The sequence below is a fragment of the Cnephaeus nilssonii genome (assembly GCF_951640355.1).
Source record: "Cnephaeus nilssonii genome assembly, chromosome: 4".
NCBI lineage: Eukaryota > Metazoa > Chordata > Mammalia > Chiroptera > Vespertilionidae > Cnephaeus > Cnephaeus nilssonii.
Genome location: NC_137075.1, coordinates 74,790,341 through 74,934,519, shown reverse-complemented (window position 1 = coordinate 74,934,519; position 144,179 = coordinate 74,790,341). Strand labels below are relative to the sequence as shown.

The following is a 144,179-nucleotide window of genomic DNA, read 5'->3' as shown; positions in this document are numbered from 1 at the left end:
CCATCAGCAGACGAGTGGATTAAAAAACTGTGGTACATCTATACCAATGGACACAAGACACTGGGGGAGGTGGGATGAGGGCATGCGAAAGGGGGTAGGGGAGGCTGGGAGAAGGTCAATGGGGAAGAAAAAAAAGGAGATATATGTACTACAATATGTAATACTTTAAACAATAAAAAAAAAAACAAAACAAAACTGTGGTACATCTACACAATGGAATACTATGCTGCTATAACAAGGAAGGAACTCCTACCATTTGCAACAGCATGGATGGACCTGGAGAGCATTATGCTAAGCAAAATAAGTTAGTCAGAGAAAGATAAATATAACATGATCTCACTCATTTGTGGAATATAATGAACAACATAAACTGATGAACAAAAACAAATCAAGAGACATAGAAGCATCGATCAGACCATCAAACCTGAGAGGGTAGGTAGGGGAGGGTGGGGATAAAGGGGAGAAATCAACCAAAGGACTTGTATGCATGCATATAAGCAAAATCAATGGACACAGACACCAGGGGGGTGAGGGCATGAGCGGGGGTGGGGGTGGGGAGGTAATGAGGGGATAAGAACACATATGTAATACCTTAGTCAATAAAGAAAAGAAAAAAAGAAAAGAAAGAAAAAGCAAGTCATTAACTCGGTGGCCACACAGGTAGGTACCCTTTCAGATCTACGTTTTAAGTTTATATGAGTCTATGTATTAGGGGACCTCTTCTGAGTGGACCCTTTCATTACCTTTTTTATTTTTTATTTTTATTGATTTCAGAGAGGAAGGGAGAGGAGATAGAAACATCGATGAGAATCATTGACTGGCTGCTTCCTGCACGCCCCCTACTGGGGATTGAGCTGCAAGTCGGGCATGTGCCCTTGAGCAGAATAGAACCCAGGACCCTTCAGTCCGCAGGCTGATGCTCTATCCATTGAGCCAAACCGGCTAAGGCCCTTTCATTACTCTTTCTTGGGCTGCCTTTATTCTTGGTCCCACCTTAACAACAGCCCCACTGGCTGGCTCAGTTTCATCTGCATTGTCTCAGTATTCACTGACCAACATTTTTTTTTAAAATATATTTTATTGATTTTTTACAGAGAGGAAGGGAGAGGGATAGAGAGTTAGAAACATGGATGAAAGATAAACATCGATCAGCTGCCTCCTGCACACTCCCCACTTGGTATGTGCCCGCAACCATGGTACATGCCCTTGACCGGAATTGAACTTGGGACCCTTGAGTCCGTAGGCCGACGCTCTATCCACTGAGCCAAACTGGTCAGGGCTGACCAACATTTTCAATCCATCATTTCTTTTTATTTTTAATATCCCCAAGACAGCCTCTAGCCACATTCAGTTGCAAGCCCAACTGAGGGATCAATTACTGGTTTTTGCTAGTGTTCTGATTACAGTTACATGAGTTTTATATGGTCTACCCCAACAGTTTTTTCCATAAGCCTGTTTTTGTTTGTGATCAAAGTGAGGTTTTTCAGGAACATAAATATTAAGTTATAGCAGAAATATCTATATTGGATTTTAAAAGGTGAATTTATGGCAAGGAAAATTATTCTTTCTACTGTTCTACAATTCCTAATTTGCTAAATTAGCTTTGGCAAAAAACAACAACTGTCTTTTAAAAAATGTTTTTCACAGTTCTTTGGATCTTGGTATTACAAATACAGAACTGAAGACCCATCTTATATTTTGAACAGAGTAAGAATAAAGGTTCATTATAAAGCGCAGAAAATTATTTTACTAAGGTTAAAAACTTTCTCTTGATATTATATAATTCCATCTATATAAAATGTACAGAAAAGGCAAATCTTTAGAGACAAAAAGACTGAGTGGTTGGCTGTCGGTGTGAATGGGAATAAATTCTAAATAGGCATTAGAAATCTTATTGGGATGACAAAGAAGTTTTAAAACTGGACTGTGGTGATGATTATAGAACTTAATAAAAAAATCACTGAATTGTACACTTAAACAGGTGAACTGTTACGGAATGCATAAACTAAATAAAGATTTTAAAATTTTTTCTTGGAATACAGTAATAAGGTGTGTAGTTAGCACTGTTCTACTCAATCTTATTTGAAGTCACATTTAAAAACATTTTACATTACAGTGTTTATTTCTAATTTGTTTAAGAAAATACCTTAGGCATGCCAGCTTTTTTTATCACACTAGGAATTATGCATCTTGGACTGGTTTCTCCAGCAAATCCACATCTGAAAATAAACAGAATGTTGAAACACTCAACTTATAAGTCTTTCTATAATTTATCACAGAAACAAGTTTTTCTGTATTTATTTAAAAAACATAAACACATCTGGAAACATCACTGATACATTCAAAGGGACAAAAAAACCCAAGAAAAAGTTAATCCCATCTATTTATAATTGCACATTAAAAGTGAAAAATTGTTTCAAATTAGCAACCCTGGATCTGTACTGTATTATGTGATTTCATTCATATGAGTTACTTATTACTGCATCATTCTAATATTACTAGATTCTATACTGACATGTTTTCTTTTGGTCTATTTTTAAAAAACATATATTTTTATTGATTTCAGAGAAGAAGGGAGAGAGAGAGAGAGAGAGAGAGAGAGAGAAAGAAGCACCAATGATGAGAGAGAATCATTGATCGGGTGCCTCCTGCACTCCCCACACTGGAGATGGAGCCACCAACCCAGGCATGTGCCCTGACCAGGAATGGAACCGTGACCTCCTGGTTCATAGGTCAACATTCAACCTCTGAGCCATGTGGCCTCTTTTGGTCTATTTTAAAACTATGAATATTTTACATAGTTAGAATCACACTATTCATACATCATAAACTCTTATAATAAGCTTCTTCCTATATTTAGTCTTAATTGCTATCATTTTAAATAGTGGATAGTACTTCATCCTTTTAAAAAACAATTCTCCTTTCTTGAGTATTTAGGTATTTCCATTTGTTTCATGTTAGTGAAACACATCTTTGCTTAAACTGTTGTTAAAAAATGATCACCATTTAAGTTTAGTCTAAGGATTATCTCTTCTTGTCCTGTCTAGTTTGCAGTACTGCTCTCCTCCTATTTATCTCCAAATAGCTCTTTCCATCTTCTACTAATCACACCTCCATGTTTACTTGCACCAGTGCTCCTCAGATTTCCCAGGATGCAACTCATCAACCAGCTTCAATTTTTCTTTTACTTTATAGATTCATCTTATCACTGTGTCTTTGTCAACAGTCATCTTCCTGTATTGCAGCTTTCTGCTTCTCATTTCCTTAACATATTTATATCTGGGTGTCAGCCTCAAGATATTTATTATGCTAGAAATAAACCGTTAAAAGTAAATTTGAAAATGTAAACTAGGAAAGATATTGCATCAAATAGTAAGAGAATGGACTGTTTAATCCAAGTACTGTTTAATTCAATTCTGGTGCACCTGAGGTTCAGTTCTTACATAGGCTCTTTTGACCATTTATTCCATAAAGTTATTAAGTACCTACTACATGTTAGGCATTAAGATTTTATGTACATGAAGATTTCCAAATGTTCCCATTTAAAATATATACAAGATGCAATTCTGGCTGTCACTCTCCTCGGTCTTGAGCCCAGTACAAGCACTCTCAACCTGGAGTCCAAGGACCACTGTGATATCCATCAATCCCTAAAACTATGTGCAAGTACATTAAGGTTTGTGTATATGTAGCTTTCACTGGGCTGTCAAAGGGATCTATGCCATCCAAAAGGTTGAGAAACATTACTCTAGTGTTTACAAGTTGCCTTTTAAAACCTGTTAATTTTGCTAATCTAAGAGGTGTTTTTTTTTTTTTTTTTTTGGGGGGGGGGCGGGTTTGCAATCTCGAGAGTCTCATCTATAGGGTTTCACCTCTTTGATGTGTTCAGTCTCCCTGATTTGACTTCCTACTCTTGGGGAGCAATGGCCCCGTCGTGGACATACTTGGATCTCAGGCACCCACAGACGCTCCACTCAGTGTTTAAGGACGGAGATGGTCATCAGGCGTGACGATTCGGTGGCTAGCTTCCTGAGCTGGGAAGTCCGGGGGAAGCGGGGTCTAGCTCACCGCTGTCATCCCCTGCAGGGGCAATCCCAAAGGGTCTGCTCGGTTTGGGGTCACCACCCGACTCCCCGGCGCAGCGGCGAAGGCAGTTCTCCCGAAGCCTCCTGGGCCTCCCTGGGCCTCCGAACCCGGCCGCCCACCGGATCCTCGGTATTCGCATCGCCCACGGTGGAATAATAGTGGCCATCATTTGCAGGGGGAGTGGGGCCGTGAGCCCGCAATGAGGACCCGGACCCGGGCCGGGCCTGGGCGTCGGCCCCCCGCCCTTCTCCCCAGACGACCGCAGCCGGCGCCGCGGCCACTCACTTGGTAAAGGCTTCTCCCAGGTCTATCACGACCGCCGTCTTCTCCCCGCCGCTCCCCAGGCCCTCGTACAGCGGCATGGCTGCAGAAAGGACGGCGGGCAGGCAGACGCGGACCCGCGGGCCCAGGCTCCTCAGCTCTGAGGGGGCGGGGCCGGGGCGGCGGCGACGGCGGGGGCCTCGCGTGGCCGCGGCGCGCCGGGCCCGGGCTGTCCCAGGCCGTGCCTCGTCCGCGTCGGACCCACACCTCGCAGGCGGCCCGGTCCGTGGGACTGAGGAGGAAGAAATGCGCCTTCCGCCGCTGGTCTGGGCGCGGGTGGCACGGGGGGCACGGGGACGAGGTGAGCCGAGGCGATCAGGCGCGCCGGCCGCCCCGAGAGGGGCGGGGCCACCGCGGGTCCTTCCCGCCGGACACGCCCTCCAGGGGCGCTGGGGCTGGAGGCTTCCTTTGCAAGTCTATGGAGGGGTGGCTTAGAAGCTGAAAAAAGCGGAAAGAGAAGAAGACAAAAGCTCTAAAACTGATGCGGGCTGTCATGAGCAAATTTTGCTGTGTCCGGTGGTTTGCCTATAACGTATGCTTCTCAAGAAATACGGAGAATAGATGTTTTCTTACCTGTGCAAACCGAAACCCAGAGATTCCGTTACATCCCCGGTGTCCCAACAGCAAAGCCAGAATTGGACCCTAAAACTATATGAGTTCAAAGCCTGTACTACTGATACTTTAGAGAATAATACGTATAGACAACTTTTTAATTGATAGTCATTCCGCTGAAGGTTTTCATGATACTACAAAAGAAATCAGTTTAAAAGAGCATAAACCATTTGAAGCTGTTGGAGAAGCAAGCGTTCCTGAGGAGCTGTGTAACCCGAGAAAAGTTAACTCTTCTATGTAGGTCACTCTGCGCACACCGTGGGTTGTTTACAACTTGATCGTTTGACAGCTTTATTTGTTTCCTGCTGAAATTGCTAGGGAAACGAGTTATTGGGATGGGTTGCTGCCTTGTCTTTAAGTTATCGGGAAGAGGAATGACATGTTTTCACCAAGTATGTCTTATGTGCTGTGGATGCTTGCACCTCCCTACAAGGACAAGGTCTTAACATAGTAAGAGTTAAATTCAGTGCATAGATGTGGACAATATAATGTTAGTAGAATTCACTGATCAGTGACCTTAACTGAAGCAAGTTGCCTGAGGAAAGAGGATGAAAATGGAATTGTGATGGGAAAGGAAACTTCAAAAAGAGTGAGAAAGGATGCAGTAGTTCGCTTAGTAGAGTCAGAGTGTTTGAACAGGACCCTTCACTCAGGTTCAAATTCTGTTTCTGCCACCTATCAAGTCTCTAATATTTACGATCATCCATTTTCATATCTGTAAACCGTCCTGTTACTTCAGGTCTCTGTGAGGATCAATTGACATTATATTTGTGAAACGATTTTGAAACTACAAGGTGTTGTTATTACCCATTCTATCTGCTCACCATCTGTATTTGATTTCTAGGGATGCCACCACAAAATACCCAAAACTGGGTGGATTAAAACAAAGTTATTTTTGTACAGTTCTGGAGGCCCGAAGTCCTAGATTAAGTTGTCGGCAAGGTCATGCTCTCTCTGGAGGCTCTAGGGGAGGATCCTTCCATGCCTCTTTCTAGCTTCTGGTGGTTGGCAACCATCTTTGGTGTTCCTTAGCTTGTAGATGCATTACTCCAGTCTCTGTCATCGTCATCACCTGGACTTCTTTCCTGTATCTCTGTGCCGTCATATGATGTTCTCTCTTACCTGCATTTTCACATTATTTTCCTTCTGTGTATCTTTGTGTCCAAATTTCCTTCTTATAAGAATACCAGTCATTAGATTAGGGCCCTAATCCTAACCCAGTATGTCATCTCAATTTGATTATATCTGCAAAGACCCTAATTCCAAATAATGTCACATTTTAAGGTTCCCAGTGGACAAGTATTTTTGGGGAATACTATTCAAACCAGCACACCAATTAAATGTTAGTCTTCTCCATGGTTCTGCCCTTAGATCTCTTCTTACCCTCTCCTTTAGCAATTTCTTCCACTTCCACACAAACAGCTAGAGCTAATATTTGAGTTCTACTTGTTAGCTCTGTTGCTGTATATAATCTTCTTTTGTTCCTCATCGTAACTTTATGAGTTAAGTATTATCTCTACTTTACAAATGAGGATACTGAGGCCAAGAGAGGTTAAATAATGTGCCCAAGGCCTTCCAGCTGATTAGTGGCATAGCAGGAATTTGAACCCAGACAATTCTTGACTCAAGAGCCAAAACTACACTGCATAATTATAAAGTAGTTATACCTTAATCCAAATAATTACATTTTATAAAATTTTCAATTTTAGTATATGAAATGACAAAAGAGGTTTTCAAGTCTAAAATCCAACCTAATACAAAACTTTCTATCTCTGATGAGAGTTGTCTCTCCAAACATTTCTAGTGATGAGCTCATGACCAGTTGGGATCTACAACATACTGAAAATGCATTTGCTAATACAATTAGGTATTTTTAAAAAACACGCTATAAGGATAAGAATCATTTTAGAAAGCTTAACCTTCTAGCAGAAGGTTAAAGAACCTGAGTTTCTTGACTTCAGGCACTTCATTAAACACTGGGATTCAGTTTCCTCTTGTTAAATGAGGAATAAGTATAAGCATTAATAATCCAAACTAGGTTGAACTGGAATCTGTATACCTTTAGCTAACACCTTATTCTCCCCCACCTTGTCTACTTATTTCCCCAAGCTAGACATTCCTATTTTTTTTTAAAAAATTTTTTTTATATATTGCCCAGCTGGTGTGGCTCAGTTGTTGAGTATCAAACTATGAACCTTAAGGTCACGGTTTGATTCCCGGTCAGGGCACATGCATGGATTATAGACTCGATTTTTATATATATTGATTTTTACGGGGGGGGGGGGGGGAGAGTGAAGCATCAATTTGTTGTTCCATTTATTTATACATTCTTAGTTTGCTTCTTGTATGTGCCCTGACCAAGGATGGAACCAGCAACATTGGCATACATATCAGGACAATGCTCTAACCAACTGAGCTACCCAGCCAGAGTGGCACTTCTATTCTTTTAACTGTTCCTCATTTTCATAGTTTTCAGGCCACTTAGCCTGTTTACCCACTTCTAGAATTTCTCTGTTTTGTTACCAGTAATATGTCCCATCGATTACACAATACCCAAGATATGTCTGAAGAGCTTATAGTATGATGGGGCTCAACTCTCTTGCTTCATACTATGCTTTATTACTATGTAGCAGTGGGTTTCTTTATTTTCAGTCATACACTGTTGGCTCAGTTCTCTCACCTTGCAAATAAATACCTAATGTGTACCTAAATATGGAGCTTTATACCTCTTTCTGTTAAATTTAACCTAGCTAGTTTTGGTCCATCTTTCTAGCCTTTTCATATCACTTTAAAAAATCCAGATCTGCCGAAACCGGTTTGGCTCAGTGGATAGAGTGTCGGCCCGTGGACTCAAGGGTCCCAGGTTCGATTCCGGTCAAGGGCATGTACCTTGGTTGCGGGCACATCCCCAGTAGGGGGTGTGCAAGAGGCAGCTGATCGATGTTTCTAACTCTCTATCCCTCTCTCTTCCTCTCTGTAAAAAAATCAATAAAATATATTTTTTAAAAAAAATCCAGATCTGCCCTGGCTGGGTGGTTCAGTTGATTGGAGCGTTATCCCCATACACCAAAAGGTTGCAGGTTCAATTCCCGGGCAGGGCACGTATCTAGGTTGTGGGTTCAATCCCCGGTCAGGTGGGTACTAGAGGCAACAGATGGAAGTTGCTCTCTCACATTGATGTTTCTCTCTCTCTCTCTCTCCCTTCTTCTCTTTCTAAAATCAATAAACATATCCTCAGGTGAGGAAAAAAGGAAGGAAGGAAGGAAGGAAGGAAGGAAGGAAGGAAGGAAGGAAGGAAGGAAGGAAGGAAGGAATATCTTGGTCTTTTTTAATCAAGTGTCTGGCAGTAAACATATTAAATATAGTGCCACCTACAAGTTTGAGAAGCATGCTTTCAAGATTTTCATTCTTTTAATAAGTGCTTCTTGAGGGCTTGTTATGTGCTAGGTCTAAAAACAAAACAAAAGGAAAGAATGATCTCTTTCACAGACTATATTGGGAAGATTTACATGTAAAGTAATAAGTACCATACTGGGAATATATGAAAAGTATTAAAGGAGGACAGAGGAAGGGACCAATTAACTGCCTAGGTAATGGTCAGGGCAGCTTCAGGGAGGCGTTCATTCATTTGTTCTTGATTCAAGGAGATGCTCTGTGGGCTGGGAGCACAAATATAAAACAAAATTACTAGCCTCAGGAGCTTATAGTCACATTTATAGACAAGTAAACAAACTTTTAAAACTATTGACAAAAGCTAATGCTTAGCCCTGACTGTTTTGGCTCAGTGGATAGAGCGTCGTGTCGTGAACTGAAGGGTCCTGGGTTTGATTCAGGTCAAGGGCATGTACCTTGGTTGCAGGCTCGATCCCCAGTAGGGGGCGGGCAGGAGGCAGCTGATCGATGTTTCTCTCTCATGGATATTTCTAACTCTCTATTCCTCTCCCTTCCTCTCTGTAAAAAATCAATAAAAATGTATATTAAAATAAAAGCTAATGCTTGAATGAACATGGTGCTCTAGAGGCAGAGACAGGGTGCAACTTGAGATTTTTCCAGGGCCGGTGGGAATGGGAATACATAACAGAGGACACAATGCATGGACTCTGTCTAGAAGCTTAGTGCCAGTTTTCCAATGTAGAGCCACAGGAAAGGATTTCCAGGTTGAGACATAAAAAACTTGGTTAGGCTCTAACCGGTTTGGCTCAGTGGATAGAGTGTCGGCCTCCTGACTGAAGGGTCCCAGGTTTGATTCTGGTCAAGGGCATGTACCTTGGTTGCAGGCATATCCCCAGTAAGGGGGTGTGCAGGAGGCAGCTGATGGATATTTCTCTCTCATCGATGTTTCTAACTATCCCTCTCCCTTCCTCTCTGTAAAAAATCAATAAAATATATTTTTTTAAAAAGAAAGAAACTTGGTAAGACTAGAGGGAGTGGTAAGATGCTGTCATGTGTAGGAAGTGATAGGTTCAAATCATTAAGCCCCTACTGGTATGCTGGGGAGTTTGGACTTTATCCTATAGTTACAGTCACCATTCAAAATATGTTAAATAAGGGAAAGACAATGTCATGTTTGTGTTTCGTTTGATCAGTCTGTGTTCACTGCTTTTGAAGAGGAACAGACCAGGGTGAAGTGGAGGGGACTGAGACAGGTAGCAAGAAACCAATCTGCAAGCTATTGCAAGAATCCATAAGAGAAATGATGATCCTTAATTAGGGAATAATTATGTATATGTGAAAAATTATCTTTTAAATATCATTCATGTGGGAGAAGACACAAATTTGTATTTAAAACAATAAAATGCAATAAAGCATTGATCATAGGTTTTTTCCCCCTGCCCTTTTAGTTTTTTTATCACAGTTTAGAGCTGTTTTCTCAAGCACTGTGTTAGAAAAATATTTAATATTCTGATTTAATCAACTGAATTACATGGTCTGAGGGGTTTTATAGTTCCAGTTATATTAGTGCCTCCTAATTAATCCTTTCTAAAGTACAAGATTTAATCAGAATCCCAGCTTTTATAACGTAGTTTTATTTTTCAACTTCTTTTTTAAAAAAACTTATTTTATTTTTTATATAACTTTTATTGATTTCAGAGAGGAAGGGAGAGAGAGAGAGAGAGAGAGAGAGAGAGAAACATCAGTGATGAGAGAGAGTCATTGATTGGCTGCTTCCTGCACACCCCGTACTGGGGATGTGCCCACAACCAAGGTACATGCCCTTGACTGGAATCGAACCCGGGACCCTTCAGCCCGCAGGCTGACACTCTATCCACCGAGCCAAGCCAGTTAGGGCTCACCTTCTTTAACTTGGAGGTCAATGTTGAGTCCAAGTGGCTGGGAAGGTAACCTAATCTTAGATTTCGTGAATGCACTGTAAAAGCTTCCCCGTGTTTGGCTGATGTAGAGTTTTCATCAGCACCAAGGACCCAAGTAGTAGCCTTTCTAGCCAGAAACCTGGAAGTCTTCTAGGTCCCTCTCATCCTAATCAGTTGCAAAGGCCTGTAGTATGTTTTGTATAAACCTTATCTTACCCATTCCTACTCTGCAATCAGGATTATGACAACAGCTACTTAATTGTTCTCTCTGCCTTCTCCACAGCCCATTATCTGTATTGCAGGCAGAGTGAGCACTCGAAAATGCAAATACAATCATGACATTTGTTTAAAGCCTTTCAATGACATGCTGCAGTTTTCAGATAAAGCTTGGGTTATAATAATCTGCCTGTAGTTTCCCAAATGTTAGCTGCAGCTTCACACCTCCCTCACTGTGCCTAGAATGCCTTTTTTAGTATCTTTTGTCTTTGTCTTTCCAAACTTTGTTAAAGTATCACTTCCTCCGAAAAGCTTTCCCTGACCCCTGGTCTATTAGTCTATTTAAATCTTCTTTATCTAGGCTTCCATGGCATCCTGTGCACATTACAAAATATTTTTGTCACCTGGCTGGTGTGGCTCAGTGGTTGAGTGTTGACCTATGAACCAGGAGGTCACGGTTTGATTCCTGGGCGGGGCACATGCCTAGGTCCAGGCTCAATCCCCAGTAGGGGCCATGCAGGAGGCAGCCAATCAATGATTTTCATCATTAATGTTTCTATCTCTTGCTCCCTCTTTCTTCCTCTTTGAAATCAATAAAGATATATTTAAAAATATTTTTGTCTGTTCAACTTACTGTTGTGTCTCTAGAGAGCACCTGGCATAGAGTAGGTTCTGGGTAAGTATTTGATAAGTGACTGACAGGTATTACTGCAAAGTAATGTCTTGTTTACGGTGCCTTCACCCTGAGAGCAGGGACTCTGTAGACCAGCACCTGGTATAGGAGTGAGAAGGGGTAGGCAGAGTCGTTTTTTGAATGGATGGCAGTGGCATGGAAAGGGGGCCAGCTGAACTGCTCCCAGCTCCCCCTGCGGCCAGTTGGTCAGGGACAAGAGAAAACTGCTTTAGACTTAGTGTGTAGCTAAACATCTGCGTGACTGACCACAATAGTGCTTTTCAAGCTGATCTCTCAAAGAATATTTCATGCCACACTTCATGAATGCTCATGTCACATTGTAATGAAACTTTAAATAATGAATCAGAGCTCACAATGTGCTGGAATTATGATGGAGTGTCCCCTTTTGGAAAGTGAAGCAATTCACTAGAGAATTGTACCAGGAACTGTGTTAAGGTCAGGACAGATTTGGGCTGATTTATCACACTCTTCATTTCTGTAGAAATCCATAATGAAAATTTATTGCTAACTATGAGGTATGGCAAGATCCTGAACCATCAATCACAGAATCAGTTACCCACCATATTTAAACTTATAAAGACAGAGAAAATTGGCTAAAATATTTAACAAAGCTTTAATAAACCATACATTGAACATTAAAGTATTTGCTGAACTAGCATCCTATTTCATATATTATACTATAAATGATTTTTATGCTGTGTCTATAAGTGGGTGGAAAAATAAGTTTTCTGATTTCTTCACATTTATACCTCAGGCCAAGGTCAGATTTGGAATAGAACCCAAAGACTTGGATTTTTTTAATTTATTTTTTTGTATTATCACTAAGGAGGAAATGAGGCTTTTTTATTTGTTTGTTTGTTTTTTTTTGCCTTTTCCCATTATTTCCTTCTGTTAATTTTAAACACAATAGTTTGATATTTTTTCTGAGAGCATAGAATCAATAAAAATGGTTGGATTAATCTGATAAAAAACAGATTAGAAATAAAATGGTTTGAGTGTCTATCAGTTACAGTTCGATTACTCTAAGCTCTTGTTTACATCTAAGGCAATGATGGGAGGAACATTATTCCTTAGATATCCCATCCATGTGTAGTAGCATTATGGCTTTGTTTAGGCATCAGTTAGAAATAATAATACTAAAGAAAAAGTCATTCTAGGGGGAATTTTGATAAATTATACATTTTTATTATAGAAAAATTTTCTTGTATTAACAATAGCTATGATTTTTTTTCCAATCCTCACCTGAGGATATGTTTTCCATTGATTTTTTTTTAGATAGAGTGGAAGGGAAGGAGGGAGGGGGGAGAGAGAGAGAGAGAAAGAGAGAGAGAGAGAGAGAGAGAGAAGAGAAAGACACATGGATAGGTTGCCTCCCGTATGCAACTAGACTGGGGCGGGGATCAAACCTGCAACCCAGGTACCGGGAATCAAACCATTGAGCATACCGGTCAGAGCAACAATAACTATGATTTTGTGATTATCTAATACATGCAGACACAGTGCTAAATCCATTATCTCATTTAATCCTCACAAAACCTCATTAGTCAACAAATGAAAAAAATCTTGTCCAGAGAGGTTAAGTCACTTGTGTAAGGTCATACTGTTTGTATATGACAAAGCCTGGAATTGCTTTTGCTATTGCCCCACACTGCCTTTTGAGGAAAATGACAGCTAAATTATAAATGTGGACATCAGGCATGCCTAAAGGGAAAAAAAATTCAGAGCCAAAGCATTTAAATAAATGTGACAAGATATATCTAAAATTAAACAGTGCATTGAAGGGTGTGATTTGTTCATCTACAGAGAAACTATTTCCAGACAGTCTAGATTATGTGTCTAATCAATGTGCTCAGTAAGGGAAAGATATTTCGTTTTCTGAAAAAGATCCCACACATTTTAGCTGCTAGTAGTTAATTCATCATTTCATAACCAAAAGGGGATGCCCATATGGCATACGTTTTTTGAGCTAATTTCTGCATTCTTTTCGGTCCTTTGACTCCCAGCCTGACAACATCACTTGGCAATGTGAAGAAATATTACCACGTGTATTCTTTTTATTTTTTATTTTATTGATTTTTTACAGAGAGGAAGGGAAAGGGATAGAGAGTTAGAAACATCAATGAGAGAGAAACATCGATCAGCTGCCTCCTGCACACTCCCTACTGGGTATGTGCCCGCAACCAAGGTACATGCCCTTGACCGGAATCGAACCTGGGACCCTTGAGTCCACAGGCCGACGCTCTATCCACTGAGCCAAACGAGTTAGGGCCCACGTGTATGTTATCAGGATGAGCATGGAGCCCCTCTTCTCCAAGTCCTTATCTGACAGAGGTTGTTTTGCCACCTGGGCTTATTGCTTTGTTGTAAATTCAAATAACAGAAACAATCACTAGAAATTTTATATTAAGCTATTATCATTGAAATATCTTAGATGTGATTGTGGTATTGTTATTACAAAATCATTATATAGTAGAATTTCATGATGAAATATTTGTGGATAAAATTATGTGATGTCTGAAGTTTGTTCCAAAAATGTGGAGGGACAGATTTAATTTGTGGATGGGGCAGATTGGCCATGCGTTGATGGTTGTTGGGCCTGGGTGATAGCTACTTGGAAGAAGTGGCTAGAGGTTACACTGGCTTGTATACTTTTATGTATTAAAAAGTAAAAGTTATCTCTAGCTGGTTTGGCTCAGTGGATAGAGCGTCAGCCTGCAGATTGAAGGAACCTGGGTTCGATTCTGGACAAGGGTACGTACCTCGGTTGCAGGCTCAATCCTGGCCCTGGTCCGGACATGTGCAGTAGGAACCAATCTGTCTCTCTCACATCCATGTTTCTCTCGCTCTGTCTCTCCCCCTCCCTTCCACTCTCTCTAAAAATCAGTGGAAAAATATCCTCGGGTGAGGGTTAACAACAACAAAAAAGTAAAAGTTAAAAAAATCACTAAGAAATCTAAAATCCAAGGTTGAAGCACTTCTTGGGATATATATACATTTAATGATAATTCTTACCTTCAAGTCCACCATACAGTTCTCAAAGTCTGTTCTGAGAGTGTTGCTTATTATCCATGGGCACCAGTACATCTAGGACAGTGATGGGCAACCTTTTGAGCTTGGTGTGTCAAACTTCGCCAAATAATTGAGCATAACTCGGGTAGTGTGTCACTTTGAGGAAAAAACTAACTCCAAGACGCTAGTCGCAAATGTTCCATCCTCAGGAGCAGCAAATGTTTCATCCTCGGCATGCGGCCGCGTGTCATCAGAAATGGCTACGCGTGTCAGTGCTGACATGCGTGTCATAGGTTCGCCATCACTGATCTAGGACAATATTTCAGGACATTTTTATTTTTTAAATATCTTTTTATTATTTCAGAGAGGAAGGGACAGGGAGAGAGAGACAGAAACATCAATGATGAGAGAGAATCCGCTGCCTCCTGCACGCCCCACACTGGGTATCAAGCCCGCAACCCGACATGTGCGACATGTGCCCTGACCGGAAATTGAACTGTGACCTCCTGGTTCATAGGTCGACGCTTAACTATTGAGCCACACCAGCTGGGCTCAGGGCATTTTTATTACTATTTTGGCATAAGACATTTTTTAAAAATTGATTTTTTAGAGAGAGCAAGAGAGCAAGAAAAACATGAATCGCCTTCCATCCTGCACGCCCCTTACCAGAGACTGAGCTGGAATCCCAGGCATGGGCCCTGATGGGGAATCAAACCAGCAACCTTTCAGGAGGATACACGACCATCTGAGCCACACTGACCATGTGGGAGGCAACCAATTGATGTCTCATCCACGTTTAACAAGACATTTTGATGTTATTTTTCTCATTGGGGGTCACCCAAAATAGCATCGTTCTTCTTATTATTTCCTGGGAGGTTTTATGGTAGTGGTCACCATTGTCATTGTTACTATTATTTTTTGATATTTTGTTTTGCAGAGGTAACAATTTGGGAGTGAGTGAGGTATAATCCCGTGGAGATGGCAAGTATACATTCATTCTGTTGAAGCTGTCTGTAGCTTGGAAATATTTGAGAGGCACTGATATAATGATTGGGTTTAATCATTATGTCTATCCTCATCAATCTATAACAATTCTGGCAAAGCCTCACTTTATGATGTGCCACATTGTTGAAAGTTGTCAATAGACATATTAAAAAGAAACGAGGACTGTCAGTCTGCTCTGTCATTCAGGGGCAAAGGTGGAAGCAAAAACCACATATTGTATGTTTTATTTGATATTAAATATCCAGAAAGAGCAAATCTACAGAGATTAAAAAAAAAGATTAGTAGTTTCCTGGGGCCTGGGATAGCAACAGGGATTAATTGTAAATGGGCATTGGGATTTTATTGGGGTGATAGAAATATTCTGAAACATTTTTTTTTTCACTTGATATATCTTAGAAATCCAATTAAGTCTGTACATATACTCTTACATTATTATCTGGAGCTACAATGAACATCCTTGAAAAAATATAAAATCTTTGTGTAAGTATATTTATAGGATACTTGGGCAAGTATATCTGTCGGATAAATTATTTTGTTTTTTTGTTAGTCTTCACCCGCGGATATTTTTCCATTGATTTTTAGAGAGAGTGGAAGGGAGGAGGAGGAGAGAGAGAGAGAGAAACATGGATGAGACATCAATTGGTTGCCTCCCACACAACCAGGGCTGGGGATTGAGCCTGCAACCCTGCAACCAAGGTATGTGCCCTTGACCGGAATCAAACCCAGGAACCTTCAGTCCACAGGCCGATGCTTTATCCACAGAGCCAAACAGGCTAGGGCTTGGATAAATTCTTAGAAATAGAATTGCTAGGTCAAAGGAGACAAATGTATGTATATATCTTTTATATATCTGTAATGCAGCCCCCAAAGTTACACCTGTTTATACTCCCACCAATCATAAATACAAGTGCCCATTGCTTCATGTTCTTGAGCACAGGGTATCAACAGTCTTTTTAAATTTTTGCTCAGTTTATCTACAAGGTGGGGCAAAAGTAAGTTACAGTTGTTTGTATGGAAAATAATACAATAATCAATCAACAAAAATATGAGAATGAACTCTGTGTTTCACGCGTCCTCACAACTGTAAACCTACTTTTGCTCTACCCTGTATTGAAAATGGTATCGCATTATTATTTTAATGTAACTTCCTATAACTATGGCAGGGGTTGAATACCTTTTCATGTGGGTATTTAAAATTGCTTCTTTATGTTCTTTGCCCATTATTCCATTGAGATAATGTCATCTTATTAGCAGCAACACCAGAATTTCTATGTAGAAAGGGTTTAAGATAAGCAACCTTTGTTAGAAACGTGAAAAATAAGCAGCGTTGTTGGAAAGGTTAAAGACTTTGCCTTGAAGTTGTGATCGCACAGTGCTTTACATCAGACTGAGAAAACGTCCGTTGTCCTTATCAGAGAAGGGCGGGCAGGGGATGGAAGGCGCCTCCCCATCTCCAGTCCCTCCTGATTTTAACACAGCTTTTGTTTTTGTAAGAGCTCTCCCTTTATTAAATCAATCAGTCCTTTTTGTGTCATGTTTGTTGCCAATGTTTTTCCTGGTTCTTTTTTCAACTCGGTTTGAAGTAATTTTTACCCTTTAAAATTTTAATTTTTTTATATGAACTATTTTATCATTGTTATGGCTTCTGGAATAACTGTCATATATAGAAAATACTTCCATAATAAAAGACTATAAAATTTTTGCCCATTTTTTCCCATACATTTATGATGTCATATATTTATTTTTAAATTTCTGATCCACCTGGGATATATTTTCGGCAGCAAAGACAGAAGTCCAGCTTTCTTACTTATTTAATTTTAAAAAAAACTTTAAAAAATATTTGTTTTTACTGATTTCAGAGAAAGGAAGGGAGAGGGAGAGAGAAATAGAATCATCAATGATGAGAGAGAATCAATGATCGGCTGCTTCCCGCACACCCCACACTGGGGAACAAGACTACAACCCGACTTTTGCCCTGACTGGGAATCAAACCTTGACCTCCTGGTTCATGGGTCGAAGCTCGACCACTGAGCCACACCGGCTGGGCAGAAGTCCAGCTTTAAAAAAAATGGTTATCTGGTTGTCCCATATAGTTTACAATTTTAAAAAAAGTTCCTTCTGCCCTAGCTGGTTTGGCTCAGTGGATAGAGCATTGGCCTGTGGACTGAAGGGTCCCGGGTTCGATTCTGGTCAAGGGCATGTACCTTGGTTGCGGGCACATCCCCAGTGGGAGGTATGCAAGAGGCAGCTGATCGATGTTTCTCTCTCATCGATGTTTCTAACTCTCTATCCCTCTCCCTTCCTCTCTGTAAAAAAATCAATAAAATATATTAAAAAAAAAGTTCCTTCTGAAATTCTAACAATCTAATTAGAGAAATAAACACATGAACTTCCTTTCGTTGTAATTACTCAGAACTTGTTTTTGTTGCTTGACAACATGTCAATGAAGACACTCCTTTTCCAATATTTATTCTGGTTTAGAAAACACCTTAACACAAATGCTGCTAAAATAAAGTGATGCCACAGGAGAACAAAATACAAAATGGCCATATACATCCTTATAGTGTAGCTCAACCTGAAGTGGACTTTATTGTCACCAACACAAGACAATTCTTTGAGAACAAGTTTCTGTTATTTTTGCATCACTCAGCAAATTTTCCCAAAGAATCTATCATCTAACTCAGGCGTCCTCAAACTACGGCCCGCAGGCCACATGCAGGTGTTTTTGCCGTTTTGTTTTTTTACTTCAAAATAAGATATGTGCAGTGTGCATAGGAATTTGTTCATAGTTTTTTTTTAAACTATAGTCCGGCCCTCCAACGGTCTGAGGGACAGTGAACTGGCCCCCTGTTTAAAAAGTTTGAGGACCCCTGATCTAACTGGTAGAGTAATATGATTTATTCAGGTCCTTTTATATTGCCCTCTTTTTAAAAATAAAAAAAAAAAAGTTTCCTGGAGTATACCAGTCTTAAAGGCAGGGAGTATACTTTAACATCATAGTGAGACAAAAAATAATTTTTTAATAACTAGATGCATGTCAAACTGGAGAATATATATTTTAACAGGCATATTTGTAATCATTAAAATTTGGGATTTAGAATTTTTAAGAAGTGAAGTAGGTTTCAACCTGTGATTGGGGATATTTTTTGTAGGTTTTTTTTTTTTCTTTTGTTAAGAAAAAGAAACCTAGGTCATATCATGCCCAGAGTTTATACTGAGCATATTTTAGTGCAAAATATATCAGGAGTCAAAAGATAATATTGTACTTGGATACAAAAGAACCCAACCAGAAGAATGTCCTCATTTATTAAAAGGATCCTAAGTAGGATAGATTAGTCAAGCCCGCTGTCCCCTTTGCTAAGTCTTGGGAGTTAACAGATAAGGCTCTGCTCCTGTACCTAGGTCCTTGAGGCAGAGGGACCATGTCAGTAGTGCCCAGAAGTGGGAGGAGTAAGTTGGAAGATAACAGTTTAAAACAGTGTAAAAGGTCTGAGCCCTGATCAGCTGCAGTTTCTGAGGTTGGCATCAGATACTCCTACAGACTCCTTTGGCCCTCTCCGGAACTGGAAAGATGGAGGGGCATCCATGCTGTGGTTCAGATGCTTCCACATCACGTCTGTTCTCAGCCATATCTAACCCTGGAGAGAGGGTGACTCCGTGATCTTCTCTTCTGGGGCCATGGACAGGAAATTGGGCTCTGGTTCATGTCATTTTTATATTTCCCCTTTCATCCACACACACAATAAACGGGACTTCTTTTCTCTCTCTTTTTAAGTACATGATTTTAATGAGTGCTATATTCAGTTTGGTCATGCATGTGGGTGGGCTCGGGAAACTACAACAGGCTGTGATTTTATTTATGTAGCCCACAGAAGTCATTCTGAACAGAAACAGCCTTACCTGCGGCAAAATGTAGGCAGTGATTAAGGTGAAGATGTGGGCTTTTTGCTTAATTATTAAGAGTTTCTTTGATTTTCCTTACCAGTGTAGTACCAGTCTGGGAGAACAATGTGGTAAGATTTTCAGGCTCTCAGTTTCTGAAAAAAAGCTTCTCATGGACATAAAAATATCATTCTCATTAAATGCCAACAGTTGTTTGCATATTGACATACGTATATTTGTTGATCTTTATGTATATATGTAAAGTATGTATTTTTCTTTATCTAAAAAATATCTTTTCTTACCAACTCCTCTCTAATAGAAAGGTGTTCCTCTATTTTTTTAAGTCTATAATGACACAACTTGTAAGATCTTTTTTTTAAAATTTATTTGAGATAGATAGATAGATTGAGAGAGAGACCAATTTTGTTGTCTCACTTATTTATGCTTTCATTGGTTGACACTTGTATGTATCACATTCTTTTCCCCAAATGCCACATTCTCTTCCTATCCTTCTTCTGACTGGCAAAATCCTGCTCTACCTTCAAAGTCTCCTATTTGACACCTTTCCCAACTCAACCCCCTCATGGGCTCTGAGTTTTGCTTTGTTTGTGTTCCCTCAGCTTTCTGCACAAGGCTGTTTTTTTTTTTTTTTTTTACCATCACCATTATACCATCACTGTTTAGAGTTCTATCTGATAGTTATACTATTTTAAGCTTACGTAAATCAGGTGCCCTCTAGCAATTAGTCCAGAACTTAGAACAAAAATCATGGTCAATGAATGCTGGTTTAATGCTGAGGAATCTATAAGTCTTTTATTTTCAAGAGTGGGTACCAAAAAAATGAATAAATACTGATTGTCTTCTTATGAGTTGTATTTCTCTCTTATATGGTCCAAGTGTGTCATATTGAAGGGAAGAAAAATGTTAGCTTAAGAACCTACTTGAACTGAAAACTGAAAAACATTACTGAAATAAATACCAAATAAATGGAAAGACATTTACTATGCATGGATTGGAAGACTTGGCATTGTTAAGATGGCAATACTATCCAAAGCTACCTCTACAGGTTTAAAACAATCCTTATCAAAATATCAATAGTGTTTTTTTAAGAAATGGAAAAGGTGGCCTCACATTCATATGGAGTTTCAAGGGGACATGAATAACAAAAGAATAGAGTTGGAGCATTCATACTTCCTGATTTCAAAACTTATTGCAAAGCTACAGTAATCAAAACAGCATGGTATTGGCATAAAGATAGACATAAAGACCTGTGGGATTTAATTGAGATTTCAGAAATAAACCCATACATATATGGCCAATTGATTTTTGTAGTAAAATACCTATCACATAGACTTTATCATCTTAACCATTTTTAAGTATACAGTTCAGTGACATTACATACATTCACATGTGCAACCATCACCACCATTCACCTTCATAACTCTTTTAATCTTGCAATTTTTATTCTAAAATATGTTTTTATTGACTTTAGAAAGAGAGAGAGGAAGGGGGAGGGAGAGAGAAAAAAAAATCAATGTGAGAGAGAAACATCAATTGTCTGCACCCCAACTGGGGAACAAACCTGCAACCCGGGCATGTGCCCTGACCAAGAATGTGCCCTGACCAAGAATTGAACCAGCAACCTCTCGGTGACTAGGACTGTACTCAACCAACTGAGCCAGACCAGCCAGCGGTCATCTTGCAAATTTGAAACTCTGTACCCATTAAACAGTAGTATGCCAAATGATCTTGACCAAGGTGCCAAGTCTATCCAATGGGGAAAGAATAGTCTCTTCAGCTCTGGCCAGTGTGGCTCAGTTGATTGGGGCGGGGTTTGTCCCCTGCATGGAGAGGTTGCCCATTTGATTTCCAGTTAGGGCACATACTGGGCTTATGGACTCCTTCCCCGGTAAGGGACGTGCGGGAGGCAGCTGATTGTTTCCCTCTCACATCTATGTTTCTCTCTTTCCCTCTACCTTCCTTTCTCTCTAAAAATTAATTTTGAAATCTCTCTTTCTTTTTAAAGAATAGTCTCTTCAACAATTGGTTCTGGGACAATTGGATTTCTACATGGGAAAGACTGGAGTTGGACCTCACAGTATTTAACTCAACATGGATCAACAACCAAATATAAGAGCAAAACTTGTAAAATGATTAGAAGGAAACACAGAAATAAACCTTCATGATTTTGGATTTGGCAATTCTTTTTTTTTTAAAAAATTCTTTATTGTTGAAAGTATTACATATGTCTCCTTTTTAATTCTTACTATGACACTAAAAGCACAAGCAACAATAATTAGGTAAGTTGGACTTAATCAAATAAAAAAAAAACTTTTGTGCATCAAAAGATATCAAGAAATTCAAGACAACTTACAGAATGTGAGAAAATATTTGCAAATCACATATATGGTAAAGGTTTAATATACAGAATATATACAGAACTTCTACAACTGGAAAAAATAACAAACACTCAATTTAAAGTTGGTCAAAGGACTTGAATAGACATTTTTTCAAAGAAGGTATACAAATGGTCAGTAAGCACATGAAAAGATGTCAACAGAATTAGGCATTAGGGAAATGCAAATCAAAATTATAATGAAGTACCCTTTCAAATCTACTGGGATAGCTATTGTAACCATCATGCATTGCTGGTGGGAATGTGAAATGGTGCAGTCCCTGTAGAAAACAGTTTGGCAGTTCCTCAAAAAGTTAAACACAGACTTATCACATGACCCAGCAATTTCATTCCTGGGTATATACTCAAAATAATTAAAAAGAGTGACTCAAACAGATGCTTATATGCCAATGTTTATTGCAGCATTATTCACGATAGCCAAAAGATGGAAACAACCCAAGTGTCTATCAACAGATGGATGATAAATAAAATACATACAGGCACACACACAATATAATATTACTCAGCCATAAAAAGGAATGAAGTTCTGATATATGCTACATATGGATGAACCTTGAAAACATGCTAACTGAAAGAAGTCAGACACAACAGAACAAATACTGCATGATTCTACTTTTATGAAATATGTAGAATAGACAAATTCACAGAGGCAGAAAGTACTTTAGAAATTACGAGGAGCTGGGGTAAGGAGGACTGGGGAGTTACTGCTTAATGATTATAGTTTCTGTTAAGAGGCATGAAAAAACATAGTTGCGTTGGTTGTACAACATAATTAATGCTATTTATTTTTGCACTTAAAAATAGTTAAAATGGCATGTTTTATGTTATATATATTTTACCACAGCACAGAAGAACCCATTCAAACCTATCTCAGAGTCTGAGCCCTATATGGTTATTAGAGGCTAGTTACTTTCTAGAGAAAGTGAGGGGAGAGACATAAATACATAAATTCAGAATCAAGATGAGGAAGAATATCCTTCTGAAATTTAGAATCTAAACCTCTTGGTTTCCAATTTTAGTTTGCATCAGATTCACCAATCCACATGATTTGTCCTTACCCATAAAGATACTAATTCATTGCTCCAGCTGGTTTGGCTCAGTGGATAGAGGGTCGGCCTGCGGACTGAGAGTCCCAGGTTGGGTTCTGGTCAAGGGCATATGCCTGGGTTGTGGGCTTGATCCCCAGTAGGGGGTGTGCAGGAGGCAACCAATCAATGATTCTCTCTTATCATTGATGTTTCTTATTTTTCTTTCCCTATCCCTTCCTCTCTCTGAAATCAATAAAAAAAACCCAAACTAATTCATTAAGTCTGGAGTTGCTGGAACACTGATATTTTTAACAAGCTCCCCCTAGGTGAGTTTGAGGCAAAAACAGTGAAGAGAATTTAGCTTCTCCTATCGCCTGGAGAGCCCCTGACTGCAAGATTCCCTCGAATCTTTGCCCTTTTATGCCAAGGTTAGGTCCCCACTCTCCGTCTCTCTGGCTCACAGAGCAAGCTCTTGACTTCCCTTTGTACCCCAAGCCTGGACACCAATCAGACAGTCAGTTTTCTGCTGACTCAACACCAGGTCACAGTGACTCAGCAGCAGATTGCAGCTGTTCCTCCTGATTTGATCTTGTTTCCCAGCTTCAACCTTGCTCCCATTTTTATCCCAGTTTTGATAATTGGGTCTTTTTTTTTTTTTTTCTTCACCAAACACCTGTCTGTTCTCACCAGTTTTCTCAGGGGAGACTGTTCTTGAATCTTGGTCTCAGGACAAAGGTTTTTCTGTCTTGGCTTAGTTTTGTTTGTTTTTATTGAAAGCACTCATCTTCAGCACTTTGTAAACCCCACTATATTCCCCAATCCCTCCCCACTCCTAATCCTGCTTCCAATACACATACTTCCTGTTTAAATTCTCTTTCTTTTCTTTTTAAAAATATGTTTAATTGATTTTCAAGAGAAAGGAAGGAAGAGAGAGAGAGAGAGAGAGAGAGAGAGAGAGAGAGAGAGAGAGAATCATCAATGTGAGAGAGAAACATCGATTAACTGTCTCCTGCACACATCCCGACCAGGGATGAGCCTGAAACCCGGGCATGTGCCCCCAACCGGGAATCGAACCAGCAACCTTTCTGTGCACAGGACGACACTCAGCCAAGACCAGGGCATTAAATCCCCTTTCTTTCCCACTTGATCTCTAGGTATTTGGTGCCTTCCTTAAGTCACCACTTTGATTCTGTTTACCTTTCCATGAACATTATATCCCAGCAAGAGACAGGCCAGCTGTGGAGGCATCTTCTAACACAGGGGCACCCAGCCCCAGCCTTCATTCTCCAGGACTTGCCTTCTCTTGGATTCCCTGGTCCCAGGTTCCACCCAGACACCGGTTGGAATGCCCCATTAACTCTGCTGCTGCCTGCTGCCCACTGAGGGGAAGGGAAAAGGAAATAACAGGTATTGCCCTCTTCAATGTTTTGGGTGCTGCTGTGCTAGGTACTTTACAGATGGTATTTAATGTAACTTAAAAAAAAATAAGAATATGACAAAGAGTAAGGTAACTTGCCCAAGGTAAATGCAACTGGTAGATGCCAAGACTAAGTGTAATCTGAACTGGCTCTATAACGTTCCTGCTTTTGACTTTATCACCCACGTCTGGACTATCCCCGGCTGCAAGTGGGAGTGACATGACAGGTTTCAGGTGTCCATGCTCCTTCCTCTCTCAGTTCCCTCTCCTGTGCCAAGCAGTGCTGGCGGGCACCAGGCACCTCTCGTGGTTTGGTGAGTGTTTGCAGTGTGTTCCAGAGCTGGCACGAAGTAACTTTTCTCATGCTCTTTACATTCTTTTTTAATGTTAATTTGTTCTGGATGAAAAAGTTAAAAGTACATGTTTAGGTTGCATATTGATAGCAACTATGCTCCTTAAAACACTCAAGTATTTTTTAAAAGCTAGAGAGTGTGTAGTGATGGCCTGTAATCTATAATATCGATCAGCAATATTTTTCTGTGTCTTCAGCAAATTAGACCTGCTTTGATCTCATTGTCAACAGAAACTCACTTCTCACCTGCTCAATATACATATAGAGCAAGAAAGGAACTCCTGTACTTGAATTCCTCACTTGCCCTATTGATGGGAGACTACTGGCTCATTGACAAAATTCCCATAGCACTGCTGAACTGTTTGGATTTTTCTATAGGGCAAGGTGCCTGTATAGGATTCTGATGACCCTCTTCATACTTGTCTGGTCCTGTATGAAATTTTTCCTCAATTGTGTTATGGAGAGAGCAAATGCAGTTTCTATCCCAACAGAATCTAAAGACCTACCCATGTGTGTGATTATTATAGGGAGGTAAATTTCAGTTTCAAATAGAATTTAATAATTTCTATTATTAAAACAAAAATCATTCTGGACACCCAAGCACTAAAACTTGGAATTATTTAAAAATTGTTTTTTATTGATTTCATGGAGGAAGGGAGAGGGAGAGAGAGAGAGAAACATCAATGATCAGAATCATTGATTGGCTGCCTCCTGCACACCCCCCGACTGGGGATCGAGCTCACAACCCTGACCAGGAATTGAACTGTGATTTCCTGGTTTATAGGTCGACATTCAACCACTGAACCACATGATTTTTTAATTTTTTTTTATCTCCCAAGTTCAGTCATGCACCATATTCAGCTGTCCCTCCCTTCTCTCCAACCAGTTGCTTAAAAACCTTCCCAGTTGCCTTGTAATTTAGGCCAAATCCTTTGGCTAGGCATTCAAGGTAGCCACAATCCAGTCTCTACTTATCTCTTCAGCCTTATTTCCCATGACTGCCCTATACAAATTATGGTATCAGAAGATGCATGTTCCCACTCCTAGGCCTAGTTCATTCCATTCCCCCTACCTGAATGCCTCATCCTTATAACCCTGAGTCCTAATTTTCTTGTCATGATAGCTCAAGCCCCACTTTCCCTGTGGAAAACTTCCCAATCACTTCAGCACACAGCTCTCTCTATTTTCTCTCTTTTCTTCTCTGTCACATAAGTCATGCACATCTGCTACTTAGCACAGTGATCCTGACACCTAGGAAGTGTTCAGCAGAGTGGGCAAGAAGATGGGCTCTGGAGCCAGACTGCCTGAGTTGGGAACCCAGCCCTGCTGCTTGCTTGCTGTGTGCTCTTTGACAACATAGTTAACCTCTCTGAGCCTCAATTTCCTCATCTGTCTTTAGAGTAATAATTGTACCTCGCAGGATTGTGGTATGTAAAGTTATTTTATGCAGAGATTCCACCTGCTTCACCTAATGTTCGTTTTTTGAAGGTAGGCTATTGGCTACTTATGCCGCTCATTCGAATCATCAAAAACTGAGCCAAAGGAGCTCTGGTTCTGGTACAAGGATAGATTATGGAGGAATACATGACTGAGAAAAGCACCATCTTGCAAATGTAAGTTGTAGGATAACACACATGGAAAAGTCCAGAAGGAGAACAGACAGTGCTTGGCCCTGGAATTGAGGTGGGAAATGGTGGGGGACAGAGGGATATCAGCAATACCCCCGGAGGAAAGGGATTTTCTGGTCCTTACAGAGAAGAAAGGAAAGGACTTGGGCTGGGGGTTTGAGGCCCAGTTTCTTTCCTTTGGAAAGGGAGTGCCTTGGGCCACCTGCAGGGGCCCTCTGATTCTAGAGCGCCGGAGAAACTAGCTCAGGGCTGAGGAGGTAGGACTGACTGGCTGCTGTGATTGATTGGCTTGAGACTCAAGGGAACAAAGGAGATAAGACTACAGTTTTCCTGGGCTTGGAAAGGAGACAAAATTTCTATCTGGTAATGCAGACTGTGAATTTGACAGGTGAAATCACTTAGGCTGCCGTGCTGTGCAGGGAACCAGTGGTGGTGTGCGTGGTGCCTGTGGTGTGTGTGTGTGTGTGTGTGTGTGTGTGTGTGTGTGTGTATGTATGACTGGATGAGGGAGGGGGGTTGCATATGACAGGTGTGTATGTGGGGGGCATTCAGGCTAGAGAATGGTACAAGCTGGGAGATGGGTGATACAAGCTGCAGAAGTGAGTCAAGCTGGGGAGCTCCATCCTGGGGAGATACAGGCTGGGAGATATCCTGGTAGAAGGAGGGGACACAAACTGGGGAGATACAGGCTGGGTGGGGTTGTGTTTGTTTTCTATTGCTGTAACAAATTACCACAAATTTAGTGGCTTAAACAACACCCAATTATTAGTTCACAGTTCTGTAGGTCAGAGTCCAGGCATGATGTGGCGAAGTTCTTTCTCCATTCGGGGTATCACGAGGCTAAAATCAAGGTGTCAGCTGCTCTGTGTTCCTTTTTGGAGCTCAGGGACCCCCCTTCAAGCTCACATGGTTGTTGGAAGAATTCAGTTCCTTGTGGTAGTAGAACTGAGGCCCTGCTTTCCTGCTGGCTGTTGGCAGAGGCCACTCTCAGCAAATAGAGGTCACCTGCAGTTCCCAGCCATATGGCCCCCGCCATGTGCCCTCTCATGCTTCATATCTCTCTGACTTCTCTATCTGATCTCTAGACCCAGATTTAAAGGGCTCGTGTGATTAGATCAGGTCTACCCAGATAATATCTGTTTTCAACTCACCTAATTTGGGATCTCAATTACATTTGCAAAATCCCTTCACGGCAGCATCTAGATTAGAGTTTGATTGAATAACTGGGAGATGGTGTGCACATATCCATCTATATGGCCAGGAATCTTTGTGACTGTCTTAGAATTCTTCCTTTCACAGGGGTATACAGGCTGGAGGAATCTGGACTGGAAGAAATAGGCTGGTGGGGAAAGATGCAAGCAAGGGTGCATTTAGGCAGAGGGGACACAAATGAGATACAGGCTGGGGTGACTACTGGTTGGGAAGATAGAGGTTGGTGAGGGAATATGTTGAGAGTATGTAGGTTGTGGGAGGATATAGGCTGACAGGATAAAAACTGAGTGGGATACAGGTTGGGGAGTGGGACAAAATGAGGAGGAATACAGGCAGATGCATGATACAAGCTAAGCGGAGAATGCAAGCTAGAAAGTGACAGAAGCTGGAGTGAGATTCAGGAGACTGACTTAGCAAAGGGCCAATGTAGAGACTGGGTGCCTGAGATGTAGCTATTCTGAACTTCAGTGCTTCGACACAGGTATGCCAGGTGGGATGGGGGCCTGAAGAGTGGCACTCAGCCCAGTCTAGGTAATCAGGGAGGTGATGCGCAAGTTGAGTCCTGAAGATGAGTAAGCATCCTTAGCTAGCCAAAAAAGGAAGGTGAAACGAGTGTTCAAGTCAGATGAAGGAACATGGGCCCAGGCACAGAGCTGTTAATGTGAATTATGATGCTTAGCTGTAAAGCTAAGTCTTTGGTTAAGCCAGTGAATCTGTTTCACTCCTGTGAAATAAGGCAATGCCATTGAAGACAGTGTAGGTGAAGAAGTGCTCTGGAGTGCAAATCCAAAGGCGTGGGCTTTGGCCTGGCATTGGGCAATCTTCTGCAGTTGCAGCATCACATCTATATATATGAAAGCCTAAGCGACCGTTATGACCAGAACAACCAGTTGCTATGATGTACACTGACCACCAGGGGACAGACGCTCAATGCAGGAGTTGCCCCCTGGTGGTCAGTGCACTCCTACAGCCAACCTCCTGCAGCTGGTGGACAGCCAACCTCCCGTGGCCTCTCTCCCCGGCAGGCAGGCCCCGATTGCCTGATCGGGGCCTGCTGGCCAACCTCCCCCAGTCCCTCCCCCCAGCCGGCCAACCTCCTGTGTTCCCCCCCCCCCCACGGCCAGCCTGGCCCTGATTGGGAGCAGGCCAACTGGCCAACCTCCCATGGTCCCTCCCCCCAGCCGGCCCCACTGGGCTGGCCAGGCTGAGGGATCCCACCCGTGCATGAATTCGTGCACTGGGCCTCTAGTTTGGTAAATAAGGAAATGGAGCAGAAATACACCTCCATAACTATAGGGTGTTGTGAGATACTTCAATATTGAATGTCTCTAATAGGCTAGACCCTTTTACAGTTTGAACCTATTTTCAGCTACATAAATGATGGAATTGGTCCTATCTTCCCAATAATCCTAAAACATCAGAATTATCACCATCCTATTTTGAAGCTAAATGCACACTCCTGGTTCCTAGGCAGTACTTCTACTTAATTCTAGAATACTTGTTCACTCTCTTATCCTAGAGGGCCAACCTATTCACTAGTTAAGTGGATTTTCATAAAATGCTAAATCATTTAAATAATTGCATAATCTCAGCAAATTTGAAAATGTTTTCTGCCTATTTAAGAATATTTCTGTTTGGGGAAAAATAGTGTTAATGAAGTCTCTGGTGGACATCATTCAAATTACTTAAATTCAAGAGCCTTATTGATTAAAGTTGTTTGGTGAAATTCCAAGAATTTCAGAATTATGTCCAAACTACCACTTTTTTAACCCCCAGATTATTCTTTCCATTATAATTTGAAATTTAAATAGGGGAATATTAATAGGTTCCCTTCTGCTCTCAGAAGTTCCTCAAGGAAAAAACATCCATTAGCTGTCAACTCAGGAAATACCTGCTTTTATACCTGAAAATCAATATCTCATCAATTGGTTCTGCAATCTGTTTCAAATAATAGTATTTACTGAACGTGTAATGGGTATTAAGCACACTGCTAAGTGCTTTCTACATAATCTCATTTAATCCTCTCAACAACCTAGGATATCAGAACTATTGTTATCCTATTTTATTTTATTTTTGGTTAATCCTCACCCAAGGATATTTTTCTATTGATTTTTAGAGAATGGAAAGGAGGGAGGGGGGCTGGAGAGAAAAAGAAATATTGAGGTGAGAGAGACACCTCGATTGGTTACTTCTAGCATGCACCCCTACCGGGGCTGAGCCTGCAACCCAGGTATGTCCTTGACTGAAATCGAACCTGGGACCCTTCAGTGCACAGGTTGATACTCCATCAGGGCTGTCATCCTATTTTGAAGCTAAATGCACACTCTTCGTTCCTAAGCAGTACTTCTCCTTAAATTCTAGAATACTTGTTTGCTCTCTTGTCCTAGAAGGCCACCATATGGTTAGGCATACGGATTGCCTTCCAGGCAACCCACGCAGCAAGTTCTACTTCCTTCTACAAGGCACAGACTCAAAGGCACGACCAGAATCTACCATTATGGGGAGCCACTTTGTAAAAAAGGTCCCACCTATGGACTCAGATCTGAAAATGGGCTTTTTATGGGGAGGGAGGAAGGAAGGGAGGAGGAGAAGAAGGTCTTTTTCACACTCCCTTTCTAAATATGTCACAGTTCTGCTTTAACCAGGGAGGCTATTAAAAATACTTGGAAACTCCAGCACTACACTAACAAATCAGAAGAGATCCCGGTCTGTGGCAGGTACCACCCACCTCCCCTGTACTTGGGGATGGTGGGGAGGTAGTGGAGGAGTAGAGGCTGGGAAGGGGAGGGCATTGGAGGAACAGCTTGGAAACACGACTTTTCCCAACTAATATGGAAGTGATTAATTATACAGTACTAGAGACCTGGTGCACAGGATTCGTGCACTGATAGTGGCGTGGCCTGTGGGGATCAGCTCACTGGTCAGCCGTGTGGCTGTGGACCCGCCCTCTGAGCAGCTGCTCATCTGTGGGAGCGCACTGACCACCAGGGCCCAGCTCCTGCATTGAGTGTCTGCCCCCTGGTGGTCAGTGTCTATCATAGCAACTGGTCGACCGCCATTTGGTCGCTGGGCTTTTATTATATAGGATTAGTAACCAGCGTGAGCGTGCCACTGTGTATAAAGTAAAACTCCATCCTGCCCCAACCCCACTGAGCTTTGCAGGAGGAAGGGCACCTCTCAGGCCTATCCCCTCCAGTCCCAAACTGCACTCCTCAGAGTTCCTACCCGGTGGCTGCTCCTGAAGAAGGCTAGGAATGGAAAGAAGGAATCTAAGTGTCTCCTGTCTCTCTACTCAAGTGCCTTGTCCCTTGCTTTCCCAGTCACCTCCTGGGCCTGGAGGCAGAAATGGAAAAGGAGGAAGTGGTTGAAGGTAACCACCTTTGCCTTCTTGCTCTGTGATGGGGAAAATGTTTATAACTTCTAATATTTTTATTTCTTCCATAACTTCTGCTTTAGATGCCCTTCACATCTGCCACATTTCCTCTGCCTAGGGAGAGGGAGAAAGAGAGGAAACAGAAGAGAAAAAGAGATGAGAAGAGAGGAGGGGAGAGGAGAAGGGAGGAGAGGAGAGGAGAGGAGAGGAGAGGAGAGGAGAGGAGAGGAGAGGAGAGGAGAGGAGAGGAGAGGAGAGGAGAGAGGAAATCAGTTGCTTATATTTAAGCTTTGGGCAAAAGAATGGGCCTGTAAAGTTGTTCATGAATGAATAATGCATTGCACCACATGGGATTTGGTTATAGCCCTCAAGGCTGTCTCAAACACAGCAGCACACTGGAGTTCAAGGCTCTAAAATCAAAAAGGATCAGACCAAAATGCTCATGCTTGCATCTTCGAAACGAGGAGCAGTGTACACACTGGAGAAGGCTTGAGATTTCCAGAGCAGCAGTAGAGAATCTAGGAAGCACGGAGAAGTATAAAAAAAAGAAAACCAGAGAAATATAATTTACAGAAGAAGCGGAGTCTAAGGGGGGCCGAGGGGGGGAATTTTGATTTTTTTGATGAATCAAGCAGAATACGATCTGAGTGACAAGTGCTCATCTATGTAGGCGAACTGCCAAGAACAATGCCATAAAGTGAACATTAGCAGGCAATGGAAAGTGCCTTAAAATGCCTTTTACAAAGAGGAAAATGGAAGGTAAACAAAACCTGTCACTATGCCACTATGTCACTAAAACCACTCATAGAAAGCTCCTAAAAGCAAAAAGAGAAAAGAAAGAACACCACGTGACCGTCCTATTTATCTTTCCTGGGAATCTTTTGGAGACAAATTTATTTTTTCTTTTGTGGTGATGCCTGGTGCTTTAGACCGGTCCAAAAGTAAATAATTTCCTCTGTATGAGAGTCATTCAGATTCTGAAGGAAAAATTTTTTCCCCTCTGGCTATTTTTGTAAACAAGTTATGGAGGAATTGCTTTGAACTGATTCTGCCAAATGCACCTTTTATGTCTACTTTATATTGTAGGTCTTAACAAAAATAAATAAAACAAAACATATTGCTGTGGCTATTTCTAAGGATTTGAACCCGGATGGAATATAGATTTTGGATTCTGCTTGCAACAGCTTTCCCCCCCTTTTTTGAAATCTTACACGCAAGGTATTTCTTGTTTATGTGCAACTCCTCTTTAAATGAATGTGAACTTTACCCTTACAAAGGTTGTAGATTTGTGGTTAGAAGGGGATTTGAAACATGAATATCAACTGGCTCAGTTCTCTGGTTTCAGACAGGCCATATACATGTAAATATTTTTACATCTCTTCTCAGAAGATATACAAATATTTAAATCCTGAGTCTCAGAGCAACTTACATTGGAATATATTTTCTTAATTTGTCTGAGGTTAATATGTCTCATTCTGAAGCTGGTCCAATGTCCTTTCTAAGTTAGTAGCATTCAGTTTGTGCTTCATAGTAAAATAATGAGCATTACAGTGTTTATTTTGGTAATAAGCTTATGGCCATAATTAAATAGTCAACAAATTCCTTCTGAGCAGCTGCTAAGTCAAGGCACTGCCGTAGGTGTAGTGGGAGATGTGAGACTACATAAAACACAGTCTTAATTCAGACAACTTGCAATTTCTGCGGGGAAGGTGGTTACATAACTAACATGTCCTGACTATATTAAGACATGGAGTTTCCACATAGGCTTTAATAAATATTCCCTCTCTGTAGTAGTACTATGAAGAAAGATGATGAAAATCAGTACCACACTTATATCACTGAAGAAGTCTCTGAGGAAATTTTATATTAGGTACTATCGGTAATGTTTATGTGTGTACAACCTTTTCCTCTCCACTATTTTTAAGATCTGTAAGAAAAGTTGTGTTCAATTATGTATCTTCATCTATACCAATACTTTCCACAACACAAAAACACTTGTTGATTGATTAACCATGGAGCTAAACTCAATGCCAAAATAATAGCATTAAATGATGAACTGCTCATTGCTTAATGACTGTGAGTCACAAACTCAATTCTCCTGTCATCTAAGACAGTTTGGCCTGGAGAATTAGTCAAAATGTATAGGGATCAGGAATGTAACGGGAGGTTGAGTGTTACTCTGAAAGCAAAGTCTTTTTTTGGGGGTACTGATTTCCATGCCATATTTAAACCTTGGTAAACCAGTGTTCAAATTGTTGGTATTATTCTGGTTATGAGCCCCAAGTACATGCTCATTACATGCTATTGATACTCTATTGATACCGTATTTTCGGTAATAATCTGTTCTCTGCTTTTGCTGTCAATGTGCTGCAGATTGAATGTACACTATGTATCCTGAATATGATATTAATACCCAATCATATTTTTATTTTAAAAATGTTTTTATTAATTTTAGAGAGAGAGAGGAAGAGAGAGAGAAACATCAATGAAAGAGAGAAACATGGATCGGCTGCCTCCTACATACCCCCTACCCGGAAACCTGGGCATGTGCCCTGACCTGGAATTGAACTAGCGACCTTCTGTGCATAGGACTATGTTCAACCAACTGATCCACACCCATCACAGCCTGAATCATATTTTTAAAAATATTTTTTTATTGATTTTAGAGAGGAAGGGAGAGGGAGAGAGAGATAGAAACATCAATGATGAAAGAGAATCATCGATCAGCCACCTCCAACACTTCCCTTCCTGAGGATAGAGCCTACAACCCCGGGCATGCATCCTGACTAGGAGTCGAACCATGACCTGGTTCGTCAGTCAACGCTAAACCACTGAGCCCTGCCAGCTGGGCTGAATCATATTTTTAAAAAGTAAAATAAACAAAATTTGTTGGAAGGCAGATAATAAACAATAATACAGTTAGCCAGGGTAAATATATTTGGTAGTTTTCCCACATTTGCAACTATCCTCATTATTTCCTTGTTGAGTGAGCTAATGGTGTTTTATCAGAAACCCCAACCCAGCCAGGATGAAATTTATCATTTCTTATTTTATTATTTTTAAAAATATTTATTGTTGAGATTATTGGCAATGGGAGGAAAAAAGATGTCCCTCTTTTTATCCCCCCCATTGCCTCCCTCCACCCAGTTCCCACCCCAACCCAGGCCTTCGCCACCCTATTGTCTGTGTCCATCAGTAAAGCATATGTGCACATAAGATCTTTGTTTAATCTCTTCCTGCTCCCGACCCTCCTTCCCTCTGAGAATCGTCAGTCTGTTCCATTTCCATGCCTCTGATACTATTTTATTCACCAGTTTATTCTGGTCATTAGATTTCTTATTCGTTTATTTTGATTTTTAGATTCAATTGTTGATAGGTATGCATTTGTTGCCATTTTGTTGTTCTTATTTTTAATCTTTTTTTCCTTTTTTCTTCCTGTTCTTAAAGAATACCTTTCAACATTTCATTTAACTTTTTCATGTCTGTGAAGCTCTTTAACTGACCTTCAATTCTAAATGATATCTTTGCTGAGTAGAGTAATCGTGGTTGTAGATCCTTACTATCCATCGCTTTGAATATTTTTTGCCACTCCCTTCTGGCCTGCATGGTTTCTGTTGAGAAGTCAGCTGATAATCGTATGGACATTCCCTTTTAGGTAATTAACTGTTTTTCTCTTGCTGCTTTTAAGATTCTCTCGATGTCTTTAGCCCTTGGCATTTTAATTATGATGTGTCTTGGTGTGGTCCTCTTTGGGTTCCTCTTGTTTGGGACTCTCTATGCTTCCTGGACTTGTAAGTGTATTTCTTTCACCAGGTAAGGAAAGTTTTCTGTCATGATTTCTTCAAACAGGTCCTCAATATCTTGTTCTCTCTCCTCCTCTGGCACCCTGGCAATGCGAATGTTGGTATGCTTAAAGTTGTCCCAGAGGCTCTTTACACTATTCTCACATTTTTGGACTCTTTTTTCTTTTTGCTCTTCTGGTTGGATGTTTTTTGCTTCCTCATATTTCAAATCGTTGATTTGATTCTCAGAATCCTCCACTCCACTGTTGAAACCCTGTATATTATTCTTTATTTCAGTCAGTGTATGCTTAATTTCTAACTAGTCCTTTTCCATTTTTTTTGGAGGTTTCTAGAAGATTCTTGAGTAACCTTATAACCATGGTTTTGAACTCTATATCCAGTAGTCTGCTCTTGTCTATTTCTTTCATTTGCGACATGCCTTCCTGTCTCTGCATTTTGGCTGCTTCCCTGTGTTTGTTTCTATGTATTGGGTAGAGCTGCTATGTCTCCTTGAGCTGATAGAGTGGCCTTGTGTAGTAGGTGTCCTGTAGGGCCCAGTGACTCAGCCTCCCCAGTCACCTGAGTGGGAGCTCTAGGTGCACCCCTTTGTGGGCTGTTTGCACAGTCTTGTTGTAGTTGAGATTTGATTGCTGTTGGTGTCACTGGGAGGAATTGACCTCTAGGCCAATTGGCTGTGAGGACCAGCTGCAACTACAGTGGGAGAGCTGCTGTGCAGGAGACTCCCCTATGGAGCAGGACTTGTTTCAGTGGGGCTTTGGTGCTCACTGAGTCTGCCCCTGAGTGTGTCCCTTATGGATGTGTAGAGTTGTAATCTGGTATGGTCTGACACTGACCACTGGGTACACTGGCTCTTGGGTCTCCAGGGAAGTGCAAAGTCAGCCACTGCCTGTGGCCACTCAGCAGGAGCTACAGAGAGATCTGCAGATTCTTCCTCTTTGTATTGGGTTTAGAAGTGCCCAGATGAGGCCCAGCTATAAAGCAAGGCAGGCTGATGCTGGTGCCAGGTTTTGGGCCTTTTATTGATAGGTTTGGGGCTCTCTCACCCAGCTGCAGCTTGTTTGAGAGATTTTACCCCAAGCAAGGAAAGGCCATTCATACGCAAAAGCCACTGCACACAGCTTGGGTGGGCTTGTCAATTGGATATGGCAGGGTCTTAGGGAATCACCAGGGTGGAGCTACAGAAATGGCTACCAGTCAGCCCTGTGACTGGGAAGTCCCAGCTTAGGAACAATGATCTCTGCAAAGACCTCCGTCTGGGAGAAAGCTGCCCCCGAGTTCCTGCCCCGATGCCAGACAATCCAGTTCCTCATATGTGTCTGTGTCCCCCCGAGTCTCACCCTTGCACTGGAGCTCAGAGGAAGCAGGACCTTGTAAGTTCAGTTCATGGTGCTAGCCTTTTAAGAGGAACAGCTGTGTCTCCAGCAGCCTCTGTGTCACTGAGTCCAAATCCATACTGGTTTTTACAGCCCATAGTTCTTACTGCCTGTGGGGACTTCTTTTCCCAGCTCTGGGACCCTGGGCTAGTCTTCTGGTGTGGGGCTGGGACCCCTTGCTCCTCAGGGTGGCCTCTGCAGAGACGATCTCCCTCCTGGTTAAAAAAGTGGCACACGTGGGTGCTGGACCAGCCGGTTTAGTGCCTCTGCACCTCTTACCAGTCTCAATGTGCTTTCTTCTTTTGCTTTTTTTTATTTTTAAAAAAATATTTTTATTGATTTCAGAGAGGAAGGGAGGGAGAAAGAGATAGAATCAACAATGATGAGAATCATTGATTGGCTGACTCCTGCACGCCCCACACTGGGGACTGAATCTGCAACCTGGGCATGTGCCCTGACCAGGAATCGAACAGTGACCTCCCAGTTCACAAGTCGACGCTCTACCACTGAGCCACACTGGCCGGGTGGTGTGCTTTCTTCTTTACTTCTCTAGTTGTAGGACTTCCATTCAGCCAGCTTTCCAGTAATTCTGGATGATGGTTGTTCTGTATTTTAGTTGTAATACTGATGTGGCTGTGGGAGGCAGGGAGTACAGGCATTTACTTACGCCGCCATCTTCTGAAATTTATCCTTTTTTAGAAACTTAGGACAAAAGAGAATATATAATGTCTTTCACTAATCTATTCCAGACTTCAAGAACTCTCTCTTACAAGACTGATTCCTTGAGCTCTGTTATTCCTTAGTAAAGTAATTTTCTTTAATTCTATCCTTGGTAAAGGCAGAGAAGAGTAAATATTTCTTTGCAACATACGCAGAAAATATGCATACCATTATGTTAATAATAAATACCTCATGCCCATTATTTAAGATAAGAAATCTATTAAAGTCATCAATTTATTTACCATTAGAAAAAGAGACATGGATGGAGATAAGACTCTTGTCTGACATAGGAAAGAGCAATTCATATTTTTTCTATAGCTATAGACACCATTTTGAATATAGTTACTCATGATGACCAACTCATTTAGGATTAAAGAGTCTATTTCATAGGAGACATTACACCTTTAATGTTCAAATCTCTTTAAAAGAATTTTTACAAACAGTTTCACAAGGACATTATTCATGGCTGCCAAAAAAAGAAAAAGACAAGATTTCTTTTTTGTGAATGTTTTCACCCTTGGCTTTATCTAAAAAGTATCTTTTTAAATAGATGTACTATTCAGAAATTTCGTTTGTGTACCTGCATTAGTAACTCCTTCCTCTCTTATCTTGCTTTGTTCAAGGCAACAGCATAAAAACTTTTGTTAGAACCGAATAAGAACATTTGGGGCTTAAAGAAATTTAACACTTAATAAGGGAATATAGAAAATAGCAAATTTTTTAAAAATAAGGAAATATAAAGCATGTAATATTCTGCTTCTACAATAATAATAGATTTCTTGGGGGAGAGCAGAGAAGTAAGAGAATTCTTCTGGGTATTTACATAATAAGAGTTGAATATTATAGGTAAATATAATGAACTCATGTTGAGAGTTAAAAACAACTACAGTGTATGAAAACTTGCTGTTCTAAGGCTTTGTTTAAGGAAAATCATTTGTTATTGAATTCCTCTTACCTACTTATCTTCCCAATAAACTGCATACTTAAGACAATTTAGTAGGAGGTACAAATCTAAGCTCATTATCACTGAAATAGTCACATCAAATGTTCTGAGGGTTTCGGATGCAATGAAAACATCTATCAAAATTAATGAAATGGATTCTAACCATATTACCATTATTTACATCATCATCACCATCACCATTACCATTCAAATATTTATTGAATGTCCAGAGTGAGTAGAGTATACTTAGCAATACTATTTTACACTAGACTTGGCTCCTGGGAATTTCAACTTAAAAAATTAAAAGCAACCAGGAAGTCTCCAAACAAGAATGAGAGTCAGGAAGCGGTTGGGCAGAGAACATTGGGAGATGCTGAAAAGCTCATGTTCATAAAAGTGTTCGGAAGGCCAGAAAGGAAAGACAATCTTTTGTGGTGAAGAATATCCAATTTGTAGAAGAGCCCCACTCTACCTAGAAGCTCCTGTCCTCTCCACCCATGCCTGGACCTCCTGGTTGGGTGCCTTGGGAGCCTATAAGAACAACAGAAGCCAAGGAAGGAGTTTTAGAGGCTCAAAACTAAAGGGAGGGGGAAACCACGGGATGACAGGAAAGGTTTTGAGGAGATTCTAGGTAAACTCAGCCTTCCAGGAAGGTTTTTCCTCATGGGTCTCTTTCATTTCATTTTGTTCTGTTGCCTCATGTACTTGTCACTCATGTAATTTCAAATGAAAACAAAACTGAACAAACTAAAACAAAATACATGCCCAGGAAACAGCGGTGCAGAGTCTGGGGAGGTCCTGCTGGCTGCTTGTCAAGAGCTCTTGTGTGAGCCGTTAAGTGGCCCTTACCTTGGAAACGTCAGCTCCACTCACGGTCTTGTTCTCACTTTTGCGAGACCAGAAACCCATTCTTTTGTGGGCATCAGAAGTAGGTCTATTACAAACAGACACACACAATCCAGCTCACATATCTCATTTCAGCAGTGCCTTATGGGCATGCTACGTGGGAAATCAAGGTGTCAGTTACTTGGTATCTGTGAAGCAGAATAAAGAGAATTAGCTGATATACTGTGAAGGACTTCTACCCAATTTAGTGATAGGACACCCTAATGCTCAAGCCTGCATCGCCAATACTCTCCCCTCTGGGTGGCATTTGAATGGACATTGTCCACTTCTGGCTCTTGGGACTGATTGTCCTGTCCTTTGCTATATGTGACCAATTCCTTTCTGATATAAAGTGAACCACGTCCAGCATGGCCGGGTTGAACCTGAGGAGGGGCGGTGAAGGATTAAAGAAGACAGACAAGAGAATACAGCTGGGACCAGGTGGATCACCGCCTGGATGAGGAAACAGTGACACAGCCTGTAAGCTGAGTCTTTATTTTATAGTCAGAGCACACAAAGCAAAACAAGGGGAGTGGTCAACATGTTTACAATGTTCTTGCCAGGTTCAAATCTATTTCGTTACTCAAGCCTTGTTTTGGCAGCACTTGCTGTACCTCCCACAGCCCTCTAGCTACCTAGGAACAAGGGAGGACTTGCTAGGAGGGCTCTGCCCTCTAAGCAGGGACTTGTATGTGGCTCTGCCACAGGTCAATCCGAGGCTTGACCCTATAGCTGCTCCCTACAATAAAGGTTTTTACCAACCAGGACAAAGCAATCACCTAATACTGCAAAGTTAACCAGATAAAATACAGAATGCCCCGTTAAGTTTGAATTTCAGATACACAATAAATAATTTTTAGCATAAGTATGTCCCAAATACTGAATCAAAATTCTCTATTTTTACTTACTAACTATGGCAACCCCAAAACTGCCTTCCTTGCTTACTTACCCTGATGGTAGTTTTGAGTGTTCCCAAACTCTTTGATGCACACATACAATTTCTTGCTTCACCTATAAAAGGTTAATAACATCCATTACCTGTGGATTTACTGATTTGACTTTTAGAGGACACTTTTCCTGATTTACAATTTGTGTGATGCTGTGCAGAAGAGTGGATCTTATTATCACTGCCATGTACCAGTGTTGTAGGGGGTGGGGAAGGGGATAGGGAAAGGCAGGGGCATGCTCCCTGGAGGGAGAGTGCCCTGGGAACTCTGTCCAAAGGGTTTTAAGCGCAGAGATTTTAGGGGAGGTCCCAGGGAAAGATCTTAATGGAGTATTCAGTAGCTTTCCAGGTGTGTCCTTTCAGGGTTGTGGTCTCCACTGATTGATTGGCCGGCACCAGGGCAGGGGGTTCTAATGTCAGCCCTGGCTGGTTTTGTTGCTTACCTGGGCCTGGAGCTAAACTACAACTGAGGCCTAGATATTATCTCTAGGGAGGAAAAGTCAGGGCATCCAAACTGCATGACAAACGATATGCTAGGGGAGGAAAAATAATCCTGGGGGCAAGGAGTCCATTGCTAGGGACCCGGGGCTCTCCACCCTGATGACCTCCTGTACATGGCCCATCGTCCTTGTTCTGCTCATTAACTGCCTACAACACCGGCATTAGCTGTTGAGATGAACTGCATTAATCAGATTGCTTAAAGCAACATAAACTATTTTGGGAAGGATAAAAGACTAGTATAGAGGAGTTCCAATAAGATCACTTTACTTTTTGTGCATAGCTGAAATAATGTGCAATCGAGGAAAAGGTTACTAGGAATTCTATTATGGGAGAAGGGTAATTTTGGAGAACGAAACTTAGCGTGTAAAGCAGGTGTGGGTAGTGGAGTTCTGTAGTGAGGATTTACAGTATCATGGATTTCTAAAAAAGAGAACACAAGAATGTTAGAGGGGTTCATAATGAGCGGGACAAAGATGTCATAGAAACTGAACATTTCGTTTGTGTGTAGGGTTGGCCCTAGATGTGCGGGGAGCTGGGAGTCCTTCCTTCTTCTGTCTTCTATTGTATTTGGCCCTCTGGTCCAACCTCATTGATTAGGTTGTTTTAATTAGTACTATTATTTGCTGCATCTGGGTCAAGTAGACCCAATTTTGTGGTCTAGCTGGGAATCTCGCCATATACTACATGACTTACAAATAAAATGTTGAAACACAACTTGGGCAGGCTGGGTGTGACTTATTCACCTGGTGGGTATTGAATCCAGGTAGAAGGCCTGGTCACAGTACAATGTGTGGCATTGTATTGCATTGAATACACATAAAAAACATTATCTTATAGAGTCAATTCAACTCAATCACATTCCATTTAGCAACTTCGTTGACTATCTTTTTTAGAAATACAAAGATAATATCTTCTAAAGAGGGGTGGAATAGGTAAGATAACTGCACACAATTGTGCATTGTGTTAGGTGTGTGTGTGTGGGGGGGGGGTCAAAGGTGAAGGAGCTCTTAACTCTGACTTCAAGGAGTTTACAAATAACTGAATCAGAACTAAGACAGCTATTTAAAAGAAGGTAGTTACTAAATACAAGAGATAAGGCATGTGGCAAGTGCTTTGCAAATAGAAAGTGTTGTGAGGATTGTTCTAGAATGGGCCCCTCGTTCCTGACATCTCTTTTTACCTACAGTTAGGAGTAATAGAAAAAGAAAACAGTCCCCGAGATACTAAGAAAGGAGGTAATGAATAACCCGCCATTAGCCATAAGACCTTGGGCAAGTTATATAGCTTTCAGCCTCAACCTGCTCCCCTAATAAATGGGGATTACCCAAATCGACCTTTCAGGGTTATTGGGTAGATCAAGCTGGTGATGAGGGAAGGAAACATACAGCCTTGTGCCTGACAGGAGCAAAGGGCTCAATAAACCGACTCCTTATTAGCACTTATTTTCAACTTCTCTGAGTGATTGTGAAAGGAACACTTTGTGTAGGGCTATTTTACAGGGTCCTATTTAGGGGCACGGCTACGCGGTACAATTTCCATAAGGAACGCCCTACAGTCCCCTACTCGCGCCCTTTGCCCTAACCAAGGACCAGAGAAATTCGAGCTCTTAGAGCGAAAACGGAGCCTGGTTTCCTCTCCGTAGACACAGAGGGAAAGCGGTCGCAGAAGCCCAGGCTTCAAAGAAGGGCTGCCCGGTGGGGGGTCGCGGGTAGGGGGACTCAGGCGCCCCGCCCCGAGCAGGACTCGCCCCCGCCGCTCCGTCCCCAGCGCAACAGCAGAGGCGGGTAAGTGGGCTCCGAGGGGCGTGGGACGACCGCATCGGGTGTCAGGGGCAGGGAAGCCGGGGCGGGCACAGCGTCCGTCCAATCCCTAGCCGTAAGGGCGGCCTCATGAATAAGCAACAAAGCGAAGCGCCCTCCCCCTTGGCATCGCAGACCGAGGAGCGGGCCGCCACCGCTGCAGGGGCCGCCGCGGGGATGCCGAGCGCGGGCGCCGCCGCTCTCTGCGCGCTGCTCGGCTGAAGGCGCACAGGTGAGGACGGCCCGGCTCCTGCCACCGGGGCGGCCGTGGCTGCAGACCCAGGGCCGGGCAGAGACGGAGCCCCAGCCCTGGGCAGCGGGGGGTCGCCCGGGAGCTGTGCTGTCCGGGGAGCGCGGCAGTCAGGGGCGCGCCAGGCGTGCGCCCTGCGCCCCACAGTCGGAACGCGGTGCGTGGCGCGGGGTGCACAGGGGCCGCTCCGCGAGCGCTGGGCGCGGCGCAGGCCTCGGAGCACTCGCCGCACTCTTCGCTCCAGCCCAGCCCAGCCCAGCCTCCCCGCTCCGCACCGGCAAGCGGGCCTTTGTGCTGGCGGAGCTTGCAGGACTAGCTGCTTTTGTGTGGGCTTCTCTTTCTTCTCTTCCTCCCCTCCCAGTCTCACAGCGGTGATAGAGAAGTTCCCGAAGGCTGCGATTTGCTCTTTTCAAAGCATCGATCGCAGTGTCCCCGCTGCCACACAGTGCCCAGCAGCTGAGGAGCCAATGAGGGCTGGCTGCGGTGGCCACCGAAATGTGTTGTTTGTTACTTTGCAGAAAACAAACAGTTGAGTGCTTAGCGCAGAGATGTCCCTGAACCTCCTTACTCAGACCCTGGCCGGGCCCCCAGCAGGAGGATGCTCCTTAGAAAGGGCCTGCGGATTAGACGCGGAGGTCAGGCTCTGCCCGAGATTCCAGGACGGTTGTTGGGAGGTGCTGCCTGGAGGTGCCCAGATGGCTCGCGTACGGTCCTGGGCACCGGCAGAACCTGACCTGTGTAGATTCTGAACATGTAGAGCCCTGGCTGGTGAGGAAGCAGCCAAGGACTTTTAAAGAGTTGGAGTTCTTAAAGAGGAGAAACCTGCCTTCCCAAGCTGATCCCAAGGGTCTGCCAGGATCTTGGCACCTCATTTCAGGGCAGAGCTGCTGTGGAGGAGAGGAGAGAGGCTGCTTTAAAGTGTCTGCCTTCATCGTTTGGAAGTTTTAGTTTGAAACTTAAAGGGGAGAGGGAGTGGTTCACAATTCCACCCATAGACCCCTGAAGGATTTCTTCTATAGGGAGCAAAATGTGTGGCCAGAATTTGCATGCCTCCCCCTCCTTTTTGTGTATTTCCCTGGTCACAAGGGATGCTGTTGTGCTCCAAGGAGTCTCATGTAAGCCAAGAGCCTACAGAGTCACACATCGACTTCCTCACTCGCCCGCAAAACCTCACCAGCATCTATTGAAAGAAACTCAAAACCGGGGTAAGGTGCCACAGCATCAGAACGTTGGTACTTATTTTTTTACACACAGTAGAGATTTAAGGTAGACTTACTTTTATGAATAAGGCAGGGTTGTCACATTTGTCCTAAGAATGAGCCAAACACTTATGCGGCAGACTTGATACGGATTGTGTTTATTCACAAAACTCCCCAGGCTGAGGGAGTCTAATGTAGCTACAGCAACAGCTAACTAGGGAGATGCGGACTTGTCTTTGTTTTCATAGGAAGTTTCTCACCATTTTGTTCTGGCATTTCGTGCTAAATTTTTCAAGGTCATAATTTGGTTCTACAGATACGGTTTGGTGCTAAATATAAGGATAGCATCAATAGGAGGAAGCTGGGCTTACCTATTTCCACTCTTCTACTAAAGGTGTACTGCACTGTTTATTCAGCAGTTTGCCTGAAAAATTTGTGTGTGGAATTGTATTTTTGTTCACTGAATTTTGTTTATTCTCACAATAGGGAAGCTGGTGTTCCAAGGGAACCTGGGTTTAATCTCTGTAAAATGAAACTCATTTCCTACTAAGATGCGTGGTCAATCCTGGTTTTTTTGTTTTTTTTTTTTCCTCTTGTGTCTACTTGGTGATTATAAGAAGAGTGTCTGAATCAAATTTCTGCTTGAAATGTTACATATTATGTTTATTCCTTGACATGTCTACCTGGGGATTGGATTACCTTCTCCTTAAATGCAGCTACTACTTAGAGACCTTGTATAGCAAACGAGGTTTGTGAAGCACAAAGAGCAGAAATGAAGTGTCAGATTGGGTCATTGAAAATAACTGTATGATGGATGGACAGGAGCTTGCTGATCAAGATTGATTAGGGCAGGATTCTGCAAACATCAGATAATTCCCTGGCCACTTTGTCTGTATGAGAAGCTGAAAGGCGAGGCTCAGGGACATAGCTAGGAGGAAAAAGGATGTTATGGATGCTTCAAATTGCTCACATTTCTGTAGTTTGAGGGCAATGCATGTCAGAACCACGCTAATATGACTTAAATTCCTCAAACCATTTTCATGTCTATTATCACTTGCTTGGTTTTTCTTCCACCTTTCGAAGAAAACAGAATAAACATTCTTGTCACCATTTTGCAACGAGGAAACCACGTTTCAGTGGTTTTGCCTAAGGTAGAGCTGGCACTTCAAGCCAGTGTTTAAATCTTCAAATCTTGCTTCTTTTACTAGGAATAAGATGATGTGGGCGGGGTGATAAGCACAGACATCTTCACTTGTCTCCAGTGCTACATTGCAGAGAATGGAGCTGTGGGCTCAATGTGTAGAACTTAGTTGTGACCTGCAGGAACGGGAAGCCCTGCGCAGGGAGTTGCCAGAGTAACCATCTGAACCAGCCCACTTACCCTCTTCCTGGGGGACCATGCTTTTCCTTGTGGTTACTCTATTCTCCCTCCTTCCTCTGTGGTCAGACATGCTGCTGAAAGGATCATCAGTCATTCCAGCTACTTAATTTATAGGGAAACATGACGGGTCAGATGATCTTAAAGCCACTGTATCAGGCCAAAACACAGTGAATCGGAAGGGTACCTTAATGCTGTGTGCCACCGTTGGGCTAATAGGGTCAGAGTCTTGATAAGCCTTGCTCTAGACCCGTGGTCAGCAAACTGCGGCTCGCGAGCCACATGCGGCTCTTTGGCCCCTTGAGTGTGGCTCTTCCACAAAATACCACGGCCTGGGCGAGTCTATTTTGAAGAAGTGGCGTTAGAAGAAGTTTAAGTTTAAAAAATTTGGCTCTCAAAAGAAATTTCAATCGTTGCACTGTTGATATTTGGCTCTTGTTGACTAATGAGTTTGCCGGCCACTGGACTAGACAAATGAAAAAGCTTTGGCAGTGAGGGCCTTCAGGATTACAAGAAAAGGTAAGGCAATGACAAATTCATCTTTGAGGGTCAGGAAAAACACAAAAAGGAAAGATGATCAAGACACAGACAAGGAAGGGAAAGAGTTTCCTGTTCCCTCATTAGTCATAGAATCACTGATTGGGTTTTTAAAGGTGAGATAGTCACTGGGAAGCAAGTCGACCCGAAGCTCTGAAACTTGTCACTTGTTACTGTTGATCTAGTTTTTAAAATGAAATAAACACTGAAAACCTAAAATATAGCAGAGATAAGAACACTGAAATTATTACTATTATTAAAATAACACATTGACAACGTAGCCAAAATGGACTACATGAAGAACATGACATACAATTATATATGGACTAGAGGCCCGGTGCACAAAATTTGTGCACTCAGGGGTTGGGGTTCCTCAGCCTGGATTGCAAGAGGGCGCAGGCCAGGCTGAGGGACCCCACCAGTGCATGATCGGGGCAGGAAGGGACCCGGAAGGTTGGCCAGCCGGAGAGAGACCGAGGGAGGGCTCCAGGGCGTGTTCGGCCTGTCTCGCTCAGTCCTGATCAGCCGGAACCCAGCAGCAAGCTAACCTACCGGTTGGAGTGTCTGCCCCCTGGTGGTCAGTGCACATCATAGCGACTGGTTGATTGGTCAACTGTCTGCCCCCTGGTGGTCAGTGCACATCATAGCAACTGGTTGACCAGTCAACTGTATGCCCCCTGGTGTTCAGTACATGTCATAGCGAGTGGTTGAGTAGCCTTAGCATATCATTAGCATATTATGCTTTGATTGGTTGAACGGCTGTACTACTGGACACATAACATATTAGGCTTTTATTACATAGGATAGACCATGAAATGTCATTGAAAATCTTACAATATAACATGGAGACTCTGCTCACATTCTTTTTCACATTCTTAAGTGGTTATTTATATTCACTTCACGCCAGCAAATATTTATTGAACACCTCCTCTATGTGCCTAGCAATTATATGGCAAGCAGAGGAAGCTAAAAGATCAGTGTTTGTATGGAAGGAACATAACCTTATTTAAGGCGACCAGATTTACAGACATAATTATTTGTGCTAGAGAACGTGGGAGAAGGGTGGGAAGAGAATGGGTGAGGCAATTTTGTGACAAGAGTTAGTACATAGGATGTGACCTGGGGGAGGCCAGGGTGTGGTTACCTAGGGTAGGGGAGAAGGAAGGAACTCTGACTAGTGTGGTGCCATTAACAAAACTTCTGAAATGAGCCGAAACCGGTTTGGCTCAGTGGATAGAGCGTCGGCCTGTGGACTCAAGGGTCCCAGGTTCGATTCCGGTCAGGGGCATGTACCTTGGTTGCGGGCACATCCCCAGTAGGGGGTGTGCAAGAGGCAGCTGATCGATGTTTCTCTCTCATCGATGTTTCTAACTCTCTATCCCTCTTCCTCTCTGTAAAAAATCAATAAAATATATTAAAAAAAAAAACTTCTGAAATGAGTATGGCACAGAAGAGGGCAATATACCCACTTGGCGATGGTGTCTGTACTGGGCACTAGTGCTGTGGGGTTGCATTACAGATATGGAGCTTGGCAGTTGTATGTTTGGGGACCGTATGTATTTTCGGAAGGCAGAGAGTTGTAGTGGCAAAGGCAGGGAACTGGAAGTCTGATAGAATTCACAAGTTTAGAAACAGACATGATCACATAGGCAAGTTAATTCTCCTCGACCAGCCTGCAGTTTTCTCATCTAACAAAGAATGGGATGATGGTAGTACCTATCTCATTAGGTTATTGTTAGGATTAAATAAGATAATTTATACAAGGCACTTACAACACTTGACTTATAGCATCGCCAAATGGTAGTCATTTTTAATTCATTATTGTCATTTTTATTCTTAAGAATAAACCACTGGATTGTATGAAATGGATTGGAGAGGAGAGAGTCTGAAAACGATAATTAAGAGGCAATTAAAATAATAACACTTCAGTGATGTGTCAGAAGGGACAATTCCAAGATATATTGTGAGGAAGGATCCACAGGAGTTGTGAATCTAAAATATAAAGGAGAGAAGAGTTCAAGATGACACCGAAGATTTTTGATTGAGTTTATTTTAAGATAATTGAGACACACAATTCTAATAAGCAATGAAATCTCTCCCCCTCTTCTCCCCCAGCAAAGCATAGTGTAGGTGAAGTGTAGATGAAGAAGATGGCATGTTTTAGGTGGCATCCAAGTAACTTCCAGTAGACGAGGAGAATCTGAGGTTAGGCAGCTTTCTTCCTGAAACCCCAACCAGCTATTTATGGTATTTGTGTTTATCCCAAGAAAATAAAAATATCAAGCAAATTGTCACCAGTTTTTTTTTTTTTGGCAAACTCCGCAGCCCTCCTATGTCTTGAGTACTCTTAGGGTAACACTCATGTTCCTTATGAATTACACCTGCAATCCACTTTACTTTGAAAAAAGTAGCATTGTCACTGCTGTGGATGTTTTTCATGCTGGTCCCCTTTTGTGTGTGTTTGGGTAATACACCGAACAACGCAAGTATAAATTCTAATTGGAAAAATAGTGACGGAGTGTTTTAAAAAACTGGTGATTAAGTCTAACAAGATGGCTAAGGCTTTATTTATTTTTATGTTGTCTTTCATGTGTCTTTGAAACTCGAGTATGCCTAGACTTGACACAGAACCAGAGTCTGGACTGTATCTATTTAAGATCGTCAGAGATAACGCTTGACAGGACAGCTTATCTGCCCACTGGTGGCAGAAATGCAGTCAGGACTGCTGAGCCATTAGCATACCTTGATAGCGAGTGATGGACAAGGTGCTCCTGACTTGCTCTGGCAGGCATGCTTTTTAAGCTGTTAGAAGCTAATATCCACGATCAGTTAGCAGTTGGGTTAGAGTTTCTTTATCTGAATTAATTTGCCCTGATGGATATAATAAAGGGAAAGCAGCATCCAAAGTTACAGTGTGAAGGAAACGTTAGAGAAATCTTCTTTTGTTTGTTTACTAAATATTCGTATCATTGAGACAAATGATTTTAATAGGCAATGAAGTCCCACCTCTCTCCCCCAGCACAGCGAGCCATAGACATTCATCTGTTTGTTCAGCCAATATTTACTGAGCATTTCCTCTGTGCCAGGGAGAGGATACCATGCCGAGGACAAAAGAAAAGGCCTTCAAAATATGGTTGCAGGTGGTTATATAGGTTTAGAAATACTGTCATTGAATTGACAATGGTCAGTCTTTTTTTATTTATTCTGTAATGTCCTGCAACTCCCAGTGGGGGACACCAAGCTCATGGGAGTGACTACGTGAAGCTGTTCTGTGCTTTGAAAGATGGAGGAAGACCTGGAACTTGAAGGTCATCTACCAATTTATCTGAGTTGCAGCATGTCCCCTGCTGCCATTTCTACAGGCTGTCTTTCCTGCTTCTTTTAGAGTTCAGGCGTCCTTTTGAATAGTGGAGAGAAGGAGCATATGGCCACAATACACAGACATAGAATAGACTATCAGTTCACCCCACTTTCCTGCTGTAATTGGATTTAGAAAGCAGGTGGCCAACACTTAATTACAGAAGGAAAGTCTTTTAGAGCAATGGCAGAATTCCTTCCACACAAATACTCTAAAGCTCAAGAGCTAGGTGAACATAAAACCTTGAAGGAAAACTTGGTTTTGGGAAGGCAGTTGAGATTATACTAAATCTTAATTCTTTGCCTCTCCCCTGCCCAGTCTGATTTGATCACAAAATTCTCCTCTGGGTCCACATAACTCTAGAACATATTAAATAAAATGCAAAGCATTCGTTCAATCATTTGGGTGCCTTGCCTACTCAATGGCAAAATTGTGGGAATATAAAGATACTGTGTTTTTATTTTATGTCATATAGATAAAATGTGAAAATGGAATCATGGAGGTAGAAGGAATTTCAAAGATTATTTTAACTCCTCATTTCGTCAAAGGAGAAACTGAAGCCATTTGGCCAATATCACATAGCAAGTTTTTTAAAATTTATTTTTATTGATTTCAGAGAGGAAGGGAGAGAGGGAGAAGGAGAGGGGGAGAGAGAGAGAGAGAGAGAGAGAGAGAGAGAGATAAACATCAATGATGAGAGAGAATAATTGATCCACTGCCTCCTGCAAGCCCCCTTCTGGGGATTGAGTCCGAAACCCAAGAATGTGCCCTTGACTGGAATCAAACCCAGGACCTTTCAGTCCGCAGGCCAACACTCTATCCACTGAGCCAAACCAGCAAGGGCTCACATAGCAAGTTTTAACAACAGTGAAGCTAGGAGTCAGGAATCATTTTTCTGATGCTAGTCCACGACCCTCTAAACTTTACTGCCACCATTATGGGCCTCCCCCCGCCCCCCCAGGTGTTTTTTTTAAATTTCCGATTTATTTATTTGTTTATTGTTTTTTAAATCCTCACCAGAGGATATTTTCCCATTTGTTTTTAGAGTGAGGGAAAGACAGAGAGAAATATCGATGTGAGAGAAACACATAGATTGACTGTGCCCAGAGCAGGGCCTGGCCTGGGGAGGAGTCTGCAACCAAGGTATACGCCCTGGATCAGAATCCAACCCGGGCCCTTTGGTCCACAGTCCCACGCTCTATCCACTGAGCCAAACGGACCAGGGCTCCTCCCCCACCCCCACTCCCAGGTTTTTATCCACAAGCATGGGAGCTTGTAGGCTAAGCTTTTAGGCCACACCCTCCTTTTTCTGGGATGTTTAGTAAGATTTCATGGAATGGGAAAAATATTTGTTTAGGAAAGGGCAGCTCTCTGAACAGATCAGAAATGAACCAGAGTCCTGCAGTTTTTTCATATCTTCCACTATATAGGGTTTCATAGTTCAACTTGTCTGCACAGAAATATGAAGGTGGAATGTCATCAACTATGAGCACTCATGCTTTACAGCTCTCATGTATTTTTGTTTTAAGGAAGGAAAATAGAGGCGGCAGGCCAACTACTGTTACCAAATCTGTTACCTGGGTACGAACCGGGATGCTTTGTGGCTCATCTAAAGTGATAACTAATAGCCCATGCCATTCCCTCTTTGTCAAATATCTTTTCCATATTCTCTCCTTTTAAAACAATGCTAGCTACACGACTGTATGTAATTTAATATTTAAATAAAATTGGTTCAAACCTTCATCCTACCTATGGGGAAATTTAACATCTCACTATCTCTGAGGATTCTTGGCAGGGGCTGGGCAGTGGCTTATATTTCTCCTAGTCACCTCTGGCTTTGATGTTCTTCTGCTGCTAAATTTATGTTCCCTGACATGCTGTTGCTTTTCTTTACTTGGCACTAGGGCGCCTCATGACATCAGCCCATTCCTATATTCTCCCAAAGTACTGTGGATTCAAGCTTTTTGTGTAACAGATTACCTCCAAACTTGATGGCGATAAATGTTTATTATCTCATCCCATTTCTGTGCAGTAGGAATTTGGGAATAGCTTAACTGAGTGGTCTGGCTCAAGGTCTCTTAAGAGGTTGTAGTTGAGATGTCAGCTGGGGCTGTAGTCATCTGAAGGCTTGACTGGGGCCAGAGGATCCGCTTCCAAGATGACTCATTGATGTGGTGCTGGGAGTTCGGCAAGATGCCTCAGCTCTGCATCCAGGGGTTCCTCTTTCCTCATCTAGAAAAGTTCAGCCTTCTTTTTTTCAGCAGCCATCGAGGACTAGGGACTTGACCTTTTCTCTGCTTCAGAAGGATCTATAAGACTAGATGGGATAACACTGTGAAAGCTTTGAACGCCTTCAGGGGAAAGGGCCTTATGAAAATGTGAAATTTTATATTTTATGTGTGCACACCACATGCTTAAACCAGATAGTTTAATGATTAGCCATGAAAGAAAGAAAAGGTTTAACTTTTATAAAGTTTCTTATTTTAGAATTTTCATTCGTAGGTTTAATTTTCTAGCATACCTGCAGCATCTGAGAAATTTCTGATGATGGGAAAAGAAAGGGCTCTACTCAGCCAAATAGATGAAAAAGAACTAAAACCTTTAAGTTTTTGGGAAAATGATCAGTTTTGATATAGTTTTAGTTGTGATGAGAGTGAGTAGTGTTTTTTTTTTTTTAATACAGTGAATCTTAATATTACAAGAATGTGTTTTCAGTAAAGATTGTTAATTAAATATGTGTATTGGTTCTCTTAAAATATTTATTTCTTTTAATAAATACACTTACATTAATGCTGACCTTTTCTCCCTACATTTTAAACATGAAGGTTTTGCTTATAATTTTTATAGTTGTTGTAGAGAAAAGAAATAATTTTTTAAATTTAAAGACAATTTACTTGAAAACATTTACATATTTTTATTTTATTATTATTATTTTTAAAAACATGGAACGCTTCATGAATTTGTGTGTCATTCTTGCGCAGGGGCCATGCTAATCTTTGTATCATTCCAATTTTAGTATATGTGCTGCCAAAGCGAGCACTCGTTTGTATTTTTTTAAAAACTCATGAATGTAACTGGTATTCAGCATTTTGTGATGACATCTACACTAATAAAAGAGAAAGATGCAAATTGACCATACCTTCGTGACGCCCACCAGACAATCAGGAGTGAGTATGCAAATTAACCCAACAAAGATGGCAGGTTAATTTGCATACACAGGTGTGGAGCAGCCGGAGGCAGGATGCTTGCGTCATCGCCATGGCGATGACGCAGGTGTTCTGCACCGTCCCAGCCACTCCGAGCCTCTGGGCAGCGTGGGAAGGCAGAAAGGTGGCTCCGGGCGGAGTGAAGGCAGAAAGGCGGTTCCGGGCCAGAGCAAAGGTGGTGCCGGCAGCCAGGGCAAGGAAGGCCCATTCTTGCACGAATCTTCGTGCATTGGGTCTCTAGTATATATAACAGCCTAAGCGACTGGTTGTTTGGTCAACCGGTCAGTATGATGCGCACTGACCACCAGGGGGCAGACACTCAATGCAGGAGCTGCTCCCTGGTGGTCAGTGCGCTCCCACAGCCAACCTCCCGCAGCCAGCCAACCTCCGGCTGTCCCTCCCCTAGGCCAGCTGGCCAACCTCCCACAGTCCCTCTGGCCCCAATCGGCCCTGATCACCAGCCAGGCCTAGTGACCCCCACCTGTGTGCTAATTCGTGCACCAGGCCTCTAGTTTTAAAATATACTTAAAACGTTCTTTGAATGTAATGTAAGTAAATGTAAGATTTACTTTTTATATCCTGGACATTTCTGCAGTCACTTGACTACATGATGAATAGAGGAATTTGGGGAGAATAATGCGACTCCAAAGGTAGTTTATTTCAAGTAGGTATTTAGGAAACAATGAACTGAGTACTTGAACTATGTGTACCTTTTTCCAGAGAGCATCACATTAAATCAGCTGCAGAATTCAGAAGGGAAAAATGAACTGGGTTATCCATGTCTCAAAGGTACAAAGAAATAGAACAGTCCTCTCTTACACGCCATCTCTGAGCATAAAGTCAAGGAGATGATTTAACTCATGGTTTCAAAGGGGCTTATTTACAAAATATATTTATATGACAGTTTGATGCGCTTTGTTTTTCTGCAGGACTCAATCACTGCAGTTGTCAACTCTGCCATTTTATGTGCACATTTCTCTTCCACTATGAGAAGTCCAATAGTATTGTACATCTGCCTGGCTTTCTGTAGCCATCTGCTTCTCAACGGTGCCACACAATGTTTGGCCTTCCCCAAAGTGGAAAGACGGGAGATAGCACATGCTCATGAAAGAAGAGGGCAGCCTGAGAGGATAAACACGGATGACCTAGAAAATAGCTCCCTTGCTTCAAAGGGCACTCCCCAACCCGTGGTCTCTGAAGATCCAATGATAGTGTTGGCGGGACCATCAGCAATGCCGTTAAATAAAGTGTCCCCTCTTAACAAAGAAGCCCATTCTACAGGAGCTGGGCTCATGCAGCCCAATAGCCCTGGTGTCGACACTGCTACTGAGCCAGTGGTCCCAGCGCGGGAAGAAGTGGTTGGTTCCAGCCAGCCAGAGAGAACGTCTCCCGAAAGCCTGCTTCCCAAGGCCGTGGTGAGCAACCCTGTCATGGCAACTGGTTCTTGGAATGTGGACGAGAAGGAGGAGCTGTTTAGCAGTACCAACACTGAGCCCACTGGAGAAGGGACTGCCGAAGCAACACAAGGTTTTCTGAAGTCTGTGGACAATCAATCGTTTACAGCTGAAAGTCAGGGAGGCGTTAGTCTGGGGCATCCACCTTCATCCTATGTGAACGCGAGCAAAATACCAACCACCGATCCAAGGACTGAGAAATTTGAAGCAGACACAGATCAGAGGGTAACTCCTTTTCCTGGTGCAGAGCCCATAGCGGGCACTGAGCCCGGAAGCCTCAAGTCTGATAGGGAGAAGCCTTCACAGATGACAGCTGGTAATACCCAGGCTACTGCCACCACGCACTGGCTTGCAACCTCCGAGGACAGCCTGAGTGTTGAGGCAGAAACTGACAGCCTGCTGGGAGCCCCAGAAGTCACAGTGAGTGTCAGCACAGCTGTTCCAGCGACCTCTGTCGCAGGCGATGAGTGGGATGACACCAAATTAGAGAGCGTAAGCCAGATAAAGACCCCAAGGCTTGGAGACAATACAGAGATTCCGATGAGAATGGAACCGTCTCCGACAGCCCAAGTAAGCCCTCATGGTGTGGAAGGCGTGGAAGGGGACGAAGCTTTGACAGAGGCTGCACAGATGGGTCTGGGGCTGCCTGAAGGGGAGACCCACTCGGAGACGGCCCTGCTAATAGCACATGGGGAGGGGAGATCATCTGCCCTCCCGGATCAGATTGCCTTGACTCCCACCAGTCCGATGGAAGACACAAAAGTCTCTGTTGCGAACCCGTTTCAAAACACTGCCGACTCCCTGGAACCCACCACGGAAGACGATGCCATGTTTTTCTCAGAGACCACTGTTCCCATCTCAGACTATGAGTCTGAGGCTTATCAACCACTGAGAAATGCATTTGAAGGTAAAAGAAACAAAAAACAAGCTTTGTTTAATTTGGCGTGCTTCAATTTGGTTTCCTTATTTTTTTAAAATGGAAATATAATTGTCATTTAACATTGTACGAGTTTTAGGTGTTTTATTTTTTAAAAGTGACGATTTAAAAATAACTTCTCTATGCCACCTCCTGCCTCCATGGGAAACTGTCATCAGGCATGTGGTGGGCGGGAGTGAGGGTCACACCCTAGGTGTGCAGGATGCCCTATGAGCCTCTGGAGTGCCCCGAGCTTTCTACCCGGGTGGATTGCCTATAGCTTCCTGGTGGCCACAGTGCAAACAAACCACCCTCAGAACCAGAAATCTGGGAAGCCTAATTCCCAAGCAGTGCGTGAATTTTCTTTCCTAAAACTTCAGGGATTCGTGAGAATCTGAAATGACCCCATGGATTTTCCTGGCTGGCTGCTACAGCTGTGTAGCATTCAGTGCCCACATCCATCTGTGATGCCAAGGTTTTGTGCAACATGAGAGCAGTCCCCGCCTCCTGCCTTCCCCCAACCTCCCCGAGGTGTAACATTCACTGGGGAAGTGAGGAAGAGGTGATGGCGTGAGAGATAAAATATCTAATCTTTTTACCTGTAGGCAGAATCAGCCCTCACTTGGTGCTTATTATCAGTTATCCAAGGACAGAAACAACAAAGAAAATTAGCAGAGACATCCATGAAGCAAATATTAGAACCAAATATATTACTGGTAGCAACTGAATTTAAAGGAACTGTATTTTGTGCATTTTAGGATATTTAAGTACTGTAATTCTTTCACTGAGGGGTTATAGATGGAGATAGACGAACTCATTTTGTTATTTGCCTTAAAATGACTTCGGGTCTCTGTTAAAAAAAATAAGTTGTTGCCCTAATCGGTTTGGCTCAGTGGATAGAGCGTTGGCCTGCGGACTGAAGGGTCCCAGGTTCGATTCCAGTCAAGGGCATGTACCCTTCATTTGTTCAATATTGGTTTAACAAATATTTATTGAGTGTCCACTATGGGCCGCACTCTGACACCCTAGATATATATTAATAAAAAACCAAAACAAGAAAAAAAAAAAGGGCATGTACCTTGGTTGTGGGCACATCCCCAGTAGAGGGTGTACAGGAGGCAGCTGATCGATGTTTCTAACTCTCTATCCCTCTCTCTTCCTCTCTGTAAAAAATCAATAAAATATTCATTAAAAAAAGAAGTTATCTAAGTTTTAATGAAAAGCAAAAGTACACAAATAAAAATACATAAAAATTATACCCAAATAGGTATATATAGACCAGTGGTATTTAAATGGGGACAGTTTGTCTCTCCCCACCCCATAATTTGGCAATGTTTGGAGCCATTTTTGGTTGTCCCAGCAGAGCGGTGCTGCTGACTACTGGCACTAGTGGGTAGAGGCCACGGATGTTGCTACATACCCTACAGAGCACAGGACAGCTCCCCAACAACAAAGATTTAACTGAGCCAAAATGTCAACAGTGCTGGGAAGCCCTGATATAGACTTAATATTCTTCCAACACTTCATTATGAAAATGTATAAATATATAGGAAAATGTGAAGAAATTAGGTATATGTTTAAGTGGTATAATAAACAATGTAGGATACTAATTTACAGATGGATGTAAAAATACTCCTATCCTTGGTATTTTTTTTTTGCCAAAAAGCTTTAGGTAAATATTTATCTCATAGTATTAACTATATAGGCTTTTTTGACTTTGTTTTCCCCAAAAGAAGTTCATCTAGAAATAAGGGGGAGAAAAAACCAATACAGATAAGTCTTCTCCGCTGCCTCGGTTCTGCACTGCGTATGGCTCTTGGCCTTTACATGCGTGAGTGCTACCAACTGACAAGCCTTACATTTGTTGCTGATGGATAATATTTTTCTTTCATTATGTGTGGTTGGTTAGATAACAGCATGGACAAGGAAAGACAGTGTAACTTGCATATGCTCATTCCGATTTGTTTTGGAATATGTACAGCTTGTTACTTCTGCTAAGTAGACTAATTAATGGAAACTATCAAATTAGTAATATGTTTTATAAAATGTTATTGGGATTGAATTAAAATGATAAAAGATTGAATTTTACATGTCAAATTCATTTTTTTAAAAGACTGAAAAACCGCCCTAGCCAGTTTGGCTCAGTGGATAGAGCGTTGGACTGCGACTGGAAGGTCCCAGGTTTGAGTCCGGCCAAAGGCACATGCTCAGGTTGCAGGCTCAATCCCCAGTAGGGGGTGTGCAGGAGGCAACCGATCAATGATACTCTATTATCATGGATGTTTCTATTTCTCTCTCCCTCTCCCTTCCTCTCTGAAATCAATAAAAACATATTAAAAAAATAAAGTATATAAAAAACTGAAAGACCCACTATAATGTAAGTTTTCATAGAAGCTTCCAGAAAATGTTTTGTAAGTTGGTTTTTAAGTTCATGAAGAGAGTTGAGTTCACATGACCAGGAAGATAATTAGATATGACAGAACAAGAAGTTTACTTAAATTCTCTGTAACACTTTAAGGTATTCCTGGAGCATTAAATCATATAGTTCCAGATTATTCATTGCACAATTTAATCCATGATTCTTATGTATTAGACTTGCATTAGCTTCTATTAATGCAGCCTAAAAAGTAAAATGAGTTTGGTAATTGTCTGATTATTATTTTGAGTATTGAGTGTAGTCCTTACTTAGTTGTGACTGCCTCACTTTTAATGGTCAACTTCTTTTTATTTCTAAAACAAGCACAATGTCTGGTGCCTAGTAGGTGCTCAATAAATACTGGGTCAGTGAATGAGTAAATGAGGAATGAGAACTTTTCAGACTGAAATTATCCAATTTGTCTGCATTGTCCAAATTAATCAAACAGCTTCTAAATGTTCTTCATAGAGAAGCAATCAAATAATTCCTTTAGCTTAATTTTTTTTTTGTACCATAGAGTTAAAAAGAATGTGTGAAAAATTGAGATTGTTGGCGACAGTAGTTGAGGAATAGCCAAAAAACTTTCTACCCATTTTCTGGTGATTATAAGTATTTTTCAAAATTAAGTAATTCAAATGCCAATCATTTTAGTTCTCGGGACTCCTTAGGACATTATCTTTTTCAGGATATGCAATGATTTCTTGGTGTTTGGGGCGTTATGAACGGATGAGTACCCTGAGATTATCAGTCTTCGGATTCAGCCTGTTCTTCAGCTGGTTCAGTTGAAGATCAGGTTTTAAAAGTAATTATGATAATTAGTGTATTTTATTTCTACAGGAAGTAGAATGAGAAATGTGGAGAATTTTTCCCCAATTTTCATTTAGAAAATTTTATATTTTTTCATCACCATTTATCCCCCCTATACTCTCTTCCACCTCCACCTCTCCCCCTCCCACATCCCCACAATGTTGTCCATGTCCATGCCTTTTTTTTCTTTTTTAATTTTTTTGCTCAATCCCTCCCCCTCTACCTAGCCCCTCCCCCCTTCCAGCTGTCAGCCTGCTCTCTATCTATGAGTTTGTCTCTATTTTGCTTGGTAGAAAAATTTTGGATGTTATTTTAAAATTTAATTTAATTTTAAAAAATATATTTCTATTTTTATTGATTTCAGAGAGGAAGGGAGAGGGAAAGAGAGATAAAAAAATCAATGATGAAAGAGAATCATTGATGGGCTGCCTCCTGCAAGCCCCCCACTGGGGATCGAACCTGTAACTGGGGTATGTGCCCTGACTGGGAATCGAACCGTGATCTCTTGGTTCACAGGTCGATGCGCAACCACTGAGCCACGTCAGCCTGGCTGGATGTTATTTTTTAAATTCTCATTACTATTTATAGTTCTTACTCTCTTTTCTCTAACAGTAGTCACTTATTCCAAAGTACTATGTCATTTTGATTTCTTGCTATTTCATGAAACTATGACAATAGACTGTAAATTTATTTTTACATATTTGTTCTCAAAAGTGTTCATTATGCTTTCAAAAATGAGGGCAACATAAAGAATGCTTACTGCTTAAAATGATAAAACTATACATTATTATCCTTTTATGGTGGAGCATTGTCTTAGGTGCTAGAGGTACAAAAAGGGCAATGAATCCTGGCTCTCAAGAGATTTACAGTCTCATTGGAGAAAGGAAGAAGGAAGCAAAACTTAAACAATGGTACCAAGTGCAAATATGAAGTCTGTGTAAGAACCTTACTGTAACTCACATTGCCCTTTAACAGGTATGTCAGTACATCAAATATAAACATCTCTTCACTTCAAAGGAAAAAATAGTCTAAACTGGATGGGGACCAGGAAAAAGAACTGTTTGTATTGAAAAACCTACAAACCCTATTTTAAAACACATAAATTGTTTCCAAAGAAAAGTATTTTAAGTAATAGGAAGTACCATGATGTCATTAATAAATATTAGAGGAAACCTTTTCAGCTATCCCTAGAATGCTATATATTTTTTAATTTATCACTTACTGGACTTGCTAATAAGCTATGAATCTAGAATTAGTATTTAAAAAAGAGAGATAATAGGGTCTTCTAGAAATTAAATCTTAATAGTGGCTCAGTATTTGAAATTTGCAGCACAATTCCTCTCTAAGAAGGGGGCAAATATTGACCCTTATAAATAATCTGTAATAATTTATTTTAGGGGATTAGAACATAAAGAAAGGGACCTTGGACAGATACATATATCCCACAGGTCTGTTTCATTCTCTTTTATGATCTAAAAGCAAACGCAGACCTACAGATTGTTCCTCGGACTGCGGCAGGATGTCCATGCCCATGGCTGAAGAATGTCCCATTGTGTATATACACTGAGTGGCCAGGTTATTATGATCTCTGAACGCATAATAATCTGGCCACTCAGTGTATATCCTCTATAATAAAAGGCTAATATGCAAATTGTCCCCTCGACCAGGAGTTCGACCAGCAGGCAGGCCGGCCAACCGCCCATGTCCCCTCCCCCTGGCCAGGCTGGCCAGACCCCACCCATGCATGAATTCATGCACCGGGCCTCTAATACACACACACACACACACACACACACACACACACACACACTCACTCTGAATGGCCAGATTATTATGCGTTCAGAGATCATAATAATCTGGCACTCAGTGTATGTACTACAACTTCTTTATTCATTCATCCATTGACAGGCATAGTTAGCACAGTGGTTAAGAGCACTGCCTATGTAATCTTAGGCAAGTTCCTTAGCTTCTTTAAACCTAAGTTGTTTATAAAACAAGTAATAATAGCTGATATTTATTAAATACTTATCAAGTACTGGGCATGTTCCAAAGGTTTTACATGTGTCACGTAATTAATCTTTGTAACAATTCTGTGAGATAGATACTATTCTTTCCATTTTCTAGCTAAGGAAACTCAAGTCCCAGAAATGTTAAGTAATTTGTTCTAGGTCACACAGCTGGTAGGTGGCTGAGTCAGAATTCAGACCCAGGCAAATTGACTCTTGAACCTGCATTCTTGACCACTATGATAGATGGCTTCCATGGAATGATATTACTACTTACCTCCCCTTATTACATGTGGGAAGATAAAATAACATAATGTCCACCATGCACTTAGCTTTTTGTGTGCTTGGCCTTAATAGAAAGTCAGGAAACATTAATTATTGGAATTATTATCCCTTTAATTCAAAATGCTAACTTTCAAAATTGCCAGTGTGAAAATTAATTTAAACAAATGCTTCTGAGAATTTTTGCGACTTAGTTCTTAACAAACTGATTATGCTGAAAATCATAAAAGGGAGCTCAGTTGATCTTCCTATTTTGTTTTAGATTTTTATGTCTTTTTAAATTTTTTTCTGTGACCTTCTCTATCTCTGTCTGAGATTGACTCACTACTCCTGAGAGCAGCAGCACCGAGAGCATGTATTTACTGGCATTTTATTCCTGAGCGATCCCTTTGCCTTCCCATCCCCTGAAATAGCTATCTGATGGTTTTTTCAATGTATCAATTATATAGTGACTTTTTGAGGTACAGGAACTTGATCTATTTTAAAACGTCGTTTCCCCTCTTTTCAGACGCCCTCGGTCCAGAGCTGCCGACGGCCGTTGCAGAGGCAGCAGCCGCTTTCTCCTGGGTGACACGGGAGCCACAGGTGTCTCCCCTCCAAGTGAGCAGAGGAGGTGGTGAGACCGAGGAGGGAAAAGAGGCCCCCTCTGCCGCGTCTGATGTCCCCGGTGTTACTCAGCTGTCGAGAAGATGGGAGCCTCTGGCCACTGCAGTTTCAACCACAGCTGCGCCTCTGTCTTTCGAAGTTACTCCCGCGGTGGAAGGTCGGTAAGGGAGGGAGTGGGACTCAGTGTCACGGGGGTGGATCTTCCCTGTGGGTCAATGAGCAATAGAATGAGAGAGGCAGATGGTGGCCCTGTCACCAGGGTATGCGCACACACCTGGAGAGTGAATAGGAAGGTGGGCGAACTCTTATTTGGAGAGATGTCACACAGCCTCAAAGAATGAGGTGTTAGTTCCCAAGAAAAATCTCCTGGTGGCTTATCTTAGGGGCTGGAGGAAGGCCTCACTTCCCGAGACCTCTCTCCGAGTTGGACAGCTCCGGCTGCTCGGAGTTGTTAAAGGGGGAGAGACGAAGAGAGCAAGCACGCGGGTTTGAATCCCAGCTGTGGCCCTCATTAGTATTGTGGCCTCAAGTAAGTTTCTTAATGTCTTCAAGCCTTGGTTTGTTCATCTTTAAATAATGCCTATCTATCTTAAATGTTATTGTAAGGGTTTGAAATAATGTATACACACTGCTTTCTACATAGGAGGGCCTCAAATGCTCTGATATCTTAAAGACAGTGAAGTTTTCAAATTTGGGTGATTATCAGGATGACAAAAATTATTGTCAATAATTTTAAATTTGTAATTTTTAATAATTACAAAATTATTATTTAATTATTTTTGGGGGCCTCATATGTTTGTCTCATCATTGGTTCAAGTAAAGCCCTCTTTTATCTATTAACTGAGTTATTTTTAACAATGTAATAAATGCCTTCTAATCCTATTATTCTCCTCCCCCTCCCCCCCCTCCCCAGAAATCCCCCAGGGCCTTGTCAGTGATCTACATGTAACCCCATGACCCTTCCCATCTCAACCCCTTCCTCCTCTGACGGTTACTGTCATCCTGAATCTGGTGTTCATCATTTCCTTGACTTCCTCTTTTTTCTTTTTTAAATATGTTTTTATTGACTTCAGAGAGGAAGGGAGAAGGAGAAAGAGATAGAAACATCAATGATGAGAATCATTGATGGGCTGACTCCTGCACAACCCTCACAGGGGATCGAGCCCGCAACCCGGGCATGTGCCCTGACCAGGAATCGAACCGTGACCTCTCCTGGTTCATAGGTCGACACTCAACCACTGAGTCATGCTGGCTGGGCTTGACTTCCTTTCCTTTTAGTTTTATTGCATCTATATTTATTCCTAAAATTATACATTTAAAAATTTTAGTTTTTTTTTTAACTTTATAAAATCAGTATTATCCTGTAGGTAGTCTTTTTGGGACTTACTTTTTTTTTTTCCTTAATGTTCTATGGCCAAGATTTACTTACTCTAGCTCTTTTGTTTTGACTGCTTTTAATACTCCATTATGAAAATATATCACAGTTTATTCATTCAGTCTTCCTCCAGGCTCTCCTAGTGATTTGCATTTGGGTCATTTCCAGGTTTAGCTATTGCGAGCCTTGCTGCCATGAGTATTCTTTTTCATATTCTCCATTGTGCATGTGGAGGAGTTTCTCTTGGGTATATACTTAGGAACTGAATTGCTGGGCCATAAGGTATATGACTGTCTGACTTTTGGAGGAATGGCTCACTGTTTTCCAAAGTGACTGCACCAATTTATACTCCCAACAACAATATATGTGAGACTATCTTGGGAGCTTTTAAGAATATTTTCTCAGGCTTTACCACTAAGGAGATTCTGATTCAGTAAGTTGGGATATGTGGAAAGCATGAAATTGACATTAAAAAAATTATCTCAATAGATTCTGATGACCAATCCAGGCTTGCAAAATGCTACTTTCATAGAATTTTTAGATTTGGGAAGATCTGGCGCTAAATTTGGCTGCTTTGAACTTGAGCAGATTCCAGACACAGATCTAGGCGCTTACTCTTTGACTTGATTTTTAAAATAGTCTTTGGGGTGGGGGGGGGGCAATGGTAAGATATGTACACATATAATATCTTAATAAAAAATAAAATAAAATAGTCTTTGGTATACCATTTAATAAATTTTTCTATTTTTGGTAATACATTAAATCCATAATATTGTCAATAGAATAAATGGGAGACTGAAATTTAAAAACAAAGTTCTGGTTTGAGACAGTATATTTTCCTGCAAGATGAAGTGTTTGTCTTGGAAAGGGGGAGCTGGTTTAAGTGTCATTAATCACGGGTTGCGTATAAAGTAAAAACACATGTGTACATTTCCCAACATGATCATCTTTGGGTCAAGTGCTATCTCTTGTGTTTGGCAGACCTAATGGACACAGTCACAGGGCCAAAAGAGGAGTTGTTCACACCAGTTTTGGGCTCTCCCGTGACACCCCCTGGAATAATGGAGGAGGCACCCAGCATCTCCCCAGCACTTTCTGATTCTGAGGCATCCTCTGAGAGAAGAACCGTTGTTCCATCCGTTAGCGATATTAATACAGCTGCCCCATATGGCCTGGACCAACTTGAATCTGAAGGTACCCATGCTTTGAAGGGAATCTTTCCTAGGACGGATTGAATGAGTCACTGAGCAATGATGTATTGAGAAAAGAGTAAGACGTGGATTCAACCTGCAGTGTAGATCAGGGGTCAGTAAACTATGGCCCAGCCAAATGTGGCCTGCCATCTGTTTTTTTGTTTTGTTTTGTTTTGTTTTTTTGTGGCCTGTAAGCTGAGAATGGTCTTTGCATTTTAATTTTTATTTATTTATTTAAAAATTTATCTTTATTGTTGAATTTATTACAGATGTCCCCTATTGTCCCCCATTAACCCCCTCCTTCCCATCACCCTCTCCTCAGGCCTTCGCTGCACTATTGTCAGTGTCCAGGGGCTATGCATATATGCATGTAAGTTCTTTGGTTAATCTCTTCCCCACCCGCCTTCCCTCTGAGAATCATCTGTCTGTTGCATGCTTCCATGTCTCTGGAGCTATTTCGTTTGCCAGTTTATTTTGTTCAATAGATTCCACATATGAACCAGATCATGTGATACTTGTCTTTCACTTACTGGCTCGTTTGGCTTAGCATAATACTCTTCAGGTCCCTTCATGTTATCTCAAAGGGTAAGAGATTCTTCTTTTTTTTTACTGTTGCATAGTATTCCATTGTGTATATCAACTCATCTACTGATAGGAACTTAGACTCTTTCCAGATCTTTGCTATTGTAAATACAAACAAAAGAAGAATAGTATTCTGTGACATGGAAAAGTTATATGAAATTCACATTTCAGTGTTCCTAAAGAAAGTTGCATTGGAACACAGCCACACGTGTTCATTTATGTAGTGTCTGTGGCTACTTTGGTGCCAGAGCAGCAGTGAGTAGTTGGGACAGACTGAATGCCCACATAGCCTAAGATATTTACAATAGGGCCCTTTACTGAAAAAGCTTGCTGACCCCTGGTCTAGATCAGTAGTTCTCTACTCCATTTGAACATTAGCATCACCTTGGGGAACTTTTAAAAAAACCCAATGATCTTTTGGTTCATAGGTTGACACTCAACCACTGAGCTATGCCAGCCGGGCATTCACATTTTAAAAGAGTGTTTGAGGTGCGTTAAATATGCAGTTGTATCGAGAATACTGGTTTACATGGAAAACTTGAGTTTCCCCATCTGATTTTCTTGGATGGAAGTTTTAATGTGGATTGTATTTTCATAACACTGCTCTGGTTGTTCATGTCGGGCTATTCTGTTTTATTCATAACATCTCCTGGTTAGGATGTCTCACTGTTTGGAAAGAGACAGTCTTCTCCCCTGTTAAGATTGAGAAATTCATGCCAGATTATTCTTTCCAAGACACTGGCGTTGAGCATGAAACAGATGCTTGGAGCACAGCTGCCAAACAGGAAGCCTGGGAATATGATGAAAGGCTGTTTCATTCATCAGCATTTTGGCAGGTGAATAGCTCCTGGCTGGAGGTGCAGAATATCCAGAGATTTGTAGTGCTGAGCTTCTTTCTTTCTTTTTTAAAAAAATACATTTTTTATTGATTTTAGAGAAGAAGGGAGAGGGAGAGAAAGATAGAAACATCAATGATGAGAGAGAATCATTGATTGGCTGCCTCCTGCACACCCCTCACTGGGGATCGAGTCTACAACCTGGGCATGTGCCCTGACAAGGAATCGAACCATGACCTTCTGGTTCCACACTGGCTGGACCCGAGTTTCTTTTTTTAAAATTTATTTATATGTTTTTATTGATTTTTTACAGAGAGGAAGGGAGAGGGATAGAGAGTTAGAAACACCGATTGGAGAGAAACATCAATCAGCTGCCTCCTGCACACCCCCTACTGGGAATGTGTCCACAACCAAGGTACATGCCCTTGACCAGAATCGAACCTGGGACCTTTCAGTCCACAGGCCGACCCTCTGTCCACTGCGCCAAACCGGTTAGGGCTGGACCCAAGTTTCTTAAACTAATCTGGAAGGCACGTAACCTTTAGGCACTGAATTAGCCATGTGGTTGATGCGGTGAAGACAGGCTCTGCTGTTATCTTGTACTTCGTCTGCTCTACAGCAGGGAAGGTGGTTCAGCCAGGTTGCAGCAGACTCTGTTGCAGACGTTCAGGGTTACACTGTAGTTTTCTGACAGCGAAACATGACATTTTAGGAGTGATGTGGAGAATTCCATAGTAGAATGCTGCTTTAAGAAATGGATCAAAGCGAGCTCAGAGGCTAGCAGCTCTTGCACTTCCCATTAAGATAAAAATCGTATGACTTTGAGCTCAGTCTCCTATTAGCTCTCTGCTCACAATGCCATCTGGAAACAGCCATTTTCCCCAAATTAACCTGAATTAGAGATGACAGCTTTACCCAGCAGGGCTTATTAAATCAGAGAAGAAATAATTATATTTGTGAATAATCTATACTTGCGAAACTGCAATAATTTTCTAAATTTAGTAGATGATGGCAGTTGTATTGAACTGTGTGAGAATTTTCTTAACTTGTTGAAGGTATCCTGGAGTTTTAGGTTTTCTACACAACTCAATTCCAACTTCTTTTTGAGAATATATTTTGTCAGCTTTTTTATCTAAATTATGATCCTTGTCAAGGCTTAAAAATGATGTTTTTGGTTTGAAATTTCAGGAGAAATTCTTGTTTGAAAAACATACTTTCATTCAAGTGACTGTATAGTATCTTTGTCTGTGTGGTGCCTCATAGTTGGTATTGAAGTCAAGGTGTTTTGTCTCTTTCTCTTATTGGTCAACTAGAAATGAATTGGGAAACGCATTTTTTTAAATGGAATTATGAAGAAGTCTCAGAGATGTTTTTCTTTAATAGCTCCACTGAGGATACTTAACTCATGTAATTTTTATGAGAGAAATGTTTGCTTTTCACCTGCACTTTAATTCAAAACATCAATTTTTGGGATCTTCCCAGTACTCATTTTCAGAGAGCAGTTATAAAAGTATTTTCTCAGTTCTCATGTAACTTCTCAATTCAGAAGGCAGCTGGAATGAATGAATGAAAAGGAGCATTCAAAATCTCATCCCGAGGCCAAGTTTATGTGATTTACCTCTGGGTGCTGCTATATAGATTGTGATATTAAAGATCAAGCAGAGTGTGGTGAATTTGAACTATCACTCCTACTAATATGAAATTAAGGATGTTCACTCTAATTTTGTTAAGAATGGGCTCAAGTTTGGCCTTTGCTCTTGGAAATGCTTTGGATTAAATTTTGTCTCAGAAGCAGAGCCACTAAAATGATATACAAGTGGGGAAGATGTGGAGTAGAGTACTCAATTTAATCTTTGCCTTATTTTCGAGTGTATTATGTGACACTGTGAAACCCAGAATTGCTGGTGATTTCAGTTATTGATTGCCTTCATTGTCTTGTTCTGAAATCATCATACTTTCTCTGGCATTTATGATAGATCTGTTCTTAACTACCCGCGTGCTCTGTAAGGATGTACAGTAAATTTCGTAGCGCTCAGCATGGTCATCACATGTTTGCTAATATAGCCAGTGGTATTGTAAAAGTATTTAAAATCCATACTGTGATATACTACCCTAAAGCTTTGCTTACAAAATATTCTGTTGAAGAAAGATACCAGAAATCATTCTCAGTTTTCTAGTATGCTTCTTTAATATAAGGAATTAATTTATTGGTATAATCACCTCAAGTAAACATTGTTCTAGAGTTGATTCTTCCCATCATTTCTTTTGCACCTTCGTTGCCCAAAACCAAAAAGTTAGCACTGCTTAGTAAACTCGCCCATAGACACTCATGAAATTTTACATAATGATGACAAAAGAATTTAACTTTGTATATATTCAGTAGTTTTATATATTCATTTATTTATGTGTGCATTTTATAATTATTTGGTGATTTAGATAATACAAAGAAGAAATGGGGGTAGATCTTGCTTTTTAGGGAGCATAAATTTTAGTAGAAGTAAGACAGGTACATAAATAACAGAAATGCAAGATAGAAAGTAGAAAAATATCTCGCTTACAGAAATAAGGAATTGATATTTATGCTTGTGAGTCTTTTGTGTTGTGTTTAGGTGTATAGACTTGTGTATATGTATGTATATAGGTAATTCTATTGATAATAAAAAGAAAATAAATGGTGATGAATCCAAAACTATGGAAAGCATTCTAAACACTAGCAATCAATTGCTTTACACATGTAATCGAGTAGGTTTTTCTGATTTAGCTTATTGGGTAGAGAAGTTACTTCTTAAGAATAGTTTTTAGTAACAGAAGTGGCTGTTTTTCAATGTAGCAGAGTCAACCAGGTACCTAGCCTTGGATTCACAAATACTTCATTTATAGGAAACGGCCATGTCTGTCTTGAGGGAAATGTTCAGAATCCCAGGCCAAAGGATTGGTTCTGAGTGGTCCAGCTGGCTCACACCCAGGGTTGAGAATCCCTGTGAGCACTGGTCCAAGCAGGGCTTCCCCTTGTGGGGGCTTTTATGCAGCTGTTGAAGCAAACATGTAGCTTGCAACTGCATCCTGGGCTGTGGAGATTTCAAAGACATTTTAGATGTTTGCAGAAAATTAAGGCTTTTTTTAAAAGACATGATTTGTTTCAATATAGTGATAGATATAACTCTCCTTTTACTAGTGTAAACATGAGAATTGTATTGCCTTGGAGTATAAACAATTAGAAATCTTAACCATGTATGAAGTAATGTGGGAATCATCAACTGCACTTTCCCAGACTGTATTCATAACATGAGGTTGTTTTGGCATGAGAAGACGCCTTACCATGGAAATGCATACATATCCCCAAAGGAAAAAATTGGAAGAAAAATATAATGCATTAATGTGAATGGCCTTAGGAGATTTTCACATGTTCACACGTGGAGACATTCAATTTGTCCTGAAAGATTTACATTGATTCTGACTGCATTTATCTTCAGTGCCATTTCTTCTTCAGCCATTCTACCTCCATTCTACATGGTTCGATGCCTGCAAACAAAATATTCTACGTAAATTTCTTTTATAAAAACACTATAAAGGACTTCCACGGTTTTAGCGTGAGAAGGAGGTTGTCCAGGTACACAGAGGGCCTGACCCTGCTCCCTCTGGATTTTCTCAAGGTATCTGCTGCTCACGCCCTCTGAGCCCCCTTTCCTATTAAAACTCTAACGCAGATGAAAACTCTCATTTTTTTTTTTCAACTGAAATTTGTAGGAAATTTAAAACTATTTGGCTCCAACCTAAGGGAACACAAAGCAATAAAATCAGAAAAAAGAAAAGAAACATAAAATGAATTAGGCTCAAAAGGCACACAGCCCCCTCTGATCTTACCTTAGTTAACAGGCTCCCAGGACTCATTCCATGCTCCCATTCCATGCTCTGCCTGAGGAAGTTTTGTATGTTCTATACCCAAAGCACTGCAACAACTTTGTCAGGCACTTTGTCGGGCTTTCTGGCTTCTCGGTGCCTCGTTGTTTCCTCCTCCCCATCCCTGCCTCCACATAGAAGAGCCGAGATCAAGATGTAAATTTCATCCAGGGCCCATCACTGAGTAGGGACCCTCCGACCCCATATACGTATATTTGGAAAATATATGGAAAATGGTGGAAAGCACTCTAAACACTAGCAATCAATTATTACGCATATTGTCTGTCCCGACTTCCCTGCTTGAAGGACGCACCTTCAGTCCCTGGGCAGTTGACAGCCAGACCGCTTCATGATTGACACCATGTCCATCCCACCTTTCAGAGGAAATCCCATTCCTGTTAAAAGCGGGGCATGATTCACGTCTAGGCAATATCGCAGTGTTCCCACCACACAATACGCCTTTATGCTAATAGGGTCCTCTGGTTACACTCTATGGCAAATAATACTTACAGCTATATTGGTAAACAGAGGGCTGTGAAGTTCAAGTTAAAAAGATGGGAAGCGGAAATGGAAACAGTTCAGCTCAAACTCCTCCTCCGTTACGAAGCCTCTGAGACCGCCCGCCGCGATGAGCAGTGTGGTGGCACTAGCTCTGGTGCTGGTCTCAAATGGGCATAAGCGGGGTTGTCCCGGCATCATCGTGCATAAGCACTGAGGTCTCGATCCCATTATGTGCTTTCCTTAGACTTCAGTTTTTCCTTGTGAGTAAAGCAGGGATATTGGTGTGAGAATAAGGTGAAATCTTGCATATGTAGTAAGTACATGCATGACCTGGGCAAATACATACTAAGTACTAAATACGTAATAAATATTGCATCATTTACCAATTATAACTATATATATATGTGTATATATATATATATATATATATATATATATATATATATATCACTTATCGTGTACTACTGTGTATTAAATTTTTTTGAAAAAATTACCACTTACCAACCTTTCCTTTCTGGGCAAAAGCAAAAGGGAAAGAAACGGTTGGATTTTTCATTTTCCAGAGAGAAAGGAATAAAATAATAGTTGTCTGCTGAGGGCTTGCCCTTTTCCAAACAGTGATAGAGTTTAATTCTCACTTTCCACGCCCCCAGCCTCTGCTGGCTCCACTGGAGTTTTTCATCCTCTAACTTCTTTTTCTTCTCTGCTTTTTGTTCTACATTAAACTGAGCGATCTCTTCATTTTTCTCCGTGATGTATTTAAGCAGCGAATTATTCCTCCTGGCTAAGAGCTTCCCATCTTCCGTGTTCAATGTGTTCATAAGAGAATCGCTGCTGCTCCTCGCCCCCCTCCTCCTTCCCCCCTCCCCTTCCTTATCCTCTTCCTCTCCTCCTTCACAGCGGATCCAGGCAGGGGTGCAGCGCCTAAAGAGGGCCACCAGGGTTAATTGTTATAATGAAATAGTCACATCCTCTCCTTGCAACCCTGGGTCCGGGGCCAGGTAGGTAATGTAAGTGAGAAAAAAGGAAGGTGCCTAAGACAGCAGGGAGTGGTGCAGTAGGGAGCACACACTCCCTCCTATTCAGGCAGCTGCTCCCGAATGGTTACCAGGAGGAGAATGTGAGCTCAGTGATGCCAGATCTCAGAATTTTTTCCAAGATAAGCTGAGACTTCTGACTTTTATGTGAAATATTCTGATTTTTTAAAAAAAGTGTTGGAGATGAATTCAAGCGTCTGCCTATCATTTCTTTTTATGAACGCACACACCCAAAGTGGATGTCTTCAGCCATTGACCCTCAGTTTGTGCTCTCAGCTGGATTTTCCAAAACCTCCTCAAGGGCAGAGTCAGATCTTTCTGCCTTGTGTCCACAGTGGCCTGTAGGCACCTGATAAGTAAATGGTGATCAGTGATGGAGTGGGTGGTTTTAGGAGCATTACTTTGTTTACTTGATGTGCTTCCTATTTGACTTGCCCTATTTGTTGTTGCTACTATGTTAAATCCACTGCTTTCTTAGGGCCTGAACTTGAGCCCTTTTAATGTGAATGAAGCAGCGGTTCCCAGTCACGTTTTGCTAGAAAGTCAATAGGAATTGGCTTAGATTGCTTGCATCCCGTGGTGGGGTTGAACATTATTTTATTTCTTTCTTGTTGGAATCCATACCAACCTCTGCACTCAGGCAGGTAAGGGTAAGTCAATAAACTTAAGTGATTCTTTCAACCCACTTTGGGAAGCCAGAGTGGAAGGGAGGGAAAGAAAGGAAAGGTGAGAAGAGGGAGACCCTTTTCTGGGAACATTATTGGAGCTAGTCTGTACAAAGGTCATTTTTCCCTGTGGGGCCAGCCCCCCACCCTAGTGTGACTAAAACATGTAGTTGGATTTTCCTTAGGAAGTTGATATCTACTCATTGGAAGCATATACAGAATATATATTCAAAAATTATATCAGAGCCCTTAAAGGAATTATTATCTATTTTGAAGATGAAGATAATTAAAGTGCTGTTCATTTTATTTCTGTTCAATCAACTTATATTGAGGACTTGGTTTGTGCAAGGCACAGTGCTTGATCCTGGGAGGTGGGGCACAAAAAGAGAAGACATGATCTCTGGTTTCCAGGAGCTAAATGCACAGAGGTATGATAAAACATACATGTTCACACAAATTAATATGTAAATCTCATTTTGGATTAGTTGAGTCATGTTTTGAAGTTTGAAGGGGAAATCTACTTTCAGATATAGTTTTGAAAAATTGACATTCAACCTAACTAACCTATAATTTATCTTTTGAGTATATGTGGATTTTTATGTACAAGTTCTGTATATGTTTGCTTTAAGCAAACATTCCTTTAAGACTACTAAATTATTGAAGAGAAAGGTTTATTCTGTATGGTTCAGAATTTATAGGTACAATATTAGTATAGCTTTTATGTTTCTCTCTATAGCTCTCTTGAGAAATAGAGTAGTATTGCTGTAGTCTTACTTTCCGAAGGGGAAAACATGAAAGGCTGTCATCTGAATCCAAAGTGAGTTGTTTAATGAACAGGAGTTAGACCCTAAAACTTACAATTATTGCTCTTGGGCTGAATCCATTAAGAACTGAATTTGATTTGGGGTAGGATTTATAAAAGATATTGGAGAACACCAATTATATGGCATTAAGGCTGAAAAGGGATTTTGTCATGACCAGTAAATGTGAGGGTCGTTATGCACTTGCTAACCAGATATAGGAGATGATGTTATCAAGAGCAGACTCCTCTAATTTAAAGGAAGTAATATTAAACAAAATAAGGAAAGATTTAAACATCTACCTGAAATGTGGGTTGAATCTAAAACATTTTGCAACTGTATGAGCCTAACCAGTGATCACGGACAACGGGGGGGGGGGGGGGGGGGCATGCGTGGGGAGGGGTTTGGGATGGGAATGGGGGGGGATGAGGACAAATATGTGATACCTTAATCAATAAAGTAATTAAAAAAATAGATTTATCACCAAAACTTATGAAGAAAAGATAAGAAGAGGATATATATGAACCAAACCTTCAAGAAATATAACAAAAGTTTAGTAGTAAATGTGAAAAGATTTTTAAAAATCAAGAACTAGTGAGAGGCCACGTTAATTGAGTTTTGGAAGCAATGGCTGGAAGATAAGACTTTTAAAAATATCTTTGACCCATTGGTTGTTCAGGAGTGAGTTGTTTAATATCCATATATTTGTGAATTTTCCAGTTTTCCTTCTATTATTGGTTTCTAGTTTTAAAGCATTTAGTTAGAAAAGATAGTTGGTATAATTTCAATGTTTAAAAAATTTGCTGAGACTTGTTTTGTGACCTAACATATGATCTATCCTCAAGAATATGTACCCTTGAAAAAAATATGTATTCTGCTGCTAGTAGATGGAATATTATGCATATGTCTGTTAGGACTATTTGGGTAAAATATAGGTTAAGTCCAAAAAAAAAAAAAAGTCATTAGATGATTATAGGAAAGATGGCTTAAGAATACTCAAGGGAAATATTTGGGGGGGAAAATAAGCTTTGGATATTTCCTAAGCTCTATTTCAAAAGTACTTTGTACTATGCTCTGTTTAAAAAACATACTGAATTTTAAATAAAAGTAAAATTTTTATATAAAAGTAAAAACAAACCCAAGAAAACCATTTTGCAACTGGTGTTTGAAGTGAACAGATTATCTTGTCTCAAGCTTTTCTATTTTCTCATGCATGTACCTTTTAAATATTGTGAAGGTTAGAATGGAGGAAGTTTCTAGTTATTATATGTAGTATGATAGAGCTCATGGGAAGTTTAAACTTTAGTAAGAAGTTTTCACGAAATTTGTATATATTAATATAGGAGGTTTTTAAAAATCACTGTGAGGAGGCATTTAAAACAGAGAGAACTGAATAAATTAACAGAAATGTCTAAAGCAGAATGTGTAATGAACAGTAACACTTGAGATGCTATCTAATTTTAAAATGCACCCCAGATTACAGATGCTCTTCTGAGTGTTTGAAATTGGAGAATTTGAAAGTGGAGTTTGAAAAGCCAATAAGGGCTCTTACTCAACTTGTTGGCTGCACTTCAAATGCAGAAGACATGGGTGCTTTTGAAAGCACATTGTTTGGCCCAGTGAGTATAGCTCCGTGGTTGAAACCAGGAGGTCACTGTTCGATTCTGTAGTTCGGGCACATGACGGAACCTACCATAGCAAAATGAATAGATCTTGGGTAAAACGTATGCTTTAATGAATTGCACTTTTCAGCTCGACCCATCTCACATGTGAGCTGAAACCCAAGAAATGAACTATAAGGAGTAAGCAAACTGGAAATGTAAAGGGGCTCGAGGAGAAAGGGAAATATCAGGAGTCTACTCTTGGGCGAGTAGCAAAAAGAGGGACCTGGATTCAAATTCCCACATTAAGCCTGTGTCTTTAAAAGGGGAATAAAGTAGTTCCTAGTTTGTATCACAACTTGACTTCCTACAGAAGTAAATTAAATCCTCTTTGGAAAAAAATCATTCCCAATTGAGATCCATCGGTTTTCCACAGATAAAAACCAAGTAAATATAAGCTTGTAATAAAATATCAGCAAACAAGGAAACAGACAGCCACGAATGAGAGTCAGCAGAAAAGGCAAACAATTGATTGGCCTACTCCCTACCTAAGACCTTAGATACTAATGCTATCAGAATAGAATATAAAATATTCATGTGTAAAAGGTTTAAAGAAATACAAGATGAAATCATAAAAATTAGCAAGTCCTAAGAGTCTAATAGAAATGATCCAGTAGATTTTTAAAAAGAACCAAACAAAACATAAAAATATATAATCGTTGGGGGGAAAACTCTCAGTGATTAAATGGTTAAGTATGCAATAAGAGAGTTGGTGACCTGGAAGATAAATTTGAAGACATCATAGAGAGTGCAGCACAAAGAAACAAGTGGGATGACATGAAAGAAAAGCACAGAAAAGGCAGGACAAATAAAAGAACAAATTCATATATCAATAGTGACAGTAAATGCAAGGGGACTAAGTCTGATGCTGGCTGTGGGTTTTTTTGTAGATGTCTTTGTCCACTTGAGGGAGTTTTCTCTTTTTTCCTAGTTTGCTAGAACTTTTTTTAAAAATTGCTTTTTGGTCCTAAGTTGATATTGGATTTTTTCAAATGCTTTTATTGCATCTCCTTTTCCGCACCTATTGAGATGATGATAAGGTTTTTCTGTGAACATGGTGAATTTCACTGTTTGATTTTCAAATGCTAAAGCAGCTTTGTGTTTCTGGGGTAAACCCAATTGGTCATGATGCATAGTTCTTTTTATGTATTGAATTTGATTTGCTAAAATATTTTCCAACAAAATAAAATTTAACACAAAATGCATTAATGGACATATATAAAATACTGTATCCAACCATTGCAGAACACACATTATCTTCAAGCACACATTAAATACTTACAAAAACTATGTACTTGTCCATAAAGCAATAAATTTCAAAGAATTGATACATGCAGGCCACATTCCCTGATGGCTGTTCAATTCAGTTAGAAAAAGAAAAGAAGATAAATTGTCCCAAACCTTTTTAAAAAAGTTATGGATCAAAGCAAAAATCATAGTAGAAAATAAAAATAATTAGAACTGAATCATAGTGAACTATTATATCAAAAGTTATAAGATGAAGGTAAAGGGATGTCTAAAGGGAGATCTTTAGCCTTCAAAGTTTTTATTAGAAAAGAATAAAGCCTGGAAATTAATGAGCTAAACAGCCTCTACCTTAAGCTGTAAAAGCAAAAAAGCCCCAAAGAAAATAGAAGGACGGACAAAATAAAAATAAGATTTTATTTTTCTATTTCATTATTTCATAACAGGTTGACTAACTTTTTGCAAAATGTGTACGGAAGAGCAAAAGCCCCACAAATAGCCAGTGCACTGCTAACGAAGAATAAATTGGAGGAGTGGGGCGCTTGCCCTACCAGATAGTAAGACGTAGAAAACTCTCATTATTTCTGTGTATATTCAGATAATGTGGTGATGGACAGGGGTAATTAAAATGATTAGTGGAACAGAATAGAAAGCATTGAAACAGACACTCCTGTAGGTGTCCTTGACATATGATAGGGATGGCACTGCAGAGCTGCGGGGAAAGCATTTTTTTTTTCATAAAAGTCTGGGACAATTGGTTGTCCATATGGGGGAAAAAATCAGATTGAATGTAACATGATACACGAAAATCATTTCCATATGGTTTAAAAACAGATGTGAAAGACAAAACTTAGAAATCGGAGAAAATTATAACATACATTTCTGAACTAATAATACAGAAGAATTTTTAAAATGTCTGACACAAAAATTGCTAACCATAAAAGGAAATATTGGCAAATTCAGCTCTGTTAGACACTTCTAAAACTAGAGAAGATACTTGTATTACATTTAACTAATAAAGGATCTGTGTCTAGAATAGAAAGAACTAAAAAAACAACAACAAATCAGCCAGGTCGGTATGGCTCAGTGGTTGAGCATCGATCTATCAACCAGGAGGTCACGGTTAGATTCCCGGTCATGCCTGGGTTGCGGGCTGGATCCCCAGTAGGGGGTGTGCAGGAGGCAGGTGATCAATGATTCTCTCATCATTGATGTTTCTATCCCTCTCTCCCTCTCCCTTCCTCTTTAAAGCTATCTATCTATATATTTAAAATATATTTTATTGTTTTTTTACAGAAAGGAAGGGAGAGGGATAGAGAGTTAGAAACACTGATGAGGGAGAAACATCAATCAACTGCCTCCTGCACACCTCCTACTTGGGATGTGCCTGCGACTAAGGTACATGCCCTTGACCAGAATCGAACCTGGGACCCTTGAGTCCACAGGCCGACGCTCTATCCACTGAGCCAAACCAGTTAGGGCTAAAAATATATTTAAAAAATCAAAACTAAAATCAATAGGAGATGATAGACAACCCAAAAGAAAAAGGAGCAAAAAAAAAAAATATATATAACTGAGTGACACAAACATATGATTAAGATACATGACTTCAAAGTATTAGAGAAATGCAAATTACATCTACAGCGACATATTTTATACACACTGTATTAACAAATTAATGTTTGACCAGACCAAAGGTTGGTGAGGATGTGGAGATATGGAAATTTATCTAGACATTATTTAGAGCATTGAACACTTGCCCCAGCAGTTACACTTTTAGGAATACACTCTGGAGAAGCCCTTGAATAGATACACTAGAGATCATCTGTAAGAGTTCAGAGCAGCACTATACATAACACGAAAAGATTGGCAACAACTAAATAGCCCAAATGTTTATTGACCTGAGGATAAAGAAATAAATAGTGACAAATGTGCATAATGGAATACCATAAATTAGTGTGCAATAAACAAGCCAGTGTTTTGTACAAGATGTGTGAAACTTAAAACCACAAATCCAAGTGGGAAAAAAAGTCCCAGGAAAGAACATCCAGTAATATTTTTATGGCATGAAGGGGAAGAAGTTGGTTAAGATGATGGGAGAATAGGCAAAGACAGGCAACAGCATTAGTAATATTCCAATTCTGAAGTTAAATGGTGACTTCTCTGGGGTTTATTTCAGTCTTAAGTTTAATAACATAAATGTTGTATATCTTTCCTTTTGTATATATTTAATATTACATGGTAAAAATGGAAAAACACTTAGCTGGCAGGAATATTTAAGATGTTGGAAACATAATAAAAGCCTATAAATTCTAAGTCAGCTTAACTCTGTGGGCTGAACTTTGTCATTATTCAGCAGCTTCCCGGGTTCCTCAACCCCTTGTGATCCCAGACCGCCATCTGCTGGAGAGTCACTTTATGTCCTCAAAACAGGTTTAATTTTTTTCTTTTCTGGCTTTTAAGCTTTGTGCCCAATTTGATGCCCAAGTTAAAAAAAAATCTGGAGAATAAAAGCAGTGCTATTTCTAGTGCTTTAGTCGCTATTTATGTGTGGAAACCTTGCTACAGTGGCTTTTGGTTATATGGGTATAAGGGTTCCCAGGAAAACACATTGCAGCTTCTTCTTTTAGACATGTCACAGCCATTCCCTTTCGAGGGATAGTGGGAGAGAGGCTAATGCATGCTCAGCCTCTGCCCAGTGAAGCCACCCCATCTCTTTTCTCTTCTTTTCCTTTCTTCCTTTCTTTCTTCTTTCTTTCCTTACTTATTTATTTATTTTTAAAATATATTTTATTGATTTTTTACAGAGAGGAAGGGAGAGGGATAGAGAGTTAGAAACATCGATGAGAGAGAAACATCGATCAGCTGCCTCCTGCACACCTCCTACTGGGGATGTGCCCGCAACCAAGGTACATGCCCTTAACCAGAATCGAACCTGGGACTCTTCAGTCTGCAGGCTGACACTCTATCCACTGAGCCAAACCGGTTAGGGCCACCCCATCTCTTTTCATGCCATCCTTCCTCTTCTTCCTATGCTCTGATTTATTTTCTCTAATTTATTTTCCTTAGAACGAGTTTGAGATTTTGTCAAGGAAAGAAAAGTGCCGCTCAAAGGAGAGGTTTGGCGCTTAAAACTAGTGAATGAGTAGGTTCAGATGAGTCTTTGCAGTTCCAAAGCGGCAGAAAGTACAGGAGAGATCCTATTCTTCTTGTCAGTCCAGTTATGTTGGGGAGCAAGTATTGCTCCTGGGGTTCCTCCAGCTCCCATTGTTGAGATGACATGGTCTCAACCAAGGGTTCCCCTTTGACCCTTTAGTAATATGGTGGGAATGCTAGCTAGCTATTTCTGTCTCTTCTGGAAATCTAAAAATATCGAAATCATATTTAGAAAGTGGAATGAGAAAACCGAACACCTTCGGTGGGAACTGCCTTTTAAATGGCAACTAGACAGGCTGGGACCATAGGGCAAATTCCCTCCCATATCTTCTACTGATTTTGTTGGGAGTTCACCGATGGCCCTGGTCCTGAACAAAATTAAAATTCTGGGTTTTGGTACCTCAGGCAGAAATGTTTGCAATAAATAAAGAAAAAAGGCCTGACCTAGAGTCAAAAATTCCAGCAGGTTTAACAAACCTGTTGGAGGCTCCGCTGTGATGCTTGAGCACCCACGGCAGTTATATCAGCAGCAAAGTAGGCTGTAAGGAAAACAGAGCTCAGTTGAGCCAACAATGCAAGTTTGGCAGATGATGCCTACAATTTATCTGAGTTCCTTCGAAGAACAGGCCCGTGGAAGTACGAAGTATTGTTATGGGTTAGGAAACAGCTATCAGTCAGGGGCTTTCTGATAGGGTGTTTCTGCAGGGAGTCCTCCCCGGGTTTATTGTCTGACTTGGAGGTAGAGTGTCATGTCAGGCCTTTCAGGGCAGGGAGGAAGAGAAGGAAGGCGCTACCATAGAGGGTGAGTGTAGGGGAGATTACGACACATGACACAGGTTGACTTAAGCAGTGTCTTCCAAACCACATCATGAACGTAAGCAACCTTTTGTTGGCCTAGACTTGCTCAGATGCTGCCCTCTCTTCAGATGCAAAAGGATGGAGTGAGATGACTTTTGAGGTCCCTTGCATTGTTTTTATTAGCTCTGAACTTGATATGTTCCCATCTTTATTGAGCTGTGATTGACAAAGTGTAAGGTATTTAACGTGTACATTGTGGTGGTTTGATATATGCATACATTGTGAAAGGATTTCTACCATTGCATTAACACATTCATTGCCTCACCTATTTACCTTTTATTTTGTGAGAACGTTGAAGTTCTGCTTTCAGCACATTTTAATTATACAATACAGTGTTATCAACTGTAGTCACTACGTTTTACATTAGACCCTCAGACCTTATTCATCTTATAGTTGAAAGTTTGTATTCTTTTACCAACCTCTCCCTATTTCCCCACCTCCCAGTTCCTGGCAATCACTTTTATACTCTGTTTCTATGAGTTAGACTTTTTTTGTTCCATATATAAGTGACAGCATGCAGTATTTTTCTTTCTCTGTCTGACTTACTTCACTTAGCATAATGCCATTCATGTTGCAAATTTCAAGATTTTCTTCTTTTTAACGAGTGAATAATATTTTAAAGAGTGAATAATATTCCATTATATACATTAATGTACATATAGGTGCATTATATATACATGTGTGGTATATAGATATGAATAGATAAAGATGTGATACATACATAAATATCACACACACACACATATTGATGGACACTTGGATTGTGAATAGTGCTGCTATGAACATGGGAGTTCATTTTATCTCTTTGGAATAATGATTTCATTTCCTTTGGATATACACCCAGAAGTGAGTTAACCTAACACACTGAGGATGAAGTGGAAGTTGTCCGTGGGGGTGGTAGTGCTCAGAAGACAGTGGTTCAGTGAGGAGAGCTGAAACTCAGGGCTCCGAGCTCTGGCTTTGCCTTTGCGTTCCGGTATCATACTGTCACAAGTGCTCGGTCAGGTACAACCCTCTTCCGATTGTGGAGAGGAAAGGTAACTAAAAATGATTTTACGATGCTTTACAAATAAATATTTTTTAGCCTATGACCAATTTCTGTCTGCAGGGGTCAGTAAAGCTGTCAAATGGTCTTGTTAGTGGTTGGCAAACTCATTAGTCAACAGAGCCAAATATCAACAGTACAGCGATTGAAATTTCTTTTGAGAGCCAAATTTTTTAAACTTAAACTTCTTCTAACGCCACTTCTTCAAAATAGACTCGCCCAGGCTGTGGTATTTTGTGGAAGAGCCACACTCAAGGGGCCAAAGAGCCGCATGTGGCTCGCGAGCCGCAGTTTGCCGACCACGGGTCTTGGTGGTAGTTTTCTCCACAATCCATTGACCCCATTGCTTTTTCTCTATCAAACCTCCTCCTCAGCTTCTCTTTAATAAGAGTCCCTGGCTTGTCAGTTTTCCCCTCCAGCTCTATTGAGATATTTACGTGTAACATAGGTAAGTTTATGGTGTACAATGTACAGCGTGTTTCGATACATGTATGTACTGCACAATGATTACCACAGTAAGGTTAGTTAACGTCCATCCTTCCCTATAATTACCTTTATTTTGGTGCTGATAACATTTAAGATCCACTCTCTTAATACCTTTCAAGTATATAATACAGTATTGATAACTGCAGTCACCATGTTGTACATTAGACCCCGGTTCTTATTCATCTTATTGCTGAGAGTTTGTACCTTTGCCTGGTCCGTCTTTACAATCACTCGCCTCATACTCAACCAGCTGCTTCTGTCTCTAACCCCTCCCCAGCTGAGCTCTTTTAGCAAAATGTGCCACTGGTTAAATCTGTCTGCCGACTCCACCCCTCCACCCGTGCCTGCACCCAAGCAGCTGAATGAGGCTGCAGAAACCACACAACCATCTTCGCTGCCTCACTTTACATTTCTGCTGTCACATCTTAGGGCTGCCTGGTAGTCCGACCACATATTCCCGGAGAATCTACTCACGCGTTTTTCAAGATGACTATTTCACACTTTTCTCCTCTCCCTTCAGATCACCAACATTTCTCTTTCCCCTTCTAGCTGTTTTATTTGACAGAAAATAAAGCAACAGGAAGATCACGTTCACACACTCCCCTCACCAGATCTGCCCGCTGCCGCTGTGCCGCTGCCGTGGAGGAGGCACGTGGAGCAGCACTTGGATTGTGAATAGTGCTGCTATGAACATGGGAGTTCATTTTATGAACACTGGCCCCCATCCCCTCGCAGTAATGGCAGAGCGGCGTCAGCCTTACAGGCTGGCCGCTGTGTGCCAGGCTTAGTGTTAAATACCTTGTGTACCCACTAATGCCATCCTTACAACAGCCCCGTGAGGTCGGAACCGTTTTACAGACGAGGCAGCTGAGGCACACCAACATTCAGTAACCTTTCAACATGACACAGTAAGTGTGCGTGGCTCCGAGGTCACGTGTGTAACCGCCCTCTCCCTGATGCCTCACCCCTCGGGACATTCCTCCAGCGGCTGTCTCCTCTGTCTCCTGCCCCATCAGCCCCTCTCTACCAGATCTTCCCCATCAATTTACATTCAGATTCTAAGAGCTCTTATCTTTAGCACCTACCCTTGACCTCATATCTCCCTTCAGCGGCCCCTTACTATCCCTCTCCTTTTCAAATTTCTTATAAGAGTTGTATTTATTGCACTAACTTTTTCTAATATCCTTTTCAAATCCAGTCCTTTTGTCCCTACGATTGCACAGAAACAACTTTTGTCAAGGTCACGAATGAGCTCCAAAATGTCAAAGGCAGAGGTAATGTCAAAGGCAGATGGACGTTCTCAGTGTCTTACTCCGCCTCTCAGAGGTGTTTTATTCCTTTGGCTTCCCTGACACCACTCTCTTGGTTTTCCTCCCACACAGCCGTCACTTCCCTGTCTCCTTTGCTGGATCGCCCTCTGCTGGCCAACTTCTAAATGTTTGCTAATCCAATGACCCCATTTTTCTCTATCAACTTCCCTGTCTCCCAACACTCATTCTCTTGGTGACCTCATCCAGTCTTAAGGCTTTAAATAGTATTTATTAATTGATGACTCCTAGATTTTTATCTCTAGCTTTGATCTTTCCTGGGCTTCCAATACTTCCACTTGGAGGTCGTAGGCATAGCCATCACACAGTTATTGTCTCAACTAGAATTCTTAAAAAAAAAATTATGTTTTTATTCATTTCAGAGAGGAAGGAAGAGGGAGAGATAGAAACATCAATGATGAGAGCGAATCAGCTGACTCTTGCACATCCCATACCCATGCCAAGCCCACAACTGATGCCCTGACTGGGAATCCAACTGGGAATGGAACCGTGATCTCCTGGTACATTGGTCAATGCTCAACCACTGAGCCACGCTGGCTAGGCTCAAATAAAATTCTTGATTTTGCTCTTTATCCTTTAGTCCCTACTTTTGGAAAAGTGGGATCTTCCTCCCACATTCCACATTGTCATTATCAGCAGGGCTCTACCTTCAAATTGCATCCCAGATCAGACCACCTCTCCCCACATCCAGGACTACACCCTTGTCCAGAACACCATCCCCTACCCTTGGGGTTTTGGGGTTTTGGAATAGCCTCCTAATGGGTCTCCTGCTTTGTCTCTTGCTCTGACATAGCCTGTTCTCTACCCTGAAGCCAGAGACATTCATTATAAACACATGTCAGACCTGGCCCCTGCCTTCCCCTTTCCCCTCATTCCCTAGATTCTCTCTGGCCCTCCCTGCCCCTCACCCCAGCCCAGTATTGGCCATTCTCTGAATACAAGCACACATCTGCCTCAAGGCTTTTGCCCTTGCTGTTCCCTCTGCTTCCTGTGCCTGGGGATGTGCTTCCTAAATGAACCTAAATTAAACAAGAGAACTCATTATTTTGGTGTGATTTCTGTTTAGACTTCCCCTTGTCAGAAAAGCTTTCCTTGATCTCCCATCAAAAATAGAGCACCTGTTTTTTTCTGTCTTTTTGCCAGTTTTAATGGGGGTGTAATTTATGTCATACATCTGTCTGTTTGCTGTATGTCCCCTCTGGGTGTCAGATCGGCTCCACGAAGGCAGAGACATTCTTGCTCTATTCCTAGTGCCTGGAACCAGGTGCTTGACAAATATGTGTTAAATTTTGAAACAGTGGCAGGCCTGTTTTCTTTATAACTGTTACAAGAAATTTGAAAAGGAGGGGGACACTAGGGGGCCCTGGAAGGGAGATATGAAGTCAAGGGTAGGTGCTTAGGATAGGAACTGTTAGAATTTGCTTGTAGGTTGATGGGGAAGATCTGGTGGAAGTGGGGGAGGGAGACTGATGGTGCAGGAGAGAGAGGAGATAGCTGCTGGAGGAATGTCCTGAGGGGTAAGGCATCAGAGAGAGAGCGCGTTATAGGATAGGAGTGAAAAATATTAGATGCAAAGTTTTTTAAAAGTAAAACAACAACAACAGAAACCCAAACCCTGTAAATGATGGATGAGAAGGGATATGTGTGGGGAAAGTTGCCTGGAAGCAGCAAAGGAGAGTGTCGGCATTCCTTGGTGGCTCCAGGGGTGCATCCATGGTGAGCGTGCAGCCCACAGTATTCCTAGATCATTAAAATTAGTGAAACACAATGAAATGGAGATCATATGTCCCCTAAACCTACCCCATTTGAAGCACTGAAAATGACAAATCGTGAATGTAACTTATGATGATAGTAACGAAAATGCTTTTTTAACCATGTTGCTTTTCTGAGTGTCTTTAATCAATATTCCCTCTCCCAGTTCCTTCTGGGTTGGACTGGAGCATTGAGGTAATTGTTTCCACTTCGTGGGTCACTCCTCTGTAAAGAGAGTAGTTTCAGGATTGGATCTAGGTACCTCTCCCTTAACATGATTGTGCGTTCTGCTCACTGATGCCGAAGAAGAATGAAAAGACAATTGTGCCAAAATAATGAATTCTCTTATTTAGCATCTATAATAATAAAAGTGTAACATGCTAATTAGACCGGACAGCTTGAACGACCTTCTGGATGTCCTTCCGGACGACCTTCTGGACAAAGCTGGGACTGTGAGGGCCAAGGCAGCCACTGCGGCTGCAAGGGCCGAGCCCCTTGCAGGAATTTCGTGCATCAGGCCTCTAGTTGTAAGATATAAAGGGATTGGGACGCTTCCTTTAAATTCTGTTAGCATCTTAGTGTGCTTTCCGATGGAAAAATCTTTAATAATCTCCAGAAAACAGGAAGAGGTTGTTTCCTACCATAGTAAATATAAATACAATGAATAAAAATTCATGTTACCTGAACTTTGACTACAAATAACCATGATGCATAATAATTATCTGACAAAACTGTGATTTAAAAAGTTTAAAATGTAGGTGAATGATGGGCACACATCAGTAGATGAGTGGACAGAAAAGCTGTGGTACATTTATACAATGGAATACCACTCAGTTGTAAAAAAGAGGGAAATCTTACCGTTTGTAACAGCATGGATGGATCTGGAGACCATTATGCTAAGTGAAATAAGCCAGTCAGAGAAAGACAAATACCATATGATTTCACTTATATGTGGAATCTAGTGAACGAAATATACTAATGAACAAAATAGAAAGAGACTCATAGATACAGACAACAGATTGACAGTTGTCAGAGAGGAGGTGAGTTGGGGGGCTGAGTGAAAAAAGTGAAGAGATTAAGCCAAAAACACACAAAAGCATCGTAAACACAGACAACAGTATGGTGATTACCAGAGGGAAAGAGGGGTAGGGTTTGTAAAGGAGGGTAAAGGGGGATAAATGGTGATGGAAGGAGACTTGACTTTGGGTGGTGAACAAACAATGCAGTATACAGATGATGCATTATAGAATTATATGCTTGAAACCTATATAATGTTAGTAAAAATGTTACACCAATGAATTCAATATAAAAAATTTAAAAAAATGATGGGCACAAAATTCCACAAAACTCACATTGCTCCATTTGGCTATAAAATTTGTTTTAAAAGGCCAAGCAGGCTTATTTTGTAGTGTTTGGGTCATTTAAGAGATTCATTTGCAGTCCCTTGATCATTAATTTCTTTTTGTCCAGAGGGAGAAGAAGACGAGGATGAAGAGGATGAGGAGGAGGAAGATGAAGAAGATGAAGATGATGAGGAAGATGAAGAAGAGAAAGATGCAGACTCCCTGGATGAAAGCTTGGGTGGTGACACTGAGCTGCGTGGGTTCACTCTCCCTGGCGTCACATCCCAGGACCCTGACTTAGAGCAGGAAAGCAGGGACCTTCTGGAGGGAGTCACCTACCAGGTGCCAGATGCCCTGGAGTGGGAGCAGCAGAACCAGGGCCTGGGTAAGAGTCCTGAGTGTTTCCCTTTCCCTGCTCCCTCCCCTCCTTTTACTTTTCCAAGGTGACATTGATTATGGGGCAAAGGGAACTCTCTGTTTACGTTGATGGGTGGTTCATTTGGGGAAAAGTGGTCCGTTTTTTTTTTTCTTCAACATGTTTCTGTTTAATGCTCTTAAATAACCAGGCCCCACACAGTCTCCACCTGCTCTCTGAGAGCATGGTTCCCTAATCTTTGGAAGGAATTCCATCTTTCCTTCCCAGCGGGGGGACATCTCCCGGCTTTGGTAGGCCTTCCAAATGGGGAGGAAAGTGTGTGTAACCCGTACACTTAACAAGCAGTGTGAATGGCCTGGAGTCAGAGAACATGTACTTAGTCACCCTGTGTCCTTGTAGAATATACTCCCCAGGCGATTCGAGTCCAGTGACTTCTGTTCACTCTTGTGGTGGCGTTCCCTTGTCAGACAGTCTCATTTTAGCAGTCAGTGTCTGAACAAACAACCCCTTGCTTACTCTCTCTTGTATGTGGCTGTGGCCACAATTTATGTGAGAGACTCCTGCATTTTATGTGAGAGACTGGATGCAGGCTGACCCCCACTTGACACTCTCTTCCCTGTCAGCAGGGAAACTCTTCTCTTTTTTTTTTTTTGAAGCGACACTATTAAGGTTTGGGTGACTCCTTGAGGCCTCACTCTCTTGACCTGAGGCAAAGAGACTTCTCCAAAGAAATTCCCTTTGTCCTAACAGCCAGTTCCATTGACCGTCTTCAGTGTAGCAGGAGTTAGGTTTGAAGAGTCATATAACTACTTTTGGGGAATTTCATTGAAAAATTGGATGTTGGTCAGGATGTTACTCTGAATATCATACTAGTGTGTTTGGTGCCTGGTTGAAACTTCTAATTTAGAATCCTATTACATCTTATTTCATAAAGATTGTTTTTCTCACCTCCCATGAAAACTCTCTGTTAGATCAGTGGTGAGAAAGGGTGAGTGCATTCAAATGAGTATGGAATGGGAAAGTCCCAGCGTCTGTTTATTGCAGGATTGGGTAGCTTAAAATAAGCTCTTTTTTTTTTTTTAAAAAAAAGCTCAAACTGGAATTGGTAAAAACTTTAAAGGTTTGCAATCTCAGAAGCAATCCTTTTCATAATCGCTAGAACTAAAGAAACATGCATGCGGATGTTTAAAGTCATCTTTTCTCCTTTTAGAAGTCTTTGACGAGCCGTCTTTTAGATTTGGTTGATTACTTTTTCTAACAAACCTAATTGAGCACCTACTATGTTCCTGGAACTTTCCATGGCATTTGGAACACAGAGAAAAAACAAGGCAGTGCCTTTTCTTGACTAGAGCAGAGCCCATTTCATAAAGGTTTCAATGCAGGGAGGGTTTCTGTAGGAAAAGTGGGTTGTAAGAGGGCAGAGCAGAAATGTAGAAGGGGGTTATTTATATGAGCTTGGAGTGAGCAGAGCTGTTACTTGTAGGATGGGTAGATAAGAGATAGCGTGCAGGGGAAGGAGGCCAAAGAAGGAATATGCACCATTGGAGGGTTGAAAGAGCATGGTGCATACACACGGGTTGACAAAGACTTTTGTTTTATATCAGACTTTTTCATATTGTAATAAGTTACCATTTTCCTAAATGTCTCTTACCTTTTGCTGTCACTTCTTTTCCTGAAAAATTCATTTTGTCCACATGTTTTTAGTATTGTTTCTAGGAACCAAAACAAGGAACAAATCTTTCAAGCTGTTTCCCTCCCGCCCCCCCCCCCCACTCCCCCCATTGTGGGAAGACTGTTTGAGTAGTGTCTGGGACTGAAATTTTACTAGCTCATTAACTTTTCTTTGGAGTGTCAGGAGTATCTCTTCATAACTCAAAACCAGTAAAAACTTCTGGATCAATATTAATTGATACAGTATCCTAAATACTCTCAGGTTAGATGAGATAAAGAAAAACCTCCCCTACTTGTGATGAATTTTGTGGTAGACTCCCCAAAGATGTCTGTGTCTTAGTCCTTGGACTCTGTGACTATGTTACCTTACCTGGCAAAAAGAACTATTCTGATGTGATTAAATTAAGGGCCTTGTGATGGAGATGTTATCCTGGATGATCTGGGTGGGCCCAGTATATCATAAGTGTCCTTATAAGGGGGAGGTAGGAGGGCCAGAGTCAGAGAAGGAGATGTGATGACAGAAAGAAGTCAGAGTGATGTATGTGGCCAGGAGCCAAGGAATGCTGGCTGCCTCCAGAAGCTGGAAAAGGCAAGGGATGGATTCTCCCCTTGAGCCTCCAGCAGGAACACAACCCTGCTGACACCTTGATTTCAGCCCCTCAAGACCTATTTCAGGTTTTGACCTGCAGAACTCTAAGGTAATGAATTTGTTGTCTTGAGCCACTAAGTTTGTGGTAATTTGTTTCAGTAGAAATTAGAAACTGTTAGATTCAATGAGTATTTCATAAGCAGCATCATTTTAGAAAGTAGAGTTGCATGACAGCTGTAGTCAGAGTGTGGACATAGTAAAATTCAATAGTTTTTCCTTAATGAATCATTAAAAATGCAAGCATCGAGACCCTTTAGAAAGTAAACCTATTTAGTATAATAACACTTTAATTGGCCATCGTCTTCATTCCTATTTTTAAGTGTTTTTAAATAGATTTTCACACTTTATTTTACAATATGAATGGTATTCTAAAGCAAGTGCTAAAATCCACATAAACACTGAAAAATGAACAGATTGAAGTGGGTAGCTGGGATTGGCTAAAAATAATGCAAAGTCTTTGAGTAGATTATAGTCTCATTTCCTGAGAAAAGTAGAAAACTTGGATGACCTTCTAAGGTGATGCAGTAGATTCATGGCTTCAAATACTCACTGTCGCAGACATATTGCCTCTAAAGCTTTGGAAAGAGAGAGCTCAGTTTTTGATTGTGGAATGAACTGTCTTGTCAAGATAGAGAGAATGAGGAGAGAAAGTTCCATGTTATAGGTGAGGTGAATGGATTGATTGGTAAAATGCTAGTACCTTACAGGAAGCTCTTTATTCACATGTACAGAATCAATTTCTTTTCTGATCTAATAAGTTCATTTTCAAATGTATTGATAAGAGCCTATACAAAGAGCAGATGCTTGACTGACACCACTTCTTATCCTGTTACTATGATAAATCACACATTATCCTTTCTTTTTAGAGAGAGAGAGAAGAAAGGAGAGAGAGAGAGAGAGAGAGAGAGAGAGAGAGAGAGAGAGAGAGAGAGAGAGAGAGAGAAAGAGAAAGAGAAAGAGAAAGAGAAAGAGAAAGAGAAAGAGAAAGAGAAAGAGAAAGAGAAAGAGAAAGAGAAAGAGAAAGAGAAAGAGAAAGAGAAAGAGAAAGAGAAAGAGAAAGAAACATGGATCAGTTGCCTTCAGTATGCACCCTGACCAGGGATTGAACCTGCACCTGGACATGTGCCCGGACCAGGAATCGAACCTGAGACATTTCGGTGCATGGGACAATGCTCTAACCAACTGAGCCACACCATCCAGGGCATATATTTTTGGGGGTATAAAATCAGCAGGACCAGAGTTGATTCAACATAGCCATTTTAATGTTGAAACATTTCCAATGTAATTAATACCTGGAGATTCTTTACTTGTTGTATTCTGTCTCCTAACAGATTCCTTGAGCTACAGGTAGCAGAATACTTAAAATCAATTGGTTTAAAGAGTAAGGAAATATATTTTCTCTCAAAACAGGAAGTCCAGAGATAGAGCTCTTGAGTCAGTTGAGTCAGTAGCTAAATGGTCATCAACTGATCCAAGTTTTCTCCATCTTGCTGCACTGTCTCCCCTGGTGTGTTGACTTTGCCCCCAGGCTGACCACTTTATACAGGATTGAACAAAAGTAGGTTTACAGTTGATCGTATGAAAAACAATACAAAAATGAATAATAATAATACAAGAATAAACTTTTGAGTAGTCACAACTGTAAACCTACTTTTGCCCACCCCATGGTTGCAATGGCTAGAGTAGTTTCAGGTGTCACACCCAGACAAGACATTGTCCAGGGAAAGAAGATTGACATTGTCTTTTCACTGTCTTTCTTTCTTTCTTTTTTTTAAAAAAAATTTTTTATTGATTTTTAGAGAGAGAGGGATAGAGATATAGAAACATCAATGAGGGTGAAACATTGATCAGCTGCCTCCTGCATGCCCCTACTGGTGATTGAGCCCACAACACAGGCATGTGTTTTGACCAGGAATTGAACCAGTGACCTCTTGGTTTATGGGTCGACACTCAACCCTGAGCCACACTTTCTTAAGAGAGAGGAAGCCTTTCTAATAATCCTTTAGTAGAATTCTTCTTGCTTCTAATTGCCTAGGTCACATTGAAATTACATTAGGTCATTTCTAAACAATCATTGGCAAAAGGAATTTGATCATGTGAATGGATGGGGGTGGGTTTCACTCATCATCCCTGTCACCCATGATTTCTGGTTGTTGTTTTTTTTTACCTCTTGTAGCTAATACTTATCCATGCTCTCCTATCCTCCAGGAATCCTATGAACAATCTTATAAAATTAATGTCCCTTTTTAAGTATGTTTGAGTTAACGAGTTCTGGATGAGGGTCTGATGGTGGCATTGCTACATTTTCTTCCTCAGGAAGAGATCACATTGGGACACTTTACAGCTTGGTTGATGTTATGGATAGATAAGTCTTGCAAAAGCCATCAATTAGTTAGGTACAGAATTATTATAGCTGTCTTCATTTTTTTCAAATATAGAAATCTACCATAGGAATGGGCTCTTGATTTATGGGTCGACATGGAAAATGGAATATTTTTCTCTGGAGGTCTTTAAAAAAACCTGATATTCTATTAACAGTCCAAGGATGTTCGTGAAAAGCAAAAAGAACGAAGAGCACTCATGTAGTTATTTATTTATTTTACCATTCATTCATTGAGTACCTGCCAAGTGTGTGTTGTATGTTGTAGAAACACCGTAAGGCTGACTTATAAAGAGGTAAATTACCATGGGACAGACAGTGGTCTCATAGATGTGAGGTCAGGGGCTGAGCAATTCCACAGCAGGGAACTGAGTCATCACTTATCACCAGGGATTGCCGAGTGGGCAGCCATCTGTGAGGTACAACTTTAGGAGTGCTTTGCCCAATCCCCTAACTTATATCACTCTTTCTGCCTTAACTTGGTGCTAAGTTTCAGTGGTAGAGCCTTCCTTTGCATTGAGATAAAGTATCTTGAGAAGGCTTTAGAAAATGCAGATCTGCTATTTGGGTAGATAATCCATTAAGATAGTGTCATATATTTATCATTATTTATTATTATTATTAATTTATCAAGCTCATTAGCTGGTGATTGAGCATGATTTTAAGATTAAAGAGAGAGGAACACAAGACAAACGTGTTTTTTTGTTTTTTTTTGAATTGGTAGGAAGGTAGGATGAGCTGCAGGCAAAGGGTGTGGTATTTAGACCTTATAGAAACCGAGCTCTTGATTGTGAGAAAGTCAGACTCTTGCCTCTAAAATGTGTCAGCTCTTTTCTTTCTTCTCCTTGACCTTCTCCTTCTTATTCTTTTAAAACACTATGCAGCTAAGACTGAACACTTAAATATAGTGCAACATGGGCTGTGGCAGGGAAAAAAAAAAAGACAAAAAAGATGCTCAGCAAAAAGATAGTGGGAAGTGTGAGATTTCAAAGAACTCTTCATTGCAACAAATGTCAGTGTATTTTGATGTATAGCATATTAAGCTATGGATTAAAAGGTTGCTGGGGAAGCTGCCGGGCTAACGTAATTGAATATGAGTATAGAGGAGAGTGGGGAATGAAACCTTAATCCAGTGTAACCAGCACAAAGTGAGTGGTTGATTGGCCAAAGCCTCCAGACCAGTGGTTCTCAGTCTTGGTGGCACGTCGGAGAGCTATAAAATTGCTGATGCCTGGGTTCTACCTAGAGGACAGCTGTCCTGGACCGAATCCACTGGCTGTTCCCTTGGGGTGAGGCTGCTTCTGCTAATGCAGAGGGGATGGAGAAAGAGAATTTTAAGAAGTGATTATATCTTCTATGAATGGAATCCCTATTAGCAAAGATTTACATTGCTTTTCATGATCTATTGTGTATTGGACAAGTGTGTCTTAGTTTTTTTTTTTAATATATTTTATTGATTTTTTACAGAGAGGAAGGGAGAGGGATAGAGAGTTAGAAACATCGATGAGAGAGAAACATCTATCAGCTGCCTCCTGCACACTCCCCACTGGGGATGTGCCCGCAACCAAGGTACATGCCCTTGACCGGAATCGAACCTGGGACCCTTCAGTCCGCAGGCCGACGCTCTATCCACTGAGTCAAACCGGTCAGGGCCTTAGTTTTTTTCTTAGCTTTTTTTTTTTTTACAGTCACACAGAGATAAAATTTAAATTCAGTATTCGTGCTTTAGTTTTCCCAGAAAGCCCACAGTCACATTACACACTCCTAAATCTGGCTATGGAGGTTGGTGCCAAGACTCCTGCATCGGATGACTGAGCATCTCCCGGGATGAGTGGGCATCTTGCTAATCACTTGGGTGGGTTCCTTCCCTTCCTGGGGTGGTCCCCAGGGTTTCTGGATTTGAGAGTGATACCATGCACTCTTTCTTTGGAAAGAACTGAATTATTTTTTCCTAGATGGGGAGAACAGAAGACTTGGGTGCAGACTTTTTCATATAGGCAAGACCCTCTGGTACCAGAGTTTAAGTAGAGGTTGTGGTTTCTGCCTCTCCCTGCCTCATGAGGATGAGGGCATAAGGGAAATTAGGTCTGCAGAGGAGGATGCATTCCAAGTCCAGGATATTATCTCCTCAGAGATCTTTCCATTTGAGCTGTTGCTGGCTTGCAGATTAGTAGTAGTTGGGGACTTCTAGAGGAGAAAAACCTGTCCATATGCTTGTAGTGAAATACTTTTATCCTGTTATTTTGTTGTTATTTCTGTCAGAAGCCTTAAATCCTCTTTACAGCATGAGGTAGGCTATAAATAGGTTACATACATAAAAATGAATAGACTTCCTTCCTGCTGCCCATTTCCAACTGTGCTCGCAGGTGTGTCCTGAGGACCACAAATACAGAAATTTATATGGACCAAAAATCAAAATGAGAGCTGGCCATGCCTAAAGCAATGCAGGTGCTGGACTAAAAACACTTTAGTGTACTCTTTTTTTTTCCCTTTCTTTTTTTTTGCTCAATCCCTTCACCTTTTTCACCAAGACCTCCCAATCCCCCTCCCCTCTGACAGCTGTCAGCCCACTCTCTATCCATGAATCTATCCTTATTTTGCTAGTTAGTTCATTTTGTTCATTAGATTCCATATATAAGTCAGATCATATGATACTTGTCTTTCTCTGACTTGACTTATTTCACTTAGCATAGTATTCTCCAAGCCCATCCAATCCATGCTGTCACAAAAGGTAAGATTTCCCTCTTTTTTTTTTTATGGCCTTGTAAATTACAGCTTTTTTACCCACTCATCTACTGACTGGCACTTGGGCTATTTCCAGATCTTGTCTGTCTATATAATAAAAGCCTAAGCGACAGTTATGGCAGAATGATCAGAACGACCAGTCACTATGATGTGCACTGACCACCAGGGGGCAGACGCTCAACACAGGAGCTGCCCCCTGGTAGTCAGTCCACTCCCATAGGGGGAGCACTGCTCAGCCAGAAGCCGGGCTTACAGCTGGCGAGCACAGCGGCGGTGGTGGGAGCCACAGTGCTAAGGATCAGCGAGCCAAGTGGTAAGGAGCAGGGAGCAAGTGGGAGGTAAGGAGCGAGGAGTCCCGGACTGTGAGAGGGCACAGGCTGGGCTTAGAGCCCCCCCACACCCCAGTGCACGAATTTTGTGCACCGGGCCTCTAGTTATAAATAATGCTGCAGTGAACATAGGGGTGCATATATTCTTTTGAATTAGTCTTTCAGGTTTCTTCTGTTTTTGCCTTTCATTTTGATGTTTATGACACCGCTGATGAATAGTTCTGTATATTGGCTACAGTCACACTTTTGTGTTCCTTTAACATAGGAAATGTTAGCTGTTTGGAAAGAGGAAAGGATTGATGGCATGGAGAATTTTGTGGGTTGTGCTAAATTGTATTAAAGACTGATATGTACTTATTTTCCACAGCTTTTTTGGGATTTTTGTACCAAAATTCTCAGGCAGACAGAACTGAAGCTTCAGAAGTTCATTAATTTCAAGAGTCATAGGCAGAATTTAAGTCATATTCTCTCTCTCTCTCTTTCTCCCTCCCTCCCTCCCTCCCTCCCCCCCTCCCTTCCTCCTTCTCTCTCTCCCTTCCTCCCCCGCTCTCCCCTACTTCCATACATACACACAGACACACCATTTACTTTTGCCCAAGTCAGCTCTAGAACACTGCAAATTTCCTTTTTCTTTTTGTCAGTTTTCTCTTGAGAAAAATGAGAGAGAAGTCAACTTTAAGTCTTAAATGCTAATGAGGGAAATCCAAAAAATAGTACAGAGTGTGTCTACAGCATAGTGGCAGCCACACTTTTGTATGATTTTGTATGTCCAGAGCATTCAACCAACGCCCTTCTGCACAAAGCCTCCTTGGGCAGTTCCTGTGTTGAGGGAGGGAAATCAGCCTTGGGTGTTAAAATAAAGCTCTGTACCAGCTGGGTTCCCCCTGTACTGAAGCAGTGGATTCTGTGTGATTGAAAAGAACTGCCAACCTCTCAAGCTGGCCCCAGGAAGCCAAAGGATTTGAAATTCTAAGGACGGGTAGTGAAAAGCAAAAATACAATGCAGCAAAAGTGAAGGAGGGGTTAAATGTTAAAACAAGGAATCAGAGATTTAGATCAGGTAACTCCTGGATTTGACAATTCTTGGATAGGAAGCATTTCTTAAAATGTATTTGTCTCTTTTATACACATACCCCTGATTAATTAGGTGGCTTAATAGAGACGAGGACTTTGGTAGCTTTTATTAAAGAATAAAACAGCCACAGCATCACTTAGAGGCAAGTGAGAAGTTTATTCATCCTGATTCTCTCTGCCACTGGTTCATTGCTTCCCCCAATCAGAGAATTGTATCTCACTTTTGGTTGAAGCAAAATTATAACTATAATATAGCATTTTAAATGCTTTAGAGTCTTGGTTTGAAAAATAATTTCTCTTTTCATGTCTTTAATGCCATGTAGCAGATCCTAGATATTGGGTTCTTGTATTAAAGATTCCTTAAAAATAAACTTGGACTTGTTGATCAGGAATATCCTTATCGAAACCTAAACCCAAATATCTCAGCTCCAAGTGATTCATTTTTATTTCTTTTAATGATCTGTATGAGATAATGGACCTAATGCATTTCAGAAGCTGGTGCCCTTATCTGTATTTTCATAATTAGATTATGTTGAATTAGGGAACTGGAAAAAAAAATCTCACTTCTTTCACTAGGAATGAATTTCTTATGTGAAAATTCAGCAGTCACTTTTCCTTTGGAGAGCTAGAAAAGGAGTCTTGGAACTAAGCCAGGAAATAATCTCTTTGTCAGCTACAGTTAATAAAAACATTAATAAGGCACATTACATCTGAGGAGAGTGCTGTGAACCAATTTCTTTGTAATCAGAATGCACTCGTAAGGCTCAATTTGGGGGATTATTATCATGTGAAAACATCTAGCAGGCTCTCTGAGAATTAAACCAGAAGAAATACTGTGAAAACTGGAAAGTTTTTCATAAAGGAAGAAACTAAAATTGTCCTCTTTGAAAAATACAGGGGAAAGTAAGCAAAGATGATGTTAAAAAGCTTCTAATTATGTTAAAACAAAATTGAGAAAGTAGTGTCCTTACCTTGTGATTTGAAAGTAGATGATGCTAAATTCAGGTTACTTAATTTGATTACTTAATGAAGTGTCTGAAACTGTTAAGAATCTGGAACATTTGGAGTGTCCCAAATTTTATTTGTCTTTCTTAATCTGGATCAAAGAAAGAATGCAGTAAACTTTTGCATTTCAGAAACGGGAGTAATTAAGTGATTGTTCCCTTTCTCCAACTGAGACTATAGAAGGATGCTAAAGCCTCAATGCTAAGCTGAGTGAGCAGGTGAAGTTGAAGTCAGTCAGTGAACTTGATCATTTCATTTCAGCATTTGAGAATTAATAACCACAGGGTTCTGCTTTTTAAAAAAATATATTTTTATTGATTTTTGAGAGGAAGGGAGAGGGATAGAGAGATAGAAACATCAATGATGAGAGAGAATCATTGATTGGCTGCCTCCTGCACACCCCCTACTGGGGATCGAGCCCGCAACCCGATCCCCAGTAGGGGGTGTGCAGGAGGGCATGTGCCCTTGGCCAGAACTGAACCTGGGACCCTTCAGTCCGCAGGCCAACACTCTATCCACTTAGCAAACCAGCCAGGGCTGGGTTCTGCTTTTCTAACTTGGAACTTCCCGCTTTTCTGTTGGACAGAAAGATTCTTTGATAGAACCTGGCACCAAATAATAGATACATGGTCAACAAGGGGTCCTAGTTTCAATTCATGTGAGGAATCTTCAAAATAAACTTGACAAACATACCCATCCTCAAGACCCAGGGAAGGAACTTAAAATGGAGGAGTGCTCACAGCTCAGGGAATTTTCATTTACACCTTCCTTCTCTAAGTTTTCCTGCAGGGTCGAAATCTTTCTGAAAAAAATGGGATTTGAATTTCAAGCTGCTTCTCTTGAAAGGAGACAGCAACTGTTTGGAACAGGATGGGTTGGATGGCTCCTTGGGGATAAATACCCCAAGTAATGTTGGTGACTTCCAGCTGCCTCAAGTGTGATGTGAAATCAGCCGCAGGCACTGTGTGAGCTCCCACCTGCTTTGTTTATCACGGGCCTGATAAGCTATTGCACATCCTGCAGGACCAAGGCCCTACTTCCGAGCCTGCTGTGTGGCAGCAGATGGGTAATGGAGGTCGAGCTCTCAGAGTTAAGTGGAGGTTGTTGCCAGGTAGGCCTTGCTATTTAAGGCTGAGCCCTAGGAACCACAGAGAGATAGAAAGACAACTCATGTACTTAACCCATTGATCAGAAGGAGGTGGGGGCACACCCTGGGAAAATCATGATGCAGGGAGGTTTGTCTTCAGTGGAATCTTTCCTTCTGCCTTCTCCCTGGTCACCATCCTCATCATCCTCGCTTTGCCCTCTTCCTTGGAGCATGAGTGGCACCCACCCTGGTTTCCAAGTAGGCTTTATTCTTCTCTTAATCCCTCTTCCTATATCAGTACCCTCTTTCTTTAAGACCTTGGTTTAAAGATTTCTTGAGGGACCATAAATAACTCATAGTTGCTAAAAGATAAATCTTCAAAGAAGATAGCGTCATGATTCTCAGATACAAAATGAATGTGTGTCAGAGATGTTTAAACACTCACTAATTAATAAAGGAACCAGGCAGACGCCACCACTAGTTCAAAAGAGAGATCAGAGGATCACACATTTCCCTGGAGTCAAGGCCTGTTCAAGTGAATCTACAAATGGATGCAGGACTCACTTTTTTTCAAGAGTGAAGGCTCTCCTTCCACTGGGCAGTCAGTTTGCTTGTCTAGAGAAGAATCAGTTATCTACAATGTAAAGGGTTGTAAAATAGTCTAAAGGTGGTACAGAGCTCTGATAGAAACAGATAATTATAGCACACCATTAAAAGGATATCCAATCATCTTATCCCAAAGTTTAAATGTTTTCTTATATATTAACTAGAGGCTTCGTGCATGAAAATTCATGCACTTGGGGGGGGGGTGGTTTCTCAGCCCGACCTGTGCCCTCTCGCAGTCCGCGGACCCCTCAGGGGATGTCCACCTGCCAGCTTAGTCCCACTCCATGGGGGGATTGGGCCTAAGCTGGCAGTCAGACATCCCTCTGGCAGCCTGGGAGTCCTTGAGGGATGTCCACCTGCCGGCTTCGGCCCGCTCCCCAGGGGATCAGGCCTAAGCTGACAGTCAGACATCCCTCTGGGAGCCCTCAGGGTATGCCCAACTGACCACTTAGGCCTGCTCCCCATGGGGAGTAGTCGGACATCCTTAGCACTGCTGAGGAGTCGGGAGAGGCTCCTGCCACTGCCACTGTGCTCACAGCTGTCAGCCTGGCTTGTGGCTGAGCTGAGCTGAGCTCCCCCTGTGGGAGCGCACTGACCACCAGGGGGCAGCTCCTGTGTTGAGCGTCTTCCCCCTGGTGGTCAGTGTGTGTCATAGCAGCTGGTCATTCCCGGTCATGCCGCTGTTAGGGTCATTTTGCATATTACCCTTTTATTATGTAGGATGTAAGAATACCTAGGAACCCTAATTTGTTTGAAAGCATTTATATTGTGAAAGAATACTTGTTTACTAAAAGAACCAAGTGGGTAAGTGGACTATATCTGTCAGGGAAGGTCAGTTGCTGTAACAAACAGCTCCAGTGTCAGAGGCTTAGCACAGTCGACTTATACTTGCCCTCCTCATAGTTCCCACTGTCACTCAGTTACACTTCCTCCAAGTGTCTCTACCACCTTCGTGGGCCGAAGCAACTTCACCAGATCTTCTGCATCCAGCCAGAAGGCAGGGAAAACAGAGAACTTAGGGAAGGCTGTTAGGAACTCCTCAGCCCGGAATGGACTCATCTTCCTTGCACTCACATTCCATTGGTGAGAACTAGTCACAAGATCCCACCTGGGTGGAGGTGGGACAGGGGGTGGTAAATTCAGCTTAGCTGAAGCAAACCCAGCTCGGAGAGCACTTTGCGTTTTCAGGGGTCTGCTTCCAGGGGTGCACTTACCTTAAGAAGGCAAGCCCCAGGACATGGTTTGCTGCTTATAAATCACTGCCAGGTCATTAGTGAGGAGCAGAACACAGTGTCTGCTCTCCGGGAGCATGAGTCATGGGAAGAAAAAGATCTACAATGTGAGGCAGGATGTGTCAGATGCTGTTGGGAAAAAAACCCAAAAAAACTCTGAAGGTACCAAAGGTGAAATAATAATTTCAACCAAGGGGAACTATGGAAAGCATTGGAGACAACACGCAGGATGGCAGTGGAGAGCCTAGAATTTGGAGTCAGGAAATCCAAGCCTTCGCTTTACCACCGTTGGCCCTGGGTGAACTTTCACCCTCTCTGAGCTTCAGTTTTCCTAACTCTAAACAGGGCGTAATAACTCTTAGCTCACAGGGTTGTTGTAACATTGCATGAGCAGATATATATGTACAAAGTGAAGCAGAAGCTCATTTCTATGAGACCTTAAAGGTTAGGTTGATTTCACCAGGCCGAGAAGGGCGAGGGGCCTGCTACAAAAGGCCCCTAGATTCTGTTCCTTTCCTCAGGACTTCCCCAGGGAGCTTTGTTCACACATTGGGAGTTCCCTGCAAGACTGTATTTGAGAAAAGGGAATCCACTTCCACAAATCAGTTTGAAAATTTAGATGTTCTTGAGAGCATAATAGGTGAACTATTTAAAAATCGGACAAGGATTTCTAGCAGCCTTTGCTGATTCATTCTTTTCAACAGGACCCAGCAATGGTCTGCACAACACACAGTTAGCTGTTAGGTTTACCAGTATAGTGGGAGATTTAAAGTGATTGCCTTAGAAACAGCAGAAATAATCGATTAGAGTTTTTTACTTTTCAGAAATTATTTCTTCAAGCTATCGATGAGGTTTCTTTGTCTTTTCTACATTTTTGCCTTTAAGGTTTCTCCTCCTCCCACATTAATTATTTATTTTAATGTTCAGAACATGTAGGATGATTATAGGATTCTGTTAAGAAAGAAAAAATTGATAATGTGGATACCTTCAGGATATTTAGTATAAAGGCAGGAGCCTTAAGCTATGAACTTGAATGTTGAATGTTTTGTTCTACTTGGTAGCCTTGTAGCAAGTTTATATTCAACTTCTTTGCATGAATGTCTTAATAATTTTATACAGATGAACACAATCCTTAGGAAAAAGCAAGTGAGGTGCTTCTTGAAGATTAACATGCATAGGAATCCTCTGGAAAGTCTGATAAAATGTGGGTTCTGACTCAATAGGTCTGAGGTGAGGCATTTGCTGCAATTGGACAAAGTTTGCAGAAGGTGCCGATGCTACCAGTCTGTGGACCACACTGTTGAGGGCAAGGGGCCAATGGACACACTTTTCATCTGGGAAATCGAGGAAGCCTCACTTGGGAGATTAAGGAGTCCAAAAGGTGTTTTTAAAAAGGAAATTTTATAGTGTCTGCCTTTATTAAAGCTGTGGTTGGTTGGCCCTCCCAATCTTCCATTAAAGACAGAATTCGTTAGACCCTAGACTGGCTAGTTTTGGCCCTGTTAACAATTTTTATTTATGTTATTAGAGGCCCGGTGCATGACATTCGTGCACTTGGGGGGGGGTGTCCTCTCAGTCTGGCCTGCACCCCCTTGCAGTCCGGGAGCCCTCGGGGAATATCCGTTTGCTGGGTTAGGCCCGCAGTCAGACATCCTTAGCGCTGCTGTGGAGGTGGGAGAGCTCCCGCCACCGCTGCTGCACTCACCAGCCATGAGCCTGGCTTCTGGCTGAGCGGAGCTCCCCCTGTGGGAGCGCACTGACCACGAGGGCGTAGCTTCTGCCTTGAGCGTCTGCCCCCTGGTGGTCAGTGCACATCATAGTGACCTGCCGTTCCGCTGTTCAGTCGTTTTGCATATTAGCCTTTTTTGTATAGGATATATATATTCTTATATCTATTATCTTATATATATTTTGTATATCTTATATCTATTATCTTATATCTATTTTGTAATATATATGTATATATATATATTCTTAATGATAGTGACAAGGGCATTTCATCCGTCTCTGCCTTCATGTCTGCAAAAGTAAAACTGGCCGTCTGTTCCCTACTGCAGAGAAGCAATGGGGATGAACTACGCCCCTCTCGACTACTGTGTAATCTTACTGCTAAATCTTCTTACCATGAACTCAGCTTCTCAGACTGATCATTCCCATGATTATTACTTTTGCTTATAAGAATAAATTGAAAATCAAGTTCATATATCCGTCCAGTAAGTGACAGAGCCAAGAATTAAATCCACGTCTATTTGGTTGTAAAGATGCCCCTCTTAACATGTACATGAACCCAAGTTTCTCTCTCAGTCTTGTGAGCTTTTCCAGTGCCATGCTGGATGGAGCCAGCTGGTACTGAATTGCAAGAGCCGATTGTTAAAGTTCCAGGAATTTTTATAAGCCAATTGTTAGACATAGCCATTAAAAAATCAAATTATATAAACTTAAAATTAAATGAATTATTTGAAAAAATGCAGGTAAGCATGCTGAAAACTTTTCACTTCCCAATGATTTTACTGTATTTTACTTGTCTGTGCTCTTGAGTTTGTTTGCATTGACTGTATCTGTATGGGGGAAATAACACCATATAATGGGTGCTTCTGGGCATCTTTCCCATCTGCATTCAGTGATGGCATGTTGGTAGCTTGAAATTGGCTGTGGTGGGACTATTTATACCATAGGAATGGGTGAACGCTGCAAATCAGGGCTCAGTTTATTGTTTCGTTGGTTGTCTAGACTTACAGTGATGGAGAAAATGTTAATAATGCAGGTTAAACTTTTAAAAAAGTCTGTTGTGTCTAGTGCCAAAGTCAAGAGCCGCTTCAGTTTAATAAATATAATTCATATAGGAATGAGTAGAGCTGGTTGTTAAGCATTTACAGGTATATCACCACCATCCGTACTGGTTAGGGCCTCTGTAGAACTGAAGAACATTTGCAACTATGCTACTATGGAGTTCTTCCAAGGCATATGTCTTCTAAGCCCAAGTTGAAAAGTAAGTCTGTCTTACTTAACACAGTTGAAGCTTTGGAAAGATTGAAGCTTTGGAAAGATGATTGTTTTTCCTGATGAAATCAAAAAATCTATTCTCTCTCAGATCACGCAAGGAAGGGAAGAGAAGTGACAGTACTTGCTTTAAAACTCAAGGCAGTGAGCATGAATGTGCACACACCACAGTGGGCTTCTGTCAACAGAGCAGCCTGCTGAGGAGACAGCAGCACGCGGTGGGTGGTGTTCGACTTTTCACTTTATTTCAGGCAGTAATCGTAGTCCTGTGTAAAATTTGAAATTTTGTAGGCATTTGGGTGTACAGCCTGGGATATGTTCATCTGTGATCACAAGCAACGCTGCCTCTCGTATTGTTTAGCTTCTTACAGCCTGACCAGCAGATTGGCTTCAGTGATGAGCTAACACAGAGTGACTTCTTACATGAACGAGGGGCACTAGGAAAATAAGAGTAGATTATTTTTGCAAAATGGCATAAGGATGCTTCGTTATGTATACTCTTCTAAGTCTCCTGATTGTCCCCCTCTCCCCCCATTCGTTTAGTTTGGAGCTGCCACATTTTATGGGGCAAATTCCTAAAGCGGTGAGAATTTCTCAAAGCCAAATATAGACCTCGAGGTGGCATTCAGATGAAGAGGAGCTGGGCTAGCGATGCATTTCCTCTAGCGAGGCATTGACTGTGCCACAGCCATTCCTTCTCACTCGGCAGGGCTCCCACGAGGAGCATTGTAGCCAGGAGTTGCCAGTGAGGGCCCTGTCCCTAATTTGCTGTGGGACATAGTAATGAAACATGCAGTCAAGTTTTCTCTGTGAAATGGAGAATGATGGTCTCAGAGACTTATTATACAGGTTGACAGGGTGACTCCTGAGTGCCCTGGAGTCTAGTCTCTAGCGCCACCTGCAATCAGCCAGTGGAAAGATGGGTCTTCCTCCAACTCAGCAGTAGATGTCGCTGCAGTCAACTAAAACCCAGGAAAGCTCTGGCCAAACATTCCATTAGAGGAAAAAGAAACATAGTAGCTATTAAACTTAACTGAGCACCTAGCTTTCTTCCCCACCCCAAACTCAAATCCTTTACATTATGCTACTATTTATTATTTTCAGTAACCTATATTATTATATGGACAAGTCTCTTTCTGAAAAAAAAAAAAAAAAGGTTGATTCAACAAATCATTCCATTTCACCTTCCATTCATTTAGCCATTTGTTCATTTAAGAAATACTTATTGGGCACCTACTAAGTGTGAGGCACTTGCCAGGCTCTGGGCTTACAATGATGAACAGTATAGATAGTCTGGCTTTATGGAGCTTCCTGTCTGGTCAGAAAGACAGGTTATTAAAGATATAATAGCAAAAATGAAGTAATTACAGTACAGAGAGGTTAGTGTAATTGTAGGGCATGTGCTAGATGAAATAGAAGCAGATGATCAGGGGACCTGGTTGAGTGGAAGGGTCAGGGATGAGATAAATGGTGCTTCAGCCCAGCTGGCATGGCTCAGCGGTTGAGTGTCGACCTATTAACCAGGAGGTCATGGTTTGATTCCCTGTCAGGGCATATCCCCAGGTTGCCGGCCCCATCCCCAGCGGGGGGGGCGGAGGGGGGTGCATGCAGGAGGCAGCTGATCAATGGTTCTCTCTCATCATTGATGTTTCTCTTTCTCCTTCTCCCTTCCTCTCTAAACTAAAAAAATATTAAAAAAATATATTTTTTAAACTATTTCAGAAGGTGTCCATATCATGTGCCAAGTCATAAATGAGGAAGCCAGCGTCCAGATTCCTTCACTCTATTTAAGATTCTCACAGGTTCCTGCTGGGGTTCAATTTACCTTCTTTGTCATTAGCACCATTTAAAAGAATACTTCCCTTCCTAATTTTACTTAGACAATTTGAAAGATCTAAGAAATTAACCATAATTGATATTGCCATCATTACTTTTCACTTGAGCTATTGAAAACTGCTTAAGTGTCTTTTATATGTCAGGTACTTTGACAAATACTCTGGAATAGTTTATTAGTGGATACTGTATGGAAGATAAAACTGAATGGTGAAGCAATCTGTCTTTTCTTACTTCTACTTTCACTCCTCACTGGGGTTTTGGATTAAACGAGAAGCTTCATATTCCCTCAGGATGTTGAAGTCAGCCTAAAACACAAGAGGGACCCACTTTGGCGACAGGTACGTGACCTGGCTGGAGGGAAGGACTGGCTATGCATTAGATCACAGACATTATAAGCAGATAATAAGGAATGAAATATTGATAAGGAACACGGAGTTATTTTGTTCAATATTTGCTGAATCTCCTGCGACCCATGAATTGCATTTGGAAACCCTAAATTCAATTTATTAAGAGTCCCAAATATTGATTTTTGGATGAGTAAAAACAAGTTAGTAAATCTGAATGCCTCCTTTTAAGAGACTTAAAATTGTATTGCAGAGACAGCAGAAATGTCTTCTGATGAATCAGTAGCAACTTTTTTTTTTTTTTGCGTCCTTTTCAGTTAAGAAATTACAAAACTAAGTTGTTGGTTTTTTTTTAAACTTAACTCTGGGATCTGTACTCATCTTTATTTAATTCATTCAAAAACACTTATTTGTCACATTACAAAAATCATGGCTCCAAGTCTAGTATGACCGTCTATTGATCTTTCCAAATATTTCCCTTAGAATAAAGAAACTAAGTGTTCCAATATACCAGGTTATGAAACAAATTGCCAGGAGCTGGACATTCAGAATAATGAAGGGGATAGTTGTATACAATTTCTTTTAATTTGCATACATGTCCCCTCTTCCATTTCCACGCCAGGAAGTGGAAGTGTTTGATATTGTCTTATGTCTTAAATTGTGAAAGGAAACATTGTAATATCATGGGAGGAGCCCTGGGGAAACTTTTAATTCTGCTCTGGCTTTGCTTCTAATGTATGGTGTGGTCTTGGGTAACTCTCTTAATTGCTCTGAGCCTTAGTTTTTTCATATATGTGAAGAGGCCTTACAGGGATCTGAGGTCACTATGTATTTTCCCCTGTGCTCACTTCCAGCCTATTTTCTTTTTCACACTCAAAAGAAGAGAGGACCCAGCCCCTGTCCAAGTCTCAACCTTCCACAGGTGACCTGGAGCCTATCAACCTCTTCTTCTTCGAGCAAGTAGGGTCACCGAGCCAGTTGGGAATATTCACTTGTCTAAGTTAAAATCTGGCTGTGATCTCTAATTCTTCTCTGTTTCACTCAGTTCCCACATCCAGGCAGAGCAAAGTCCCATTCATTCTCTCTCCTAAGTGACTGTTGAGTTCATCCTTCCTTGCCATCCCATCTTCCTTAGGCCAGAGTATTGTAGGAGCCTCTGTACCGATTTCCTTTCTTGCAGTCTCTTCCCCTTTCAGTCCATTCCCTACAGTGTTTTCAGTGATACCTTTCTAAAGCACAACTCTGATGATGTCTGTTGAGCAGCAGCAACCCCACTGAACAAATGTAGGGTGCCTCCAAAAATGTATACACTTTGAATAATTATATATTTCAATGGGTTAAATCTGAAAAGGAAGAAACATCAATTGAGCTCTCAGCTGTTAAGTGTGTATACATATTTTTGGGACACCCTGCATTGATATTGTGAGAGGGTGTTATGCCAGGTTCTGAGAGAGAGTCAATTTGTATAAGGCAGCACGGTGCCATTTAAGTCCAAACCTTGTTGTGTTGGCTACCTCATTTACCCATGGGATAAAATGAGTCTCCTCTGCATGGCATTTGAGTCTGTGCACATTTGGGCCTCAACTCTGCCTTCCTAAGACATCTTCTACCTCTTCTCTTGCTGTGTGTGTACTTCACATCCCTGCACACCGAACTCGTCTCAAACTGAGCATGCAATGTCCTTTAGTGTTTATGAGATTTTGCATGTCCAGGTTTTTCTGTCTGGATTTTCCTTTCCCCTGTCTCCCCGGTCTGTCTTTAGAATGCCTATTCATTCTGCAATACCGGATGCAAACGTCATCTTGCTTGGGAGAATTCTCCTGGTTGATTGCTTCCTTGTCTATACTTCTATAGCCCTTTGTGCCTTTGTTACATTGTGTTTAATGTCTGTCTTCCTTATAAGATTGTGAGCTACTTGAAGGCAGGGAGTCATGCCTTATTAATCTTTGTATTCCCTGTAACCTATCCTAGTTATAGCACCTTTTAGCTGCTCAGTAAGTGGTTGTTGATGGACTAAATGAGTGAATTGTGTATGTATACATGAATGGATGGAAGTGGTTACTGCAGTATTTCTCAATGAAAATGTCAGTAACTGTGGAAAGAAGGAACTTGGAAGATATAACTGGCTTGCTGATCTTCCAGGCAAGGCTTTGGCCTCTTTAAGCTGCAGGTACATTCTGAGCTGATGGCCAGAGAATCTTTGGACTTGATCTTTAGAGTCCTCTTTAAGCTGTAAGAGTTGATAACTTTATTTTGGCTATTCTACTTCAAATCCAAGAATTGGAACACTTTTGCCTGCTGGATGAGTTGACAAGGGTGCTTTTGTTCAACTTGTCAACGGGCTCTTAGTTCCCTGAAATTGACTTCTGTGTCCCTCTATGACAAATCATTAGGCTCATTCCCAAATGAATTGGTTGTCAGGTAGGCATCATTAAGGCTAGTGAAAGATCTCAGTTTCAGCTGAGCAGGGCAAAGATGATGCTATCTCCTCATGACAGGCATGGTGATGTGGTGTGTGGAGGAGCAAAGAACATCTTTCAAAACTATAACATACCTCAAGTGTAGGCAATTACGCTAGTCAGTGAGTGGTAATCAATATGTAAAGCTTAAGGTGGGAACATTAATGCTTCATTTAATGTAAAAGCATCAACAACTAAAAGGTTTGTTTTTTTTTTGAGCAGGGAGGAGAATGAACTAATAATCTACCACTTCACTTCCAAAGGTGATTTTTATAATCAATTTGCAGATATATCCATTTTCAGGATGTGAAACATAAAAAGAACTGAAAGCTTCTACAAGATCTTTTTTCGGTATCTGCCTGCCTTATATTCTTACTTCCTTTTAGTCCTCCAGCATGTCACATCCGTTATTATCCTGACAAGAAAAATCATTCAGGCCACTTAAATGATATTTCAGTGACATACAGTCTGTTAGAATTCAGAAAAAGCCAGCACTTTTCAAAAGGAAGTGTGATACTCTTTTAGTTATTATTTCTCTCTTTTTCAAAATTTATTTTATTTTTTCCATCCCCATTTATCCCCTCTATGCCCTTTTCTACCTCCACCCCGACCCCCGACCCCCACCCCCACAATCACCACACTGTGACCATGTCCATGAGTTCTCTCTTTTTTCTTTTTGGCTCAATGCCTCCACAAACCCCTTCGCCCATTATTCCTGTCTCTCCCCCCGCGTCCCCCCCCCCCCAGCTGTCTGCCTGTTCTCTATCTATGAGTCTGTCTCTATTTTACTTGGTAGTTTAGTTTGTTCATTAAATTCCACATCTGAGTGAAATCATGTGGTACTTGTCTTTCTCTGACTGGCTTATTTCACTTATCATAATGTTCTCCAGGTCCATCCATGCTATCAGCTAAGGGTAAACTTTTTTCCCTTTTTATGGCAGAGTAGTATTCCACTGTGTAAATGTACCACATCTCTCTTTTTTCTTGACCTGAAGAGAAATTGCAGCTTCTCTTGGGAATTCTTATTTCATACATTTCCATAAGGTTATTTTTGCATGTAATGGCCCCTCACTTCCTAAAGCCATCTGCTTGGTTGGCTAAAAGGAGTAAGGCAAGGGTTAATATTAGTTCACTTCCCCTGTTTTTGTTTGTTTATTGTGACTGTGAAGCAATAGATGGCTCAAAGCAAAAATTTTGGATAAAGTATATAAGCCTGGCACTATGCCCAGGAACAGCTGGGTAGACGCTGGCTCTGCCCACCACCAGGAATGACTGGGAGGCCAGGGAATGGTGGGAACGTTGTGCAACCACTATTCAGGGTTGCTTTTCAGGCTGTGCTGACTCCCCCTCCATGAGTGGTCCGGAGTCCCTCTGGCTTGGTCTCCTCCAACTTCCTCCTCCTCATTCTCCCACTGAGACTCCAGCTTCACCCTATGTCTTGATTGTCACAATCGGAGACTTTGCATAATCATAGTTATCCGTGGCCTACCTCATAATAGACCCTCAATAAGTTTTTTTTTTATAATTCTTTATTGTTTAAAGTATTACATATAGTATTACATATGTCTCCTTTCCCTCCCATTGACCTCTCCCTGGCCACCCCCACCCCCCAGCACATGCCCTCACCCCTCTAGTGTTTGTGTCCATTGGTTATGCTTCTATGCACGCATACGAGTCCTTTGGTTGATCCTCAGTAAGTTTTTATTGATTAAATGAAGTTGTCAGTGGGAAGTATCAATGAAGACAAACAAACCTCTCTATTGCCATTGTGTTCCCTTCTTATTGCATAATGTTGGCGCCTAAGGCCAGAGGCCCTCTTACTAGGAGGAGAAGATGGGAAGGCAGAAAGGAGGTGAAAGGAAAGGAACCCCTGACTGATCTTTATCATAGTGTTCTGGTAATCCACCTTTATTACATATATTTGCATTATAAACACTGAACGTGTTCATTATAGAAACTTGGAAGTTGCAGAAATGTAGAAGAGAGACTCACTCTTGCTTCCACCCTCCAAAGACTGAGATTAACTCCTTCACATATTTTTTCATCTTGTTTCTTGTTTGGTGTGTTAATGTGGTTTTGGTCGTTCTATCTGTAATAGTGTCAATAATAAAAATAAAGTAAAAGAAAGAAAGAAAGAAAGAGAGAAAGAGAAAGAAAGAAAAGGATACCCTGTCCTGCCATATTGCAAAAGTTTGAAGGAGATGGGAAAATTCACCCACAATCCCTCTACTCAGAGGAAACGAATGACCTATTTATTACCTTCCAGACTTTTTTCTATGCGTTTTTTCCATAGTCGACATTATGGTTTTTTCATTTTATATCACTGCATTCTAAGTTACATTGTGGATTAGTCAAGTAAACTGTATCCACTTAAACTAGTAGTAACTGTGTTTATTTGTGATAGTATCTTCCTTTGATTCTGATAGCAGTGATTTTTGCATTTTAATGCTTCTATAATCATGCATGACTATTACAATCAATGTGTATTTTTAATGGCAGTGGTAAATTTTATAATCAGTGCCCTCTTAGCGTCCATGAATCTACTACGTATATGGAAACAGTATGTAGTACACTTACTTTTGATTTTTCCTCATAGGAAAGTGACCAGATTGAATTTCCTTTATGGTTCAAAAGATATTTCTCTGAACCCTTTAAAGCAGCAGTTGCCAGCCTTTCGGACCTCACGGACCACCAGTAGTCCACGGACCACCGGTTGGCGACCGCTGCTTTAAAGCTTCCTGGATCTCCACACTCTCTGTTTACTCTTAAAAAAATTTTTTTTACATTAATTTTTTTTATTGTGGTAAAATTCACATAACATACAACTCAATAGCATTTGCTATAGTCACAGTGTTGTACCAGCATCACCTCTACTTAGTTCTAAGACATCCTCATCACTCTGTCGGGAAACCCTGAACCCAGTAAGCTGTCATTCCTCATTCCTCTCTTCCTCTAGCCCTGTGAGCCAGTAGGTTGCTTTCTGTCTCTGGATTTACCTATTTTTGATTTCTGGTTTACTCTTTTTTTTTTTTTTATAACGTATTTTTATTGATTTCAGAGAGGGAGAGGGAGAGAAAGATAGAAACATCAATGGTGAGATAGAATCATTGATTGGCTGCCTCCTGCATGCCCCACACTGGGAATCAAGCCCGCAACCCAGGCATGTGCCCTGACCGGGAATTGAACCCTAATCTCCATGTTCTTAGGTCAATGCTCAACCACTGAGCCACGCTGGCCGGGCCCGGTTTACTCTTGAAGGTAACTGTGAAGAAAATGTTTAGCTTTCTCAGGTGGAGGCAGAGAATGCACAGACATGACTGTGACATGTATAACACGTTTATTATACATGCTGAGATACTAGTAACAGAGTTGGCCACTAAAAATATATAACTGCTGTTGGCAGTTGTAGAATTGTCCTGGGAATTTCTAAAAACTAGGAGTCATTTTATGTGAGGTAAATAAACAAGCAAGACTACCACCGTGGTAAGAAAAGCTTATGGCGATGAAGTAGTGTTAAGGCGCAGCTTGGCTATGTCTTCTGCCTCAGGATCTGCGCTTTCAGGTCTCAGCGGAGGCTGTGGTCTCATCTCAAGGCTGCACTGGAGGAGCATCTGCCTCCAGGCTCAGCTGGTTGATGACACAGTTCAGTTTCTTGCTGGTGGTAGGACTGAGGGCTTCGGGACTTGTTGGCTGGTGGCTTAAGGCTGTCCTCAGTTCTTTCCCACATGGGCCTCACCATGGGCAGCTCATAACATAACAGCGTGCTTCTTCAAATCCAACAAGAAAGTCTGTGGGCAAGAAAGACATTGCAGTCTTATGTACTGTGGACATTTATTTCATCAGCTTTGCTATATTCGATTGATTAGAAGCAATCCACAGGTTCTCAAGATGAGTATCAGGACACTCAAGGACGTGGTCTTAGGTGGTGGGGACGACACGGAGCCATATTGCTGTATAAATGGGTCATCCAGTCACTCACATCTGCCTGTGGAGCTGGCCCATTTCCATCCCCTGTTGAAGAGTCAATTAGGGAAGGAAACAGGCTCATTCTAAAGGACACGTGGGCATGAGGAGAAGCTCTGTGGAGAGATGCACAGAAACCACGACTCACCATTAGTTTTGATCTCTCAAGGGAAACTAAAAAAAATTGGACCGTCTCTGAGGAAGATGATAAATAGTGATGATGGCTGGCGGGCTCAGCCTAAGTGTCTGATTTGGGGTGTTTCCTGGAGCCTTGAGGCTTAAGGGAACAGAATGGCTGCAACCACACAATAAGACAAAGCAAGTAGATTCTCTTAAATCAATGCCATTTTTTTTTTTTTTACCAAGAATTTATCCTCCAAGGTCCCCTGTCAGCTAGACTTATTCTGAAGAGATTCTGAAACCACTAAAGGGCTGTATTTGATACATATAGAGTGAACTATACTTTGACTGGCAGCATTATTTTTTGTGTGAAATGTTTTTTTGATCCCAAACAGCATTACCTTGCTTAATTAACAATGTCACTCATCTGATTTTGCTCTGAACTATTCTTGAATCTTTCAAAAATCAGTGACACCCAGCACAACATCATGTTCATGGCTGGCACTAAATAATCATTTGCTAAATCAATGAATGCAAAATATTTTACACAATCTGGTGGTAATCATAGGAAAGGGGTCTTTTAAAAGTTTTGAGTAATAATAGATATTATTGGAATAAATGGTAGCTTCTGAGTTGGTTGAATAGAACAGCATCCCTTTGTCTAAGTAGTTGAATGTTTGTTTTAAGAGCGTTCTTGTGTGTTGATAATATTGCTGTCTTCTGCCTCAGCTGGGAGTTGTCATTCTTGGCTTTCCAATACTGTAGCGACTACAGTGGCTGTGAATTTAAAGATCAAAGATGGTGAGAATCAGAGGTATCTTAAGGCATCAGGAACTGTTTGACAGCTACTACCTGCTCATTCTTTATAGGCGTTTTTAATTAGAGTTTTGCTAAATTTCCATGCTTAGTGTACTATTCTAAACTAGTCAGGGAGGAGTGGATAATAAACAAGCATTTTTGGGGAAAGTTAATGAATGCACAAATATTATGAGTGACAATTTATGTAATAACTAATTCTGTGCTGGAATTAAGGCAAAAATTTTAATGCTAATATTTTGGGAGTTGGATCAGCCTATTATTGATGTTGTAAGTATAGCTAATTCTTGGTTAGTCACATGTGGATTATCTGCATTGACTGTCTACTCTCAAGTAGGCTTCCTTTTGCCAATCTAGGTATTCCTAGGCTACTTCTTGGACTCCTACTTGCATTTGATATACACGGAGGGATTTCAAACTGTTTTTATTTTTATTTATTTATTTAAAACATTTTTATTGCTTTCAGAGTACAAGAGAGAGAGGGAGAGAGAGAGAGAGAGAGAGAGAGAGAGAGAGAGAGAGAGAGAAAGACATCAATGATGAGAGAGAATCACTGATTGGCTGCCTCCTGCATGCCTCCTGCTGGAGATCGAGCCCTCAACCTGGGCATGTGCTCTGACTGGGAATCGAACCGTGACCTCCTGGTTCATAGGTCGATGCTCAACCACTGAGCCATGCCGGCAGGGCTCAAACTATGTTTTTAAATCACCTAAGAAAAATACCAATAAAAACACCAACCAAATTCCAGCCAGGTGGCAAGTCTCTGTTTGTTAGTTTTAGTGTTTGCACAACGGCTGCCTTTTTTGGGCCCTTTGATTGAGAGTTAACTGGGCAGCTTGACATGAGCATTGATTCCACTTCCTTATTGATCAGGGGAGATGTGAGCTGGGGAGGATGTGATGGATGGATAGTATCAGAATGTTCTTGGCAAATGCTGTGAGGCTGTGTACCTCTTCAACTCATCCAATCAAAGCAGAATATTAAAAATGATATGCCAGGCATGGCAAGCCTTTCTTGGGATGCAGATAATCAGATTTTTTGCTCATTTATAAAGAACCAGGACCTGCCTACCATTGTTAATAAAATGTTATTTTAAAAGAACAAGTAGATCATCTTTCTCTTTGAAAACTCTTTTTTTTTGAACCCATAGTTCCTTTTTATGGGTTGAATTGTATCCTCCTCATCCCCAAACATGTTAAAGTCCTAACCACCAGGACCTGTGAATCTGACCTTTTTGAAAATACAATCTGTTTATTTAATCAGATTAAGATGAGCTCATTAGGATGAGCCATAATCCAATCATGATGTCCCTTTAAGAAGAGGGACAATTTGGACTCAGACACAGACACACAAGGAGAATGCCATATGGAGGCACAGAGACACACAGACACGGAGATAGGGAGTCCTTTGAAGACTGAGACAGAGGTTGGAGTGATGCTACCACAAGCCAGGGAATATCTGGGGTTACCAGAAACTGGAAGAGGCAAGGAAGGAGTCTCTGGAGAGAGCACAGCTCTGTCAACACCTTGATTTTGGACATGTAGCCTCCAGAACTGAGAGAATACATTCCTGTTGGTTAAGCCACCCAGTTTGTGGTCCTCTCTTTGGCAGCCCCAGGAAACCAACACATCCCCCTTTGGGTTCCTGCTTTCTTTTTCCTCTTCCCTTCACAGCCCACCTGCAAGTTGGCTGGATCACACCACCCCACTGAAACTATTCTTGCTGAGGCCTTCAGGGGCCTCCCAGAGGCTAAGCCTGCAGACCTTGGGGCCCGCTTGCTTGGGTTTAAGTCCAGACTCCACTCCCTGCTAGCTGTATAAATGTAGGCAAATTATTTAACCTTTTTGTGTCTTAGTTTGTGTTTATTAATTAAACGAGCCTACCCTTGAGGACTGTTGTAAGGCTTAAAAGAATTGATACAGCTAAGCATTTAGCATAGTTCTTGGCACAGAGCTAATACTTAATGTCCACTTATTCCCATTAATATCATATATGTCATCCCTTTTCTGTTCCTATGTGGCCTTTCTATAGTATCGGGCTCTGCTGGTCACTTCCTCCTCCAGCATTCCTGGCCTCCCTTCCCTTCTGGTTATCCTCCCTGCCTCTGGCTGCTCTGTGAGGAAGCCTCTCCTAGGAAAACATTGTAGCTGGTGGACAGAGCTCAGGTGGTGGAATCTAACAGATCTGGGCTCAATTCTCAGTTGGTACTTAAATGAGTGACTTTGGACGAGGTCAGGGTTTTTTTTGGATAAAATGGGGGATAATTTGACCTCACTGGGCTTGCGTAATGAGTAAATGAGATGATACAAACATAGGGTTCAATATAAGCTGATGCTGACTTTTGATGCCACCTCTGACCTCCTAGTCGAAAGCTTCCATGTAGGGTTAGGGTTAGCTCTCAGGGAAGTCATGTACTTGAAGTAACACACGATGCAGTCGCCCTGGATCTTTTGGTGTGGAGAGAGATCTGTGGAATAGGCTTACGGAGCTGGGAAAAGTCCTACCAGATGGACACTTCAGTTGTATTTGATATTTGACCTTACTAGTCTCTATGTTCAAGGTTGCCAGGTCTCATGACGGTGATTCCTCCTATTGTTTTTAGAAACATCCTCTCTTTGAAGAAAACAGACTGGCTTTGGAGGGGACAGTAGGGGGACCAGGCATGATGCCTAATAGAAATCAAGTTTCAGTCCTGATTTTAGAAATAATTGATTCTAACTCACGGGAGGGCGGGGTGGTGGTGGTGGTGGTGGTGGTGGCTGGGGCCTGGGAGGGAAGCGATGAGGCGGCTGAGCAAGGCAGAGGAAAATCCAGGGGTGGTTCAGGTGAGATGTTCTGCAGAGATGGTTGTCACCAGTAGGAAGTGGATTAGAGGTATGAGAATTGGATTTGGTTGGGTGGGGTGCCAGGATTAAGCCTTGGAGGAGGGACTGGCACAAACCAGGCAGGATTTCAGTGAGCTGGGGCTTAGGGAAGGTCTCTGGTCCTTGATGGTGCAGTTGGTTGAATTGAGGATCTGGATGCTTTGGACTGAGCCTGCACAGGGCTAGGGAGTAAGGGCTGTAGGGACGGCCACACTCTTCTCAAGTCCATCGTAGGCCAGGCTAGACATTCCGGAACCTTATGGGGTGGAGCACAACGTGGCATCTGGAATGTGAATTAACTGTAAGCCTCACCATGTGGGAGTAAAGGGCTGAAGTAGGGGCTATTGGTGCAGGCTAACTCTGTCGCCATTCCCTTGGGAACCAGGGTAGCCCAGGATGCTTCAGTGGTCCCAGCAGGGAAGACCGGGAGAGGGAGAGACATGGGAAATAAATCTGACAGATGCTCACCGAGGAAGTTTGGGAATCTGGACACTCAGAAAACATCTTCCTTTTGTGCATTTACTATCCATATTCTGTGAAAAGCTTCATGCCAGCCCAAACACCCTGGAGATACCTTTCCCCCTGGTCTTGGTTGCTGCGAACAGCAGTGGCCTCTTGCAGCCAGAGAAGTATTTTGTAAGCGATATTCTGACTCAGTAATGCTCTTTGTGGTTGTTTTATTTTTACAGCTCTTGCTACAGATTCACTGCGCAGTTCTATTGGGATAATCTACAAAATCAGTGTCAGAGTTTCCAGTTATTCCTTGTTTGCAATATCTGGATCTAAGGCTCCCAAATGCTGCAGTTCCTAGGGATCACACCATGGGTTTGGCGGGCCATCGGTTATTAAGGGGTAAAGATATTTTCAAAATCTTTATATCCCTACCAGGCCATCACCAGTCTTTGCTGATGGTAGTCATTTTATCTATTAGAATTAGGGCCAGATTGCCTACCACAAGTTCATGGGGTTAGAATAACGAGGCAAATGAGTGCAGTGGGAGTACAAAGCCAAGAACAAGCTATTCCCTATTAGTAACAAGGAGTTATGAGAAACAGCAGCAAAGCTGACCCATTAATGCTGCTTTTACTCCCCTGTTTAGAAGACCCTGGAGATGAATGACCCAGGTTTTTCCATGTAGGCAGACAGGTGGAAGAGTGAATAAAATACAGCTCAGGAAATGTTGCAGATGCAATTGTGATTGTATAAAATAAGATTTAAAAATGAATCCAATATGGATTCACAGGGACTATACTATGAAGACATTGAAAACATTTTTCCTTTTTGCAGATTCTAGGACACTTTTATGCTTTAGTTTGTCTGAATTCTCACTTTGTTTTCTGTGTGTTGACAACATGGCTTAAAACGGTAGACATCCTCCTGACACATCTCGTTACTTAGCTTTCCAATTGTTTGAAATCTGGAGCTGCGGTCACAAGGGAGCCCACCAGTCTGTATAAAAATACCAGGGAACTCACCTGTTATGCAGGATCCAGGGTTTTATATTCTGCACGCACCAAAGGATGCTACCTTTGGAAAAATGAAACAATATGAATTTTCCCCTACGCATTAATAACTGCTGGCTGTCATCGTAGTGCATAGACTCCAGATGGTCATTAATTCCCCATAAATGCCATACGTGGAGAGAGTTATTGCTTCAGAGGGTTTTCAGTGGTATATTTTTGGTGAGTGATGTGGTGTGAATGGGGGTTTGCAGGGTACTTTTGAGATGATTAGTGTTCTAGACATGAATTGAGTTGTTTCCAAGAGTCCATTTGGAACCTTATCCGTAAGCAGCAGCTAAAGAGATGTTTTGATCTACATTCCCTAGATCTTGGGTATGCAGACGTCATGTAAAAGGCTGGTAATAAATATTGACCTTAAAATTATTGCTGACTCTGTGATGAGCTTTAGCATCCTTGCCAGGAATCTCCCGAAATCTTGCTCCTCTTTCTACAGATTTGGATAAAGTGTTTGGCAAAGTGACTTAGCATCTGATATTCAGCAGGTTCATCGAGAATATGACCTTCTGGATTACATGTACCATGGGAAACAGGAAATACCAGAAAGGCTATTTAAATATTTTATGCAGCCTCTCTGTTCATGAAGAATCTTGTCCTTAATCTGTGCGAATGCAGCTCTTTTCTGATGCCCATTTATGCCCCACAGACCTTTCTCTTTGTGTCTCTAGGATGGGTCATGTGCCTCACTTTAAACTGTCCGCTCTTTCTACCTCTCTCCACCACATTACACAGCATTTACAGATTCCTGCTATGGGAATCAGTCACCTCTTTCATAAGCCCTTAGGGCTTATTTCTAACACTCTTCATAATTCTTCTCTATGGGCCCTTCTATACAATGTTCCTATGCTTACTTCTTTAATTTTATTGCTCTATAAGCAAGCCTGCAATGAAAAACAGTGATGGAAAAGAACCAACTTTTCTATCTTTTCATTCTGGGACAGTTATTAGTACTGTCTTCCTTTGTTAAAGAAAAGTAAAGAACCAGATTTGAACAGAAAGAAGGGTCATAATCTATGACACTCTAAAACTCCATGCACTTGAGTTTGTGGGTGTATTGTGGTTGTTTTATACAGTTTGTTCAAATGTTCTTACTAGGCTGTTCCTTCAGAGCAACACAACCCTTATTTCTCTTGCAAGGTCTTCTGCTTGGCTTGGATTTGAGAGTAAAAGTGGTTGCATCGATGGGAGTGTGTGAGTGACAACTGGGCCTTTGCATGTTTGCTGAAGACTGTTAGAGCTGTTTCTTCTTTTTAAAAAATCTTTATTGTTGAAAGTATTACATACATATGTCCCCTTTTTCCCCATTGAGCTCTCCCTCAGCCTGCTCCCCCATCACCTTGTGCCCCAGGCCTTCACCACCCTATTGTCTGTGTCTGTGGGTTATGCATATACGTATATGAGTTTATTGATTGATATCTCATCCCAGTCCCTCCCCACTCATCTGCTGATGGGCACTTAGGCTGTTACCAAATCTTAGCTATTGTAAATTGCGCTGCTGTGAACATAGGGTGCATATATTCTTTCTGATGAGTGTTTAGAGCTGTTTCTTCAAAGATCATCTGGTTCGGGTAACTTTTTACTGCAGAGGACACTTAGGCCCTGAGAAGGTAAATAGCTTGGACAGAGGTATAATGTGCAAAAATCCCAGGTCTCTCAGTTCAATGTTTTTGGTCACCACGTTTAGCCACAACACTGATTTCATTCACTTGATCCCTGTCTATCAACACACACACACACACACACACACACACACACACACACACACACACTATAGATTTCAGAAAAGTGCACTGGCTTTACAGTTAGTCATACTTAGGTTTGAATTCCACTCAACACTAGTTATAGACTTAATTAGCTCATAGCTCTAAGCCTCTTGTTTTTCTTCTCATGTGTAAATAAGAGTACCAAGCTCATGGGATTGTTGTAAGGATTAATTAATCTAATGTGTATGTAAGTTGTTTAACAAATCATCTGGCACCTGATCAGTGCCGAATAACGTGTCTGTCTGTCTGTCCATTAAAATGTCTACTTTTATCTCCATCCATGTATACAAGCACTGAGCTGGAACAAGGAGTTAATGCAAATTGCTACTTCTCATTAAAGTAGGAAAGCACAAGACTTCTTAACAACAGCTCTTATACAATTTCATTTAACCTCACTTTGGTTATATGATATTGGTTATAAGCTCTATTGGTTAGGGTAAGGCTGGGCTGTTATAACAAAGGGACTCCAAAATAAATTCAGTGGCTTAATGAAGAGGGAAGTTTATTTCTTTCTCACATAAAAGCCCGAGGTAAGCAGTCCAGGTTGGTAGGTGGCTCTGCTCCACGGATGGTTCAGGGATGAGGGTTCCTTCTAAAGTTGCTGCTCTGACATCCACTAGGGCAGTGGTTGGCAAACTCATTAGTCAACAGAGCCAAATATCAACAGTACAACGATTGAAATTTCTTTTGAGAGCCAAATTTTTTAAACTTAAACTTCTTCTAATGCCACTTCTTCAAAATAGACTCGCCCAGGCCGTGGTATTTTGTGGAAGAGCCACACTCAAGGGGCCAAAGAGCCACATGTGGCTCGCGAGCCGCAGTTTGCCGACCACGGCACTAGGGTATTGTTGATGTTGGGGTTGCTGTTGGTGGGAAAGGGACCGAAAGGGTGAAGGAAGCACATCTGGGCCTCAAAGTCATATATGTCACTTCCTCTACTTTTCATTGGCAACAACTTAGTCGCAGGGTCACCCCTTTAATTGCAAAAAAATGAAAAACTAGGGCAGCTGGGCAACATGTGCCCAGAAATGGTTTTGTTACTGTGGACTGGAGAGTGGATGTTGGTGGACAACTAGCAGACATTGTCTTAGAGCCCAATTTCAGGAAGCCAACACTGAGGAGGGGCTGTGTGGCATGGTAGGAGTTAGTCAGGAGCCTGGTTTCTCACTCTAGTTCATCAAGAGACTTGCAGTATGACCTTGGCCAAAGCACCTGACACCTCGCTCCTCAGTGTCCTTAGTATGATGAGCTCCAGGAGTCCTTTTAGCTATGGGAATCCCCCCTGACCACCTTATCTCAAGGGTTCTCTTTCTTCTCCTAAAGCAGCTTCTGTGCATCTCACGGCACACAGCTTTGTTACGCACTTTTATTCCATTTCAAGAAACTATGAGCTTTCTTAAGGAGCAAGTATACCTTTCTGCCCCCCGACAGCACTCTGCAGTTGTCAGAAGAGAAAAAAATGTTTACGGGTAGCTGATTGGTTCGTTGATAAATGGGAATCATTTGGAGCTCATTGGAAAAAGAAACTATAGAACCGAAACGCTGTAGAAGGGTGTTCTTGGGAGTGAAGCAGAGCTGAGAGCAGCCTCTAAGGTCTTTTCTGTGTTCACATTTTGTGATGCTGTGACTCAGCAGCTCCAGTTGGGAGGAATTCCATTTTTGTTTCCTTTGGTGCCATTCCCTCTAAAAGTTTTTCATCATCAAGTTGAACTTCTGGATAAAAGTTTTCATATCCTCTAATGGCTTTTGCGAGGTCAACTTAATACATATAAAGCTTTAAAAGAAATTATTCTCACTTCTATGACTAGAGCTATATTTTTAAATCCCTTAGCGTTTCAGGCAAGGGTCTGAGTCTCACAGATCATTAAAATGCAGGGCCATGTCGTTTGCTGAGCTTTTGAATCACATTTTGTACACTTAAATTCTAAAACAAATTTCTCAGAAATTCACCTTAAAACAGTGTATTAAGCGTTTGTTCTATAAAAATCGAGTCCTGTTTCGAAGTAGGCTTCCATCAGATCTGTTACTGGTGGGCAGTGACTGGGGCCCAGAAATGTAAAGCAGTGCTTCTCTAAACTTCACTGAGCGTTTGACTCATCCTCCTGACACATCTCGTTACTAGGAATTATATCCAGATAAGGTTTTCAAAAAGCAGACTATTCATTGGAGCAGCACAGCCATTTAATCTTCATGCTTCATCTTTGATTGAGCCCATGACAATGATGTAGCTTGCTGTCTTTATATCTTTAGAATGTGAGAAGTATTAGTTAGCAAGGTTCAGATGACAAGACAAAAGATACAATTGTCTCTGAGGATGGATCTGATTAAAGTGCAGATTCTGATTCAGTAGGTGTGGGAGTGCCTGAGATTGTCTATTTTTTACATACTCCCAGGTGATGCCCTGATGCTGCTGATTCAGGGACCAAGCTTTGTTTTTCTAACAGTGTGTTCATTTTTTAAAAAAATTTTTACTGAATTTATTGGAGTGACGTTGACTAATAAAATTATATAGGTTTCCATTGTACAATTCTATAATATATCACCGTATATTGTATTGTGTGTTCACCATCCAAAGTCAAGTCTCCTTTCATCACCCTCTCCTACCTCTGCCACCCCCTTTCCCTCTGATAATCACCATACTGTTGTCTTTATCTATGAGTTTTTTTCTTAATCCCTTCACCTTTTTCACACAGCTCCACAAAACCCCTGCTATCAGTCTGTTCTCTATCCAAGTCTGTTTCTATTTTGTTTGTTGTTTTGTTTTGTTTATTAGATTCTACATATAAATGAAATCATGTGGTATTTATCTTTCTCTGACTGGCTTATTTCACTTAGCATACTGCTATCCAGGTCCATTCATGCTGTTGTAAAGGATAAGATTTCCTTCTTTTTTATGGCTAAGTAGTATTCCACTGTGTAAATGTACCACAGCTTGTTTATGCACTCATCTACTGATGGACATTTGGGTTACTTCCAAACCTTGGCTATTATAAATAACACTGCAATGAACATAGGGGTGCATATATTCTTCTGAATTGTTGTTCTGTGTTTCTTTGGGTATGTTATCAGAAGTGGAATCATTGGGTTATAAAGCAATCCATTTTTAATCTTTTGAGGACCCTTCATACTGTTTTTCACAGTGGCTGCACCAGTCTGCATTCCCTGCAACAGTGCATGAATGTTCCCTTTTCTCCACAGCCTTGCCAACACTTGTTTGTTGATTTGTTGATGATGGCCATTCTGACAGCTGTGAGTTGATATGTCATCATGGTTTTAGTTTGCATTTCTCTGATGAATAGTGACATTGAGCACTTTTTCATATGTCTATTGACCATCTGCATGTCCTCTTTGCAGAAATCTCTATTCAGGTCCTTTGCCCTGAGATACGAATATTTTTATTGAATTCAAAGAGGAAGGGAGAGGGAGAGAGAGAGATAGATAGAAACATGAATGATGAGAGAGAATAATTGATCAGTTGCCTCCTGCACATGCCATACTGGGCATGGAGCCTGCAACCCCAGGCATATGCCCTGACCGGGAATCGAACCATGACCTCCTCCTTTGCCCATTTTTAAATTGGATTGTGTGTTTTTTTTTGGTGTTGAGTTGTATACATCCTTTATAAATTTTGGATATTAACCCCTTATACATCTCATTGGCAAATATATTCTCCCACTCAGTGGGTTGTCTTTTCATTTTTTTGATGGTTTCCTTTGCTGTGCAAAACTTTTTAGCATGATATAGTCCCATTTGTATATTTTTCTTTTGTTTTCTTTTCCCAAGGAGATATATCAGAAAAAAGATTGCTATGAGAAATGTCAGAGATGTTACTGCCTATGTTTTCTTCTAGGATTTTTATGGTTTCACGTCTTACATTTCAGTTTTTAATCCATTTTGAGTTTATTCTTACGTATGGTGTAAGAAGGTGGTCTAGTTTCATTTTTTGTATGTACCTGTTCAGTTTTCCCAATACCATTTATTGAATAGACTATCATTACCCCATTGTATGTTTTTACCTCCTTTTTCAAATATTAATTGACCATAAAGGCATTTATTTCTGGCCTCTCTATTCTGTTCAAATGATCTGTATGTTTGTTTTTTGCCAGTACCATGCTGTTTTTATTACTATGGCCTTGTAATATAGTCTGATATCAGGTAGCATGATTCCTCCAAATTTGTTCTTCTTTCTTAAGACTTCTGTGTCTCTTTGGGGTCTTTTGTGTTTCCATATAAATTTTTGGAATAATTGTTCTATTTCTGTGAAATACACTATTGATATCTTGATAGAAATTATGTTGACTCTATAGATGGCTTTGGGTAATATGGACCTTTTAATGATGTTAATTCTTCCTATCAATGAATACAGAATATGCTTCCACTTATTTGTATCTTCTTCAATTTCTTTCTTTAGTGTCTTATAGTTTTCTGAGTACAGCTCTTTTCAAACCTTGGTTAAATTTATTCTTAGGTATTTTTTTTATGCAATTGTAAATGGGATTGTTTCCTTAGTTTCCCTTTCTTATAGTTCATTATTGATTTATAAAAATGCAACTTATTTCTGAATGTTTATTTTGTATTCTGCTACTTTACTGGGTTCTTTTATCAGTTCTAGTAGTTATTTGATGGGATTTTTAAGGTTCTCTATATATAGTATTATGTCATCTGCAAATAATGACAGTTTTACTTCTTCCTTTCCAATTTGGATATCTTTTATTTCTTCTTCTTGTCTGAATGCTGTGGCCAGGACTTCTTGTTCTATGTTGAATAAGAGTGGTAAAAGTGGATATCCCTGTCTTGTTCCTGATCTTAAGGAAAGTGCTTTTAATTTTTGCATATTGAGTATGATGTTGGCTGTGGGTTTGTCATATATGGCCTCTATTATGATCTTGGGAGGAAGGGAAAGTAAGAGTTAAAGGTGACTCATAGGGTTCTGGCTGGTGCAGTTGAGTGGGTAGTGGTGTCATTACTGAGATGGGTAAGACCAGGGTAGGATGTGAGTTAGGGGAAGGTTCAGATGACAAGACAAAAGAGGAGAAGAAGTCTTAGAGAAGAGGCTGAGTTGGAGCTATACATTTTGCAGTCATCAGCATTGAATGGTACTGATGCCATGGGAGTAGATGATAATGCCTACAGAGTGAGTTTAGAGGGAGAAGGCTTGGAAGAGGACTCTGGGAGACTTTAATAACTCCAAGGGGAGATACAGTAGTAGGTAAGACCTCCCAAAGATGCCTGAGGAGGGGAGATGAGAAGCATGATGTCACAGAACATAAAGGAAAGGACTGTTTCAAAATAGAGAGAGTGGTTGACTGAGGGAATGCAGCAGAGAGGCAAACAAACAACAGTTCTGAATATGCTTTGACAAAAAGCTCTGAAGGCAAGAGACAGTTTCAGTCAAGCCTTTGTAGAATGGCCCCATGAGGCCTGCACCTCCCCAGCTTCCTCCTTTGTAAAATGGGACGGCGGTAGAGTTGTTTTGAGAACTTGCTGAGATGTTTGCCAAATGCTCAGCACAGCACTGGTGCCCAGTAAGCGTACAGTAAACGTTAGCTGGTATAATAATGAGCAAAGCAGTATGGCCCCCATTGGACTTGCTTGGACTGAACTGGATGCGAGTAAAGCAGCCAAGAGCTTTACTCCAGCCTCTGCAGACTTGGAGTAGGGTCTGTTCATCCGCTCCCCTCTCCACATCACTGCATCTGCAGGGTGAGGCAGTGTTGTACTAAAGGCGTTTGCCTCGCCATTGGAAAACCAAGCACAGAGGTGAAGGCATCTGAAAAGTGCTCCACTGGAAGGCTGCCGTTAGAAGGTGAACGTCATGCGGTGGGAGCTGAGCGGGCACTGCAGACTGACGAGTGTGAAATCAGGTTTGAGACTCTACGTGAGAACCTAGGTGGACACAAATCCTTTACCAGAGATGATTCTGGGTAGAATCATTCACTCTTTAAGCCATAGGAACAGGAATTCAATGGTTGAGACTTAAAGAAAACAAGGGTTGCTGTTTTTTCTGAGCCGCAGTGGAAGTGCCTGTGTTGGTGGAAAGGATGAGCTTAGTGTATGGCACCCTCTTGTCACCATCATTAACTTGGAAAATCCTCAGAGGGAAGCGAGTTTCTCCCTGAGTTCCCATAGAAGTAAAAACACTCCTTAATTAGTGTCTTTATTCATTATTTGTGACAGACATCTTTGCCATCATGGGGACTTAACTTGATATTAATTCTTGCAGGGTCTTTCCTGTGAGACATAAGCTCATTGAAGGCAGGGACTGCGTCTTGATCATCTCTGTACCGAACCTCCAGCAAGTGCCACGTCCTAGAAGAAGCTTAATAAGTCGTCAAATTGAGCTAGCACGGAGAACCTATGTAGGCTCATCAGGTTCAAAACATTCGGCTCTTTGGAATCTACATCTTTGCTTTTACTTTGTAATCTAAAATAGATGCTACCTTTGGTGCCAAACCATCATACCTAAAATTTAGTGCTGACATAGACTGGGAAAGACACCCTCTAGGAAAAATAAAAAGAAATGTGAGTATCTGCGTTAATGACAATTTTTTATAGTTCAGAAACAAGTGTATCTTGCAGCAGTGAAAGATCATCTATTCTCTATGGCACAGTTTTCCTTTGATTTTGCTTACGTTTTTTCTTCTTCTCTCATCAGTGAGGCTTAGTGCTATAGTGATCAAAAGTCCGGTGGGTTGATTTTCTTATCTCTGAAGTAAAAGGTTTAACTATGGGCACAAAGCCCAATTACTTTCTCTCCTCTTCCTTAATGCCAGTCATTTAAAATATTCTTTTCCTCTTCCCCACCCACCCCTTTTCTAGCTTTCCTACATCATAAGTCTCATGTTACTCCTCTTGCTTTTACTCTCACATTTTTTTCAGTCTTTCTTATTTCCCATATTTTTCTTGTGATTTTGTTGTTGCTGTTCCCTTAAAAAAATTGCCCTTCTATTAGAAAAAGTGGCATTATTTCTCCAGAAGCAGACAGGCATAAAGTGCTGACTGCCAAGGTGAATGTCAGCTAATTTGAAGGGGAGAGGAAAGCCATGTTGGTCAGTATTGCAGGTATATTTTATCCTCACCACACAAACCCAGTTTTTCTTTTAGGTAGCTTCCTATGAATTATATCCAGATAAGGTTTTAAAAAAGCAGGCTATTCATTGGAGTAGCACAGCCATTTAATCTCCATGCTTCATCTTTGATTGAGCCCATGACAATGATGTAGCTTGCTGTCTTTATATCTTTAGAATATGAGAAGTAAGTATTAGTTAGCAAGGTTCAGGTGATAAGACAAAAGATACAATTGTCTCTGAGGATGGAGCCTTGGGTTTTTCCTGTTATGAGCTTTTATAATTAAAAAAAGTCCTCACCCTAGGATATATTTTTATTGATTTTAGAGAGAGAGGGAGGGAGAAAGAAACATCAATTGGTTGCCTCCAGTAAGTGCCTGACAAAGAATCAAACACATAACCTAGGTATGTGCCCTGACCAGGAACCGAATCTGCAACCTTTTGGTGTACAGGACGATGCTCCAACCAACTGAGCCACCCAGCCAGCACAGCTTTTATGATTTTCACTCTCCAGAGAGTCTAGTGTCACCTTTATCTATCTTGTGAGGACTGGGGTTCCTTTTTGCAGAATTCTATTGGAGCTAAGTTGGCAACTTTAACAGCTTCCTCCCTGTCACTCTCAAGGCTGCAGGCATTTTTCTTTTCTGCTTAGAGAATATTTCTAAGCTCTGTTTCACTGGCTTCAGACCTGCTCACTCATCTGGTTTCCTTGGTTTCTGTCCTATTGATATTTACCTGAATTTTTCCACTTTACCTAGCTTTTCTGGTTGGGTGCCTATTTGGGTGGTTTGCTTGGCTTTTTGACTTGGTGAGTCCCTAAGGCCCCTTTTTTCCTAGCTCTATGCAGCACAACTTCCCACCCCTCACCCAAGCTTCTAATTACTGCAACTCATGCTGGCCTGGATCCATTGCCTCACAGTCCCACTTGTTGGGAGCAGAGAGAAGCCAGATTCTACCATTAATCTTGGGATGTGAATCCATCACTTGAAGAGTGTTTGTACTTAGTGGTAAAGAGCACTGGCTCTGCAGCTAGACTTCCTGGGCTCAATTCCCAGGTCTGCCACTTCAGAGCTGTGTGATCTTGGGCAAATTACTTACCCTCTCTTGCTCAGTTCTCTCATCTGCACTATGGAGCTAATGGTTGAACCTGCCTTTCATGGTTGCTCTGAGGAATAAACATCATCTTGTACACCATATAATGGGCTTAGAACAGCTTATTTGCTATACAGTAAGCACAGTATAGGGTTAACTCTACTAAGAAGTTGAAACCCACATTTACTAAATTCTGACACTACCCAAAAGAAGTCAGATGGATTAGATCAAGGTTTATCAAAGGGAGTTCCACAAATTTACTCTGAGAAGCTTTAAATCTTGTGCACACATTTGGATGAAAATGTGAACACATTAGGATAAGCATGTTTTAGATTATTGGGATGACTCCCCAGAGCTGAGCACGCCATGTGACTGGAAAGCCTGTGTTTGTGTTGTGTTGATGATCACGTTCTCCTGCACCAAAGGCCATGACATTGAGACGGGCTGTGGGAAGGCAGTCCTGGCTGTGGTTGTTGGAGGGAAGAGCTGTGGGAATGGAGTTTCTGGAAGCACAGGTGGCCTGAGCCTGCCACTGGTCTTGCAGCCGTGAAAGATCATCTAGAGTTCCGTAGCAGCCACATAGAACCTGGTGGTGTCAATTTAGATTTTATTGAGATTCTATTTAATTTTTGAATTGGTTCTGGTTTTATGGTCGTATAAAAGAGCTATCATAATTAGGTGATTAAAAAAAAAATCTAGGTTTAGGGTTGTATTTTTAAAACATCTTTATTGTTGAGAGTATTTCCGCCCCCCCCCCCTATTGCTCCCCTCCACCTGGATCCCACCCCACCCCAGGCCTTTACCACCCTATTGTCTGTGTCCATGGGTAATGCATGTATGCATAAAAGTTCTTTGGTTTATCTCTTCCCTCCCCTCTCTTCCCTTTCCTTTGAGATTCATCAGTCTGTTCCATGGTTTTTTGTGCCTCTGGTTCTATTTTATTCTACGGTTGTATTTTTAAGTAAAATTATAATAAAAATAATTTATTAGTACTGGAGGATTTTAAGAAATTTAATCATGTAAGAGGGATCTGTTCATACACAGTCATGTGTCGCTAATGATGAGGATTTAATCTGAGAAATGCATCATTAGGTGATTTCTTCATTCTGCTATCATAGCATGCACTCACACAAACCTAGACGGTATAGCCTACTACACACCTAGGCTACATGCTGTAGCCTATTGCTCCTAGGCTACAACTTGCACAACATATTACTGTAGTGAATACTGTAGGCAATAATAACACAGTGGCAAGCATTTGTGTTTCCAACATATCTAAACATAGAAAAGGTACAATAAAATACAGTATAAAAGGTGAAAAATGATACATCTGTACAGGGCACTTAGTATAAATGGAGTTTGCAGGACTGGGAACTGCTCTGGGTGAGTCAGTGAGTGAGTGTTGAGTGAATGTGAAGGCCTAGGATACTACTGTACATGACGGTTAGACTTTAAACACTGTACGCTTAGGCTACATTAAATTTATTAAAAATATTCGATAATAAATTAAACTTAGCTACTGTGACATTTTTAGTTTATAAACTTTTAAATTGTTTAAGCTTTTAAACTTTTTTATAATAACACAGCTTAAAACACAAACACATTGTACAGCTATTACAAAAACTATTTTCTTTCTTTATATACTTATTCTATAAGCTTTTTTTCTATTTTAAAAACTTTTATTTATTTTTTTACTTTTACATTTTTTGTTAAAAACTAAGACACAAACACACACATTAGCCTAGGCCAGTGGTCGGCAAACACATTAGTCAACAGAGCCAAATATCAACAGTACAACGATTGAAATTTCTTTTGAGAGCCAAATTTTTAAAACTTAAACTTCTTTTAATGCCACTTCCTCAAAATAGACTCGCCCAGGCCGTGGTATTTTGTGGAAGAGCCACACTCAAGGGGCCAAAGAGCCGCATGTGGCTCGCAAGACGCAGTTTGCCGACCACGGGCCTACGCTTTCACAGGGCCAGGATATCAGTATCCCTGTCTCCCGCCTGCATGTCTTGTCCCACTGGGAGGTCTTCAGGGACAGTCACGTGCATGGAGCTGTCATCTCCTCTGATAACAGTGCCTTCATCGGGAAAACCTCCTGTAGGACCTGCCTGAGGCTCTTCTTGCGGAGGTTTCAGTCAATTTCAGAAATATGTCATGGTGGTTTACTTGGTTTGTTTCTTTTTTTCAACCATAGATTTGCTTGTAAGCAGATAAAGCACCACGAACATTTCTCTCTATTAATGACAGCTATGACGTTGCTAGGTGAGAGGAATTTTCCAGCTTCATTATAACCCGATGGAACCATTGTCATATATGTGGCCCATTGTTGACAAATGTCATAATCTTTCTAAAACTTGAGAAAGACTAGACCTCTCTGTGATTCCCAAATGACAGTTCACAAACTGTGTTAGTCAGGTTATTTAAATAAAAAAAAAAATTCCTTGGGGAACTTGTTAGAAATACATGTTCCTGGGCTGTGTCCTGGGGCTGCTGAGCCGAGCCTGGGAATCTGTGCTTTTGCTGTGTTGCTCAGGTAATTCTGCTGAACAACAGGTTTGGGCCTCTTTGGAGTGGATGACTTGTCAATGTTTTTCATAGTCCTGGGATCTTAGAATTCAGTGTCTTCATCTTCAAAGCTGCGATAATGGTACTTGTCCCTTTCTTTCAGTACAGGGGAGCCATGAGAATTAATGAGGCAATTTTCATAAGTGTTCTTGGAATAAAAGTACAATTTAAGTGTAATATATTGGGGCCAGGACTGAACTAGATGATCTCAGCATGCAAATTGTTCCCGAGGAACAAAGAGGTGACTCAGGTCCTTAGAGAGCATCAGCAAAGCTGATTTTTGCTACTAGGGACCCAGTTCCCAAAAGTGTTGTCCATCTCTGGCATGGAATCCAGCCCCGTGAAACCTGGTACATGACTGTGAGATTTACAAATCAGTAACTGGATGGTAACAAAGGCAGGAAGGTTTGTGGTGGGGAGCCCTGTGCTTATATATTAGCTCCCTTGGGCTGTCATTGAACAAAGTGCCATAAACGGGGTGGCTTAAAACAAGAGAAATAGACACTCTCACCGTTCTGGAGTCTGAAAGTCAAAATCAAGGTTTCAACAGGGTTGGTTCCTGCCTGAGGCTCTAAGGCAGTGGTTCTCAACCTTTCTAATGCCGCGACCCTTTAATACAGTTCCTCATGTTGTGGTGACCCCCAACCATAAAATTATTTTCGTTGCTACTTCATAACTGTAATTTTGTTACTGTTATGAATCGTAATGTAAAGATCTGTGTTTTCCGATGGTCTTAGGCGACCCACAGGTTGAGAACCGCTGCTGTAGAGCCTAAGACCATCGGAAAACACAGATATTTTACATTACGATTCATAACAGTAGCAAAATTATAGTTATGAAGTAGCAACGAAAATAATTTTATGGTTGGGGGTCACCACAACAGGAGGAACTGTATTAAAGGGTCGCGGCATTAGAAAGGTTGAGAACCACTGCTCTAAGGGAGAGTCTGTTTGATGCTTCTTTCCTAGCTTCTGGCGTTATGGGGAAGCCTTGGTTTTCCTTGCATTGTAAATGCATCACGTTAGTCTCAGCCCCTGTCATCACATGGCATTCTCCCTAAGTGTCTCTGTTTACACGGCAATCTCTTCTCTGTGTCTCTCTCTTCTCTTCTTATATTGGATTAGGGCCCATCCTACTCCAGTATGACCTCCTTTTAATTAAACTAATTACATCAGCAAGCATCCTATTTCTAATTAAATCACATTCTGAAGTACTGAAGGTTAGGATATTAACATGTCTTTTTGGGAGACACAATTCAACCTATCACACCATGTTTCTTCCTACGCAGGGAAACACGGGATGTTGTGTATTTCTGAGTGAATTCTTTCCCCAAAATGGATTGAAATGCAAAGGACACTACCCCGTAGAAACCATGTTATATGTCGTGGTAAGGTCCCTGGGACAGCCCACAACAGCTCTTTAGCTCACAATGTACCAGAAGTAGACTTTCTTCTGAGGAGCCGAGAAAATCTGACCAATGCACCAGAAGAGGTCTCAGTGGAAAAATATGTCCCAAGTTTCAAGTTGGGATGTTAAGAACACATTTCTCCCCATCAGCTCTTAGAAACTTCATATTTGTGTTTATTTCTCTCATCTTGATATTTCTGTGCTTATCCCAGTCCCCCTTTCTGGTGTGTTCTTATTCCCTATTTTGGTTCCAATATTACTTTTTAGGTTGTTATTATTCCTGCAGTCCCGTGTGGAGCGAGTGTGCTCTCAACAGCCTTTGTCCCTCTTCCCGATTCAAATGTACTTGTCCTAACCCTGTTTTCTCAGCATCTTTTCTACAATGCTAACTTACCCCTACCCATCCAGTATATTGACTTCTTTATTGCATATGAGGAGTCCTGTCCCATAGTAATGAGTCAGAAGGATTCTCAAGAATGAGAAGCGGCCCTAACCTGTTTGGCTCAGTAGATAGAGTGTCGGCCTGCAGACTGAAAGGTCCCAGGTTCGATTCCGGTCAAGGGCATGTACCTTGGTTGCGGGCACATCCACAGTGGGAGGTGTGCAGGAGGCAGCTGATCGATGTTTCTCTCTCATCGATGTTTCTAACTCTCTATCCCTCTCCCTTCCTCTCTGTAAAAATTCAATAAAATATATTAAAAAAAAGAAAGAATGAGAAGCAGGGTGTCCTGAAGGGTTGACATTGTGCCTCCTTCAAATCATGGCGTTTAAACCAAGTCTTTGTGTTGGCTGCAGGTCTCAGCCCTTTTCTTTCTGTTCCTTAAGGAGCCATTGTTATCTGTGTAGGGAGGTTAGTCCTTGGTCTTAACCCTATAGGACCCTTACTTTAGCTGACAAAGAGCTAATGGGAAAGCTCTTTTTTTAAAAAAAAAAAAAAATTCTTTGTAAAACTCTTTTCTGAAATCAGGAAGTAGATATTGGGAAAGTGTTGTAAATGCAGTGTGTCCAACAATCTTGAGAATAACCAGGTTTGAATCAACTCAGCCAAATAGAATTTTCTTTTCCTTATTAAAAGAAATTGTGTTCAGGTTGTCTAAGAAGCAGAATCAAGATGGGATTATGTGTGCAGGAGATTTACTGGGAGGAACACCTGGAGGATCAAGGGGAGGGAGCAGGAGGAGGTTGGGAGAGCTTTGACTGCAGCACAGGTTTGGCTTCAGTGAAAGGAGAGGGGGAAGGAAGAAAGACAGTAGGAAAAGACCCAGATGACAGCTCAGTCCTGAGAATGATTTGGCCAGGCTGACTGAATTTTTGAGCCAAAACTGCTCACTAGGGGACCCCCTGGCCCACAGGAATGGGCTGCACTGGCACCCACCATGCTCAGGCAGTCAATGTCTGAGAGCAGGGAACACTCAGACACTGCACAGATGTGGTTATGGATCCGGGGATCGGTGAAGGGAAGGCTAGTCCTTGGTCTTAACCCTATATGGCCATCTGTGTAGGGATAATAAGTTTTCTTCTCAATGTAAACAAACTTATCCCTACCCATACTCCTCCACAGCAGGAGAGCTAACCAGTGCAATTCCTCGGATGGTCACTTGGATGGTCAAAATTACATCCTTATTTTCACTAACTTCTAACTGCATTTTAGTGTTTTGTCTAATAACTGTAGCCAGTATCCACAGCAGGGATAGCAGTATGTCTTTCTCACAACAAATATTACAGATAGTTTTAGATCACAGTTATCACAGATATATCAATGTCACTCATGCTCATCATTACTTTGGGATTAGGGTAGTAATTAGACCTGCCACTAGACCTTCTTATTTAATGAGAGAGTAAAAAGGCTTATTTACTATAGTATCACAAATTTAAAAATAACTTGATAATGGAATTCAATTCTCACCCAAGATATTTTTTCATTCATTTCTAGAGAGAATAGAAGGGAGGGAGGAAGGAAGGAGGGCGTGTAGAGAGAGAGAGAGAAACATGGATGTGAGAGAGACATATCGATTGGTTGCCTCTGTCACACTGAGCCAGACTGGCCAGGGCTTGATAGTGGAATTTAAATATAATGGTTTCTTTCGCATTTTATATTTTTTATTTTACGATTTTTTATAAACATTACTCCAAGAAGGAGTCCATAGTCTTTATTGACAGAGGGGTCCATTGCACAAAAATGGTTAAGAACCCTTCCTACAGATAATATTCAATAGGACCCCCCCCCCCACACACACACAATAGGAAGTTTTAAAGGAGTTTTAAACAGGGAGTCATGTGATCGCATTGCCTTTCAAAAATATTTCTTGGAAAGAAACATGGGGGGCTCTTGTGGTACTAAGGTGAAACATGATGGCAGCTTCATATGAAGTATGTGGTGGGAGAAAACAGTGACAAGGAGGACTATTCAAATTATTCTTGTTGGATTTCTTTTTGGCTCTGTGTAAATGACTGGGTCTTGACTTTCATTTTGTTAGTCTCTCATAAACTGCATTAAAAGTTTGGAAGCATCTCTCTTAGAGTTCAGATGTTCACCGTAGCTGTAGTTCTCTGTGAAGTCTATTGAAGATGCTCTGTGTGAACATAAAACCTCACACACATCTTGGAACACTATTTCTCCGTAATGCTGGGCCATGGAGAAAGTGGATGTTGTTTGCGTAGGCTCTCTTGGTGTACATTTGTCACGTAGCATTGATGGCTTTTTGACTTCTACATTAAGAAGAAAATAAACTTATTAATAATGTAGATGGTTATCTTGCAATTAAATGAAAGCTCTCTGGCTGCTTCTTCATAAGTAACTCATAAGTGGGATCAAGGTTTGTTACTAGGTAAAAACAAATTCATTTTGGTTGATGGCTAATTCACGGCCATGCGCAGTTAGATAACTCATAAAAGTGCATGGAAATGAGTCTCTGAGATAATCAGATTTTATTTCTAGTGTCTAATCGATGCTCAGAGCTTTGGGGTTTAATTATGTCTGCTGAAAAAAATACAATTCAATTTCTCCTCCTCCCTTTTAAGCATAACTGCAGTCTTAATTTTAATTTATAAATATACAAGGCTTCGTAGATATTTCCTGACACAATACTTGGTACCTATTAAATACTAAAATATGTTGGATTCTTCTTCTAATTAAATAAAAACCTATCAAATAAGAAATCTAAGTAAGACTGCTCCTGGTTCCTCTGTTTCTTGCTGGCAGTAGATATTATACATTCCATGATTACTCCAGAGAAATAATCTAAGTGTGAAATGTTATGTTCTGCATGTTTCAGTAAAGAGAAAATCCTGTTTTCTAGCCAGCCAGGCAGGCTGACTTGGGTGTTTGCTCCGACAGGGAGTACAGCGGGTGGCTGTCATGTGGGGCCTGAGGCACAATGAGTTGAGTATGTGTGGATGGAATATGAATCCCATCCTTTCCCTTCTCTGTGGCTACTACCCAGCTTCCAGGAGGGTTTACATAGTACCCCATCTTCTTTCACTCAGCGTAGTGTTTTCAAGGTTCATCTATGTTGTAGCAAGTATTAGTACTTCATTCCTTTTTAAGGCTTAGTAATATTCCAATGTATATAATTATATGCATATACCACATTTAAAAAATCCACTCATTAGTTGACGGACATTTGGATTGTTTCCACCTTTTGGCTATTGTGAGTAGTGTTGTTATGAACATAATGGGACAAATATTTGTTTAAGGACCTGTGTTCAATTTTTGGGGTATATATACCTAAGAGTGGAATTGTGGAGTTATATGGTAACTTTGTAGTTACTTTTTTGAGGAATTGCCAAATTGTTTTCTACAATGGCTGCACATTTTATTTAAAAAAAAACCACATGTTTTTATTGATTTCAGGGAGAGGAAGGGAGAGGGAGAGAGAGAAACATCAATAATGAGAGAGTATCATTGACTGGCTGCCTCCTGCATGCCTCACACTGGGCATATGCCCCGACCAAGAATCGAACTGTCTATTTAAAAAAAAATTTCCCCATCACCATTTATCCTCCCTATACCCTCTTCCACCTTCACCCACTCGCTCCACCCCACAATCACCACACTGTTGTCTGTATCCATGAGTTCTCTCTCTTTCTCTCTCTCTTTGCTGAATCCCTCCCCCTCCAACAATTTCCACCCCACCAGAGCTGCCTGCTCTCTAACTTGCCTTTGAAGCAATCCATTTAGATAGCAGAAAAGCTCTGTCTTTGAGTGTTAACTGCAATGCTCAGGTGCTCTTAACCAAAGATTGGCCCTAATTTCTCTTGAGAGTGCATGCAGCTTGCTATTTGCCCATTATTTATTATGAGGAGTGACACATTATAAACTGGTAATTTGAACTTTGGGAAGCAAACCCTGAAACTGCCTTGGAAACCACTCAAGGACTCATTCAGCTCTCCACTTCTAATTGATTTCATCAATTGGCCGAGCCATGACACTAGGGAAGTGGGAGCTTCATGTATATTACGTAGAATCATGTCAGAAAGCTTAGATAAAGGTCATCAGTGAACACGAGATTTCAAACTTACCTAGTCAATAGCCAGGCTTCTCTTTGCCTCATCCTACGACCAAGCCATGACTTTTATCAGTGAAAACCCTCAAATTTATATAAAGAAGAGGGGTGTGTGGGGACCTGTCTTAAAGCTGAAGTGGTCTATAGCTTTACATAAAATTGATAATGGAAGACTGAAGCTAGGGCTGATGGACTTTATGGTTGTTAAAGCCTCACATGAGATGGCAAGATGTAGATTCAATGGATCTGGCAAGCAACTCACAGACTTGACCTTGCACTGGAAGCCTGATGATAGGCACTTCAGGAAACAGTAAACTTTCTTTTAAAAATAAAGCCTGAGTACCAAACTTCTTTCTTTTCACCAGTCAGTTGAAAATTGGGTAGTGCAAATGTCATGGTGAGTTGGGATGAATTTCAGGTCCCCTGGGTGTGGATTTGATGCTGTGGAGTGTAAAAGCAGAGACCAGAAACCTCAGTGCTCAACAGAATTTTCAAGGATGTCTTGTGCAAAGCACAGTGACTTTTTGTTTTCATTTTTTCCCCTCATCATTAGGTAAAGAGGAGGAACATAGACAAGTTGTTTTTCCCACAGTGAGCAATATTGGATATCATGGTTCTCTTTTAAGGAAGAGAAAAAACACACACACTTCTTCACTTATGCACCCTGTATTGCCATTTGGTCAAAGTTCATAACTAGATACCTATTGGGAAGATGCAAAGAGAATGTCTTGTACTCAACTGCATCTTCCCAGTAGGTATCTAGTATCATTCTTAGCTTGCAGTTAACTAAGTATATACTTAATATTACTTGAAAGTTGAGATTAGGGTATCGGCTTTTCGCACCCTTCTCAGTGAATATCAGTGCAGAGCCTTCAGAATTAATTGCTTCTTAGGTGCACGATTACTGCTACTTAGCCCTATGCAGAGAAGTAGGTCATTCTATTCATTGGGATCTTGCTGTTCTGTAATTATGTGAAGAACAAATGATGATAGATAGGGTTTCTGTGTGATTTTAAAGCAGGTAAATTTAGCATCATTAGAGACTAATCCAAAGCTGGAAAAACTCAAGTTCCTTTAAAAAACATGCAAACAGTATTTAAAACTTGGTTTTATTATCCTTAAGTGTAATTATGTAAATTGGAAAGTAGCTTTGTCTGTTTCTTGGGCTAGAAGAGGCACTTATGATTATAAATAACAAGGAAGAATAAGAGCTGGTCTCCATTTATTTATTGATACTGTAGAAATACTGTAATTGAAATTTAGTTATGTATGTTTTGAGCAAAAGACTATGCTCTGATATTTTATTACTTATTTAGGTGGAGAATACATTTCTCTTTTCACTGATTAAGATAAAAAGAAAGTTTCCTACATTATTAAAGGTATAAATGCTGTTGAAAATTTGATTATTAAAGAAACTATATTTATAACCTTTTCAAAATTGAATGTGAGCGAAGTGGAACCATACAATGCTATATGGAAAGGGTATATTTTATAAATTCAGGTAGCCCTTAGTCCTTCAGTTAAAATTAACTTAGATAAATAGAGATGGCATCTGCCTTGAGCTTGGCCAGCTTGCCTATCTTCCTTGCTCCTTCTGCTCATTCTAAGAGTTTGTTTTAATGTACAAGATAAATAAAATTGGCATGGCAAAGGGGACACCTGCTTATGGTGGCAGAATTAGACTAGTGTCTTAGTTTGACTTTTCCCTAAAAGCAAACTGAGAGGAAGTGATTGACATTAGTAACTTCCTCCCAGGTTCATATTTTTCGTTTTCTTTTGGTTTTCAACACTGTCCAAGTTTTCAGTGAGACGGGGGTGAGTGGAGAGCCAGTGAAGGGGGTGTTCCTGGGTGGATTATTGCTGGGGCTCCTTGCTGCTGGGAATTCTCTGAGATGCCGTGTGGAACACGCCTCTGGGTGGGGAGACTGGGGAACTTACCTGGTATGGTGAGGAGAATAATGCTCCCTGCAAAGATGTCCGGGTGTTAATCGCCAGAGCTTGTGAATATGTAAAATGAGGACGTATTTGTCTGTTTTCTCCTTTTTGATGCTTTTTAAAAATGAATTTTCATTCAGTTTTATAGCTTTAAAAGTCTGTGAGGATGAAAAATCCCACCACTAACTTTGAACTACCCTTTACATGGTCATTCTAACACGTTTTCATTTTGATTGATGCTTTCTTCTATTCTTGGTACATGTAATTCCAAATGGTTGTAAGAATGGTCTGTGAAACATTTCATAGTGGATGTTATCCCTTCCAGTTGCCTTTTATAAATATTACTTGATTATTGCTCTTATTTTTTTCATCGTGGTTACGTTATGATGGAATGGCACACTTTGCAAGCTAGAGAGATTTCAGAAGTACTTTCTGTTCTCTCACCTTTGGTCAAGTTTCCTTCAAATGGGAAAGCCAGTGCTTGTCTTTGGAGCCAGTGCTGGGCCAACCTGCCCTGCCCATTGCCACCTCCGACCTTACTCTGCTCTGACATTGATTCAAGTATAGCATTCCCAGTGAACTTAAAAATGGAAAACAATGAAGAATACAGCTCAGGAGGAAATGTCAGATAAGAAATGAACTTGATATTTTAAAGGTGATTTCTTCTCTCCTTCCCCAGACCTCCCTCCAAGGCATTTTATAATAATAAAAAATACATTTAGCAAACCAAAATATTCTCTGTTCATATTGTATCAAGTTAACTTAATGCTATTCAAATGTTATAGAATTAACACAATGAAATATAAGTAAAATGATGGCTGTTTACATTTTATTCTCTTATTTTCCCTAGTGAGAAGCTGGATGGAAAAACTAAAAGACAAGGTAAGAGAAGTATTTTCTTCCTTCAGATTTACCTTAGAGGACATGGTTTTGGCAGATACAAATACTTCAAAGTAATGGAGCTTTAATTCATTATTCTGATTCTGGTAACCTATGCAAAGATACAGGACCGAGCAAAAAGGTCTTCTTTGTAAGTTTCTTCTTGTAGCACCATTCATTCTCTCTTTTATTTTTTTCTTTGCTAATCCTCACCTCAGGATATTTTTCCATTGATTTTTAGAGAGAGTGGAAAGAAGGGGGAGAAACAGAGAGAGACACACACATCAATTGGTTGCCTCGCATGCACACTGACCGGGGCCCAGGATCGAGCCTGCGACTGAGGTATGTGCCCTTGACCAGAATCAAACCTGAGACCCTTCAGTCTGCAAGCTGACACTCTATCCACTGAGCCAAACCGGCTGGGGCCAGCATTCATTCTTAAAGCAACATCTGATGATTGAGCATATGAGATGTTGCCTTAAGAATGAATGGTGCTCTAGAGAGTAAGTGTTATGTAAGAGGCATGTTCTACTCAAAACTATTGTCAACATATCAAAGTGGAGTTCCTTCTAGGGAATTTCAGGACTGTAATCCCATGCTATTGGGCATTTCTTGTCCCAATGCAAGGCTCTTTTAAGCCTGATTTTCCTTTATGAGGAGGAAATATCTTGGCTTTTGGAAGGCACCGATTCTTCTGACTCACGGGCAGACTTGATTTAAGAATAAAAGTTTGAGGTGGAATGGGCACCTTTAAACTATAGTGGGGGGTGGTACAAAAAACACCTGAATACCCGACCCCTCTCTTTTATCCCATTTTATGTAGTCCATCACAGTGCCACTACTTACTAAATGATAATGAACTGGTTTGTCTGGAATGGCCAATATAGAAAAATATTTTCCTCTCTTGCTTTAATTCTTCTACCCACTTAGTGGTTGACAATATTAAAACTTCCTTCCAGGTTCATATTTTTCGTTTTCTTTGGTTCTCAATACTGCCCAAGTTTTCATTTTTGGTTACCTTGTAATTTTAAATTGGAATTCCCTGTGAAAATACTGATGGCATCTTGAATTCGTTGCTGTAGCCTGTGTCAGATCCCATTACCAGAGCCCAGCTCAGATTTAACTGGGGGTTAGTTAAATGAAAATATTATCAACTGCCAGATATTGAGTTACCTCTAATTCGCTTATCTTAGAATATACTTCTGTTGATGGTATTCCATATCTTTTTTTTTATTATTTGGTGTCAATTTTCTCCACATTTGAATGGTTAATATTTATTTTGCTGTAGCTCAATGTTAAAGAATGCAAGAATAAAACTAAGTGTGATTATCATGATAAATTATGTTAATTCTCCTCACTATTATTTTTCTGCCTCTCAGTAAAATTTAGCAAATATAGTTTTTGAGAATGAGACTATTTGTGTGTCTGATCAGGTAAGATGAACAAGATTTTGGGGGAAGAAAAGTTCACAAGATTAGAGCTGTATGTTTTACATTGGTAGTGCTTCTTGTTATTTTTCAGGGAAAAATATGCAATGAGAAGCAAACAGGCGTTGGTAGTTTAATTTAGGAATTCATATGTCATTGTTTCTATAGCGAGTATGCTGAGTTACAAGAATGGACAAAAATAGACTTAAGAAAACAAATTTTGGCATGTAGTCTGTTTTGAAGTTAGATATTGCAAAATTTCTTACCTGTATGTATATATAGCTTTGCCACTCCAGTTAAAAATCTGTGCAGCTGTAGACAAAGACCATATGTTTTATTCTTGTGGGCACTTCCTTCTGATCTTGTCTCAAAATCCTGGTACCTTGCCTGGTCCTTTTCACCAATAGAAATAATTTTATGTATGGATTTTAGTTTTCTGGGTTATTTTGAAAAATTTTAGCCCTCTTTTCATTTTTTTTCATAGTAATTGTTTCAACTATGTCTTAATTTTAAAAAATTGGAAGAAAAATAGTTGAGACTCCCACCATGGTTTACTTATTTAATGCCTTATATCGTCATATTTTGAAGGGACTCACTCTAATCTTTCCCATATATCTCAACCTCCATAAGAAATATTATGCACTTACTTGACACATACATTCATATGTATACACATACATATATATGTAGCTCTTCTTCCCTCCTTCCCTTCCTCTCTCTCTTCATCTAGCTAGTTATCACCTATACAAGTCTTATTAGTCATCATCTTCAGAAACTATTTAAGAACAAAACCATTGCCTCTTTGAAGAAAGTCACAGAACGTCTTAGAACGGAAAACTAAACTACATATTTAAATGGCTCTTCAGCCAACCCAGGACTAAACTTCTCAGTTTAGCTTCATTTAATTGTTCCCAATATTGGTTTCTCTGTTAGTTAGCTGGGCTCTAGAAAGGGTGATGTTTTTAAAAATTCTGAATGTTTCTTTTGTTGTCATTGTTTGTTTATTAGTTGGGATTAAGTTCAGCTATGCGTGACAGATAACCAATCCTCAATGACAATGGTTTAGCCCAGATAGAAGTTTGTATCCTGTTTATGAGTCTGGAGGTAGCAGTCAAGGGTTAGTGGGGAGCAACACTGTGAAGGCTCAGGCTCCTTCTATTTGATGCTCCACATTGTGACCTTCATTTTTAAGGTCATCTCATGGCCCTGGATGGCAGTTTCAACTTAGCTAAGTCCATATTCTGGCCTGAAGAAAGGGGGAAAGGAGAGGTTAAGACATCCCTTCCCTTTTAAAATGGGAAGTGGCGGGGGAGGGGGTGCGTAAAAGCTCTCCTTCCCATGAGCATGTCCTGGAAGTTACATGTGCCATTAACATGTCATTTCCTTAGTTAGACTTATCATATGGTCACACCCAACTGCATGGAAGCAGAGAGGTGTCATTGTTGTTCTGTACCCAGCTCAAACTGTAAGTGCTATTGCTCTAGAAGAAAGGGCAAATGGATATTCAGGGACAGCTCTTATCCTCTTTCCATCATTAACCTTCTTCCTAGTTAATGTCCAAGTTAGTGGTGCTTGTTAGGCAAATCCTAACTTGGCCACCTATTGATATATTTTTCAACATCTAATTTGCTTCTCAAAACTGAAGATATATAGTTATGTACTAAAGACCAGCTCTGTTGTTATGTCACCAAGACCATTCATTCTGTTTCTTCTAGCTTTAGGAAATTGTCCAGAAAAGGGAAGCCCCAGAGTATCCTTCACAGCAGTGCTTCTCATGTGTGGTGTGGAGCAGCAGCATTAGCATCACCGAGGAGCTTGTTAGAAATGCAAAATCTCAGACCCCATGAGTCGCAAACTCTGGGAATGGAGCCCAACAATCTGTGTTTGAACAAATCTTGAAGGTGACTGATGCATGCTCAAATTGACAACCACTGTTGCAGAGAAATCCTAAGAGCATTGTCAGTACAGTGTATCATTTTTTTTTTCATGGCTTTCTTGAAGACAGATGTTTCTGAGCAAATGCATTATCCTAAGGAAGGGTACCTTTCTCATAAATATAAAACAAAACAAACACAAACCAACTGTATCTAGTACTATTTTGGCTTACAGTCTATTTAAAAATGTAAAACTTTATTGGAAAATAATGTCAAGATACAAGAACAAGGATATTACAAAGAATTTCTACTTTTTACCCGGATGCGCTTGTTTTTAACATTTTGCCTCATTTGCTTTATCATTTACTGGTACAATGTAGATGTTGAAAATATATCAATAGGTAGCCAAGTTAAAATCTGTCTCCCCATTGTGAACCATTTGAGGAAAACATGCATACGTCATGGTGCTTGTATCTCGAGTACATCAGTATGTATTTCTTATGAACAGGAACATTCTGTTAGCCCACATATACAGTTATCAGCATGAGTACATTTAACATCAATGAAGTACTTTTATCTAATCTGGCACCCATATTTCAGTTTCTTCAGTAAATCCAAAATGTTCTCTATAAAAAGAGTTTTCTCCTTCAGTACAGAATCTAGTCTAAGGTCATGTAACAAATTTAGTTGTCATGATTCTTAAGTTCCCTTTAATCCGAAACATTTTTTATAGCCATCTTTTGTCATTCATGACACTGACATGTTTTAAGAATATAGTCCTTTTTGCCCTGGCCGGGTAGCTTAGTTGGTTGGAGCATCATCCTGATGCACCAGGGTTGTGAGTTTGATCCCCAATCAGGGCACATACAATGAACAACCAATGAATGCATGAATGAATGGAACAACAAATTGGTGTTCTCTCTCTCTCTCTCTCTCTCTCTCTCTCTCTCTCTCTCTCTCTCGCTCTCGCTCTCTCTCTTTAAAATCAATAAAAATACATATTTAAATTTAAAGAAAAAGAATATAGTCCTTTTAAAAAAATAGAATCTCTTTCATTTTAGGTTTTTTTGGACTGTTTTCTTATGATTAGATTCAAATTATGTGTTCTCAGCTGGAATATACACAGTGCAGTTGTATCCTCAGGGTGTTATGTGTGCAGGCACATATACAAGCAATAATTTTGAACAGAGAAAAGGTACTGGGCAGAATTGATCACTTAAAAATTATGTGCATTTATAGTATTTGTCTTCATTTCTTCAGGAAACAAGTTATGGACAATTCTAAAAGGAGAGCTTATTTTCAATTAGCCAGGTTGGGAAAGGGATAGGTTGCTTTGTTCGCATGTTGTAATTGGGGATAAGTTGCGGGGCATAAGGCGACCCACACAGAGAAGTTAATCAAGCTGAACTTCCAAAAGCTCAGATATCATCCTTTGAATGTAAAGTCTAATTTCTTGTGCGTAAAGTTGATCAAGTTTCAACATGTGCATATGTTTCCATGCACTGGGAATGGTAATTTTAAAAAAATATTCACAATTGTGGTGAGAGTCCCAAAATTTTCAATATTTTCCTGCATGGAAAATTATGAAGTTTTTAAAGTAGATTTGGAAGAACTTTAAAAAAAGTTTGGGTTCATGCAAAGCATAGTGATTTGTTGAAAAATGTCTGGGCTTTGTTTCTCTAAGAAAAAACTCTTAGTATGCTGGTGAACAATGCTATTGTTCTCAAATCAATGGAAACGTTTTTATATTCTGCCCTAAGTCAAGACTGTGGCAAGCAGAACCAGTGAGCGAGCCAGCTGTGCAGAAGAGGGTGCACTTTTGCAAAGCCTTGTCTATCCCTTTCACTTACTTCTAAAAATGTTGGGGAAACGTCACAGACTGCATATTTCAGCACTTTTTAGAAAACTTTTGTTCTCTGTCTCTCTCTGTTCTTGGCTCATTCTGAAATATACTGAAAATTGTGCTATATTAGACACTTGAGAAATAAATAAATGAGTAGACTCATAGTTCCCCCTTAAAATAATGCCTATCTAATGTACTTATTACAGCTTAAAGATTTTAAATTGTTCATGTATTTTGTCTGGATCGGCTTCTAGAAAGGGCCTTTTGGAAGGCAGACTAGTGTCATGTTCCCCTGTGAAAGGGCTCTAGTTAGTAATACTCCCCTAGCCCTCAGGTGTCTTATTGGCCAAGACGCAGGGAGCACCCTTACTGTGATGGCCTTCCCCTGAGCTTGGGTAGGTCTGGAGCTACTTACCCAAGCCCAGGGATGTGTGGAGATCACGTTGCTTTCTTAGGGCCCACGTATCCACAGTGACACCTTGGGGACACTGGAGACATGCATGGGTTTGATACCTGCAGGCACTTTTGAGGCACCATTGTTATTGGCAGAGATCTTTATGCCCTTCTCTGCCACTCTCTTTGGGGCTGGGGACACTCAGAATTCCCTCCCAACCCCAACTTCGGTCTTGTCCACTGGGCAGATTATCCCTTTCATAGAGGTTAACCCATCCCCTCTCTGTGCATACTTTCTCCTCATCCCTGTCATTTCTCCCTGTGCTCCAACACCTAACACCCTTCCTCATTCCTCTGCGGGTCCTTCTCTTCCCGCTTGTTTCCAGGAGCCCTCACCTTGCACTCAGGCGCATTTCTCTTTCCTTTCTTGCTGTAATGCTGCTAGGATTGTGGGAGAGCAGCCCACCAACGTCAAGGCTCTCCTCCTACCCTCCAAGAAATACAGCATCCCAGAGGGCACTCCACCCCCGCCTCGCCCCAAAGCTTGACTCAGGTTGACATTTCCAATTTATAGCATTTTAATAGTCCTGGCATTCTGAGAAGCTTACTTCATCCATCTTTAATACAAATTATACTAGTATTTCTGTCACCCAAACCTGATGTTGACAAATGTGCATAATCAGAAGCTGGAGGTGCCAGTAGGTCTGGCTGATTTATGGTAATACTTCTAAGTATTGGAAATATCCCAAAATAGCCATCCCGCCTCTCTCCCTTTGCCGTCTCCCCCCAAAAGTAACTGTATTCTAAACGCTATTTTATTTTATAATGAAGCAGATGGGAGAATTCACGGTGTCTAACAACCTGCTGCCATCCAGTAGAAATGAGGAACCCAGGGCAGGGGTCTGTGGAGAGTCCTAATGCGGTGTCCTTCTCCCTGCAGGCTGGCTATATGTCCGGGATGCTGGTGCCCGTAGGGGTGGGGATAGCGGGAGCCTTGTTCATCCTGGGAGCGCTCTACAGCATTAAGGTGATGAATCGCAGAAGGCGAAATGGCTTCAAAAGGCACAAAAGAAAGGTATGGAACCAACAACAGCAAAAACTCTTCCATTTCAGAACATTCTTTGCCTTTCTCATTTGCTTATTAAAGCACATGGGGCTTAATGAGGCAGGGACGGTCTGGATGTGCCCAGTGGGTTTGGGATTAGCTGCGAGAGTTGCCGCCTTGGCTTTGTTCACTCGTGCGTGTGTCTTTTCATGGGGGCAGGTCTCTGTTGCTCTGCAGCAGAAAGGGTTTTTAATGCTTTTTTGTTTTCTTTCTCCAGCAGAGAGAATTCAACAGCATGCAAGACCGAGTCATGCTCTTAGCTGACAGCTCTGAAGATGAGTTTTGAATTGGACTGGAATTTAATCGGGATAGTCAACCATGTTATTATTATTATTTTTCATTTGGGGGCTAAAAAAAGAACAACATCCCGCCACATTGCTGCTGTCAGGCCATCAGTCTCACGATCTGCTGGGTAGCAGATTTTTCTTGCTCTGAGCAGGAAAGGCATGCTGTATACTAAATGTAACATGCAGTGTTGGTTTTAATTCTGTAGTGAATTTTCCACAACCACAGGCCACAACTCGTAAATATGCAGGGTACCTGTTGTTCAGTAGGAGTTTCTAGGTTAGGTAGAGTAAATCTTCTGTATTTTTCCACAGTGTCTTTTCCTTGGTTTGGTCTACTTGCACTAAGTATAACAATTATTGCTACCAAGGCATGCTTAACTCTGAAATAGAAATCTTGAACAGAGACTAACTTGTGATGACTGTACTCTACCTACTTGAAGCCATAGGCTTGTGGGCCATGGTACATACCACATTTGCATAAAAACTAGCAGCAACTTGGAATGCAATCTCTTTGTTAAGAAAATCTTCCAGCACACGAGGATTATATGTAGATTCGTATGTGTCTTGCATTATGTATTTCAGTCTCCCAGTTTTATTATTTTTCCTCTTTCTGGTTTATTCTTATTCTTGGTAAGGAAAAAAAAACCACCATAAATAATACATTAAATTGACTCTCAGTCTTCATGTATACTTTCTTAAACAGTGTAACGAGTCCAACAAAGTTATCAATAGATTCTTATGTGTTTGTCATGAAGAGATGGGAGATGTCCTTTTTGTGTACCAGTGGACCTTGTCAAGAAGAAATGAGGAAGAAATAAAAAAGGACACAAGGGACCCGGCTGGTATGGCTCAGTGGTTAAACAACGATGAACCAGTTCAATTCCCTGTTAGGGCACATGCTGTGGTTGCAGGCTCGATCCCCAGTAGGGGGCATGCAGGAGGCAGCCAATCAATGCTTCTCTCTCATCACTGATCTCTCTCTCTCTCTGAAATAAAAAAAAACATATTAAAAAAAAAAGTAGGTAAGCTCCCAGAACATTTCTCTGTACCATTTTGCTCTGTGCCTGCACGGCCACTGTTCTGAATTATTCAGAGCGTTGCTTTTCTACGCCTGCGGTCTTGGTCATGGGAGGATTGGGCCCCTGTTGGTCCTTATGTGGCTTTATTAGGAAAACAGACAATTTTGGGTAGAAACAGGCTCAGTGGCCAGAGTCCTGGTATATAACCAAGCTTATGAAAATCAGCCTCTCTCAAGGCACCCCACTTCAGGGATGTTGGACTATGTTAGATAATTTCTTATTCCCCTTGGAATGTAATTCCTTGCCCTCTCTTTTGAATCTGGGTATTTGGGACTTTCAGTAAGATGAGTGTTTAATAAAGCGTAGGCTCATTTCCATGGAAGAAACAATGTTACTAACAACACTGTTCGTGGTGCTTTACACTCTACAGGACTTGTTCACATTTATTAGAGCCTGTTCTACCATATTTAAGGCAAGTTGCACAGTTATGCCTCATAGCTACTGTGTGAAGTAGGACGTATATTTTTATTTTCCCATTCAATTGAAGACAGAGCTGAAGCAGTGCCATGAAATGATTGTGCAGAGTTATATCCAGGAAGAATCAGGACTAGAACCCACTTGGACTCAAAACCATACACCCATATCTTCAGTCAGTGCCCTTTCTAAACACTGGGGAGGAAGCAGTGACATTTCAGAGTCCTAAGGAAATAGCTGGTTAGTCAAGGGGTGTCTGCCTTTGTTAAATGAATGACATCGTACTAAGTTCTCGCTTATTCACACAAGTTCTCTCCTCTCCCACCTCAGCTATTTCCTGTACAACCACTTAAGTGTAAGTATGACCTCTAGGGAACTAATAGATCTTTCCAGAACCCATTCTTGAATAATAGCTGGCTTACAAGAATGTTTTCATCAAATAATTTAAATTATTTTAGCTAAAAGTTGTAAGGAAATGTGTGAAATTGATCAAGAGAAAGAAAAGCTCTGTACAGGCAAGTAGAAATCAGCTCAAGGTCAGGTTTAAGGGGAGGGGTGTGGGATGGGAATGGGGGGATGAGGACAAATATGTGATACCTTAATCAATAAAGAAATAAAAAAATAAAAAAAATAAAAAAATAAAAATACTGTAATGCATATAATAGGAAACTTTTCTGTGAAATTAAACTTTTCATACATAAAAACAAATAAAAATAAAAAATAAAAATAGAATCCAGAACCATGACACTCA

The 144,179-nt window shown here is 41.1% G+C and overlaps 2 protein-coding genes across 4 annotated transcripts in view; one reads left to right on the top strand and one right to left on the bottom strand.

Moving 5' to 3' along the window:
- Positions 1 to 4,520, bottom strand: part of ACTR10 (actin related protein 10) — a 22,462-nt gene extending 17,942 nt beyond the window's left edge. Inside the window, exons 1-3 of one of the 2 annotated variants that reach the window (XM_079767959.1) lie at positions 4,372 to 4,499; positions 3,945 to 4,080; positions 2,147 to 2,219 (exon numbers count right to left, since the gene is read on the bottom strand). In XM_079767959.1, the coding sequence (XP_079624085.1) occupies positions 2,147 to 2,155 (9 nt within the window). In that variant the 5' untranslated portion in view covers positions 2,156 to 2,219; positions 3,945 to 4,080; positions 4,372 to 4,499. Of the gene's footprint in view, positions 1 to 2,146; positions 2,220 to 3,944; positions 4,081 to 4,371 lie in introns of both variants that reach the window. The other variant, XM_079767958.1, reaches the window with a different exon arrangement.
- A 37,124-nt stretch (positions 4,521 to 41,644) lies between these two features.
- ARMH4 (armadillo like helical domain containing 4) lies at positions 41,645 to 143,955 on the top strand. 2 transcript variants are annotated; one of them, XM_079767637.1, is made up of 8 exons: positions 41,645 to 41,765; positions 52,391 to 53,822; positions 59,851 to 60,105; positions 62,305 to 62,517; positions 83,839 to 84,096; positions 134,978 to 135,009; positions 141,484 to 141,618; positions 141,869 to 143,955. In XM_079767637.1, exons 2-8 carry the CDS (start codon positions 52,448 to 52,450, stop codon positions 141,932 to 141,934), a joined length of 2,334 nt encoding a protein of 777 aa, XP_079623763.1. In that variant the 5' UTR covers positions 41,645 to 41,765; positions 52,391 to 52,447; the 3' UTR covers positions 141,935 to 143,955. The 2 variants fall into 2 exon arrangements, with proteins under 2 accessions (XP_079623763.1, XP_079623762.1); XM_079767636.1 differs by having other exon boundaries at positions 141,866 to 143,955.
- Positions 143,956 to 144,179: the final 224 nt, after the last annotated feature.

What these genes read in the sequence shown, in the direction of transcription:
- ARMH4 (XM_079767636.1), top strand. Translation starts at nt 52,448, where the DNA reads ATGAGAAGTCCAATAGTATTGTACATCTGCCTGGCTTTCTGTAGCCAT. An exon ending in AGTTACTCCCGCGGTGGAAG is followed by an intron (nt 60,106 to 62,304) that starts GTCGGTAAGGGA and finishes TGTGTTTGGCAG; the next exon opens with ACCTAATGGACACAGTCACA. An exon ending in GCAGCAGAACCAGGGCCTGG is followed by an intron (nt 84,097 to 134,977) that starts GTAAGAGTCCTG and finishes TATTTTCCCTAG; the next exon opens with TGAGAAGCTGGATGGAAAAA.